Below are 128,510 nucleotides of genomic sequence, written 5' to 3'. Positions count from 1 at the left end.
TTAATTGGGAGCAATATTAATGAAATTGAAACATCATATAAAATGTATCAACATCACTTGATGAATTCAGAGCAATATTTTCATCAAGAAAATAATTCCTTGTAAAATTTCCTTTTCATTGTTTTACTCTGAAAACAACACATTTTGTAGACAGTCTCGGAACAGGTCTAGTTAAGTGGTGACAATCCAGAGCCAAGGCCAAGGAGCAGACAAGCAGGCTGTACCTATAGTATCAGCTCACTGCCTTGAGTCACCACTCAGGTTCCGCCATACTGAGATGGTGTCAAAAATATAACAATATTCAGAAAGATTTTTTTAGTAACCTAATTAATGTAAAAAAAAAAGCTCCTTTGATCAGATGCTAGGACTACTATCACTTATTGCAAATGAAAGTATTACTGATCATGGATTTAATATATTTTGTTTAACAGAAACATGGATTAGACCAAATCAGTACAGTATGTTACATAAAAAGTAATAGCTTCGGACAACGATATATACAACCTCAATTCCATAAATTTGGGACACTGTGTAAAACATAAATAAAAAAACAGAATATGACAATTTGCAAATCTTGGAAACCCTATATTTCATTGAAAATAGTACAAAGACTACATATCATATGTTAAAACCAGGACAGGAATTTCACGAGGGCCATGGCCCTCGTGCCCTCTCAATTTGGCCTTGTGCCCTTGGAAAAAAATATCTGCTGTAAGGCCACAGTGGCCTTGATGCCCTGCGGTTTTGCAGTTTTGTAGTCTGCCTCGTGACTGTCAATAGGCTTTAACATCACCTGCGTCTACTGAGAAAAAAATACGTCTTTTGATGACATTCTGGATTCTTATTGGGCAACTCATCAGTGGTGGATCAGACTTGAGCCTGGCATGAACTGCTCCGACGCGCTATAATAACACCAATCTATCACCAGCCAATCAGGAGACTTAATCAAACGCATCCCCCGCCCACTTGTGTCCGCGTCTGAGACGTTGAATTTTCACAGAAGGAGGGAAGAAGTTGACTGAGGTAAGACTGTGTGATAAATTAACGAACGATAGGAATTTCAACATATAGGGCTTAAGTTTGTTACTGTTAAATAAGCATTGCTTGTACAGTAACGTTATGTCGTTACAACGTTGATCTACTTTTAACGTGCCGAGTACCGACTGTAGCCAGTAACAAATGCTAATTAGCTTGCTGTCAAGTTTTTCCTTTGTTGAACTTTAAGCGTAAGGTCATGGATGTTACTACTGCTTGTTCCTGCCGTAATATGATATGTGATATGTGCTGTTGTCTGTTCATAGCCACTTTTTTTAATCTATGCAGTTAGCATTGTTTTGTTACTAGTATTGTATGTTTCTTTTTGCTGTTTAACCGAAGTGTAACTGCTGCCATCTTGATGAGATCACCATCGCAAGAGATTTTATCTCATTGTTTTTGGTGTCATTACAACATTAACATTTACTTTTATTCATTTACCCCCCAGACAGGGATGAGAATTTTCCGCCAATTGGCGGATTTCTGACTTTTTCAGACCAAAATGATCGTTTTTGAGATCGATGTAAATCCGTTGAGAAATTTACGGGGGTATGGTTAACGATCTGTGGTCCCCTTAAAACGTCTTGATTCTTGGTGGCTCCGGGTTAACGCACTCGAGTCTTTCGACATGTCGTAATTAACATTCACTTTTGCGACAATCTTCAACTTATTTGTGGTAGAATTTTCGGGAAATCCCATCGTGTGCAGTGTATAAACACAAGTACGCATGCTCTCCACGCGTGGGTAGGTCAAAAATTATTTTGCCTGTTCAATGATTCATTATATTTAGAATGTATATCGCACGAATCAGTGCCATGGTGTGTGTGTGTGTGTGTGTGTGTGTATAAAATACATGTCATATATAAGTGTGGATCTTTTATAAATGGGGTTAGCTTATCTAATGTAGCATGTTGGGGAGAATCATAGTATCATATCTATATTTCTGATAAAATTTTAGTATGATAGCATGTATATTTACTTATTGCTCATTTCATAGGGGGATGGGGGGGTTGCTGGCATGTGCTGCGCGGGAGCATCTGGCCAAATTTTTTAGGCCGAGATGAACTTATAGTTTTTGATTTTAAAAAAATTTCCAATATGTAATGCCAATTGTACATGCCTGTTCTTTAATTCAAAATCACCATCTTGATCTTCAAATTGACCATATGGTATATGTATTACATTACACAACATCCTGTCCAGATAAAACCTAGTTAATACACACAACAGTTGAAAGGGAAGTGATAAGTGATGTTGAATGTTGCCTGCTTAATATGCAAGACCTCCTGCTACCATGATAACATCAGAAGAAAGCTTAAGAGAATTATATGATAGAACTTTTTTCTGGTTTGCACTTCATTTTAAAGGATTAGAGTATTCAAAGACATGAATAGCAAAAATGCAGAAATATAATACTGTGGAGCTCGTTTATATTAAAAGGTGCATTGATTTTTTGAAATCATCAAATGTGAATTGATTAAAAACAAGTCTCTTGTACCATATTAATCATTTTCACCTGGTAGTCCACCAAGAAGGGGAATTTATTTCCAAATAAATTGCAACTTTTTGCTGATAAAATTAATGGTTTTGGGGTAAAAAAAATAGCCAAAAATCATTAGCTCCCGCCCCCTGGGCCCCTCCAGGGCTCTGCCTCGGGCCCCGCTGGGTGCCTGCAGCCCCCAAACCCCCAGCTTTTTTCAGACTTTTTAAATATTTTTCATTCTCATCCCTGCCCAGATGAGTCATACTGTTTAAGTAATGCAATAAAACTAATCTTTAAAAGTGGTGTTTACTCAAACTGTTTGCATAGAATGAACTTTCGGGTTAACAGTGTAATAGTGTTGCAGTGTTCTGCAAATGTGCAATTTAATATTTCAGATCTTGAGACATGAAAGTGCTATTTTAAAAACTAAAAGGTCAGAAATGTTTTCTTTGTCGTCTATTTAGTTCATTTTATTTCCTCAATAATTTTCCTTGATTGAGAAATCGGTCTGGGTTCTTATGGGTTAATCAGTAGCCTGCATGCTAGTATATGTTCCATTTACAGTCAAACATTTTGATGTACTCCAGGCTCAATTTTGATTAATCAAAAATCTGCGTAGTAGTACAGTCTGAAGATGCTCTTGCACATTCAGTGTCAATTGAACAAAAATTATGGGAGGATATAGGTTTAATAAGTTTTACAATTTTTGAAGTGAGTGATGGATTGATAAGTTTAGATATGTTCAATATTTTTTTTATCTTCAGACATAATAGTGTAGGAGATGTTTCTTTACCTGCTTGATACTTTCGACTGAGACTCCAATCTTCCTCAGAAGAGTCATTAGTCCTTAAATTAAATTCATTATAGACGTGAACTTAAAATCATTGTTTTATTTTATGGCCTTGGTGCCCTGGCTTTTGGCCTTCGTGCCCTCAAAAAATTGACAGCACAAAAGGCCAAGTGGCCTTGCCCCTAAAATGACGAAATTCCAGGCCTGGTTAAAACTGAGAAATCTATTTGTTTTTTGAAAAATATATGCTCATTAACAATTTGATATCAGCAACACGTTTCAAAAAAGTTGGGACAGGGGCATGTTTTCCACTGTGTTGCATCACCTCTACTTTTAACAACAGTCTGTAAATATATGGGAACTGAGGAGACCAATTGCTGTAGTTTTGAAAGAGAAATGTTGTCCCATTCTTGTCTGGTATACAATCTCGGTTGCTCAACAGTTCGGGGTCTCCTGTGTCGTATTTTACACCTTGTAATGTGCCAAATGTTTTAAATGGGAGACAGGTCTGGACTGCAGGCAGGCCAGTTTAGCACCTGAACTCTTTTACTACGGAGCCATGCAGTTTTAATATGTGCAGAAGGTGGTTTGGCATTATCTTGCTGAATGAAGGAAAGTCTTCCCTGAAAAAGGATTTTGTCTGGATGGCAGCATATTGCCCTACGATAACCTGGCGACTTGTCCAGGGTGTACCCCGCCTCTCGCCCATAGTAAGCTGGGATAGGCTCCAGCTTGCCTGCGACCCTGTAGAACAGGATAAGCGGCTACAGATAATGGATGGATGGATGGAGGGCAACATATTGCTCTGAAACGTGTCTATATTCAGCATTAATGATGCCTTCCCAGATGTACAAACTACCCATGTCATGTGCACTAATGCACCCTCAGACCATCACTGATGTTGGCTTTTGAACTGTGCACTGATAACAAGCCGGATGGTTCCTCTCCTCTTTAGCCTGGAGGACGATGCATCCATGATTTCTACAAAGAATTTCTACTTTTGATTAATCAAGCCTTGGGACAGTTTTCCACTTCGCCTCAGTCCATCATAAAAGAGTTCGGGCCCAGAGAAGGTGGCGGTGTTTCTGGATATTGTTTATATCCGGTTTTAACTTGTATTTGTGGATGCAGTAAAGTTTTCACAGACAATGGTTTTCTGAAGTGTTCCTGAGTCCATACAGTGATTTCCATGACAGACATGTGTCTGCTTTTAATGCAGTTTTGCCTGAGGGTCTGAAGATCACAGGCATCCAATTCCAGTTTTCAGCCTTGTCTCTTTCATACAGAGATTTCTCCAGATTCTCTGAATCTTTTAATCATATTATGTCCCATAGATGATGTGATCCCCAAATTCTTTGCAATTTTACATTGAGGAATGTTATTTTTAAATTGTTGCACTGTTTGCCCACTCAGTCTTTCACAGAGCGGTGAACCCCTCCCCATCTTTACTTCTGAGAGACTCCGCCTCTCTGAGATGCTCTTTTTTATACCTAATCATGTTACTGATCTGTTGCCAATTAACCAATTTTTTTTTTAGCATTACACAACTTTTTCAGTCTTTTGTTGCCCTTGTCCCAACTTTTTTGAAACATGTTGCTGATATCAAATTCAAAATGAGCATATTTTTTCAAAAAACAATAAAATTTCTCAGTTTCAACATTCGATATGTTGTCTTTGTACTATTTTCAATAAAATATAGGGTTTTCAAGATTTGCAAATTGTCATATTCTGTTTTTTATTTATGTTTTACACAGTGTCTCAAATTTATGGAATTGGGGTTGGCAGAGGAGGAGGCATCCCGCAAAAATCTGGATCTAAATTCAACTCATTTGAAGTTCACTATACTAACATAACATACATGGCCACAAAAATAAGTCTACTCAGTCATTACCACTAATTAGTACTGTATTTGCAGATATCCAGGGGCTGTATTCTAAATTTCTACATGAATTTATACATTTCCTCTCAAATGTAGATGTTTACAGAGAATAAGCAATAATTGAAGGAAACTTCAATATTCATTTTGATAATCTGCAACACTCTCTGAGAACAGCATTTGTTACTATTTACATAATAGGACCCACTCATTATGGTGGACACGTTATGGTGGACTTAATACTGACATTTGGATTAAATATAGAAAACATAGTTTATGACATCTCATTTAAAATGTGTCTTCGTCATAATATAAGAACTTCACTATGCTACTGGATTAAGCATGCAATCCAGTCAGCTATTGTACTTGAGAAATCTACCAGAAGTGTCAACCTTGATTAGTTCACTGTCTGACCCCACAAAATGTCTGAATCAGGCGTCTGAATGCTTAGAGCCAATGTTCTCTGATGCCCTACATAACGTAGCACCACTTAAAAGGAAAAAATAATTAGGGAGCAAAAATTAGCACCCTTGTATGATGTTCATATGTGCTCCCTAAAACAGACCACACAAAAGTTAGAATGTACAGTGGCGCTTGAAAGTTTGTGAACCCTTTAAAATTTTCTATATTTCTGCATAAACATGACCTAAAACATCATCAGAATTTTATACAAGTCCTAAAAGTAGATAAAGAGAATCCAGTTAAACAAATGAGACAAAAATATTATACTTGGTCATTTATTTATTGAGGAAAATGGTCCGATATTACATATCTGTGAGTGGCAAAAGTATGTGAACCTCTAGGATTCGCAGTTAATTTGAAGGTGAAATTAGAGTCAGGTGTTTTCAATCAATGGGATGACAATCAGGTGTGAGTGGGCACCCTGTTTTATTTAAAGAACAGGGATCTATCAAAGTCTGATCTTCACAACACATGTTTGTGGAAGTGTACAAAGGAGATTTCTGAGGACCTCAAAAAAAGCATTGTTGATGCTCATCAGGGTGGAAAAGGTTACAAAACCATCTCTAAAGAGTTTGGACTCCACCAATCCACAGTCAGACAGATTGTGTACAAATGGAGGAAATTCAAGACCATTGTTACCCTCCCCAGGAGTGGTCAACCAACAAAGAGCAAGGTGTGTAATAGTCGGCAAGGTCACAAAGGACCCTGGGGTAATTCTAAGCAACTGAAGGCCTCTCTCACATTGGCTAATGTTAATGTTCATGAGTCCACCATCAGGAGAACACTGAACAACAATGGTGTGCATGGCATGGTTGCAAGGAGAAAGCGACTGCTCTCCAAAAAGAACATTGCTGCTCATCTGCAGTTTGCTAAAGAACACGTGGACAAGCCAGAAAGCTATTGGAAAAATGTTTTGAGGATGGATGAGACCAAAATAGAACTTTTTGGTTTCAATGAGAAGTGTTATGTTTGAAGAAAGGAAAACACTGCATTCCAGCATAAGAACCTTATCCCATTTGTGAAACATGGTGGTGGTAGTATCATGGTTCGGGCCTGTTTTGCTGTATCTGGGCCAGGACGGCTTGCCATCATTGATGGAACAATGAATTCTGAATTATACCAGCGGATTCTAAAGGAAAATCTCAGGACATCTGTCCATGAACTGAATCTCAAGAGAAGGTGGGTCAGACAATGAACCTAAGCACACAAGTTATTCTATCAAAGAATGGTTAAAGAAGAATAAAGTTAATGTTTTGGAATGGCCAAGTCAAAGTCCTGACCTTAATCCAATCAAAATGTTGTGGAAGGACCTGAAGCGAGCAGTTCATGTGAGGAAACCCACCAACATCCCAGAGTTGAAGCTGTTCTGTACGGAGGAATGAGCTAAAATTCCTCCAAGCTGGTGTGCAGGACTGATCAACAGTTACCGGAAACGTTTAGTTGCAGTTATTGCTGCACAAGGGGGTCACACCAGATACTGAAAGTAAAGGTTCACATACTTTTGCCACTCACAGATATGTAATATTGGATCATTTTCCTCAATAAATAAATGACCAAGTATAATATTTTTGTCTCATTTGTTTAACTGCGTTCTCTTTATCTACTTTTAGGACTTTTGTGAAAATCTGATGATGTTTTAGGTCATATTTATGCAGAAATATAGAAAATTCTAAAGGGTTCACAAACTTTCAAACACCACTGTAAATGGCTCCAAACTAAATTGGTAGTGTTCCAATTTGCATGGAAGGACAGCCTCCTAATATATAGAAAAGCTCTCAGTGCTGTTAGATTAACATATTTCAGATCCACCTTAATAGAATAGATGATAAAGAATAACCCTACATTACAGGTGCTCTTATCCACAGCAACACACAACGTACCCAGAGCAGCCTGGGGAGCAGTTGGGGGTTAGGTGCCTTGCTTAAGGGCACTTCAGCCATTACTGCTGGTCCAGAAAAGTGAACCAGCAACCTTTTAGCTCCAAAGCTGCATCTCTAACCTTTAGACCACAGCTTCCCTAGAGACTAAATTAAAACAGTAGCAATGTTGACTAGGAACAAGACCAATGTAGCAGCACAAACAGCAACAGTATGTCATAGTGATGTTATGAATTTTTCCAGTGACAAAATTGAAAGTATTAGACAAATGATTGAAAATAATTAACTTAAAGTCAGACAATTTGATGACTATGTATGACTATGTATAATACAATACAACCACGTCAGTATAGCGATTAGAATTGTTTACTCCCATCCAACAGGCTGAACTAATTTCACATATTCCCTCTTCAAAATCATTAACTTGTGTACTAGATCCCTGACCTCCACATTTCCTCAAACAGACACTATCAGAAGCAATAGATCCTTGATTAAAAATACAGTATGTGGTTTCCATATCATCAGACTCCTCTATGCTTGTTGAAAATCCTATTTGAAAACTATGTGGAGTTTGAGCCTTCCTTTGTTGCTGTAACAGCCTCAAATTTTCTGGAAAGGCTTTCTACTAGATTTTGAAATGTGGCTGTGAGGACAATTCAGTCACAAGAGCATTAGTGAGGTCAAACCACTGCTTGTTGGGTGAGGAACCTGGCAAACAGTCAGCATTCCAGGTCATCCTACAGGTGTTCAGTGGGGTTGAGGTCAGGGCTCTATGAAGGACACTTGCGTTCTTCCACTCCTTATCTTGGTAAACCACATCTTCATGGAGCTTGGTCTGTGCACAGTTGCACTGTCATGCTGAAACATCTTAGTTCCAGTGAAGGGAAATCTTAATGCTCCAGCATACAAAACATACTGTGAGCTAGCCTAGTGGTTTGCGTGTCTACCTCTTGAGTGGGAGATTGCGAGCTCTACTCACGGTTGGATCATACAAAGGACCATCGTAAAAATGGTACCTACTGCTGTTTGGCAAGGCATACTGCAATACAGATGCGAGTGGGGAGTCAAACTCTTGTGGTTACCAGAGGACTAGCCCCCCCCAAATTGTAACCCTACCTGTATAGGCAAGAGGCTGAGGGCTATTGAAATCCATTTGGGTTGGTGCTGTCCAATGTGCCTTAAGCGCCTGGTTAGTACTGGGATGGGAGACTGCCTGGGAAGACTTCAGATACAAAAACATTCTATACAGTTGCACTATCCAGTGTCAGCCAGAAGAGGATGGGTTTTCTTCCGAGTCTGGTTCCTCTCAAGGATTTTTCTTCATGTTGTCTCAAGAAGCTTTTCTGTGAAACTGTCACCACTGATTTGATCATTAGGGATAATTCTAAATCCATATATAATTTCTGTAAAGCTGCTTTGTCACAATGCCCATTGTTAAAAATGCGATATAAATAAATAAAATAAATATTTTTTGAAAATCATGTGGGATATATGCAAGAACGTGAAATGTACCAGAAGATATCCTAAATCAACTAACAGACAACATGCACACCAGATACTCCTGTGCACCAGATTTTTGGTCTAAGCATTCTTTAAAAAAATGGATTTAGACAGTGCCAGTGTTAGCTAATGCAAGTGATAATGTGGAAGTAATATCATTTTGTTACTTTCACACTACTGATGTTTCAGTAAACTGACTTTCTGTGGGTTCAAGTCCACACAAACAAAATTCCTCCTTGCATGAAATCAGAACACAGTGTTGATGATCCTCAAAGTGCCCTCTCAGTTTCGTTCCCACAGATGAGCATGCTCTTATCAATATTCATACATTTCTCAGCTCTAGGGCAGACGTTGGTGCGTGGTGAAACAAATATCGGTTTCTTCCAGCCATGTGCTCTGTGGAATCCCATACGCCCCTCATCGAACCCTGCTGGACAGTGGCCTTCTTCACCAGGGATTGGCGCTGGACATTGCCGCCTTTGTTTTAATGCTACAGAGCCTTTCTGACAATCATATTTCGTTCAACAGAGGATATTGTCACAGTCTGAACAGTTTTTCCATGAAACAGTAGTGGGATGGATTGGAAAGTACCAGTGTAGGACACAATACTGTAAAGTCTGAGGTCATGACCAAGAGTTTTTTAAATTATATTCTACAGTAGATGCAATGAAGAGGATACTCAAATAGTTCATTTTCATATAAGGATTTCTTGATCACATTAATGGCATTTAGCAGACACTGTTATCCAGAGCGACATACAACATACTCAGAGCAGCCTGGGGAGCAGTTTGGGGTTAGGTGCCTTGCTCAACAGCACTTCAGCCATTCCTGCTGGTCCAGGGAATCAAACTGGCAACCTTTTGGTCCCAAAGCTGCTTTTCTAACCATTAGACCATGGCTTCCCCGTACAAACTGGTTTGCCCAAGTTACAAATAATGTAGTGAGAACAATAAGCATGAAGTTAAAAGTTAAAGTAAGCTATATACTGTCCATCCATATACATCCATGCAGTATGCATAAACACAAAGATAAACACATTGGTGGCACATGCATGTGCGCGCACACACACACACACACACACACAGTGATTTAATCTAGCCTCGTATATGTGTACATGAATTGTTAAGCATTAACCAGCCACTCCCTGTAGAGGAATGAGTACAAGGTGACCCATAATTCCTCAAAATTACCACACTGTACCTGCACACAGGTGATCCAGAGAGGAAGTAGAACTGAAGAGGAATGAAGAAATAATGTGGAAAGATGACCTGAAACTGCACTTCCTGTCCAGTTTTTTTCCCAGTGCACACTAAATATAAGCAATGGGGTTGATAAAATAGGTCTTTCAATATTTATTCCTTCAGCAGCCCAAACCATGCAAACAAATAAGCAGTTTAGGATTATGGGTTTTGCTCAAGGGTTTAATAATGGCTTTCTGTCAGGCCTGGGATCTGAAATCATTAAGTTCCAGCCACTAGACAAAATCTGAACAAGGTGAAAGGACTGAAAATATTTGAAGATATGAAATTGAGAGGCATGATGTGCAATAATTTACCTGCCAAGGATTTTGCTGCATTGTTTTAGTATGAATGATTATATTCTCTTGACTATCTATTGTGACTATCTATTGTGATGGTATAGTGGTTAGCACTGTTGCCTCACAGCAAGAAGGTTCTGGGGTGAAACCTCATGGCTGACAGGGGCCTTTATGTGTGGAGTTTGCATATTGTGTCTGTGTGGGTTTCCTCTGGGTGCTCTGGTTTCCCCCACAATCCAAAGACATGGTAGATTAACTACCAGTGACTATTCTAAATTGCCCATAGTTGTAAATGGTTGTTTGTCTGGGGAAGCTGTGACCGGCCTAGCAAGCCAGTGGTAGATGAAGTGTGCTCAATATAGATGCAGACAGCCTCGTAAGAGACTGGCAACTGACAGGCTAATTGGCCTACAGGGCATCTGAGTGAGTGATCTATTTTAATTCTAACTATTTTTAAGAGCACTTATTTTTAATTCTTGTGCATATAAAACTTCTGTCAAAATTCATAGCCCGTGCTCTCCACCATTATTGGTACCCCTTGTAAAAAGGGTTAGAAAACCTTGTTGAAAACCTGTGAGGTGAGCTGAAGAGGAGAGTGTACAAGAGAGGGCCGAGGACCCTGGATGATCTGGAGAGATTGTGTAAAGAAGAAGGGTCTGAGATGCCCTGCTTTGTATCTCCAACCTGATAAAATGTTATAGGAGAAGACTCAGTGCTGTTTTACTGGCAAAGGGAGGTTGTACAAAGTATTAAATGCAGGGTTGCCAATATTAGTGGCACATGTGTTTTTGTGAAAATAATTATTTCTTGATGAGGGATTTGTTTTCCTTTGAATAAGTTTATTTCAATTAAAGGTTGGATTTTTCTCATTTTTTCAGTGTGAGATGAAGCGACTTCACCAAAAGATGGATTTTTTCTAACCCTTTTTACTCATCTTTACTAGGAGGGCACTGTACATGGAATTGTGTTCAACAAAATGTCATATTTTAGATTCTTCAAAGTAGCCACCGTTTACCTTGATAATGCTTTGCACACTATTTTACAGCTTCATGACGTCATCACATGGAATGCTCTTCAGTTAACAGCTGTCTCGTCAAAAAGTTAATTAGTGGAATTTCTTGCTTTCTTAATGTGTTTGAGATCAAACAGTAAATAATAAATAATAATAATACAGTAAATAGCCCTATTCCACAACTCCACAATTCCATATCATGTCAAGAACCGCTCAACTAAGTAAAGAGAAACGACATCCATCATTACTTTAAGACATGAAGTGTATTTTCATGAATAAAAATAAAGAAAAAAAAATTGAATTAGAAGGTGTGTCCAAACTTTTGACTGGTACTGTATATGTGCCTTTGACAGTAAGATATATATACCCCATACCATCAGAGATGCAGGCTTCTGAACTGAGCGCTGATAACAACTTGGGTCGTCCTTCTCCTCTTTAGTCTGAATGACACGGCGTCCCTGATTTCCATAAAGAACTTCAAATTTTGATTCGTCTGACCACAGAACAGTTTTCCACTTTGCCACAGTCCATTTTAAATGAGCTTTGGCCCAGAGAAGACGTCTGCGCTTCTGGATCGTTTAGATACGGCTTCTTCTTTGAACTATAGAGTTTTAGCTGGCAACGGCAGATGGCACGGTGAATTGTGTTCACAAATAATGTTCTCTGGAAATATTCCTGAGCCCATTTTGTGATTTCCAATACAGAAGCATGCCTGTATGTGATGCAGTGCCGTCTAAGGGCCCGAAGATCACGGGCACCCAGTATGGTTTTCCGGCCTTGACCCTTACGCACAGAGATTCTTCCAGATTCTCTGAATCTTTTGATGATATTATGCACTGTAGATGATGATATGTTCAAACTCTTTGCAATTTTACACTGTCAAACTCCTTTCTGATATTGCTCCACTATTTGTCGGCGCAGAATTAGGGGGATTGTTGATCCTCTTCCCCTCTTTACTTCTGAGAGCCGCTGCCACTCCAAGATGCTCTTTTTATACCCAGTCATGTTAATGACCTATTGCCAATTGACCTAATGAGTTGCAATTTGGTCCTCCAGCTGTTCCTTTTTTGTACCTTTAACTTTTCCAGCCTCTTATTGCCCCTGTCCCACCTTTTTTGAGATGTGTTGCTGTCATGAAATTTCAAATGAGCCAATATTTGGCATGAAATTTCAAAATGTCTCACTTTTGACATTTGATATGTTGTCTATGTTCTATTGTGAATACAATATCAGTTTTTGAGATTTGTAAATTATTGCATTCCGTTTTTATTTACAATTTGTACTTTGTCCCAACTTTTTTGGAATCGGGGTTGTATAAGTATGAAGTGTACTACATACACATACTACTACTACTACTACTAATAATAATAATAATAATTATTATTATACATGCATCTGGGGCGGCACGGTGGTATAGTGGTTAGCGCTGTCGCCTCACAGCAAGAAGGTCCTGGGTTCGAGCCCTGGGGCCGGCGAGGGCCTTTCTGTGTGGAGTTTGCATGTTCTCCCCGTGTCCGCGTGGGTTTCCTCCGGGTGCTCCGGTTTCCCCCACAGTCCAAAGACATGCAGGTTAGGCTAATTGGTGACTCTAAATTGACCGTAGGTGTGAATGTGAGTGTGAATGGTTGTCTTTGTCTATGTGTCAGCCCTGTGATGACCTGGCGACTTGTCCAGGGTGTACCCCGCCTTCCGCCCGTAGTCAGCTGGGATAGGCTCCAGCTTGCCTGCGACCCTGTAGAAGGATAAAGCGGCTAGAGATAATGAGATGAGATGAGATGAGATAATGAGATGAGATGAGATACATGCATCTGTGCATGTCCAGGAACAAGACAGTAAGAATGCACTTAAGTGTCCAAAGAGATTGTTCAACAAAAATTAAATTACAAAATTTCTTTCTTTCTTTCTTAAACAAATGTAGTCTAAAAAGCCAAGCTTGCCTTTGGTTTAATACATGGTGCTAACTTAAATACAGTCTTATAAGTCTCAGCAGAAATCTTCTGTAATATATCCCTAAATCATTATAGGATGTCTTAAAACAAAGCTGTTAAGCTACATAATCACAGTTTTGAATAAATAATTTTGTAAAACAGCAGGGACAGTCCGAACAGCTTTTCGAAATGGAGCTACATTATTGGAACCATTATTAGAAGTGGAACTGTATTGTAATTATGTAAATTACACACTTCGGGAGGCTGTGGCCTGGGGAGCAGAATAACAACAAACTGCAATAAGAGACAAAAAAACATGAAAGATGGCTGGTAGCATTCATCTACACTGTGAAATATTGTTCATCTTAATAGATGACAATGTACTAGAGATTGTACGTAAATCTGGAGAAGGCTCAAGGCAAATAATTACAGAAAAGATTTTGTATAAGACTTTTTAAATTGTATGGCAAGATAATATAAATGTTATAAATATTATAAACTGCAACAGAAGCCTTAAAGGGAAACTCGGGTATTTTTTAACCTGCGCTCTATTTTCCCATCTTTTTGTGTCCAGATTTTTACTAGGAACAAAAACAATCGAAATCACTCCAGTATTGAGTTAGAACACTATTACCAGCAACCGCAAAATGGCTATACAATGTAATCCTATGGGGCAATCATCCACATCAAAGTAAACTGCTTGTTTTCACCACTGACAGGCTCATAATGTTATCATAAGTTTATGACAACACGGAAAGAATCTTTACAGATTGTCTCTGTTTACCTCAATAATTGGAATGAAACTGGAAAAAAAGAATTTCTAGTCATTGTTTGACCATTTTCTTCTTCTGGTCTCTGACATAGTGCCTGTAATTGATTATCGTATGGGGGCTGTTTTCTGATGTTTACTAAAGGAGAATTTGTGAAGTCTAAAGCATTTCCAAAGTAATGCCTGAATATTTAGCTGATTACGACAATATGGATGAAGCATTTGAATTTGATGCCTGTTCCTATTTATTTGAGCCAGAGTATACAGCCCCTGTGTGATAATTGAGTACAGGCAATGAATAAAGCTGTGTCAGAGACTAGGAGAAAGGTAAAATAATTAGTGTAGAAACAATCATTTTCTACAGTTTCTTTACAGTTAGTAAGGTAAACAGACACAGGCGTATCTCTGTAGGATCCTTTCCATGTTGTCAGATACTTACAGTATAATAACATTATGAGTCTGTCAGTGGCAAAAGCAAGCATTTTACTTTGACATGGATAATTGCTCCATAGGATTACATTGTATAGCCATTTTGCAGGTGCTGATTATAGTGTTCGAACTCAATACTGGACTGATTTTGATTGTTTTTGTCCTTAGTAAAAATTTGGACCCCCCCCCCAAAAAAAGGGACACTAGGGCCCCGGTTACAAAATACCAGTGTATATTCCATACACATTCACTGGATATGAGCAATCATGCATGCTCCGATTGGCTACTCTACTACTAGGATATCAGCTCATATATACCGTGAGTAGAGAAAAACAAAATGGTGGAGCACGTTGCTGAACCAACCAAGGACGAAATAAAAACTTTACTCGAAAACAAAACCCTAAAAATTATCAAGTATTTAAAAGAAACAGAAATAGCTAAAAGCATATTGTCCCCCCCATAGCTCTTGTTCCACACTCCAGCCCAGTCAGTGGCAGTAATGCCACACTAAGTTGGTTTGCCAGCTGCCAAAAAACCCCTAAAGAAGGATAAGAACCCCCCCCCCAAAAAAAGAGCAACAAAATATGGAATGAAAGTATTTGAGGGTAAGAACGTATCTTTTTTTATTTTTCAAGAATTATTATTATAGCATTTTGCACAAATTGCTACAGTGATTTCACCGGTTTGTTTACATTCTAAGCGGAAATCATTTTGCCAAATGTTTTGTATAAGGTTTTTATTTATCAAATTTGCAAAAAATAAAAAACAAAGCTCCATTCCTCAAAATCCAGTGAATGTGGATAGAATAAAACAGTTATTCTGCTCAATCTCGTTGTACATGGCTTAAAGACACTATCAGCTTATGTATGACTCTATTTCTTGGAATAATTGCTAATTATTTAAAGATGTAGTTAAAGGAAAAGTTCGGACTCCGTGGATTCAATGGTAGGAAATTTATTTTTCGCATATCAAAAAACAAAACAAAACTCGCATGTTGTATCACAGCTACACTTGAAAAGCAAAAGCATTGTAATCTGTGCAAAACTGGCAAATTTGTAATATTCTACAGTAAAGAAGTGATCTTAAGTCGCACCTTCACGGATAGAAATTTGCCATATAAACACACCCGGCATCTCTTTCATAAAACAGAGTGTACCACAAAGATGATCAGGAAACAACATTTCCTTTGTGGAAAAATACATTTCTGTTTATGATAAAGGGTTTTGAGAGACTATAAAATATAGCTTCTTGCAAGAAAATAGTTCCAATGTTGTTTATTACAACATTATCACAAAAGATGCATTTGAATTGCACCAACTCCGTCTTTATAACCTCTGTTATATAAAAGGAGTTTAAAAGCACAGAGTCAAATCCATCCAAAGAGCTCTCTTTACAAAATGTACACTGTCATATAGAAAGTTTTTACATATATATCTATATATTTATATATTTATACAATCATTAGCACCCCTCTTTCTCCAAATACAAATGTTCTTTTTAAAATTAGTGTTCCAAAAACTCAAGGTAGATCACCCTGTACCACACATTCGTTAACCATCAGAGAATGAAAATTAGCCAGCTGTTGTGTCATCTGTGTCCAGTTTTGCCAAATAGATCATAATAAAAAACGTAAAACATGATTTTTAAAAAGAACATGATTAAAATCCATTGTCTCTGTGGTTCCAAGAACAGACACCGAGGTTCTGCTGCTGGTCTTTGTATACATTTTTTTTTTTTCAATAAAAATCATTCCCAATTTTTCTTGTGGGTCTAAATCTTCTTGGCTTCAGTTCTCCATTATCTTACAGCCTTTTCATGGTTCAATGTTTTTTTTTTCACATTTATTTCTTTTCATATTCTAATAGTGTAAAATGTTTTGTTTAATGCTTCCTTTTGTTTGTTTCTGGTTCTCCATCATCTTGTGATTCTCCACCACCTTCTCCATCATCTAATAGCTATCCTCACGGTTCTTCACCCTCTCAGGGTTTTCCCATCTTTTCATGGTTCAGCATTTCTTGAGAATCTCCATTTCCTGCATCTTCATGTCTGTCAAGTCTGTACATAGTTTCGAGCTTTCCGTCTTCAGATGGTTCTCCGGCTCTGTTTTAGTGGCTCTCCTCATGATTAATCGTATTTGCAGTGTTTTCACATGATTCTCAGGTTTCTGGTGCGTCTCCATATCCATCTTGTCAGTTAGTGCTCATGAACTGCATTCACTTGTTGTCCTACTGTTCTGTCTGGTTAAGGCAGGCCTGCTGCACCTGTGTGAGCAGTTCTCCGAATCGGTCAAACAGGCCCTCCACCCATGCTCGGTTCCCCATGCACGTCTGCACAGTCTCCTCCTGTCCGAGATCCATGCCACGTGAGCGCAACAGTGTAATCTGATACGCAAAAACATACATACAAAGAAAAAAAGTGGAAACTTTCATCGAAGGTGTAACAATACCAATATATGTCATCTCAGGAAAAAAGTCATATGCTGTGTTATATTTCTTACATATACATTATTTGGACACAAGTGCTTTACTGGGAAATACACCATTCATATTTTTCATACGAGCTACATGGAGAACCAAAACCGTGACATAAATCTCTATATATCACTCGTGAGGAAATCGATGAATTATTTTGATAAATTTGGGTACTTTTCGTTTGGGAATGTGTCTATATAATAAAAAGAAAATCACATATTGGCTTGAAAATATGAAGTTTATCTTCTCATGTTGAAAAACTTGCATTTTTCATATGAAATACATCACGAATCTGAGTGACATATTTAAATAATATTGGCTGGCATTCAGTGGTATATCAGACATATTCCATTCAGAATGGAATATAGCTGATATATATCATGAAAAAAAGCCAGCCAATATTATTATTATAATAATACACATTCCTTTCAGGTGTTCAATACGTCTTTCTCTTTCAAAATTCTTTCAAAATCTTCCGTATTTAATGACGCAAACCTGGTGGCCATGTTTGTTTACAAATCGTTACAGTCACTTGCTAGTGTGGAAGTTTCACATCTCCGACGTGTGACGTCATGTTGTCTTGACAACCATGCAATATCGTAAACCATATTCAGTGCTCATTCTGCATTGGGTAGTGACGTAATACATGTAGGATAAGCAATATGCTAACAATATTGCATGCTATCAAACCAAATGAATGAAACCCACTAGAAGGGAACAGAATACATGTTTTTATTCCATCGAAAAAGTGTCCTGTATGTATAATAATTCCCGATATTTCACTCCGATGACGTCACTCCCAGTGTTTTCCTGCTGACTAGACGTGCGTTGTCAAAATTGTGAACTGGTTCAAAATTAAAATTCTTTTGTTTAACTTGCATATTTTTTTCTGTGGATGGGTCCATATGATATAAAGAACATTACACAGTTGTGCAAAGATATGGAGAAGTTTATCTTCATGTTGAAAATATTTTCACTCGTTTGCTTCGCTCATTCGAGAATATGTTCACCACTCAAAGCTAAACTAAATATCTTCATATGATATCCTCTATATATTGACTTTCTCCCAGTCTATCACATGAACAGTTTTGATGGCATTTTCTCCAGCTATAAAGAATAGATGTGTCACTGTAGTATGCCAAAATTGGTTTTGAGTTTATAGAAATGTATGTGTTTGCTGTAAGGACTCACTGTCTTTGGCCACAAAATTTTTTTTGGGGTGAATAACCTTCAAACATGACCATATCACAAAAATATTATATTGTAAAAAAAAAAACAACAACCTATAATACAACATTATAGGCCAAATTAATTTCAATTTACGCACCACAAAGGTTACAGTTGAGTTTCTCTAAAACTGACTTTCTGTGAAGATGATGATGCCTTAGACATTTTTGCTAATTTCTCTGGACTGGCTGCACCAAATTTAACCGAACATGATTCTTTATTTTAAAGATAATTAACTGTAGATTTAGAATATCCAATTAAATGACTTTTCACTTTTTGACCAACCAGACCAATGATTCAGTTTCTGTCGGTGACGCTCTGTTCCGGCTAAGCAAGCACACTTTGCATTTTCTCTGTGGAAATGCAATCTAGTTCCAGCTTGTGCTTTCTTTTTAGCATCACTGTGGCATTTATATGCTTCACAATGAGGCATACTTATTTAAAAACTGATAAATTCAGTAAAATACTTGTAAAACTAGCAAAACTACTATGTAAACAGAGAATATAAACAGATGACTTGCTCCAAGCGACTGCTAGATGATGTCATCGCATACGTCACCACTGCAGGAAGCCCATCTGACATTTTAAAGAAAATTAATTTTTCTCAAACACTATTTGGTCTCCAAAAATAAAAGTTTGAGTTTTGAAACCTGTGACTACTTTTACTTAAAATAAGTCTGAGAATAAATCCGTTGGAGGATCCCTTTAATGTAGGAAACACACAGAAAAAACACGTTCTCACCTCTTCCATACACATCAGATAAGTGTGATACTTGTAGTGCTGCAGTGAATGATAGAGAGAAAACCAATGAGTTTTCTGCTGCTCCACTGTGTACTCCTGAGAGAGAGAGAAAATGAAGATTAATAATAATGATACCACCTAGTGGCTTAAAGCAAGTATTACATCCCAGTCATTGCTTAATTTCAATGAACATAGAGTCCCTAAATGTTTTAATATTATATCCAATGGGACTGATCTGTTGTGCAACACACCAAGGGAAGTTTAATGGAGGATTTTGCAGGTTTCATGGTCTTCCTGTTGTACGCCTTCCCACTCAGTCTGACTTTAAAAGTGGGGGTCTCTCCGTCTGTTTTCAGCTCCGTCACCACTGACAACTCGGGAAAGCTGTCTAACGCATTCTGAAGTGGACAGAAAAAGACAAATCAAGCATTGCAATGAATGCCAGTGCAAAAAATAAAACCATACAGAAAACAACTTAAATGCAGCTTCTGGCCTTAACACAAATTGTTTTTTACAACCCCAATTCCACAAAAGTTGGGACACTGTGTAAAACATAAATAATAAAAACAGAATTTGAAGATTTGCAAATCATGGAAGCCCTATATTTCATGTAAAATAGTACAAAGACAACATTTCAAATGTTGAAACTGAGAAATTTTATTGTCTTTTGAAAAATATATGCTCATTTTGAAGTTGATGTCAGCAACATGTTTCAGAAAAGTTGGGACAGGGGCAACAAAAGGCTGAAAAAGTTTTGTAATGCTAAAAAAACCCTAATTTGGTTAATTGGCGACAGGTCAGTAACACGATTGGATATAAAAAGAGGATCCCAGAGAGGCAGAGTCTCTCAGAAGTAAAGATGGGGAGGGGTTCACCGCTCTATGAAAGACTGTGTGGGCAAACAGTACAACAATTTAAGAATAACATTCCTCAGTGTAAAATTGCAAAGAATTTGGGGATCACATCATCTATGGGACATAATATGATTAAAAGATTCAGAGAATCTGGAGAAATTTCTGTATGTAAGAGACAAGGCTGAAAACTGACATTGGATGCCTGTGATCTTCAGGCCCTCAGGTGACACTGCAGTAAAAGCAGACATGTGTCTGTAGTGGAAATAAACCATACATAAACAATATCCAGAAACACCACCAACTTCTCTGGGCCCGAGCTCTTTTACGATGGACTGAGGCAAAGTGGAAAACTGTCCCAAGGTCTGGCGAATCCAAATTAGAAATCATGGACACCACGTCCTCCAGGCTAAAGAGGAGAGGGACCATCCAGCTTGCTATCAGTGCACAGTTCAAAAGCCAGCATCTGTGATGGTATGAGGGGGCATTAGTGTACATGACATGGGTAACTTCATTAATGCTGAATGATACATACACGTTTCAGAGCAATATGCTGCCATCCAGACAAAATCTTTTTCAGGGAAGGCCTTCCTTCTTTCAGTGAGACAATGCCAAACCGCTTTCTGCACATATTAAAACTGTATGGCTCTGTAGTAAGAGTCCGGGTGCTAAACTGGCCTGCCTGCAGTCCAGACCTGTCTCCCATTTAAAACATCTGGTGCATTATGAAGTGCAAAATACGACAAAGGAACAAAGGAGACTCCAAACTGTTGAGCAACTGAAATTGTATATAAGGCAAGAATGGGACAGCATTTCTCTTTCAAAACTACAGCAATTGGTCTCCTCAGTTCCCAAATATTTATAGAGTGTCGTTAAAAATAGAGGTGATGCAACACACTGGTAAACATGCTCCTGTCCCAACTTTTTTGAAACGTGTTGCTGACATCAAATTCAAAATGAGCATATATTTTTCAAAAAACAATAAAATTTCTCAGTTTCAGCATTTGATATGTTGTCTTTGTACTATTTTCAATGAAATACAGGGTTTCCATGATTTGCAAATTATCGCATTCTGCTTTTATTTACAGTTTACACAGCGCCCCAACTTTTTTGGAATTGGGGTTGTATTAGTATTTCAAGAAAACAGGCACATGCTAATATTAAATTGTCTGATCGCAAGAATAATTAGCCAGCCACAGCAGTGTGCTAGGTTTGTTTTTCCGGCTTTAATATTCACTTTTATCCTGTAAACTGTATTATGTGATTGCTTCTTCTTTCAAATGAGTCTAACGTAAGATGGCATCTGTCCTTATGCTGCCTTTGAAATGGGGCTTACGTACTCTTTTAGGCCAAGTTTACATTAGACCGTATCTGTCTCGTTTTCTTCGCGGATGCACTGTCCGTTTACATTAAACTGCCTGGAAACGCCGGGAAACGGGAATCCGCCAGGGTCCATGTATTCAATCCAGATCGTGTCAGCTCTGGTGCTGTGTAAACATTGAGAATACGCGGATACGCTGTGCTGAGCTCTAGCTGGCGTCGTCATTGGACAACGTCACTGTGACATCCACCTTCCTGATTTGCTGGCGTTGGTCATGTGACTCGACTGCTGAAAAACGTCACGGACTTCCGCCTTGTATCACCTTTCATTAAAGAGTATAAAATATGAAAATACTGCAAATACTGATGCAAATACTGCCCATTGTGTAGTTATGATTGTCTTTAGGCTTGCCATCCTTCCACTTGCAAGTGGTAAGTGATATGCGCTGGGATCACACACACAGCGGCTCAGTCCCGAATCACAGCTTGTGCACTTCACTCACGTGCTCTGTGAGCTGCGCAAGGCCGGAGTGCGCACCCTCCAGAGGGCACTCGCTGTTCAGGGCGGAGTGATTTGGAGCGCAGGATGCCTGCGGAGCCGAGCGTATCTGTGTATTGGTGTTGCTGTGTGCACGCAAATCGTGTATTGGTGTTGCTGTGTGCACACTAATCGTTTTAAAAACGTTAATCTGATGATCCGCTGATATGGTCTAATGTAAACATGGGCTTAGTGTAGTGAATAAAGGCATAACGATACACAAAACTTAAACATGATTTGATGCAATACAATGCAGTGGCGTCTCAATATGATACATTTTCCATAAAGCAGAAATAAGCATTGGCTGAATATGAGCCTTCAGTTTCTATTTTTATTTCAGACATTCAACATAACAGAAAAACAATCTGGCCACTGGTGTGACTCTCCGAAGGCATGTCTGAAACATAGGGCTTTTTATTTCTCAATATACTATTTGCTCTGTATAGATATGTTTTTGAGTCCTGGATTCTCCACTATACTGAACAGCTACGAATTTTCCAATTGCTTCAGTGATTTCTTTAACCTGGACTGAATCAGCAAGGAACTGACTGAATGCAGGCTTTGCTCTGTGTGTGTGTGTGTGTGTGTGTTTACTTACTACACACTGAGGACCGGAATACATTTTTTTGTTTTTCCAAAAGAGTTAGGACATTTTTGGCTGGTCCTCACTTCTTCAAAGGGCTGTTTTGAGAGCTAAGAATTAGTTTTAGGGTTCAGGTTAGAATTAGGTTTAGGTTAGGGTTGGAGTTAGACATTTAGTTGTGATGATTAAGGTTAGAATAAGGGGCTAGGAGGACTCAGGATGTCAATGAGTGTCCCCACAAAGATAGAAGTACAAGAATGTGTGTGTACTTCTATGCCCGTGTGTGTGTGTTGCTTCATGTTTTCCTGGCCATAGTTGTGGTATGAAAGCCAGTGTTTTTAACTCTTATTTGGTTGATTTTGCACTGTGTAATGGCTCAATCCACCACTCAGTGGGCGTCGTAACTTACCGGGAAGCCAAAGTGCTCCCTTACATCAGACCTTAAATATTTGGGGAAATTTTCCAGTTTCTGCTTGCTCCTGGCCATGGCTATTACTGTTTCCGCCAGCTAATACCCTAATGCACTAGCTGCTTGCATAACAGCTTGCATAGTCACCTAATTTGAGATGTAGTGTATTTTTAATGTACTTTTTCAGAGGAGGTAAAGTGAGCTTGATTGAGTTGAATCAATCAACTTACTTCACGTAACATAATTGGTATTTTATAATGAACAGCCTACCTTATTATACAGTCTGTGGAATATATTGTCTGATACACAGACATAGTAAATTGAGAGCCTTATATTTAATGATGGGGCGGCACGGTGGTGTAGTGGTTAGCGCTGTCGCCTCACAGCAAGAAGGTCCTGGGTTCGAGCCCCGGGGCCGGCGAGGGCCTTTCTGTGTGGAGTTTGCATGTTCTCTCCGTGTCCGCGTGGGTTTCCTCCGGGTGCTCCGGTTTCCCCCACAGTCCAAAGACATGCAGGTTAGGTTAACTGGTGACTCTAAATTGACCGTAGGTGTGAATGTGGGTGTGAATGGTTGTCTGTGTCTATGTGTCAGCCCTGTGATGACCTGGCGACTTGTCCAGGGTGTACCCCGCCTTTCGCCCGTAGTCAGCTGGGATAGGCTCCAGCTTGCCTGCGACCCTGTAGAAGGATAAAGCGGCTAGAGATAATGAGATGAGATGAGATATTTAATGATATGTTACACCTCTACTGCTGAAGTGTGTGTTAAATATTACAATACAGTATATTGTAGAACTGATTATTGGCACAGGACCACAATACAACTGACAGACACTTGCATGAACTCAGTGTCTTAATTAATAAAAACAGAAAGTAGACTGACAGGAACTTATGCTGTATGTATAAGTTTTGGTGAACCTGTGCCCACTGTAGCTGTTATAGTGCTTCCTCTTCACGTTTTCATGCTTCCTAAGATGCTTTTCCGCTCACCACGGTTGTAAAGAGTGGCTATTATACAGCTTTCATGTCAGTATTAACAAGTGATTAAAGTAAGTTAGATGTCTGTGTACGTAGGTTGAGGGCATGGATGTTTGACGACTTGCTCACTTTGAACACCTGACCCACTCGCAGTTTGGGCAGCAGCCTCCTCCTGTTGTCTGTGATCATGCCATCCACTCTCTTCATATGAGGCAGCAGAAGTTCATCTGAAAAGAACAAATCACAGAAGTCAAACAACAATTCCTGATGTACAATATGGACACATGAAACCTTTCATTATGTGTAAACACCTCCATACACTCAACGTCAAACTGTTATGTAAAGCATGCAAGACTCAAACTAAACAATATTTTTGTTTTTCATGATGGACACCAGGTCCGTTTAAGCAATCATAGTGCCATAAATTTTTGCTGTGTCTTGCTTGGAAGACTGGCAACACTACAAGTTTCACCCCAACCAATCATTGTTCATGTCCTTGTCATGTGTTGTCAGGGATGAGGGTCAAGAAATTGTCAATCATGACTATCAAGGAACATGTCGTAGGAACTGTCAAATTTTGATGTGCTAGTCTTCTAGTCGAGGTGTCATGGGCTAGTCTAGGTGCCACATCACTATTCTTTGATTATGTCACACTACAAGTCCTGTTTGTCGTTTCTGATGGTCATATTCGGGTCCGGTGCTGGGAATTTGTCGGTCATGACAAAATCTGGTCAAAATTGGATGACAAAATAAATTTGAATGCAATATTTACAAATTAAACAAATGTTATGATTAAGCATGTGCTGGTAACAAGACAGATTTCAGGATTTCCTAATATTCAGCTTGCACAATGTTATCATGGATGGTTTGAACTACAGCATAAACTGAAATCATTAAAAAATGCAAACAAACAAATAAGGACCCTGCTGAAGTCTACATCAACATCCATCCATCCATCCATCCATCCATCCATTATCCGTAACCGCTTATCCTGTGCAGGGTCGCGGGCAAGCTGGAGCCTATCCCAGCTGACTATGGGCGAGAGGTGGGGTACACCCTGGACAAGTCGCCAGGTCATCGCAGGGCTGACACATAGAGACACACAACCATTCACACCTATGGTCAACTTAGAGCCAGCAATTAACCTGCATGTCTTTAGACTGTGGGGGAAACCGGCGCACCCAGAGGAAACCCACGCAAACACGGGGAGAACATGCAAACTCCACACAGAAAGGCCCCCGTTGGCCACTGGCTTTGAACCCAGAACCTTCTTGCTGTGAGGCGACAGTGTTAACCACGACACCACCATGCCACCCTTACGTCAACACCCCCATGTTGAAATGTTTACTGCAGTTGTTACACAAGATTAAAGAATTATGATGACATGAAAATGCAGTACGAGCACTAAAGAAATACTCAATGGCACTGCGATGAAAATTCAGGGTGAGAATCAGTGGATGAAACAGGAGAAAAAGGAAACCACTAAAATTACACAATTTTCGATTTTTAAATATTAATCCCACTTTGTACTGATGTGTCTTGCAGAATGGATGTCTTCACAAAATGATCTTCTGAACTGGATTGATATCAGGGTCAAGTACTCTAAGATTTTAAAACTAAATAGAATTGTCTGGGATATTGATGAATTTATTAAAAAAAAAAATTAGCCTCAATGAGGCTAATTACCGGCCACTGTTGTTGTGTGCGAGTTTGAAATCCAATCAATCCTGTGGGAGGAGTAGCGATTTTTGTTAAATTGCATATGACCCTTGTGTAGCTGCATCCATGGCAGGTGGCGTCACCTGGTGAACAATTCTTGCTGGAATGTGTCTTTAGTATTCTGGGTGAGTTTCAGTGAAAAAATCCTAGCAGTTTACGAACAGCAGTGTTTGGTGTGATGAGTCATGCAAAATTTTCAAATGTCCCTACAATGTTAAATATGACAGGTAGTGCCACTGTCTTGACAACTTTTATACATACCAACCTGAGGAACATTACATATGAGTTTGATCAAAATCTGAGCATTCCTGTAGGAAGAGTAGCGATTTTTGTGAAATTGCATGTGACCCCTCTGTAGCCTCATCCATGGCAGGTGCGGCCACCTGCTGAACAACTTGTTGGTATATGTCTTTTATGGCCCTTTTCCACTACCCTTTTTCAGCTCACTTCAGCTCGCTTCAGCTCACTTCAGCCCGACACGGCTCGCGTTTCGACTACCAAAAACCAGCACGACTCAGCTCGTTTCAGCCTTGCTTAGCCCCTAAAACTCGCACCGTTTTGGAGTGGGGCTGAAGCGAGCCAAGCCGTGCCGAGTGAGGCTGGGGGCGTGAGCAGACACTCCCCTGTGCACTGATTGGTGAGGAGGAGTGTCCTCACATGCCCACACACGCCCCGCGAGCGCGCTGGGATCTGTAAACACCGCAAACCCGGAAGGAGAATAATTACGAATTACGAGAATTTCTGAAGCCTTATGCGCCTCGCCTCATCTATACGCTCTTGCCAGTATCTGTTGGCGTTGTCGGTGACAACAAGCCACAGCACCAAGACCAGCAACACTAACGACTCCATGTCCTCCATGTTTATTGTTTACTATCCGGGTCGTGAGACTACCGCTTAAAAGATCACTGAATCAGTGACATACAGAGCATCGTGGACGAGTTCACGGAGCGCAAGGCTCGTCGTATGCCCTTCAAATAATGCGCGCAGTAGGCTATTGATGTTTTATTATGAGCCATGTACAGTATGTCGCCTAATGTTTTTTTGTTTCTGAGTTACATGTTCGTTTGAAGGACTTAATGTACAAACTATAGTTGCACCCCGTAGTGTTGAAACTGGTAAACACAGTGCATTCAGTGAGGTTTGCACCGCCCTCCTTTTATTTCTGACTCTTCCTGTCACCGTTGCAACCTCTGAGCGCTCATTCATATGCCCTTCAAATAATGTGCGCAGTATAGGCTATTGATGTTTTATTATGAGCCATGTACAGTATCCTAATGTTTTTTGTTTCTGAGTTACATGTTCGTTTGAAGGACTTGATGTACTAAATAACATAGTTGCACCCGGTAGTGTTGAAATTGGTAAACACCGCAGTTGCGGACATTTTGTAGCCTAAAATGATGTTATGATAAGCTTTAATAAAGGGCCCGGTCATTTGCCCCGCCCCCGGCCCGGCTCTGACTTGTTCCGCCACTGTCACTGATGTCACTGTTTGCGCTGCTTAACGACATCACGTGACGTCCACCCACTTTCGCTAACTCCACCCAATGTGTCCACCCACTTCCAGCCAGCACGGTTCAGCGCGGTTGTAGTCGAAATGCAACTCCAACAGCCCCGCTCAGCTCGACTCAGCACGGCACGGCTCAGCCGCGTTTGTAGTGGAAAAGCGGCATTAGAGTCTTCTGGGTGAGTTTCAGTGAAAATGTCCTAGCAGTTTACAAAGAGTAGCGTTTAATGTGATGAGTCACCCAAAAATTTCAGATGCCCATAAAATCGTAAATATGACAGGTGGCGCCACCATCTTGACAACTTTTACGCACACCTACCTGGGGAATATTGTATGTGAGTTTGATTGAAATCTGATCAATCCTGTAGGAGGAGATTTTTTAAAATTGTGGACAGAGGACGACGACAGACGACAACAGACAGGTGACAGATGGATGAGGCGTGATTGCATAAGCTCGCTAAAAAAAAAAAAAAAATCACAAGCGCCTCGTAAATATCAGTCAATAAATCTAAATGCATGCTCCTTGTTTCCTTACCATTCTCTCTCTCCAGTGTGATCATGACATCAGCATCCAGAGCAACGCTGATCAGGAGCTCCACAAAACTCTTGAAGGTTTCCTTCATTGTCCTGGTGTTGAGGAAGCGGGAGGCAAACGGGACCGGAGGTGTAAACTCTGAGACAAGACAAGTCAAGACGAGTTTCAGAACTAGGCTACAGCTTGCTAATGGTTCTGTGAACTTTTTCAAGATTTTGCAAGAGTTACATCTGTGGTGTGCCAAACAAATAAGGCATTATTTCCATTCAAAATACTTTCAAATTCTCAGCAGTTTCCCAAAAGATTGGAAAAAGAATGAATTTGTGAGTTGTGTGTTTCCAGCAGTTTGTGAAAATTCCAAATGGAAAGCAACATATTGTCATCAAGAAGCTGGAACACAATCACTACACCAACAATCCCTTTACCTACTGATAACACTACCAGGGCTTCATCTAAAGGGCGACACAATTAGAATAAGTTAGCGATTAAAGCATCCATCTTAAGTCTTATATGACAAGTAGGCATGTAACAATTCACCAAATTCATGATTTGATTCAAGATATTGGGTTCACGCTTCAATTTCCCCATGATATTTTTGAAAAACATTACATGAAGAAAATTTCATTTCATTTCATTATCTCTAGCCGCTTTATCCTTCTACAGGGTCGCAGGCAAGCTGGAGCCTATCCCAGCTGACTACGGGTGAGAGGCGGGGTACACCCTGGACAAGTCACCAGGTCATCACAGGGCTGACACACAGACACAGACAACCATTCACACTCACACCTACGGTCAATTTAGAGTTGCCAGTTAACCTAACCTGCATGTCTTTGGACTGTGGGGGAAACCGGAGCACCCGGAGGAAACCCACGTGGACACGGGGAGAACATGCAAACTCCACACAGAAAGGCCCTCGCCGGCCACGGGGCTCGAACCCGGACCTTCTTGCTGTGAGGCGACAGCGCTAACCACTACACCACCGTGCCACCCATGAAGAAAATTATTTTTTTTAAAAAAGCAACGTTTATTTTCCTATTCTTTATCAAATTAAATATTCCTTTTGTTAAATTAGAAATAAAAACCCTTTTGTTTCATTTTCTTCATAACCAACAATAATTTACCCACATTTTTAAAGGTTGGAGTAAAACTATTACTAAAACTATAAAACTATTAACTAAAATATTCCTTTTATTATAAATGAAAATGTTAAGAGTTTTTTTCTTAATAAACTTTTATGAAAATTTCTACTAACTCAATTTTTCTTTTTTTTTTTAGCTTTCAGCAGTCTGTAAAAAGAGAGCTCTGATTTCTTGTTAAAGCTATACATACAGTCACACAACAGCTCTTTTCCATTTTAAATCTGCTTTTCGTGCATTTTTTAAGACAGAGCTGTGCTACTTCTACCTACAGTGAAGTCATGTGTATTCCCACAATTGTATAATATTGCACTCTGTTGTCCAAACAACGCAATTACAGATAGGAAAACTAGGAGATTATGCAGCCTGATAATAATCGCCATTCATTTTTTATATTATCGATTTGAATCGTCTTAAATTTGTATCGCGATTTATCGTTACATGATACATCATTGCATGCCTAATGATAAGGCTTTTTCTAAGGTTTGACATGAGTTCTGTTAACTAACATTATTTACTGCATTGGCTAACTTTAACAAATGGCAAACTTCAGCATTAACAAACCATATGTAATGGTAATAAAGTAACAAAGTGCATTAACGTGCATTAATTGATGTTTGTTCAAACGTTAATGAAACATACCTAAGTCAACTAATATTGATTTAATCCAAATAAAAATAAATCCACATAAATCAGTAAAAACGAAGATACCGTTACCACCACAATGTTGATTATTTTCCAATGAAAGCACATCCTATGAAAGAACAGTATTTTATTCCCCTTACACCACAGCAATATGCAATTACATCTCATCTCATCTCATTATCTCTAGCCGCTTTATCCTTCTACAGGGTCGCAGACAAGCTGGAGCCTATCCCAGCTGACTACGGGCGAAAGGCGGGGTACACCCTGGACAAGTCACCAGGTCATCACAGGGCTGACACATAGACACAGACAACCATTCACACCTACGGTCAATTTAGAGTCACCAGTTAACCTAACCTGCATGTCTTTGGACTGTGGGGGAAACCGGAGCACCCGGAGGAAACCCACGCAGACACGGGGAGAACATGCAAACTCCACACAGAAAGGCCCTCGCCGGCCCTGGGGCTCGAACCCAGGACCTTCTTGCTGTGAGGCGACAGCGCTAACCACTACACCACCGTGCCGCCCATGCAATTACATTTTTAAAATTTATTAAAGAACGTCATATCCTACTTTTTAACTATTTATAGTTACATTTAATGTTGTGAAACATTCGCGAGACAAGTTAGTTCCTGTTATCACTTATGTTATAGCAATTATAAGGCCCTGGTCACACTACAGCTCGTGATGGGTTTGTAAATACTTGGCGATGAAAAATTGGTAGCATCACCACCAATCATGTGAAGCACGGTGAATGTTCTCCGAGCTTCGCGAGTTGTTTTTTGAGGCGTCTCCGCCTTGTGAGTGGCCAAAAACGTTGCGAAAAATTTCAATGCATGCATTGAAATTTGGTGGCGATGTTTTCTTCGGCAAATTAAGTGGCGAATACTTGCAGATGGGCTTGGGAATATTTCCTGCATATAATAGCTCAGGGAACCTCTGTCGAGACTCTTGCTGTATTTGTTTTGAATCCATGTCCCCAATGCTCGCAGAAGCCTCATCAACATAGTGGCTAGGCATTGCCTGACCTTCACCGAGATTTAAAAAGTGCATTTACATTCAGGTATCCTTTGGAGTGTGTTGTGTGCGCTCTTGGAATCCAGTCGTTATTGGAAACATCTGATGCTGATTTGAGTGCAATCAGCATGCACATATAAGGACGCTGTTTTCATAGAGAGTTTGTGAAGCATTCTGTCAGGCATGCGGCAGTAGATGGATCTAAGTGCAGGAAGAGTGTTTATTAGCAAGCGTGATATTTACAAAAACAAAACGTGAGGCAAGGTCTGAGTAACAAAACACAAATGAAACCAAAAGCAAAACAGAAAACGGAGTCATAAAGCAGTCATAAACATGGTTAGAAACAAACGTGACACTGATAATACTTCGTAAAGCCTCTGTGAAAACAATGTCTATATCTGCGCGTGCTGATTGCGTTCAGATCAGCGTCAGGTATTTCCCATAATGACTGGGTCCCAAGAGCGCGCACAACACACTCTATGAGCATGTGCAGCTGCTGGAGCTGTGCCAGACTTGAACGTGTGAAGACGTGACAGTCAAGTGTTCGCCTGCTGTGTGACCACAACTTTTAGCTCACCTGTACAATGACATGCATTGCCACCAAAACACCTCATTTTCATCGATAACCCATCGCAAAGCATTGCAAGCTGTAGTGTGACTGGAGCTTAAACAGTCATTCACTCACCAGACACTTTTTTTTTTTACTCTTTCTTAAAGCTAATAAAACAAAAGGGGCTTTTTGTTACCAAGTAACTGGACCGCACAAACTTCTCTATCCTGAAAACTTTCCTGTGGTGGAAAACTGGACTGTTACACAGCACGGACACAGAAGACTCCTTCTGGAAACGTTAATTAAAATGTCTCCTTACAGAAATCTTCACCATACTGATGATGATGTCTTTATTTGTTAAGTATAACTTTTTTGGATTATGTAGTCCACCATATAAGTCCTTCTGAATGAGTTATTACTATAGAAGCAATAACTTATAAGAGCAAGTCTCATCTCATCTCATTATCTCTAGCCGCTTTATCCTTCTACAGGGTCGCAGGCAAGCTGGAGCCTATCCCAGCTGACTACGGGCAAAAGGCGGGGTACACCCTGGACAAGTCGCCAGGTCATCACAGGGCTGACACACAGACACAGACATCCATTCACACTCACATTCACACCTACGGTCAATTTAGAGTCACCAGTTAACCTGACCTGCATGTCTTTGGACTGTGGGGGAAACCGGAGCAAACCCACGCGGACACGGGGAGAACATGCAAACTCCGCACAGAAAGGCCTTCGTCGGCCACGGGGCTCGAACCCGGACCTTCTTGCTGTGAGGCGACAGCGCTAACCACTACACCACCGTGCCGCCCTAAGAGCAAGTCTATTAACAGAAACTGACCATCAGAGCTGCTGATATAGAAAATTAATCAGTATCTTCTGATCAGCCAGATTTGAAAATTAAACAGTGATGTGGTATAAAGTATGTGAATGTTCATGATTTGTTGGTGTTAACTAGTGTGTTAAATGATTAGTCCGTTAAAGTGCATATCCTGGACCAATTTTGTGTTTTGTTTTTTTTTTATATGAAAGTATGTCCCTTTACACACTCATCCAGAAGGGTAATTTTGCACAAGGCCATCTGTCTACAGCAGAAAAAAATAAAATAACAAAACACATCTGGAAAAATCCCAAGGGAGTCTGGAGTCAGATTCGTGACGTCATGTGCGGATCCGCCAGCAGGCTGAGACAGCTGGCATGGATTCAGTGCACAGTCTTTGTAGACCAAGTTTAGCAGCTAGCGATTTTGCACTGAAATATGGAATTGTCGCCTGAGCTTCTAAACCCATGGATTCATGTATCAATGCTAATCTATCATATTTTTTCTAATTACTATTATGTATTTATATATTTCTTCATTTAGAAGAGTACTGGCTACTGTAGGAGAAAGATTTCATAAGCTACACACATGGAATCGGCTAAGCAGGGTTGTATATACATTTAATGTGTTTGACAGGTCCCATGATCTCAAGCCCTGACACGCATATCCCTTGATCAGGCATGCAAACTGGTCAGGGGTGAAAAAGGTGAGAAGGATGCACGGGGACACGGCACGCGCGCAAAAGTACATTTCATAGTCTACGTTACAAAAAAAATTGCAACCAGTGACATCTTGAATTTAATACAGTACAAAATAACTTTCCATAAACATGTCTTAATAAGTTACTGTTGAGTGGCCGGTAAATTGTACCATTTATTTGTCAGTGGCCGGTAAAGTTTGATATTTTGTGAAGTTAATTTTCACCCCTGTGTACAACACAGTGGGCTATTTACAAAAAGGTATATATTACTGCCTGTGCTATCTAACAGACCTACCCCAGAGGACACACCTGGCCAATCCCTGTCTGTCAATTTTCTTAAAGACATCACCTATGTGAAATCAGGGGCGGATCTAGAAAAATATTTATGGGGTGGCAAGAGGGGGGCAGGAATTTTTGAGGGGTGGCAACGTATTACAGACATGTATATATACTGAATTTAATCACAGTTTGACGACAAATAGTATGTACACACTACAAAAGGGCACAGACTGCCATTTGCAAACTCATACAGATACACTGAGTGCAGAATTATTAGGCAAGTGAGTATTTTGACCACAACATCCTTTTAATGCATGTTGTCCCACTCCAAGCTGTTTAGGCTTGAAAGCCTACTACCAATTAAGTATATCAGGTGCTGTGCATCTGTGTAATGAGAGGGGGTGTGGTCTAATGACATCAACACCCTATATCAGGTGTGCATAATTATTAGGCAACCTCTTTTCCTCTGGCAAAATGGGTCAGAAGAGAGATCTGACAGACTTTGAAAAGTATAAAATTGTGAGATGTCTTGCAGACGGATGCAGCAGTCTTGAAATTGCGAAGATGTTGAAACGTGATCACCGAACAATCAAGCGTTTCATTGCAAATAGTCAACAGGGTCGAAAGAAGCGTGTGGGGAAAAAAAAGGCGCAAAATAACTGCACATGATCTGCGGAAAATCAAGCGTGAAGCTAACAAGCAGCCATTAGCATCCAGTTCTGCCATATTCTAGAGTTGCAACATTCCTGGACTGTCAAAGAGTACAAGGTGTGCAATACTGAGGGACATGGCCAAGGTAAGGAAGGCTGAAAAACGACCACCACTGAGTAAGGCACACAAGATAAAACGTCAAGACTGGGCCAAGAAATATCTTAAGACTGATTTTTCTAAGGTGCTGTGGTCTGATGAGATGAGAGTGACTCTTGATGGGCCAGATGGATGGGCCTGTGGCTGGATCAGTAATGGGCACAGAGCTCCACTCTGACTCGGATGCCAGCAAGGTGGAGGTGGAGTACTGCTACGGGCTGGTATCATCAAAGACGAGCTTGTTGGACCTTTTCGAGTTGAGGATGGACTCAAACTCAACTCCCAGACCTACTGCCAGTTCCTGGAAGAAACCTTCAAGCAGTGGTATAGGAAAAAGTCAGCATCTTTCAAGAAGAACATGATTTTCATGCAGGATAACGCTCCATCTCATGCGTCCAAATACTCCACTGCGTGGCTAGCCAGTAAAGGTCTGAAAGGTGAAAAAAATAATGACATGGCCCCCTTGTTCACCTGACCTAAACCCCATAGAGAACCTGTGGTCCATTATAAAACGTGAGGTCTACAAAGAGGGAAAACAGTACACCTCTCTGAACAGCGTCTGGGAGGCCGTGGTTGCTGCTGCACACAATGTTGGTCGTGAACAGATAAAGAAATTGACAGAATCTATGGATGGAAGGCTTTTGAGTGTCCTCATGAAGAAGGGTGGCTATATTGGTCACTGATTTGTTTTTGTTTTGTGTTTGAATGTCAGATATGTTTATTTGCAAATCTGGAGTTGTCATATCAGTGTACCTGGTGAAAATAAATAAGTGAAATGGCTACACATTTGGTTTTTATTAAGTTGCCTAATAATTCTGCACAGTGAAAGTTACCTGAACACATACATATTCTCCTAAAATGGCCAAAACTAAAAACACCCCACTCTAACTTCCATACATATTCAGCTTTGATATTTATGAGTCTTTTTGTTTGATTGAGAACATAGTTGTTGTTCAATAATAAAACTAATCCTCAAAAATACAACTTGCCTAATAATTCTGCACTCCGTGTAAACTTAAACTCATGCCTTTATTGTTCACGAAGAACACACATTCTCAGATGAGGTCTATACCGTTTCTGGACAGTTTTATACTGTATTTGCAAAAGAACAGACACTAAAAAACAACAATAACAACACTGCTTCAAGTTCAGCATGATTTAAACCATTTACACCAGTGTCACATTTTATAGTTTTTTTCCTCACGCTTTGTAAAGGCTCACCAGTGAGCATAACATGAACTTGTCATGCCTACAACAGCTGAATGCGGCGATTTCCATGTTGCTCAGCAAAACACTTCACAAATTTATCAAGATCTAATGCTTTTGTGCGCTTTGATTCAATGCTGAGTACAGCCAAACTTGATAGTCTCTTTTCTGTCATAGTCGACCGCAAATAAGTCTTTATGAGCCTGAGAGATGAAAAACTTCGTTCACAGGATGCTCACAGGCAAGACAACCGCTATTTTACACAACCTGAACAACTAAAAAAAAACCCAACATCATCATCATATTGGTATGGGTCCAAAAACAGTGAACTCCATGAGAGTGGTAGGACTCTCCTGTTCCCCCTTTTTTCTGTCTAGTACTCTCCTCGTCTGATGTAACTCATGTTTAAGATCCTCAATATGTGAATCATAAGCTTCAGCCAATAGCAATGTTTTCCTTGACAGACGGTGAATCAATATTAACTTTTGTGGCCGACTTTACACAAAACTAATGTCAGACCTAGCTAACATTAGGCCAAAAAAAAAAAGTGTGTTTCAGGTAACATGAAATACTAAAATAAGGTCAGTAGGTAGGAAAATTTTTTTTCTTAATTTGTTTTATTTTGTTCGAAAAAATTAACACAAGTAAACATCTTACAAAATAGTATTTTGCCACATAATCCTTTATACCACACATCATAATAAAATAAGTGTTTTAAATCTTTAAACGAATAAAAAAAATATCGCAAGAGTTCGAGTTATGATCTGCGGAAGCGTATTGCTGCCACACTCAAAAAAAAATTGGCTTAGACTCAAGTAATTACGTGAAAAGATATTGTTAACAGAGTTATCACGTTTTTACAATATATTTATCATGTAATAACATAACACGTAATTTCATGATATTTTCATGTGATAATGTGAAAACACCTTATCAAGAAATAACGTGAAAATATGGTTTAACGTCCTAGGCTAGGCTACTTCCATTAAAAGCAGACGGCCTCGCCTAGCCTATAGTGGTGTGTCGTTCACGAACGAACCGTTCTTTTTGAACGAGTCTTCGAAGTGAACGACTAGAACTAGTTCGCGCTGCCTCTCGTTCTCGGTCGTTCGCGAATCAGCAGTCTCTGCTCGCTGGCAGCAGGGCGGTCGCTGAATCTCGGTCGTTGGCGAATCAGCAGGATCTGTTCAGTAGCAGAAGGGCGTCCAACTTGCATTTTGATCTGTGCAGAGCAGTGCCACTTTACTTCTTTAAGGGCTATCTGAGCCCTATTATCAGAGCGTTGACACATGCCAGGTCTTTAGTTTACAATTTAGAGCTCTCACTCAGCAATACATTTCAGTTCACAGCGAACGAGCTCAGCAGTTCGCGAACGAACGAATAGCCAGCAGCCAGCCTGCCTGCTGTTCGCTGAATACGATGACTTGTAAAGTTGTTTATTCTCTGAAATGAGTGTTGCTGTTAAATAAGCAAATTTTTTTTTTGCTTAATGGGTTTGAGAGAACAACTGCATAGCCGGCAGACCATGGCTCTACTAAAATAAATATAATAAATATAAAAACAGCTTTATTCTCATCTACATTTAATTAACTTTCAGAGCTTTGTTTATGTAGTCTTTTTCAGATAATGCTAGGATAATGTTTTTCTTCCATCTTTTTCTCAAGCACATTGTAATGTATGAAAATCTATTGTGGATGGCACCTCTGCCGCCTCTCGTTCACTCAAGATGAACTAAACTTCGGACGACAGCCATTGTTGTGCCGCTTTGGTGTGACGTCATCAAAATGAACGAGTGAACGAACTGAACGAACGAATTTCTTTGCTGAACTGACCGACATGAACGAACTGGCGGAAATGAATCGCCATGTCCCACCAATACTAGCCTACTGTAGAACTTGGGTCGAGCAAAAACATGGCTGAATCCTGAATGACTCCTATTTGTATAAATAGGGGACTACATAGGCGGCAAAATGTAGTGTTTTTCCCTGCCATGGAAGTGCACTTGTATACTGAAGAGGAAGCAATTTGCATTACAGCCAGGAGGGCTGATAGAAGTGGCAAAACATTTTACTTTTTATCGTTTCTTTCACAACTTGAATGCGTTGAAACAAAAAATTATGACAAACTAACGCCACTTACACTAAAATATCGAGGGAAATTTGTAATAAAAACTTTACGGTCAGCAATTTCGATGCGGAAATTCTCGATCGGTCGGGTTACCGGAAACACACTTTTTTTTTTTGCCTTACATGTATAGTTAGCTAAATAACCTTCTCCAACCTGATTTTTATCCTCTCAAAATCAGCATCGCAACTATACTAGCACTGTTCATTCATTATAATTTCATTTTTTGATAGATAGTTAATCAGCTTTTACCCCTTTCCTCCCGTGTCTCCTTTCCTCGTGACTCCTGGCTCCCTCGCTTCGCGCCTCTCAATTTTCCAAAACAACCAATCTCTGGCGTTATCTCGTGCTGCATTCGCCACAGTCGGACATTGGAAATTCGCGCACGTAAATGTCAAATTGGCCGTAATTTTTCTTTGAATTCGTCGCTGCCAACTGGGGTAGCAGCAGGGGTGGCAAGGCTTTCTTTTAGAGTGGCATATGCCACCCCGGTAGATCCGCCCATGGTTATTCACCCCCGAGCGCGCTGGAAACTGTTCCATTGGTATTCAGATTCAGTCGCGAGATGAGGTTGCCAGATCTCTCTATAAAAAGGTGACTTTGCGGTCGGAATCTGTGGAATATTCGTAAGCGAGGACTGGCAACCAGCAGTGGGTTGTGCACCAGCTGATCAGAACTCCAATGGAAAAGAAGCGTGTTAGTAACTGTTTATCTTGATTGGCTGTAACCTTGTAAGTGAAATGTTTGGCAACAATAGCGTTGTAGCCTGCCTACCCCCCCCCAAAAGAAAAAAAAAAAAAACTCTTCGGATCTACACGATTCACACAAGTGACCTATTTTGGGACCAAAACGGCGAATTTCGCCGAAAGGTGAGGAGTTTGCATGTGTGCTTGATACATGTGAAGTAAGTGTATTGTCACCCAGCACTTTCGTGTTGTTTACTTTTGTGTGCGTGTCAATAAATAACATTATCTGTGTATCACACAAACACAGAAACACCTAATTTAGAGTATAGTCTCTCTTATTTCTTACCCTGGCAACCGTCAACTTGTGAATCGCCGATTTTCTTGGTCTTTTTCTTGGCTCTGCTTTGGTCCTCGGCTTCTGGGTGCCTCGCACGAAACACTCCCATTTCTCTCTCGTTGTCCGGTCTTTTGGAAAACGATGAGTACTAATCCCATCATGATTGGTGTTGCTACACCCTCCTACGATACATCTGTTAACCATTTTAATAATTATGTGATAACGTTGAAGAAATTTGGAGAAAACCACCAGGTCATTTTCTCATAAACAAACCAGCGCTGACGTAGGATTCAGAGGGAGGCGTCCCGCACGTGACGTCACAAAAATCAATGTTTCCCGGGAAATCCAAATGCCAAGTTTTTTCAGAGGCAGACGAATTCACCTCAAATGGCTTGATTTCAACTGAATTTTTCTGGTATTGCGCAAGGTAAAAAAAATTGCACAAAATGCAAAATGTGACAGATATTTGACCAAAGTTTAATATAAAATAGGAGAATTACATTGATCTTGCTCCTGAATTTACCCATGATATGCACTTTAAGGGATCCTTCATGTCAATTATTACCATAAAATATGCTCTCAAAGCCAGAAGTAAAACTGAAACACCCACAGCTGGATACATCATGGCCTGGTGCATTCTCAAAGCACCAGTTCTGGCACTTGATCTGTCTGAGGGAAATGGAGTAAGACAGGTTTCAGGTTCTTTCTCCAGCAAAATGACTTACCATCATCTTCACCTGTAGCTTCTGGAGAAGCCAAGTGTGTTGAGTCTGTGAACTCTTCCTTCCATTTCTTCCTCTTTTTTGGTGGAGGTTCAGCCTTGGCTTTTGGCTGCTTTGGCTTAGGTTTGGACAGGCTTTGCTTTGTGCTGGATTTCAGAGTGGAGGAGTCAGACACGGCTGGTGTGGCAGCTCTCTGGGCCAGCAAAGCCTTCTGAGAGCCTCTACGCAAAACACACACAAACAAAAAACCCACCCAAAAAGAGAGCAAATGAAATGGGAATCCTTATGTGAAGTTTATACCATATACTTAACAGTTATTCCACAAAATTGAGTCATACATGAGCTCAGAGCTGACGAGGCGCATAGCACCGAGTTGGCTATAAGCCATGTACGATGAAATTGAGTGGGATAACTGTTTTATTATATCCACATTCACTGGATTTTTTTTTGCAAATACGATAAATAAAAACTTTTATGCAAAACGTCTGACAAAATCATTTCCGATTAGAATGTAAACAAACCGACGAAATGACAGTAGCAATTTGTGAAAAATGCTATAATAATAATAATTCTTGAAAAATAAAAAAAGATATATTCTTACCATCAAATACTTTCATTCTATATTTTGTTGCTTTTTTTTTTGTATTTTTGGGGGTTTTGTTTTCGAGTAGAGTTTTTATTTCATCTTTGGTTGGTTCAGCAACACACTCTGCCATTTTGTTTTTCTCTACTCATGGAATATGAGCTGACAGCCTATTAGTAGAGTAGCCAGTCAGAGCGCGTGATTGCTCATATCCAATGAATGTGGATATAATAGTATAAGATATGCCCAAGCAGACTAATGAATTTGAGAAACAATTTCAAAAACATTTTGAAAAACTTCAAGTCCAGTCCAGCCTTGACTCAATACTTCTTAATATTCGAAATGACTTGCATGGCAGAAAACCTTCACAATTTTCTGTTGTGAAGCCTGATGAGTGGGCTTGACTTGCTCATGGAGAGTTCAAATCTGACAACTGACTGAGAAGGGAATGCGCTGACATGAGGACACTGTTGTTGCTGCTGTGTGAGAGAGTGTGTAAGAGTGTGTGTGGGGGATTCCAATGTATGCAATGTGACTGGGGGAGGGACCTGTTTTGATTCTGCTCTGTCTCATGACATATTGGGTGTGTGCAGGCAAGAGCAAGCAAGGATACAAGAAAAAAAAAAGAATGGCAGTTGTACCTCATGGAATGCATGGGCTTGCACCTTGGTTTTCTGTTGCAGACTCGCACATACTCCCGCTTGTTCACAGTGTCGAGAAACTTGACGTAGACTCTCCGGTACATGGTCTTAGCATCTCCAAAGTAACCCAGATACTGCACAAAAGGGCACATTGATTTAACACTGATATCACCATATCGATATATAATCACCTGTACCTGTCGGACTGATGATTTAGGCCAAACTGATTAGCAGAACTAACTACTTTTGTGCTGTATGACCAAATACTTGTAATCACAGTATTTTTAAGATTCTGGTGGTTTCACTTTTTTCCCCTCATGACTGGACCTTCATATAGGTTCATAAAAACATTTTAATTTCATCATCTACAGTACTGTGCAAAAGTCTTAGGCACCCTATTTTTTTCATACAAACTTTATTATAGATTTTTATTTTATGACTTCTACATTATCGAGTCAGTACAGAGTTCCAAACGTTCATTTTCCAGCACAAAATTAAATGTTACAGAAAAAAATGTTTTTATTACATAAGAGAGAACTTTTCAGATTAAAAAAGAAAACTTAATGAAGGCTACTGGGTTTTAGTGCAAAATGAAGACGGAAGTGAGACAGTCAAAGTGTCCAGAAGAACTGTGGCTGGTTCTACAAGATGCTCAGTAAAACCTACAGATCATTTCCTTATAAAACTGCACTCATTGTACCTGAGATAACTATTTTTTTTTAAAGCAAAGGGTTGTTTCATACCAAATACTGACTTTGTTTCATTTATTATGGCTTACTGCTGTTTTTAGTGTTTAATTGTTACTCTCACTCAGGATCTTTCTACTTTCTTCTTCTTCTCCTCTTAACGTTTTTAAGACGTTATTTCTCCCTCAGTTTTCAACCAAATTTCACATGAAGAATACCTCTGGGCTGAATTATGTTGCTATGACTTGGTGGTGATCCGGATCACTGATCCTGAATGATCCATGAAAAATGGGATTTTTTTCAATCACTTAACTCTGTCAATTTTCATGATTTTTTCAATCAGTTTTTTTTATTTTGTTCAGGGCGGCAGGGCGCAACTTTTCCTCACTAAGTGGCATTCTCCATCTTTCTATCTCTTACCATTCCGGATCTATAGGGTACGGTGACCAGACGTTCCAGTGTGTAACAGCTAGTGCAAATTACTGTGACTTGAGTCACAATCTCTAGGTTTTTTATGTTGAAACACTTCATTTCATTATTTTTTAAGCCATTTTTGGTCTATGGCATTTTTTTTATATGTGCCTAAGACTTTACACAGTACTGAATATAATGAAGGCTTTGATAGGGTTTACTTGGCCCCACAAAATGACAAAATATATGGCGGAATCAGTAAACACGAAACAGTTTCAGAATGTAAACAATTGTTATTTTTTAAAAATAGAACTTATAAAAAATTGGATATGCCTACAACCTTAACATTGCTTCCTTTTGTAAACAAAATATTTTAAAATGTAAGATTTCTATAAACATTATAACATGACCCAAAATACTCAGTGTTTAAGTGTTCAAAAATACAGTATTTCTCAAACATTCTATTGCACAACTCACGCCTTCGCTCCGAGCAGTACATGCTGCGATTCTCAGCACACCTCAAGGACTTTGCACTAGAGCGTGTATTTCCGGGTTGCTCTTTGTTTGTTTTCATGTACATGTGTGCTTGTATTTGTTTACATCTAGTCTCTTCCCATGCCTCGTCACTGGTTTGTTCCCTATTGTGTTGTTATTATGTTTAACCATTTCTGTTTAACCCTGATTAGTTTCTCTATTTATATACCATGTTCTTTAGTCTGTTTTTGCGAAGTATACCCATTGTGTCTGCCAATCTGTCTGCTAATCGCCTGAATTCTGCCTGTTTGAACATGACCTTGTTTCACTTGTTAGATTTGTTTGCCTGATTTTTCTAATAAACTCTTTAACCCTTTGATGCAAAACATATGCACACCCCTTCTAATGCACAACATGGGTCAAAAATGACCTGCATTCATTTTCCAGGTTATTTCATGCTGACTGAGTTTTTCTTTGCTCTATCTTTTGAAATCAATTTATTTTATGATTGAATATTCCAAGTATTCTTTAAATATCTAGTTTTTAATTACCACAAATCATTAATTTCATTTTTTCTTTCCTACTTTATGAACAAAAATACTTTTTATATTACTACACATGGGTCATCCAAGTGTGATTTAAAATTAAATGTCTTAATACTATAATAATAATTTGTTTCAAGTAATTACTTTAGCAGTGAATGGGGCCAGTTATTTATTTATTAACTATGTAGTTAGCTAAGCCAACTACAATAAAATTAGCTAACTAAAGTAGAATATGTCAACAGCTAGGTAGCTAATAGTAATTACTTGTAACTTTCTGTAACCTAAACATAATTACTTGTAACCTAAACATAATCATTTTTTTTCTAAGGTAATGTTCGAACAACTGAAAAACATTACTTACATGTATTAGATGGGCAAAGGGCGCTGTGCTGAGCTGTGAAATGTCTGACACAAGCACAATTCACAGTTCCCACCAAACGCTGGAGTAAATGCATGCGGGTCGTTTCTGACCCATGTGTGTAAACTTGATGTAGAATTACAAAAGCTGTGCTTGTTCATAACTTAAGAAAGGAAAAATAAAAATGAATATTTGTGCTAAACAAAAACAATATATTTACTGCATATTTGGAAAAGTAAATGACAAAATGAATTTATTTCAAAAGTATATCATAGAAACACTCAGCCATACATGAAATAACCTGGAAAATGAATGCAGGTCGTTTTTGACCCATGTTGTGCATTAGAAGGGTAGTGATACAAAAAGGGGTTTTATTCAAAAAGTAAGAAAGGAAAAAATAAAATAAGGATGTATGATGATCAAAAACAAGTTAATTGAGGAATACCTTGAATACTGAATGATGGAATTAATTTATTGCAAAGATATAGAAGATAAAAACTCACCCGGGTCACTTTTGACCCATGTTTTGCATCAAAGGGTTAATTATTGCCCTTGCATCCATAGTAGTGGCGAAGTATTCGGTCATGGACAAGGATTGTGGGGTAAATAAGACAAATGTAAGTGCAGTAATCAAAACACACAGAATTCAGGTGATTGGCAGATACAAATCTGAGGATGAAAACTAGTTTTTTGACCTTGTTCTCATGAACAAGGTCAAAAACAGGAATCATAAAAGACGTGTATAAACAGAGAAATTAATCGTGGTTAAACAGAAACAGGTGAACATGAGAACACAATAGGGAACAAAGCAATAGTGAGACACGGGAGGAGACTAGAAATAAACAAACACTAGAACGTCAAGGATGTAGTAGCTCATCTGGCCTGCCATCAAAACAACCATGATTACCAAAACATCAAACAGAACTGAAATCTGACAATGTGAGAGAGGACTAACCTCCACGACAAATTGTTTACAACAGAAAAATCAACAAAGGACTAAATTTTGTTCCACAAAGGAAGATCTATACAAAACGTCGATCAGAGCTTAATTTGCATGATAAATGAGACAGGAGATACAACTCTAGTCAGAAGAAAATTTGTGAAGTTGACCTAATTACTAATTTGTTCACAAAAAATTTACAATACAATGACCAAGTTTTGTGCAGAACATCTAGTTCTTTCAGATAAATCAATCAGAACTGAAATCCACTAAGAACTGAGGGAGGAGATACAATTTAACTGAAAATAAACAAACTGTTTTACAACAGGAAAATCAACAAACAATTGGCCAAGTTTTGTTCCCCGAGGGAAGATCTACCCAAAACATTGATTAGAACTGGAATTGGATGAGAAATAAGAGAGGAGACAATTCTAGTGACAGGCCTGGAAAATTCGTTAATTTGGCCTAATTACTAACTCAGCAAAAAATTTGACAACAACCAAGTTTTGTGTGGAGTGATGAGTTCTTTCAAACAAAACAATTGGAACGGAAATCCATGGAGGAGGAGATACGATTTAACCGAATTGTGGACGATGGACGGATGGATGTTCCAATAAGTGTATAAACAAGCTCCAGTTAGTTCAAAATGCCGCAGCAAGAGTCCTTACTAGAACTAGAAAATATGACCACATCACGCCTGTCTTATCCACACTGCATTGGCTCCCAATCAAATTTCGTATTGATTATAAAATACTACTATTGACCTTTAAAGCACTAAATGGTCTCGCACCACAGTACCTGAGTGAACTTCTGCTCCTCTATGACCCGCCACGCCTACTTAGATCAAAAGGTGCAGGCTATCTGCTGGTACCTCGTATAGTGAAGGCTACATCAGGGGGCAGAGCCTTTTCTTACAAAGCCCCACTGTTATGGAACAGCCTTCCAAGTAATGTTCGGGAATCAGACACAGTCTCAGCATTTAAGTCTAGGCTGAAAACATATCTGTTTAGTCAAGCCTTTTGTTAATGGTGTTTATGAGGTAAAGGAGTAGATCTGGAGGGTCCTTAGACATAGAGTGTTTTGGTAAACTGGGATGTATGGATGCTGTCAGTCCCCACTCGCTTGCTCACTTGAGTTTGTTGATGGTGTAGTGGCTGGCTGCTTTATGTCCCGGGGCTCCCTCATGCCTGTGTTACCTTCTGGCTCTCTCCTTTTAGTTATGCTGTCATAGTTAGTTGCCGGAGTCCCTGCTTGTACTCGGTGCAATATGTATACTGTTCCTACTTATTCAGGTGACATTGGGCATACCTAACCACCTGTGTTTTCTTTCTCTCCCCCCCACCCCAAATCTGTCCCTCTGAGTTACATGGAGTCAACAGGAAATCTTTTGGTGGAGAGGGTGGAGACCTCGACTGGCTATCGTAGCCTGCAGGGAATCGGCCGTCAGACATTCTGTCGCATGTCCCAGACCCGGTGAAATGTAACTGAATTGTCTTGGCCAGGCCTAAGGGTCCCATCTGCATCTCATCATTGCTGAGGAGTGTGCTCCCATCACCCAATCAAGCATCCAGCCAGAGCAGGGCATGATATATTTTTTACCATATTAACATGCCATTGTGTGTTATGCCTGATGTAAAGACTCTCGTCTCTGCGAGCCTACCACACAGATTTAATACTTGTCATTTTTAGGGCATACCTAACAACGTGTTTTCTTTCTCTCTCTCTCTTCCCCCCCCCCCCCATCTGTCCCTCTGGGTTGCATGTTGATCCTGGGATTGGGATGCTGGCCTCTTCTGCCCCTCGGACCTGCTTGGTCCATCCTGGTGCCCTGTGTCTGGTCGGAGTTTTATCGCCCCGCTCCTGTGAAGGACGGCCCCATGGGGACAGTTGAGGGTTATACCTGTTAAAACTGTTAATATTATAGTCAGGCTGTCTGTTGTTGCCCAAATGAGGATGGGTTCCCTTTTGAGTCTGGTTCCTCTCGAGGTTTCTTCCTCATGTCGTCTGAGGGAGTTTTTCCTTGCCACCGTCGCCACAGGCTTGCTCATTGGGGATAGATTAGGGATAAAATTAGCTCATGTTTTAAGTCGTTCAAATTCTGTAAAGCTGCTTTGCGACAATGTTTATTGTTAAAAGAGCTGTACAAATAAACTTGATTTGATTTGATTTGATGACAGACGCCACGCCATGGTAACAGCTCATTAGCCTTATGGCCAGATGAGCAAACAAGCACACGTACATGAAAACAAACAAAGACCATCCCAGTAGTATGCACTGTAATACAAAGTCCACGCAGAGTATTGCAGCATGTGGCGCTCGGTGGGAAGGGTGGATACATGACAAGCGTAAAGCCCTATTTGAACGAGATTAGTTTTACATGGGGAAGTGGAGTAATGCAATTTAACCACAGGACTTCTGTAATATTTATGGGTGATGATTTGCATGACATAAGAAATCTTGGTATAAATGACAGAAATGGGAGTGGCTTCTTGATTTACGCACTGCCTTCACACCCAAAGAGCATGTGTAATACGTAGCTTCCGCTGCTCATATCCAAAAAACATGACCAACCAGAGGGGAAAAAAAAACACGCAACTGGACAAGGACTGAAGTTTTGTGCCTAATTTCAGTTTGGGGTCAAACGTCGCTTTCAAAAACACTTCGAACGAATGGTACATAATCATTCTGTCTGGGAAGCCATATTTCAGGAGATTTGCGTGCAAACTGCATGAGTGCAGTTTTTTAAGGAAATGAACTGTAGGTTTTACTGAGCATCTTACAGAATCAGCCACAGTTCTTCTGGACACTTAGTCACACTTGCTTCTTAATTTTGCAGCAAAACCCAGCAGCCTTCATTATGTTTTATTTTTTAATCTGAAAAGTGGTCTCTTATGTAATATGTTGCTCAGATACAAACTTTTTTTCCTGTAACGTTTAATTTTGTGCTGTTAAACGAATGTTTGGAACTTTAAAATGTTTTTGTACTGATTTGGTAATGTAGAAGTCATAAAATAGAAACCTATAACAAAGTTTGTGTGGAAAAACAAAACAAAACAGGGTGCCTAAGACCTTTGGACAGTACTGCATGTCTATTTGCACAGAATTAGTATAACCTGAGGTTATTTCTACAGCTAATTTTACAGAAGGTAAATGGCGCTGGAATCTTTACTGAAACGGGAGTGTGCAGTTCGTAAAAATGACTGTTTTGGCACATTCGGACGGAACTAATAATTACATTACTCCATGTCCCCATGCAGAACTAGTCCAATCCAAATAAGGTTGAAGTTGTAGGTAGTTAATTGTTGTGTTCTAAAGTTATAACCATAAATAAGAAGGGTATGCACAGTTAATAGGGGTCCCCTCTCAATACACAGCACTCCATAGCGCTTCCAGCGACAAACAATATTATATAATTTGCTGCCTATTGAAGTGTCAGAGCTGTTGTTTCAGCTATCCTATGGTATAGTGGTCTATGAAAAATTCCACACAGTAGAGGAAATTAAAACCGGTATACTGGGTGAACCAGTATACCACCCAGCACTAAACTACTTATAATTAACTTAATGAAGTAACCCTACTGTCACACTCAATTTAACTCATGGGAATGCTTTCTGGCATGAGTGACCCCGATTGATCGATGGATCAATCTATCTACAGTGCCTTGCAAAAGTATTCATCCCCCTTGGTGTTTGTCCTGTTTTGTTGCATTAAAAGCTGGAATTAAAATGGATTTTTGGGGGGTTAGCACCATGTGATTTACACAACATGCCTACCACTTTAAAGGTGCACATTGTTTTTTTTATTGTGAGACAAACAATAATTAAGATGAAGTCAATACTTTATAGAGCCACCTTTTACTACAATTACAGCTGCAAGTCTCTTGGGGTTTGTCTCTATTAGCTTAGCACATCTAGCCACTGGGATTTTTGCCCATTCCTCAAGGCAAAACTGCTCCAACTCCTTCAAGTTAGATGGGTTGTGTTGGTGTACAGCAATCTTCAAGTTATGCCACAGATTCTCAATTGGATTGAGGTCTGGGCTTTGACTAAGCCATTCCAAGACATTTAAATGACCCTTTAAACCACTCCAGTGTAGCTTTAGCAGTATGTTTAGGGTCATTGTCCTGCTAGACCGTGAACCTTCATCCCAGACTCAAACCTCTGGCTGACTCAAACAGGTTTTCCTCCAGAATTGCCCTGTATTTAGTGCCATCCATCTTTCCTTCAGTCCTGACCAGCTTTCCTGTCCCTGCAGATGAAAAACATCCCCACAGCATGATGCTGCCACCACCATGCTTCATTGTAGGGATGGTGTTCTCAGGGTGTTGGGTTTGCGCCACACATGGCATTTCCCATGACGGCCAAAAAGTTCAATTTTAGTCTCAATGGACCAGAGAATCTTCTTCCATGTGTTTGGGGAGTCTGCCACATGCTGTTGAACAAACTCCAAACGTGATTTTTTTAAAGCAATGACTTTTTTTCTGGCCACTCTTCCATAAAGCCCCACTCTGTGGAGTGTATGGCTTAAAGTGGGCCTATGGACAGATACTCCCATCTCCACTGTGGATCTTTGCAGCTCCCTCAGTGTTATCTTTGGTGTCTTTGTTGCATCTCTGATTAATGCCCTCCTTGCCCGGTCTGTGAGTTTTGGTGGGCGACCTTCTCTTGTCAGGTTTGTAGTGGTGCCATTTTCTTTCCATTTTGCTATAATGGATTTAATGGTGCTCCCTGGGATATTCAAAGTTTGGGATAATTTTTATGACCCAACCCTGATCTATACCGTACTTCTCCACAACTCTGTCTCTGACATGTCTGGAGTGCTCCTTGGTTTTCAATGTTGCTTGCTTAGTAGTGTCGCGGAGTCAGGGTCCTTCCTTTCTTGATTTATACAGACATAATGTGACAGATCATGTGACACTTTGATTGCACACAGGTGGATCTTAAATCAACTAATTATGTGACTTATGAAGTGAATTGGTTGGACCAGCTCTTATTTAGGGGTTTCATACAAAAGGGGGTGAATACTTGTGCACACTCCAGATTTCTGTTTTTTCATCTTAATTATTGTTTGTTTCACAATTAAAAAAAAATATATGCACCTTTAAAGTGGTAGGCATGTTGTGTAAATCAAATGGTGCTAACCCCCCAAAAATCCATTTTAATTCCAGTTTGTAATGCAACAAAACAGGACAAACACCAAGGAGGATGAATACTTTTGCAGGGCACTGTATCCATCTATGATCACAATAAACCATGACCAAAAATATCACTGTGTTTATAGTGATTAAAAGATATAAAATAAAGTGATTGGCTACTTGCCTTTAATGCATATCATTTAAAACCAGGAATCGTGCTGCTACGTCCTGTAGAATTTCCCTTGTTGGAAAACTTACTAACTGTTACAAAGCACTGACACCAGGAACTTCTTCCATTAGTGTAAAATAAATATTTCATCATAGAAAACTTCACCATATCAATATTTACTTGCATTTTAAAATTTCTTATATATGATTGCCTGCATTATAAGTCCCTGTGAATGAGATGTTACTATAAACCTGTGATATGCCTCGATCTGGCACTTGTCTAAGTGCCAGATCGAGGCATATCACAGGTTAATAGTCATCTCACATATGTCATAATAATCATCTTGCATATCACTGGTTAATAGTCATTGGTCACATTTTCTGACCAATCGGATTTGAGAATTTAACAGCATTGTGGTGTAAATAAATACCATAATATTACTTTTTATTCTATCCACATTCACTGGATATGAGTAATTGTGTGCTCTGATTGGCTACTCTACCACTAGGATATCAGTTCATATACTGTGAGTAGAGAAAAACAAAATGGAGGTGCGTGTTGCTGAACCAACCGAGGATGAAATAAAAACTCTACTTGAAAACAAACCTCCAAAAAATACAAAAAAAGCAACAAAATATGGAATGAAAGCATTTGATGGTAAAAATGTATCTTTTTTATTTTTCAAGAATTATTATTGTAGCATTTTTCACAAATTGCTACTGTCATTTCACCGGTTTGTTTACATTTTTCATCTTTAAGCATAAAACTTGTTGAATTTTTTTTAGACTGGTTCAAAAGCTCAAAGACGTCTGAAAATTACATAACTGAAATGTCCAAGGAAGAACTAAATAAATGTCTAAAGCTATTTTATACCTTGGCACAACAGCAAGACGGCACTTTCTCCAAAAAACCAACAACACTAAAGTCAATTCGTGCAGCCATCGATAGGTTTTTAAGAAGTACGCCTAAGTGCAAATGATTTTGTTGGATGTTTTATATAAAGTTTTTGTTTATTGAATTTTCAAAAAAAAAAAAAAAGCCCTGTTTCTCAAAATCCAGTGAATGTGGATAGAATAAAACAATTATTCCACTCAATTTCGTCGTACATGTCTTATAGCCAACTTGGTGCTATGCGCTTCGTCAGCTATCAGCTTATGTACAACTTGATTTCATGGAATAATTGTTAAATATTTGTCTAACATGCCTGATATTGGATGTGATAAAATTAATCTGTGCTGCAATCACTGCGGGAGTTGTTTAGACTGGAAAGGGTACTAAACTGCAAGAAAATGAAGAACTCCTCATAGGCCTGGTATAACTGACCACTGGGTATGTCTAGAGCTATGTGAGATCAGTAATGATTCACTCACACTGTTGGTAGCTGAAAACACTCTTTTTCCATCTCTCAGCTCAGGTATGAATTTCTGCAGCAAGGCCTTTTGCACCTTCCAAATGGCTGGAGGTTCTATTCCTGCCTTCAGCATGACCTACATGCAATAAAATGCAAACAAGGCACATAACACATCAAACTTGCTGAAAATCAAACGCTCTTCATGTTATGTGGTAGCACACTAATTTCCACAGTATCTCTGAAATCTGACCAAAAAATAAATAAACAGATTGAGCCCCAAGTCTCCAGTGAAGCATTAATGATGTTAGGCCACACCAATTTAATTAGTTGGTTCTCGGATTTTTTCAGGAAAAATATGAAGCGAGCGGGCAAAAAAAAAAAAAAAAAAAAATGCTCCAATGGTAAAATTAGTGGTGGAAATAGACCAAACAATACGGGCAAACCAGTAAACAGATAGGCTAAATAAATGATTGAATTACAGTCAATTGAACATCTACAATGCACAGAAAAAAAGATTTGACCAGGAGTAGGCTACTTCACAAGTCTTTAACAAAAGTGAAAGGGGCGATTTGATTGGTTTTCGACGTCACGTGATCTCATGTCACATGACCTTTTCTGTTGGCAGGAGTTTGATTTCGATTTTTTTTTGCATTTTGCATTTTCTTCAAGCGGCGATCCCGAGAACCAACTAATCGAATTGGTGTGGCCTTGTGTGTGATAAAGGGTCTCTGTACGTAGACTGAGTTTAACATTCTCTCTATTTGTTTTTCCTTAAATACACACCATGGGTACACTATATAGCAAAAATTTCATGGATTTTTGCCACAAAGTTGGAAGCACACAATTGTATGCCTGTACATGCTGTAGCATTACAGTTTCCCTTCACTGGAACTAAGGGGCTCAAAGCTCTTCCAGCATGACAACGCCCTTATGCGCAAAGCAAGTTTCATGAAGACATGGTCCGTCAAGGTTGGAGTGGAAGAACTCGGGTGGCCTGCACAGTCCTGACCTCAACCCTGATGAGCACCTTTGGGATGGCCTGGAACGCAGAGTGCACCCTAGATCTCCTTGCCTGACATACGCAGCCACATTCCAAAATCTAGTGGAAAGCCTTCCCAGTGGAGGTTATGGAGAGTGGAGGTTATTATAACAGCGGGGGCAGGGGGGACGGGATGGGACTAAATCTTTTCAAAAAGTTAGATGTTTGAAAAATTGTCTTTTTATGAAGTATTTTGCGTTTCATAATGCACCAAATGTTTTAAATAGGAGACAGGTCTGGACTGCAGGCAGGCCAGTTTAGCACCTGGACTCTCTTACTATGGAGCCATGCAGTTTTAATATGTGCAGAAAGTGGTTTGGCATTGTCTTGCTGAAAGAAGGAAGGCCTTCCCTGAAACAGATTTTGTGTGGATGGCAGCATATTGCTTTAAAACGTGTATGTATCATTCAGCATTAATGATGCCTTCCCAGATGTACAAGCTACCCATGTCATGTGCACTAATGCACCCTCATACCATCACAGATGCTAGCTTTTGAACTGTGCACTGATAACAAGCTGGATGGTCCCTCTCCTCTTTAGCCTGGAGGACGTTGCATCCATGATTTCTAAAAATAATTACTACTTTTGATTTGTCAGACCTCGGGACAATTTTCCACTTTGCTTCAGTCCATTGTAAAAGAGCTCGGGCGCAGAGAAGGTGGTGGTGTTTCTGGATGTTGTTTATATCTGGTTTTAACTTGCATTTGTGGATGCAGTAATTAACTTTTCACAGACTATTGTTTTTTGAAGTGTTCCTGAGCCCATACAGTGATTTCCACTACAGACACGTGTCTGCTTTTAATGCAGTGTTGCCTGAGGGCCTGAAGATCACAGGCATCCAATGTCAGTTTTCAGCCTTCTCTCTTTCATACAGAGATTTCTCCAGATTCTCTGAATCCTTTAATGATATTATGTACCATAGATGATATGATCCCCAAATTCTTTACAACTTTACAGTGAGGAACGTTATTCTTAAATTGTTGCACTGTTTGCCCATGCAGTCTTTCACAGAGCGGTGAACCCCTCTCCATCTTTACTTCTGAGAGACTCAGCCTCTCTGGGATGCTCTTTTTATACCCAATCATGTTACTGACCTTTTGCCAATGAACCAAATTAGGTTTTTTAGCATTACACAATTTTTTTCAGTCTTTTCTTCAGTTCCCTATCCCAGCTTTTCTGAAATGTGTTGCTGACATCAAATTCAAAATGAGCATATATTTTTCCAAAAAACAATAACGTTTCTTAGTTTCAACATTTGATTTGTTGCCTTTATACTATTTTTAATGAAATATAGGGTTTCCATGATTTGCAAATCTTCACATTCTGTTTTTATTCATGTTTTACAATGTCCCAACTTTTTTGGAATTGAGGTTGTATTATCCTGTACAAGCAATACACTTATCTGACAAACAAAGAGATTAAATTCAAGTCAGTTGCATACCTGCAGGCTTTCTATGTCCTCATTTTTCACCACAAACTCATCACGTTCTCGGTACATGCCCTCCTCCCCACTGTCCGACAGTTCCTCATCCGTGAGGCCTTCAATAGCTACAGTGGTCAGGCATACCGCAAGTTTGTTTGGAGGTATGTTCTTCACCAGTTCCTCCACTGACACTTCATTTAGCCCAGGCTTCTGCTGCTCATTTACCTTTGTATCTGAAGACTGGACACTAGGTGACTGCTCTTGACTTGTGCTGCCACCTGAACTTTTGCTGTCTAGAGACAGGACACCATATTATATATGTAATCATGGCATACTTGGTGTATAAACAAGATGTCTTACTATTCCAAAATAGAATGAGAAATTTGAAAGCATTAAGAGTGAATACACACCTGATTGTTGCTTGTCTGTGGGCTCGTCTAGAGAGGAGAGTGCAGAACTAATGCTTTTTTGAAGGTCTTGGTTTTTACCAACCAATTCATCCTCGTCTGAGGAGAAAGATGGAAGTGTCTCCAAGTTCTTCTGAAGCTCCTCATCCAGTCTCTTAGTAGAGCTAACAGTATTGATGTCTGGTGAAACCATTGGAGTTGATGGGGGTATGGGTTTAGGGGGCACTGGCAATTGATTAAAAGGTCTTTTGGGAAGTGAAGACTTTCTTGTTCGGTTGGGAGACCGTATGGGTGGACAGGAGAATTGCTGCTTGGGTCCAGATTTAAGAAAGTCCAGGAATGATCCAATGAACCCAGTTTTAACTTCTGGCTGTTTTTCTTCTACCTCTCTTATTTTTTGCCGTATTCTTTCCTGTTGCTGGTAGCTATCAAGACAGCCCTCAGAGGTAGAGGAAGAACTTGTCTCACTTCCTTTGGAGTTCTGTCGCTTTACTTGGCCGCTTCTTTTTTGAGATTTAGGTTGATCATTTTCAGCTTCGTTAGCTTCCTTGGAAGAGCCTTTTGACCTGACTCGCTTCTTAGGAAGACCATCAGAGGAACCTTCTGCAAACTTTTCCTCCATCTTAACACTCTTCATTACTTTGGGCTGATTCTTATTTTTTAATATGATGTCTGTTTTCTCAAACCTAGTGGGGTTATATTCCTGTGAGGTTAGATTAAAGTCTGCGTGGTTGTTGGTAAAGGTATTTACAGTACCTCCATTAGAATTCAGAGAAGAATCATTGCTAGCAAGTCCCTTGGGTAATACCTCATTTTTCTTGTGATGATTTGTTACTTTCTCAGATATTTCATGCTTAGAGTTATTTTGCTGTATGTGAGAGTTTGGTGGTGTAAATGCTTGGTGTCCATCAATTTCTTTATGGATGTCTGCTGTCAGCTGACCACCATTTACAGATAAAGTAATGGCCTGTGTGTTTGAGATCATGTGCTGTGAAGAGAAGCTATTAGCTTCATGCTTGTTATTAACTAACTCAAAGTGGCACTTGGAGTCTGAAGGGCTGGATATCGATGCCAAGTCCCCTTCAGAGGATGAGGTTTTAAAGTCCTGTGGTGTGACTCCACAGGCAGCTGCTGTGGCAGCCAGGATGTCATCCACATTGGACAGAATATTCCTCTCATCTGCCATCAGCATGGAATCGGGGAAGCAGATAGAACTTAAGGCAAAGTGCTGTTTGTTATCATGCTGATTTGTTGCACTGTTGAAACTGTCTTTTTGTACCAGGTGTTGCTTTGTGGACTCCACAGTTTGGTGAAGCTGAGGAATCTCAACTGCACTGACTGTGGAATTCAGGATTTCATTATTCATTTGCAGGAACTGAACTGAAACTGGCTGCATTTGGATTGGCTTGGACTGATTTGGCCCTGCGTGGAGCAAAGGTTGCTGAAGAAGGATCATCTGTGAAGGCTCCAGGAGAACTTGGGCACTGGGTAGCTGAACAAACTGCGCTTGTTCCTGTGACAATTGCCTCTGATCTCCTCGGTTACTCTGACTTTGCTGGTCTTCTTGCTGAGCACTGGGAACTTTGAGAAGCACAGGATGTTCTTTCAGCTGATGGCTCAAGGCCATATGTGATGACTGCATTAATGCAGAGTTATTTTTTGTGCCAGAGGTTACTTGAGAATGGGCAGTGCTTACCAACTGACTAGCCAAAGTACTCATTCTCTCATCCTTGATGGATGACATTGGTGTAAGACCTATTAGCTGATCTTCGGATCGAGAGTTGCTTCGGATCACGCTATGTGCATGTCTGTCTTCCATTTTTGAAACAACATATACAACATTGCTTTGTACCCCAACATCACCGTTTGTCACAGTCTGAGTAGAACTACTTATTGAAGGCTGTTGTAATGCCTGCACATCTTGAATAGGAAGCTCTCCACAATTTTCTTTGGGGGTAAGGAACAGACTCTGTTCTTCCTTCCTTTTGCCATAGGCTGGGTTTTGTTCCACTGAGGACTGGTTATTCTGGATGGCTTGTGTATAAGTGGCAGTGGAAGATGTTGACTGATCAGGCAGCAAGTATTTCTGGGTCTGCTGCAATAATATACCATCTGTCTTGCTTGGAGATGGCTGCATTAGGGGGTAATCCTGGGTAGAATTACTGGATGGTAAACTGTGCGCATAGGACGAAGAGAAGGGAGGACTTGGTGTGAGAGACTGACCTGATGCATAGCTCTGAGAGGGACTAACAGATTCTGGTCCCTGGGCATAATAAACAACAGTAGAAAGATTCTGAGAGTGACTGGAAGGATAATTGTGAGAGGCATTGCTCATACAAAGTCTTTGTGCCTGCTCATCGTACTCCTCTCTGTTTGCTGCTGAAGACATTATGTGCTTTTGGCCAGAAGCGTACATAAGAGAGTGGCTAACAGATGTCTCGTTTTCTGACTGAGTAGCCAATGATGGCAAGGTTTTATATATAGAAGGTAGTTTCTCAGGCTGATTGGGAGAGAAGGCCTGTGGTTCACTGAGGTTGCTCATGAGACTTTGAGATGTAATGTATGTCTGTGAAGGGCTTATGGACATCAAACTGGAAAGCTGTGCTGATGTGTATGAATGTGACTGGCTAGAAATCGCAGAGCTCTGTTTTTGTGCTGTGGAAGTATACCTAAGTTGCTGCATGGGTGATGAGGCTGCCTGATCATGCAACTCTGAGCCCTCTCCATGATGCTCTGCTGTTTTGTTAGACTCATCCTTGGTTTTCCCTCCACATGTGGAGGAAAACCCTGAAGAGGGCACAGATGAGGAATGTGTCTGTGTTTGCTGTAGCTCCACTGTGGCTGTCTTCTGTTGAGCGGCCTGACTGGGAATTCCATTGGGGCTATTTGGAACAGGCGTATGTCGAGAAGGATCCTGGTAGGAGACATCAGCATCATCAGGTAGGTAATCATGCAAAGAGTGTTGTGCACTGACAGACAGCTGCTGCTGGACTGGCTGGGTGCTGGAAGGCCGTTGGTGGTGCTTGATGACACTACATTCACGCTGAAGTGCTCGCTCGATGGAGCTGGAGAAAACTGGGGCTCCATAAGGTGGGATAGCCTGCTGAGTGTTACTTAAAGGAGAGGATAGAAGGCTGAACTGTGGTTGCAGGAGATGTGGCGCAGACTCCTGGGCTGAACGATATGTGGATGACTGGATTGGGAGGCTAGCACCCAGGGAAGCACCACTCAGGCGGTCAAAGGCAAAAGCTGTTGGCACAGTGGTTTGAGAAGATTTGATTTGAAGTATAGGGTCATTAGGTGAAAGCAGGCCATTTGATGGGCTAAACGTATTGTGCTGAACAGTTAGTGCTGATGTGCTGGCAAAACTCCGAGTGGGAAAGGTGCTGGGGTGCTGGTAGGAAGAAAGAGCTGACAGGGTAGGAAACGTTCCAGAAGACGGGAGAGCTCCAGTAAGAAAGCGCTCTGTTGAAGAATTTGTGCCTATGGAGGGAAATGGAACCATAAAAGAAAATGGAACATGCTGTTCAGCTACACGCGAAACTTATCATGTAAATCATGACATGGGTCCTGACTACCTCAAGAATCTAATTACTCCTTACAAACCATCACGTCCCCTCCATTCCTCCAGTAGGAATCTCTTAAAGAAACCTTCCTTCAATCTCAAGACCTATGGAAGTCGTGCTTTTTGTATTGCTGCTCCTGAACTGTGGAACAACTTACCAGAAGACATCAAGGACTGTACTAACATCAACTGCTTTAAACGAAAACTCAAGATGCCTTTGTTTAATCAGGCCTTTGAATTGCAACTTGTCTCCAGTGCTACTGAACTCATGGAAATGGCACTTTATAAGTCGATGTTCATTATCATCATCAACATCATCATCATAAATCTGTCTCAAAGTGATTATATAAATACAAGTGACAAGGATGCCTGGTAACCTGGGTTCCTTTTTTAAAAAAAAAAATAAAACAAAAACAAACATTTATTACTAGTTACCTGCAGGTTCTTTCAACGGATACATTTACTGTCAAATAGATATAAGAAGTTGTTCTTTTACCAGTCTGCCATGGTGAAGTCCTGAACTGGGGAAGTAGAGATGTGGCTGCAGGTCCAGCCTGAAGGCCTCGGGATTCAATGGAAGAGAGGAAATTCATGACTGATGATTCAGTAGTGCTGCCTCCGGTGGTGTGCAGACTGGTATCAAAGACACCAGACACACCTACCCGGCAGAAGGACACCACAAAATGAGGATAAAATAATTATTCACAGAGAAAGGTGAGCTCATGTTTAGTTTATTTAGTTGTTGTTTCATGTTTGAGGCAGCTCCCTTTACATTCTCACCTGTGGGGTGATGAGAGGTGGTGTAGGTAGAGAGTGCATGACTTGAGGCATAGGATTGCCGTTGGGGAAGCTCGGTGTTGATGTGAGTCGCACCATAACTGGAGCTAACAGCAACACAGTTGCATAACATATTAGTTACGGTATTACAAAAACTAGAAATTCAAACACCGGTGTATCAACAATGATTTGTGAATACAGAATAAATATTATGTTGGTGCTTCAATAGACTGTAGATGTAAGTAGAAATGCACTAAGCTCATATTTCCAATTTTTTTTTAGAATGACACAGAACTCCATCACCCAATACATGATACTGATCCAAAGTGAAAACCTCAGAGCAGTCAAGCCAACTTGTAATTCTGTAAGCTTCTGTTATGTGAAACGTCAGAGGAACGATGGCAATTTATATCCAGTTTTCAGATGCAAGTGCATTTCATGTCAGCCACAATGCACTTACAGCAGAAAATACAGAATTGATCCTCTGTATCAGAGTTGTATTTCCCTAAATATTAAGACGATGTCCTAATAATGCATATAAAGACTAATTAATAATAAACAAACATGGTAGAGACAAATTAGTATCACTCATTATAGAGGGCTTTCGCGTGACGTCACCGCACCGCGAGATTTTGTTAGGGCGCCATATTGGAAGACCAAATACACATCTATGCAAGTACATACATACATAAAACAAACTACACCTGAAATGTAGCAGCAAATTTTCTTTTATTAACATGTTAACAGTGTTTTCTTTATTACATTAACAGTTGTTGCATTCTATGAAAGACCTGTTCAGAATTTGTTCATTTATATTTCATATAATAATCAGTGCAGATTAAATGAAATTCTCCACTATCATGTTAAAAAAATTATAGCACTTGACCACTATTGCAATCTGTATTCATGCTGTTATGGATTTTTTTATTTCATAATTTATTTTTAATTTACTACTTATCTCTTTTTATTTATATATATTTGAATTATTTGGACATGGGGAAAAACTATATTTAAAATCCAAAGAGGGATGGAGGGAGGAAAATTAAAACAAAAGAAAGAAATGAAATACATAACATAAATGTGATAAAATTAAGGATGTTTTTATTCAGTAAACATTTAAAAAAATGTTCTACAACACTCTAGCCTAGTGACTTACCAGTAACAAAATGGTCTGAACATATTCTGTACTGTTGTAGACTTGAAGTATTCAGATCCGCTCTGCATAAAGCAGCTAAATACTCTCGCTGTCTCCTGGCAGAAAGCTCCTTGGTTTGCTTGTGTCTCAATCACAGCTGGTATTCTGTAGAAAGACTTCTTTTCACCTTTCCCATCAGCTTTATTAGAATACCCTAACACAGCACAAAAGTTTACCATTGTAGGTTTTTGATGATCCAAGTGCCTCGTGGGTTCAAATACCGCGCGCTGCTGTTATTTCCCCCTAATCACGAGTTTGTTGGTCTTCCAATATGGCGCAGGGTTTGTTTACTTCCGGTTTCGGGTGACGTCAGTGAAAGGGGTCTATACTTTCTGGTTTACTATCTGCTTCTGTCCATTGCCACATTCCCATGGCTTGCTAAAGTGTGAACACCAAATTATACAGAACTCAAAGAAAGACAGCTGAAAATGATATGCAAGATCTGAGACTTATGAAACACAAGCCGTGATCAACGTGACACCTTTCAACTCAACATAAAATACCAAAGATTATAATCAATCTAACACAGGTGTCTTGGCCAGGCCTAAGGGTCCCATCTGCATCTCATCATTGCTGAGGAGTGTGCTCCCATCACCCAATCAAGCATCCAGCCAGAGCAGGTCATGATATATTTTTTTTTACCATATTAACATGCCATTGTGTGTCATGCCTGATGTAAAGACTCTCGTCTCTGCGAACCTACCACACAGATTTAATACTTGTCATTTTTAGGGCATACCTAACAACATGTTTTCTTCCCCCCCCCCCAATCTGTCCCTCTGAGTTACATGTTGATCCTGGGATTGAGATGCTGGCCTCTTCTGCCCCTCGGACCTGCTTGATCCATCCTGGTGCCCTGTGTCTGGTCGGAGTTTTATCGCCCCACTCCTGTGAAGGACGGCCCCATGAGGACAGTTGAGGGTTATACCTGTTAAAACTGTTAATATTATAGTCAGGCTGTCTGTTGTTGCCCAAATGAGGATGGGTTCCCTTTTGAGTCTGGTTCCTCTCGAGGTTTCTTCCTCATGTCGTCTGAGGGAGTTTTTCCTTGCCACCGTCGCCACAGGCTTGCTCATTGGGGATAGATTAGGGATAAAATTAGCTCATTGTTTTAAGTCGTTCAAATTCTGTAAAGCTGCTTTGCGACAATGTTTATTGTTAAAAGCGCTGTACAAATAAACTTGATTTGATTTGATTTGACAGGTGGAAACTTCTCATTTGCACTGGTAGGCCACATCTGCGATTCCTCTACAAGTGCTCCATGTTCGACCAAATAAAAGCCTGTTTGTGAAGCATGCTTAAGGTAGATAAACAGCTGCCCAGGATAATGATAACAATTGGAGGCTGTTCATTATCATTTTATTTCCTACCAGTCGAAGATCATTCAAAGTGTGCATGATAGATGCTGAAAGATTGGCAAACTTGAAATGAATAAGATTATGAATGAAAGAGAACTTTATTTTAGGTGTTCATTTATTTCGCTTTTTACTTGACCTTTGAAAAAACAAAATGCTTTTTTTTTCAAGTGAAATCAAGACAGGAGGATAGAAAGTTATCATCACGTATTAAAAGCAAGCTTTTGCTCAAACGATTAAAAGGCTTAAAACTGGATGTTGTTGAATCGACAACAGCTGCCTTCTTTCCTAATAGACAAACACTACTTACGTTATTTTGATTGCATAATCCCCCCCAAAACAAAACAACAACAACAACAACATATTCTATATCCCCAAATCAGAAAAAGTTGGGATGGTATGGAAAATGCAAATAAAAAAACAAAGCAATAATTTCTACATTTAGTTTGACTTGTATTTCATTGCAGACAGTATGAACCCAATATGTTTCATGTTTTGTCTGGTCAACTTCATTTCACTTGTTAATATACATCCATTCCTGCGTTTCAGGCCTGCAACACATTCCAAAAATGTTGGGACAGGGCAATTTAGGGCTAGTCTCATCTCATCTCATTATCTCTAGCCGCTTTATCCTGTTCTACAGGGTCACAGGCAAGCTGGAGCCTATCCCAGCTGACTATGGGCGAAAGGCGGGGTACACCCTGGACAAGTCGCCAGGTCATCACAGGGCTGACACATAGACACAGACAACCATTCACACTCACACCTACGGTCAATTTAGAGTCACCAGTTAACCTAACCTGCATGTCTTTGGACTGTGGGGGAAACCGGAGCACCCGGAGGAAACCCACGTGGACACGGGGAGAACATGCAAACTCTGCGCAGAAAGGCCCTCACCGGCCACGGGGCTCGAACCCAGAACCTTCTTGCTGTGAGGCGACAGTGCTAACCACTACACCACCGTGCCGCCCAATTTAGGGCTAGTAATGAGATAAAAATGTGATTTGAAACAGGTGATTAATCATGATTTGGTGCAAAGTCAGCATCTAGGAAAGGCCTAGACTTTGAGGAGCAAAGGTGGGCTGAGAATCTCCAACTTGTCAACATATGCATGAGAAAATTATTGAAATGTTTAAAATAATGTCCCTCAAAGAAAGATACAAAGGGATTTGGATATTTCACTCTCTATGGTGCATAATATCATTAAACAATTAAAAGAATTTGGAGGAATTTCTGTGTGTAAAGAGAAAGGGCACAAGCCTAAGTTGAACACCCGTGATCTCTGATCCCTCAGATGGCACTGCATCAAGAACTGTCATTCATCTATAGCTGATATAACCACACAGGTTCGGGATTACTTTGGCAAACCTTTTGTCAAGCACTACAATACAGAGTTACATCCACAAATACCAGTTAAAACTTTACTGTGCAAAAAGGAAGCATTATGTTCACTGTGTCCAAAAGCGCCGTTGACTTCTCTGGGCTTGCAGATATCTGGGATGGACCATCACACAGTGGAAATGTGTATTGTGATCAGATAAATCAGTATTCTGTGTCTTCTTTGGAAGAAATGGACGCCATGTGCTCCAGACCAAAGATGAAAAGGACCATCCAGACTGTTACCAGCAACAAGTCCAAAAGCCAGGGTCTGTCATGGTATGGGGTTGTGTCAGTGCCCCTGGCAAAGGTAACTTACACTTCTGTGATGGCAGCATTAATGCAGAAAAGTACATCGAGATTTTAGAGCAACATATGCTACCTTCAAGATGACACCTTTTCCAGGGATATTTCAGCAAGACAATGCAAAACCACATTCTGCACACATTACAAAAGCAGGGCTGTGGAAGAAGAGGGTATCTGTCCCCTCTGTTCTCAATAGAGAATGTGTGGCGAATTTGGAAATGAAAAATATGACAATAACGACCCTGTACTATTGCAGACCTTAAGACCTGTTTGCAGGAAGAATGGGACAAAATAACACCTTAAAAGTTTCATCACTTGGTGTTTTCAGTCCCTCAATATCTTTTAAAGGTCATAGGCAATGGTCGGAGGTGAAACATAGAATATCAACTTTATTGTCTAGAAGAATGACCCAAAAAGCGAATTCAATCTTCCTAGTGTCTAATTTGCACCCTAAAATTGAATAAAACGGTTAAAATATACTGTTTTGCCCAATTTCCGAAGGTTTGTTTACATCTCACTTATGCGCACTTTCACCACCAGGGTACAGTCATCGTGACGTCATTCAAGGCAAACAGACCGGGAGCAGTTCTGTGTTTGTGTTTACTTGCGAACCGAGCACACATGTACGGACTTTGGTCGTGAGAGGTTGTGTAAAATGTCTGAAAGCGATAGCGATTTTGAAGTAGGAACTCTCCAAATTGAATATCGAGAGGTGAAACCATATATGTATGAACCTATGGCCACTGCAAAGCAATCGGTGAATGTGGCTCACTGGTTTGACCGTGCGGCCTCGGAATCGGACAGCGACTCAGCTGACTCTGATTGCGGTGACCCCAGACCTCAACAAGGCTCGTGCCCAAACGATTTATCTGGTAGTTATGATAAATTCCTACTTTTGTCGTAATACTAAATAAGAGCCCTTTTGAAGAATAATTAAACTGCCCTGCCTAGTGGATATAGGTAACGATTACTTGACAGTGCGCTGGTAGGCCACAATAGCCTGCCATCCGCGGCATTATACTATTTATAGCCTACTCTAAGCGAGGAAATATCCCTTTGTCTCATTTCCACAATGATTGTACAGGATCCCTCAGGATTCTTGACTTGTCAATTGCAAGCAAAAGTAAAAATGTTTACCTCCAATCTTCTCCTTTTTGCTTGAGCGTTGCTGGTCCGTTTCTTCTTTGACTGCTCGATTTACGCTACGTTCACACTGCAAGGCTTAATGCTCAATTCCGATTTTTTTGTGAAATCCGATTTTTTTGTGAGGTCGTTCACATTAACAAATATATGCGACTTGTATGTGATCCTCAGTATGAACGAAAAGCGACCTAAAAGTGTGCCGCATGCGCATTGCGGGATACGACGACGTCACACGCAGTGAGCATGGCCAGTGTTTACGGAAGTAAAACCGCCCAGTTGCGGTATGACCCATCCAATCTAGCTTGAATAGCTGCATCCCCCCAAATGGAAATCAGCTCCCTAACCTCTGCGTCCTTCCATTGAGAAGATTCAGAACCTTCACAGCCTGAAGCGTCCCTCGCATTGATGTCATGCGCAGGGGCGCAGATACGTTTTTTTAAATTGGGGGGGACAAAAAACTGGGGGGGACAAAAAACTGGGGGGGACAAAGCTGCCAGCAAACCAACCCCAACCCCGATATGCCTGTCAGACTTGTTGTGGGTTACCATAGCAACCAAGCTCGAGCTCGCAACCTGTGCAGTCTGCGCAGCTCAACCAACCGAATATCAGTCTTTGTTTTGTTTTATGTGAGTTGTTGCAACTATGTATACACTGCTGTGCACCTCAATAAACCGAATGGTAATTAGTCTTCTGATTTTTCCGTGAGGTTTGCCTTATGCAAAGAAAGACAGCATAGACGTTTTTTCCTCCCTATAAGTGGGGGGGACCGAGCGAGGTGAATTTAAATCTGGGTGGGACGAGTCCCCCCCCCATCTGCGCCTGTGATTATGCGCCATGTTGTTGTAACTTTTTTTTTGAGAGACCCGCCGCCTACTTCAGCGCAGAATAGTGACGTTTGTGGCTTGTTGATGACATGTAAGTCGGATGAATGCGACCTGGCGGTTCAGACTGAAGTCGCATATGAAAAGAGCAGATAGGAATCGGAATTAGGACCACATATCCAAACGGCCTGGGTCGGATTTGAAAAAATCGGATCTGTGTCGTTCATATTGTCAATAAAAGATCGGATACAGGTCACATATGGGCGAAAAGATCGGATTTGAGTCACTTCAGCCTGCAATGTGAACGTAGCCTTTGTTTCACACGCACAATCCACTCTCTCCGCCTCATCTCCACTTCCGGAAAAAGCCAACCCTCTGGCTTCACGCGCACAATCCACTCTCTCCGCCTCGTCTCCTCTTTCGGAAAAAGCCAACCCACTCGCTCCGCCTCTTCTTTTTCAGAAAAAGCCAATCCTCTCGCTCCGCCTCTTCTTCTCTCTCAGAAAAAGGTAAAAACTTCTTCCTGAACCGGTCCCGATGTTACAGTTCACTGCACAACAATAAGGCATGGTTTTTCTTTGGAAATTCCCGAACGCATGTCTGCACTCAAGCTGAACGGCAATGCAAGTAAACGGAAGTGGACTCAACTCAAGTGGTTTGTTTGTCTTGAATGACGTCACGTGCCGAGTGGTCACAAAAATCGCCGAACAGAAATATTTTTTACCTAATATAATCTTACTTTACTTATGTTTAACCTAAAATAATCTTCACATTGTTTTATTTATGTTTTACACAATGTCACAACCACAATTCCAAAAAAGTTTGATCAATCAAGTATTACAGGAGCTTCCACACAAAACAGCATGTTTCAACCAGCTATAATGCACTATATTTCAGGAGAGAGACCTATAAATATTTCTTACATTATCTCATTATTTACATTTGGATTAGTGTTGGGCTCAAGGATTTCACTCTTAATTTAGCATTTTTCTTCTAATAGTACTTGGAAATATTTGAAATTAACATTTGAATTTGTTGAAAATGACTCATCTCCCAAAAAACACTCATGTGCCATAAGAGGTCACATTCATTATGCTGCTAAATTACTATGTCTGTAATATGTAAATCAATATCTTACTTTTGCACATTTGTCAGCATTAACCTTGAAAGATGGAAATAAAATGTGTTCACTGAACCTAAGATTTTGCAGACAGAGACACTTTGCAAGTCAAGACAAGTTCAAAGTCATATCCAAAATGCTGAAACTGTCCATTTACATCAGTCTGGCTTGTTTAAAAGTGATATATTACTCTATACAATATATGGGGTGAGCTATTACAGTATCTGGCTTTATGCCATAGCACTGTTGAATTCTTGAACCAGATTGGTCAGAAAGTGCTGATTTAGCCTTCCCAGAATCTATTTTTTAAATTTTTTTAAGATATGGGCCACTGCATTTTGAAAACACGTGACTGCTACTCTGTTAGCTCTCTGTGCAGCAAATCCTCTGCAAATTCACTGTTAGTGATTCCCTTGAAACCCATTTTGAACTTTTCTTCATCCATGTATCATAGATGGAAGCTTTGAACAAAACATGCCTTCTCTTTCCTTTCCTTCATGGCTGCCCGCAAGATGGCCGAGGCTGGTTCGGGTCCATTACAAAAGAAAAACTGGAATACAAAAACAGAATGGATCGGTCGAAAGAATTTAAAATATAGATACTTGGACAAAATACACTGTAACCCCGCAATAACAAGCTCCTTGGGAGACATCCAAATAGTTTGTTATACCAAAAAGTTCGTAATACTGAAACAGACCCACTTGTCACACCAAAAACTCACTCTTATGTAAAACAAAACCGTGTTTAATTTACACTTATGTTTAATTCACTTATATATTTATGAAGTAAAGGAAATAAGTCACTCTTTTCAGTGTCATAAAAATAATTTGAATAATGAAAGATTACATTTAGTAAAAGTACATGTGACAGCGAGGGTACAGTCAAGTGTCGAATGTGAACAGCGAGGAGTCAGATTTAAACAGCGGGTAATGTGACGAGTTACACGTGTCTAATTACTGACTGTCTATTAATGTGTCTCTGCATGTCTTTCAGATAGCCAGTAATGAAAGAGAGAGCTGCAAATCCCAATGCATGCTCTGTGTGCATGTGTACGTGCATGCGTAACCTAAAGTCATTGAAAAGTGAAAGTAAAGATGAATTTAAAAAAAAAAAACATATCTTGAACTGTTGCACCTGTCTCCCAGTTCCTCATTGCCCCAGCATAGTCTGTTACAGTATGATAGTAGTGTCCCATCAGTTTTACTTCCTGAAGAAACGTGCAATGCTGGATTGCTTTTTCTTCGATGACTTAAATGTCCGAGTCACTATTGCAGCTCCCTGACCAAGTTAAAGGATCGCGAACAGAGGCAATGATTTCTACGTCTGTTATGGCAATAATGGAGGTTACCAGTGTATCGTTATCGATGTCTACCCACTGACTCGCGATGTTCTCTAAATCTTCACCATTTGATTCATTCATGTGTTGCAAATCACATACAGTGTCTTGCAAAAGTATTCATCCCCCTTGGTGTTTGTCCTGTTTTGTTGCATTACAAGCTGGAATTAAAATGGATTTTTGGGCTGTTAGCCCCATTTGATTTACACAAAATGCCTACCACTTTAAAGGTGCAAATTGTTGTTTTATTGTGACACAAACAATAATCTCATCTCATCTCATTATCTCTAGCCGCTTTATCCTGTTCTACAGGGTCGCAGGCAAGCTGGAGCCTATCCCAGCTGACTACGGGCGAAAGGCGGGGTACACCCTGGACAAGTCGCCAGGTCATCACAGGGCTGACACATAAACACAGACAACCATTCACACTCACATTCACACCTACGGTCAATTTAGAGTCACCAGTTAACCTAACCTGCATGTCTTTGGACTGTGGGGGAAACCGGAGCACCCAGAGGAAACCCACGCGGACACGGGGAGAACATGCAAACTCCGCACAGAAAGGCCCTCGCCAGCCACGGGGCTCGAACCCAGAACCTTCTTGCTGTGAGGCGACAGCGCTAACCACTACGCCACCGTGCCGCCACAAACAATAATTAAGATGAAAAAAAAAATCTGGAGTGTGCATAGGTATTCACCCTCTTTCGTATGAAACCCCTAAATAAGAGCTGGTCCAACCAATTCACTTCATAAGGTCACGTAATTAGTTGATTAAGATCCACCTGTGTGCAAAGTGTCACATGATCTGTCACATGATGTCTGTATAACTCATCCTGTTCTGGAAGGACCTTGACTCTGCAACACCAAGCAAGCAACATGAAAACCAAGGAGCCTTCAAAGAGGTCAGACACAAAGTTGTGGAGAAGTATAGATCAGGGTTGGGTTATAAAAAATATCCCAAACTTTGAATATCCCAGGGAGCACCATTAAATCCATTATAACAAAATGGAAAGAAAATGGCACCACTACAAACCTGACAAGAGAAGGCCGCCCACCAAAACTCACAGGCCGGGCAAGGAGGGCATTAATCAGAGATGCAACGAAGACACCAACGATAACACTGAAGGAGCTGCAAAGATCCACAGCCAAGATGGGCGTATCTGTCCATAGGACCACTTTAAGCTGTACACTCCACAGAGTGGGGCTTTATGGAAGAGTGGACAGAAAAAAACCCCACTACTTAAGAAAACACTTTTGGAGTTTGCTCAAGAGCATGTGGCAGACTCCCCAAACACATGGAAGGGTCTCTAGTCAAATGAGACTAAAATTGATCTTTTTGGCCATCACGGTTTGCCATGTGTGGTGCAAACCCAACACCCTGAGAACACCATTCCTACAGTGAAACATGGTGGTGGCAGCATCATGCTGTGGAGATATTTTTCATCTGCAGGGACAGGAAAGCTGGTCAGGATTGAAGGAAAGATGGACGGCACTAAATCCAGGGCAATTCTGGAGGAAAACTTGTTTGAGTCAGCCAGAGGTTTGAGTCTGAGATGAAGGTTCACGTTCCAGCAGGACAATGACCCTAAACAGACTGTGAAAGCTAGACTGGAGTGGTTTAAAGGGAAACATTTAAAGGTCTTGGAATGGCCTAATCAAAGCCCAGAGCTCAATCCAATTGAGAATCTGTGGCATAACTTGAAGACTGCTGTACACCAACACAACCCATCTAACTTGAAGGAGCTGGAGCAGTTTTGCCTTGAGGAATGGGCAAAAATCCCAGTGGCTAGATGTGTTAAGTTAATAGAGACATACCCTCAAGACACTTGCAGCTGTAACTGCAGCAAAAGGTGGCTCTACAAGTACTGACTTGGAGGGGGGATACCTATGCACACTCCCGATTTCTTTTTTTTTTTAAATCTTACTGTTTGTGTCACAATAAAACAACAATTTTCACCTTTAAAGTGGTTGGCATGTTGTGTAAATCAAATGGGGCTAACCCCCCAAAATCCATTTTAATTAGTCTGCCTTATTCCGGCACGTTTTTTGGATCCACTACTCCTCCTAGGGCGTTCGAGATAGAGACACCGTTCCAACTCTGAGACGTCTGGCCTGAAGTGGTGCAGCGTGCTTGTATACAGCTTTTGGATCAATGCGCCCGTTCTCTTGTTCTTGTCGTTTTTCTTTTGTTTTTTCCCATAGAGAATGAATAGGGCTCATGAATTGAATCGTCCTACTCGGACACGCTCCATCGCAGATGCACCAAACCTCATGTGATACTTCAGGCCAACTCCCCCGACACATACATGCAATCGGTTCTGACCTGCACTCATATTTTTCCTTTCTTTCTGCTCATCCCTTTTTCCTCCACAGGCTTGCATTGATTTTTGGCCCCATTGAAAATGAATGGTGTTTCAGGAGAAAAACTTTCACTCTCCATCAATTTTTTTAACCAAGTGACCAAACTTCAAGAAACTTCACTTGATGCCTCAGGCCAAGTCCCCGCACAGATCCATCCCCTCATCTGAGACCTGCACTCGTCTTTTCCTTGGTTTTCACGCATCTCTTTTTACCTCCATAGGCTTCCATTGATTTTTGGCCCCATTCAAATGAATGGAGTTTTGCTCAGTAACACTTCACCACACATCCACCAAACTTCATATGGCACCTCAGGCCAAATCACACACATGATATCGGTTCTGACCCGCACTCGTCTTTGTCTTGCCTTTCATCCGTCCATTTTTTCTCCATTTTGCCGCTAATCAATGGAAGCTTGACTGAGTCATTCCTCCCTTCCCCCATAGGTGATGATGCATTTGGCAAGGATCTGCTCATTTGAGACTTTGACAGCAAATCAACTTCAACTCAATGGCCACTTTATTAGGAATACTTACATGCACACATGATAGCAATTAGCATATAAGCATTCACGTGTTACCATGCTAGCTGTTAGCATGTTACCCATTACGATATCATGCCTGCTGTTAGCTCACGAGTTGTTAGCATGTTCACCATTAGCATGTTATCATGAGAGCTGTTAACATGTTAGGATTAGCATGGTAGCATGCAGAGTTCGCATGTTTGCTGTTAGCGAGTTCGCCTGAGCATGTTAGCATGCTAACTGTTAGCATGTTACCCTCAGCGTGTTAGCATGCTAAAAGTTAACATACTAGCCGTTAGCCTGTTAGCTGTTAGCATGATAGCTGTCAGCATATTAGCCTTAAAGTGTTATAATTTTAACAAATAGCATGTTAATCATTAGCATGTTAGAATGCTAGCTGTTAGCATGTTATCTATTAGCATGTTAGCATTAACATGTTAACATGCTAGCTTTTAGCATGTTAGTATGCTAACTGTTAGCATGCTAGTTGTTAGCATGTTGGCATTAGCATGTTGACATGCTAGCTTTTAGCATGCTAGCACGATAGCTGTTCTGCTACAGCTCAGCAAGCACACTTTGCATTTTCTCTGCGGAAATGCAGTCTAGTTCCAGTTTGTAATGCGACAAAACAGGACAAACACCAAGGGGGATGAATACTTTTGCAAGACACTGTATGATGTCAGCAGTCATTTTATCCTTTTATCGATCCTTTGATCACCGTTCTTGATAACTGGGAGTGACTGACACCTAAGCGAGGCTCGTTCAGCCTTTGTTTTATGGCATTAACATGTATGTTAACTTGACTGAGGACTTGATTACTTATTGTTTGTTTCTGGTGGGAAGAGGAATGCATGGCTCAGTGATTTTTTTTGAAGACTCTGACTCATTGTCACTAAAGGCAGGGGACACAAAAATTAGTTCATTATATGCGAAAGTTTGTAGTAAAAGAGTTCGTTATAGCGGGGTTTGTTGCGGATTGATTTGGAATATCACTAGCATTGAAAATAGCAACTCACTACATGCTGCAAAGGATTCTAGGAAGGGTGAGCTGGCACCTTTGAGTAAGAAATAACACATGCCTATGCTATTATATGAAAATACTCCATACCAGGGTGATGTGATACAGCTTGACATGAAGCCCTGAATAATCCACTCTGAAGTGCATTACTTTTGTATAACAGTACAGTCTGAAATGCGCTATTTCATTTATACCAGAGTGATTTCCCAATGCTTACAATTTTTAAAAAAATTATTAATGAAATACACTTTCCAAATGTTTCACCCCATCAACAATTACAGTATATTTTTTCTTTGTTAAACATGTGCTTTTAATTTGTTTATTACATCCACATTATCTAAGTCTAATAAACTTATTCAAGCTGATTATAAGTAAAACACATCATCATTGATATGAAGTTTTCTGGAAGAAGGCATTTACTTAACATTTATGCAAGGGGTCTCTAGTGCCAGTGCTTTGTAATAGTCTCAGTAATAAGAAGGATCTTTCTGTCTGATAACAGGAACATGTTTCATAGATGTTCCACAACATTAAATGGAATTAGAAATGGATAAAAGGTGCAATAAACGTGTCAATAAAAGAGACCGTCAATGACGGCGTAGCTCATTCCGGCCCCGTCTAGTCCAGAAGGAACGATCTAAAGTGGGCCACCTTGCACAATAAATGTTGCAAGCTATATACAGCCAAGGAATACCTACCTATTTGCCAGAAAGAATCCAAAACAGCGAAGAATTGACCGAGAAGCGATTTTTATTGAAGGCTTAATTAGTCCATAACTTCATTAATAATTTGTAATTAAGCAAATTTGGGTAGAAGCTATATGCACCCCAGGCAGACCTACCATTCTGCCATAAAGAATAAAAATCAGTGAAGAATTGAGAGAGAAGAAGCAATTTTCATGAAATGTGGACGATGCTGGACAGACAACACATAATGGCATAAGCTCATCGCCTGTCGGCCAGATAAGCTAATAATAAATACAGAATTGTAATCATTGTCAGGTATAAGGGGAATAAAACACTTTGGGATGTACTCTTGGAGGAAAATAATCAATTCTACTGTGTTAACACTAACTCTGCTTCATGTCAGGCCACATCACACCACAAACTTACCAAATAAGTTACAGTTTTTTGTTGAAGAATAATAACAGACAGCTGAAACTGCTTGTGCAAAAATGGTCAAGAAAGTAAAATGGACCAGCTAGCTGTATTACTGAGTACTAGATCCAGTAATGTGTAGGTCAAAAAAGGGTACATTTAATTGAGCATGAGAAAGAATGTTTAAAAGGTTCAGATTTAGCCCTGCAGAGTGTGTGTGTGTGTGTGTGTGTGTGTGGTCTGGATATGACCCAGAATAGGCATATTCAAACCCCAAAAGGGGACTTTGTGGATTAAATAAACACTCGTATCAAACAACAGAATGTGTTCAGGAGAGGAGTCGTTCTGTTTTAGTATACAGATGGGTTTGCACTCCATCTTCAGACAGTGTTGTAGTCGAGTCACTAAACCTCGAGTCCGAGCCCAGTCTCAAGACCCCAGTGTTCAAGTCTGAGTCAAGTCCAAGTCATTAAAGAAAATTTCAGGTTGAGTCTGAGTCAGGTCCACTATTGATCTGAGTCGAGTCCGAGAACAAAACTCCAACTGCACCATTTGACGGTGGCTGTTACTGCCTTTATGTGAAACCGTCTCTGCTACCATGTTGGACTAATGCTACTGATTGACTGCCCCGTTTTAGTTAATAGGCTACAGATAAAAAGCTTGTTCATCGCTCAGCAAGCCCCGCTATCAAAAGGGCAAATAACGAGAGAGGGTTAATACTAGCTAGTTCATCGCTCAGCAAGCAAGCGCCGCTATCAAAAGGGCAAATAACATGAGAGAGGGTTAACACTAGCTAGTTCATCGCTCAGCAAGCAAGCGCCGCTATCAACAGGGCAATAAACACAGCGGGTCACTTACTCCTCTTGGTGGAGTCTTGCCAAATAAGAACTTTAGTTCGAGGTTGTCCCTGTCATCTCCTTGATAGTTCTTCAACATATGGAACACATAGCAGTGCATTTTTTCCCACTGCACGAGAAGTCTGTATAAGCAAAGCAGACAATCCTAGGGGCGTTCTCTCCAGGCATTTTAGTGCCATTAACGTTAGTTTGTTCCTGAACACAACATATGAATAGGTGTATGCACGAGTCTGAGTCATCAGTGCTCAAGTTCAAGTCAAGTCATGAGTCCTTAAAATTGAGGCACAAGTCAGACTTGAGTACTACAAGCCTGTCCTCAGATTTCACTTTCCATTTTGCACAAAAACAATGGGCAGAGTGCACCTCAGTATTTTAAAATTATGTATGAACTTTAGATCCAGTGTCTAAAGGACTTCAGGCACTGCTCATCTGTCATTTATAACATAGTAATTACCAAACTAAACCAATGGGAGGCTGAATTGTTTAGTTTACCTGACCTTGGGCAATAGGACATCAGTGATGATTGCTCTTTGCTAGAAATGGCTCAGAAGCAGAACTTTAAACAAATTACATGTGGTGGATCTGTATAGTAGCTGTCAACTGGACAGAACCAAAGTTTTGCAATACTCCCCATCAGTTCCTGCTGATGAAACAACCATTAACTGGTCCACATTAAAATCTTGGCTGAATTCCATAACAGACTGTGCAATAATGTGTTCTCCATGCCAGTTTGTATGAAGAAGATCCTCCAACATTAGACCTGGGATTTAAATATAATATGAGTACCTCCTGCTTACATCTTCGATGAGTGTGATCCAGGCTTGTGCAGAAATTGGCGTCAGATAAAGAGAAACGTTCTGCAAACTGAGCTTGAAGTAATAAGGATATTTTTCTGTCTGTTCATGTTTTGTTTACATTTAACTTTTTCAACTAACATATTTGTAAGGGTCCTCTAAGTTTCACGTCATCCTATTCTATCCTTCTCCTGGTGGCTTATAGATGACCATCACAGCAGTGGTCACACTGAGACTTCAAATAAAAAATTCGGACAATGCAGAACTCCATCACTGGCCGTCTTTGGTCACAATGGCACTGCACTGGACACTTCTTAGAACGCTACATGTTCTAAGGCCACTGAAGAACGCTTTAACGATGTGTGATAGGAAAATCGTATGGTGTAAATCCACCTTTAGGGCTCATACATACAGTTTTACTAAGGGGGTTCGGTGATCCTGGTGAACACAAAGGGCATTTAACATTGGATGCCCAAACAGCGGACGTATACAGTAACAATCCACCAAACTGTTCTGTCCATTGGTTAACTGCGTGTTGTTTTTTTCCCCCCTTGCCTTTCTCCTCAGTTTAATCATGATTGATTCCCACCCACCAGACAGGTCTCCCCATCACACGACAGCAACAATCCAAGGAGGACGAAGGCTACGATGCTCTTCCTTTGAGGCACATGACGCCAGCCGAACACATCTTTTTGAACTGCTGCTCATGCAACATTGGGGCAGTGTAACATACTCAGAGAAAAGCGCTATCCATCCACCTCCACGAGCTCATAGACACCCAGAGAGAGAGACAATCCCAGCGGACACTGTGCAAGACGCAGAGTACACTCTGGACAGGTTGCCAGCCTATCTTGGGGAGAAGATTACAGTGCTAGAAGCACATGTCCAGGCTTTAGAGAAGGTTAGTGAGCATGAGAAGAGTGTAGTTTCTGTAGGGGAAAGTCTGGATGCCCTAGGTGGAGTTAGTAATCCCCCAACTCCGGCATTAGAGCCCTTACAGCGGGGCGAATGGGTGATGACTCGGCGGCATAAGTGTAGAGCCAAAGCTACCGCTGAGGCTTGTCCACGGGAGCACCACTCCTCTCCGCGTCATGTGTCAAACAGGTTTGCTCTCCTTAGTGATGCACCCACTGAGAAACCTGAAAGAGCTCTGGTTATAGGAGACTCTATCATACAGCACGTGAAATTAGCTCAGCCTTTAGGGGCACCAGCAGCTTTAGTCAGGTATATAGCGGGAGCCAGGGCACCGGACATAGCAGGTAATCTTAGGGTCCTAGGCAAGCACAGGTTCTCAAAGATAGTTATCCATGCAGGAGCTAATGATATATGCCTTTGTCAGTCTGAGGTTACTAAGAGTAACTTTGTAGAGGTGTTTAAATTAGCGAAGGTGATGTCCGATGCTGTAGTATGCTCTGGCCCCATCCCAATGCAGCGTGGCGATGTAGCTTACAGCAGGTTATGGTCGCTGAACTGCTGGCTGTCCAGGTGGTGCTCTGAAAACAGTGTGGGCTTTATAGATAATTGGGCTAATTTTGAGGGCACTGGTAGCCTGGTAGGGCGGGACGGTATCCATCCCACTCGGGAAGGTGCTGCTCTCATTTCCTGTAGCATAGGTCATAGTCTCAGGACAGGCCTAGTTAATTCCTGATAATCCAGAGCCAAGGCTAGGAAGCAGACGAACAGGCTAAACCGACTGTCTGCTAGCTGCACAGAGTCGTCACTCAGGGTCCACTACATCGAGACTGTGTCTGTTCCCCAGGCTAAACAAAAACGTAGAAATTTTCAGAGAGTTTGCTCCAGTAACCTAATCAATATAAAATTAGATCATACTGACTGTATAGCTGCTGCTAGCACCTTTGATCTAAAGGTGGGGCTATTAAATATTAGATCTCTTACATCTAAAGCGCTAATGGTTAATGAACTCATTACTGATCAGGAGTTTAATGTACTTTGTTTAACTGAAACATGGATTAAGCCAAATGAATATATCGCATTAAATGAAGCTAGTCCTCCTGGATACAGTTATATACACCAGCCTCGTCTAACTGGCAGAGGAGGAGGCATTGCAGTTATTTATAATGATTATCTAGGTGTAGGCGGCACAGTGGTGTAGTGGTTAGCGCTGTCGCCTCACAGCAAGAAGGTCCGGGTTCAAGCCCCGTGGCCGGCGAGGGCCTTTCTGTGCGGAGTTTGCATGTTCTCCCCGTGTCCACGTGGGTTTCCTCCGGGTGCTCCGGTTACCCCCACAGTCCAAAGACATGCAGGTTAGGTTAACTGGTGACTCTAAATTGACCGTAGGTGTGAATGTGAGTGTGAATGGTTGTCTGTGTCTATGTGTCAGCCCTGTGATGACCTGGCGACTTGTCCAGGGTGTACCCCGCCTTTCGCCCGTAGTCAGCTGGGATAGGCTCCAGCTTGCCTGCGACCCTGTAGAACAGGATAAAGCGGCTAGAGATAATGAGATGAGATGATATATCTAGGTGTAACACAAAAACCTGGTTATAAATTTAATACATTTGAAGTTCTTCATACTCATATAATGTATGTAGCCATGAAAAATAGGTCTGCCCAGTTAATTCCATTACTTATTATTTACAGGCCCCCGGGCCCATATTCTGAGTTTCTTTCTGAATTTGCAGATTTTATCTCAGATCTGGTTATTTCCTTAGACAAAGCTTTAGTTGTCGGAGATTTTAATATTCACTTCGATAACCCAGAAGACCCTTTGAAAACAGCGTTTGTGTCCATTTTAGATTCAGTAGGGATTAATCAGAATGTCATAGGACCGACCCATAATGGTGGTCACACCCTTGATCTAATACTAATGCCGCTTTTCCACTACAAACGCGGCTGAGCCGTGCCGTGCCGAGTCGAGCTGAGTCGAGCTGAGTGGGGCTGTTGGAGTTGCATTTCGACTACAACCGCGCTGAACCGTGCTGGCTGGAAGTGGGTGGACACATTGGGTGGAGTTAGCGAAAGTGGGTGGACGTCATGTGATGCCGTTAAGCAGCGCAAACAGTGACATCAGTGACAGTGGCGGAACAAGTCAGAGCCGGGCCGGGGGCGGGGCAAATGACCGGGCCCTTTATTAAAGCTTATCATAACATCATTTTAGGCTACAAAATGTTCGCAACTGCGGTGTTTACCAATTTCAACACTACCGGGTGCAACTATGTTATTTAGTACATCAAGTCCTTCAAACGAACATGTAACTCAGAAACAAAAAACATTAGGATACTGTACATGGCTCATAATAAAACATCAATAGCCTATACTGCGCACATTATTTGAAGGGCATACGAATGAGCGCTCAGAGGTTGCAACGCTGACAGGAAGAGTCAGAAATAAAAGGAGGGCGGTGCAAACCTCACTGAATGCACTGTGTTTACCAATTTCAACACTCCGGGGTGCAACTATGTTAGTTTGTACATTAAGTCCTTCAAACGAACATGTAACTCAGAAACAAAAAAAAACATTAGGCGACATACTGTACATGGCTCATAATAAAACATCAATAGCCTACTGCGCGCATTATTTGAAGGGCATACGGCGAGCCTTGCGCTCCGCGAACTCGTGCACGATGCTCTGTATGTCACTGATTCAGTGAGCTTTTCAGCGGTAGTCTCACGACCCGAATAGTAAACAATAAACATGGAGGACATGGAGTCGTTAGTGTTGCTGGTCTCGGTGCTGTGGCTTGTTGTCACCGACAACGCCAACAGATACTGGCAAGAGCGTATAGATGAGGCGAGGCGCATAAGGCTTCAGAAATTCTCGTAATTCATAATTATTCTTCTTCCGGGTTTGCGGTGTTTACAGATCCCAGCGCGCTCGCGGGGCGTGTGTGGGCATGTGAGGACACTCCTCCTCACCAATCAGTGCACAGGGGAGTGTCTGCTCACGCCCCCAACCTCAGTCGGCACGGTTTGGCTCGCTTCAGCCCTACTCCAAAACGGCGCGAGTTTTAGGGGCTAAGCAGGGCTGAAACGAGCTGAGTCGTGCTGGTTTTTGGTAGTCGAAACGCGAGCCGTGTCGGGCTGAAGTGAGCTGAAGCGAGCTGAAGTGAGCTGAAAAAGGGTAGTGGAAAAGGGCCATAACATTCAGGTTAAACGTAGACAATATAGTCATACTTCCACAGTAGGGCTGCACGATATCAGAAAAATATGCGATATTCGATAACATGACTGAATATCTCGATATCGATATGTATCACGATAATTAAATATATACTGTTTTTCTTACCTCTACTCGCCGTTCTGCCCTGTATCTAGCATTTAAAAAAACACACCCAATGCATCGCTTCCATTCCAACATTATTTTTTATTGGAAAAACATGGCTACACCTGCAATGGTGTCCAGCAATCATCTTTAAATCTCTTAATTTTTGTGAGCGCAGCAGAAAATGTCTTAAGTTGAAGTAAACAAAAAACTGAAAACTACATTACATTAACATAAAGCATTCAAAATGGCAATTTCAGCGGCTCCCGGGAGATGAAGGTGAGCGACACAGATTCACCATAAACTCAAACACAATCTGTTAATAACACATGCAGGTGAGGGAGCAGTAGTGTGTGTGTGTGTGTGAGTGAGCGAGCGGTAGTGTGTGTGAGAGAGAGCGCGGTTTTATGTTTTTATGCTGCTGTACATTAGTGTTTGTCCCAGTGAGCCGCCCCACCACTGTTTTACAGGTACATGTCTTGCAAAGTACCTGAGTTTGCAGTACGTCATCCCTCCTGAATCCAAAGTACTTCCAAATAGCAGACGTGCATTTTTTTTTTTTTTTGGAAACCAGTTCCTCCTCACACAAGTTTGTCTCACCACACTTGCTACCGCTCCCACCTTCCGCCATCACCACGAGGCTTTTACTTGTTTTGCAATAGGGGGCGGAGTTATCCCGCGGCGCTTGTTGACATTCAAATGTGATTGGACGGCACAGAAAAATGTGCCTTTTATCGAAATTTAAGTAATTTTTGCGGTATGTGTATCGCAAACTATGATATCACGATATCGATACTTTTTCGATATATTGTGCAGCCCTATTCCACAGTCTGAAGTTATCTCAGATCATTATCTCATCTCATTCAAACTATGTCTGAGTAATAATATATGCACCTCACCACGCTACTGTATTAAACATACATTCACGTCAACTACTGCACAGAGCTTTATAAATGATCTCCCAGAGTTATCAACTTTGATTGGGTCACTGTCAGCCCCTGCAGAACTTGATCAGGCAGCTGAATGCTTAGAGTCAACATTCCGCCATACCTTAGATAATGTAGCTGTGTGTGTGTGTGTGTGTGTGTGTGTGTGTGTGTGTGTGGGGGGGGGGGGGGGGGGGGGGGGGGGGTGTGTATATATATATATATATATATATATATATATATATATGTAACACGTCCTTGAAAGGTGGTATGTGTATGAATCTGTGCAGCTAAATTATGGATAAATTATGTGTTTTGTTTAAGTAACTATGCTGATGGACTATTTGGACATTTGTAAGTTCACCTATTCATATTGTATGGTGATATATGTGTGGACTGTTGATGCATGTACAGGTATCGCTTAGATACCACCAGAAATGGGACTGAAAGCTACAACACTTATTCAACCCTTGAAGCATATCTTGTTTTACAAACTTTTTCTTTTTTTTTTGATTGACCAAAGACTTAACTGAAGAAATCTGTATATATTGTGTGTTACCCCCGAGCAGAGAAAACTTAATTAAAAAAAAAAAAAATGATTATGTAGCTCCTCTAAAAAGGAAAATGGTCAGAGACAAAAAATTAGAACCCTGGTATAATGATGACACTCTCACATTAAAACAGACCACTTGAAAATTGGAACATAAATGGCATCAAACAAAATTGGTAGTGTTCAAATTAGCGTGGAAGGAGAGCTTCCTGAAGAATAGAAAAGCTCTTAGTGCTGCTCGATCAACATATCTCTCCTCCCTAATAGAAGATAAAAAAATAATCCTAGATTCCTATTTAATACTGTGGCAAAATTAACCAGGAATAAGTCTACTATAGACACATGCACACCTGCAGTATATAATAGTAACGATTTCATGAATTTTTTTTAATGACAAAATTGAGAATATCCGACAAAAAATTCAAACTACTAATTTAAGGTCAGACAATGTAAGTGACCCTGTAGTTAACCCTATACAGTGGGGCAAAAAAGTATTTAGTCAGCCACCAATTGTGCAAGTTCTCCCACTTAAAAAGATGAGAGAGGCCTGTAATTTTCATCATAGGTACACTTCAACTATGAGAGACAGAATGGGGGGAAAGAATCCAGGAAATCACATTGTAGGATTTTTAATGAATTAATTGGTAAATTCCTCGGTAAAATAAGTATTTGGTCACCTACAAACAAGCAAGATTTCTGGCTCTCACAGACCTGTAACTTCTTCTTTAAGAGGCTCCTCTGTCCTCCACTCGTTACCTGTATTAATGGCACCTGTTTGAACTTGTTATCAGTATAAAAGACACCTGTCCACAACCTCAAACAGTCACACTCCAAACTCCACTATGGCCAAGACCAAAGGGCTGTCAAAGGACACCAGAAACAAAATTGTAGACCTGCACCAGGCTGGGAAGACTGAATCTGCAATAGGTAAGCAGTTTGGTGTGAAGAAATCAACTGTGGGAGCAATTATTAGAAAATGGAAGACATACAAGACCACTGATAATCTCCCTTGAGCTGGGGCTCCATGCAAGATCTCACCCCATGGGGTCAAAATGATCACAAGAACGGTGAGCAAAAATCCCAGAACCAAACGGGGGGACCTAGTGAATGACCTGCAGAGAGCTGGGACCAAAGTAACAAAGGCTACCGTCAGTAACACACTACGCCGCCAGGGACTCAAATCCTGTAGTGCCAGACGTGTCCCCCTGCTTAAGCCAGTACATGTCCAGGCCCATCTGAAGTTTGCTAGAGAGCATTTGGATGATCCAGAAGAGGATTGGGAGAATGTCATATGCATGGATTAAAGTTTTCCGTCGTGTGACGGATTTCCGTCAACTGAACTCTCCCAAGGCCAAATGTGAGGTCGGTGATGATCCGAGGAGAATTAAAATGACGGGTGGTTGGGTAGAGATTGGGTTATAACACTGATGTGTTGCAACACCATCAACTATCAGCAGGGTTTATTTAACTTTTTTGTTTTTGAGCCATGCTTTGTGTCGTTCATTTCCTATGTTTGATCATGTTTAAACATTCGCTGTCTACGGTGCGGCATTAAAAAAACATGCGGTGTCAAAATTGGCAAAATACATTCCCATGTGCTTGGCGTGCTTGTGTCTGACCATTTCTGTTTTGTATTAAATTAAATCTTGCGAAAATGGCTTAGTTCAAACTTGGACATATAGAAATAGAGCATGTTAAAAAAAAACGAAAAAATAAACCCCGGAAAGCCCGCTCCTCTGCTTCAGCCAGACTTGAAGACCCGACGGTGCAATGCTTGCAGACTGTCAGAAGTAATTAGACCTAAATTTATAGCTAACAAATCAGCAGACGCCCCAACAATTATTATTTTCGTTAGGCCAATGTGTAAGGTATGTTAGAACCATGCCTTATAGCCTACGTTATATCACAATTTAAAGGACGTTTGAGGAGTTGGAGGCTGCGAGCGCAATGATGTTCCGACATGCGCTAAACTTTATTCCCTGAAAATCATACACCAGCGTTCAATGCCCCAAACAGTCAAAATGTCTAGAAGACTACGGTTAAATAATAATCATAGCCTACCAAGTTAAATTACGTCAAAACATCTGTTTCTGGCCTATGAAATGATGAAGGAAAATGAGAACAAACGCAAAGTAGATAGCAGCCAACTTCACGCGATCTTTTAGGTAACTTAACACTCGTGTTGGCCACAATATTTCTCTTAATAAAATCTTGAATTGTTTTTGAAGTCGTATTCAACACAAAGTAAGGTCAAATTATAATTTTAATTTAAGCGAAGATCCAAACTTTTTTCTATATTGACGTCGAGCATAGAGGAGCATGTCATTCTGCTTTCGGTTTCGGCAGCATGGATGCGCTTTCCATGAAAGAAGGCACTGATGTGTCTGCCATCGATAAAGGTGTAAAAAACAAGTGGAGGTGGGCTTGGCTGTACGAAATAGGTGAAAACGGAAAGCCATTTAGTTCATGGTGCAAAAAACTAAACATTCCAGGCGCTTGCATTTGTGTGGTTTGCCACAAAAAAAAATATACGGAAGCAATGGAAAGAAAGCGCTGTCGCGCCATCAACTGGAAGCCAGCCACAAGGCCAATACAAGGGGTCTTCAGCACACCTCTTCTTTACCAGGAGCAAGTCTCACCTCAACGGAGGTCAGTCCATCTATGGCTGATCGCGTCTGTGCACAGAAAATACGTGTCTGTGCTTTTATAGCGCAGCATGACCTGCCGTTGACCATATCGCAGCCACTGGTCGATTTGATGCGATCAATCTTGGAAGACAGGAGCGCCCTCTCTAGGTTGTCACTGTCAAATGCTCGTGCCTCATATTTGTACACGCATGGCATTGCTGCACAATTCAAAAAAGAATTGTCTATGAAGCTGCAAACAAAAATGAATATCTCAAAAACGAACAATGGTGAAGAATCACTCAACAATAAATTGAATATATTAATCCATTAATTAATTGATAATAAAGTTATCAGTTTTAAGTTAACCATTCTCAGAATTTCATCGAAATCCACCCATAACCCCCCCCTAGAATTTCATCGAAATCCACCCATAACCCCCCCCCGTAAATTTTCAGTCAAATATATATATATTTTTTTGCTTTAATCCACGCATATGGTCAGATGAAACCAAAATAGAACTTTTTGGTAAAAACTCAACTTGTCGTGTTTGGAGGAGAAAGAATGCTGAGTTGCATCCAAAGAACACCATACCTACTGTGAAGCAGGGGGGTGGAAACATGCTTTGGGGCTGTTTTTCTGCAAAGGGACCAGGATGACTGATCCGTGTAAAGGAAAGAATGAATGGGGCCATGTATCGTGAGATTTTGAGTGAAAACCTCCTTCCATCAGCAAGGGCATTGAAGATGAAACGTGGCTGGGTCTTTCAGCATGACATTGATCCCAAACACACCGCCCGGGCAACGAAGGAGTGGCTTCGTAAGAAGCATTTCAAGGTCCTGGAGTGGCCTAGCCAGTCTCCAGATCTCAACCCCATAGAAAATCTTTGGAGGGAGTTGAAAGTCCGTGTTGCCCAGCGACAGCCCCAAAACATCACTGCTCTAGAGGAGATCTGCATGGAGGAATGGCCCAAAATACCAGCAACAGTGTGTGAAAACCTTGTGAAGACTTACAGAAAACGTTTGACCTCTGTTATTGCCAACAAAGGGTATATAACAAAGTATTGAGATGAACTTTTGTTATTGACCAAATACTTATTTTCCACCATAATTTGCAAATAAATTCTTTAAAAATCAGACAATGTGATTTTCTGGATTTTTTTCTCATTTTGTCTCTCTCTCTCATAGTTGAGGTATACCTATGATGAAAATTACAGGCCTCTCTCATCTGTTTAAGTGGGAAAACTTGCACAATTGGTGACTGACTAAATACTTTTTTGCCCCACTGTAATGGTGATGATACACGGGGCAACTTTTTGGGCAATGTTGCCGAGCAATGTTGCTGGGCAATTGCGTTTTGACTCTTTTCTATTGAGATTGGGCAACATTGTTTCTTTCTGAATGGTTTTGATAATCTCTGGCAACTTTTTGAGATAAGCCAATCAGAACGCGAGTATCGAGTCATGTGACCTCCGGTGAGGTTCGGATCAGAAATTTCAAACAAATATGGCGGCCGCTCAGTGTCAGTGGAGTGAAGAGATGGAGAGGCTCCTCATCTGTTTTTACGCCGGTAAGTTATTTTAATATTCTATATGGAGGAATTTACCTCACCAAAGCTCTAAAAAACAACAGACAGCTTGATTAAATGGTCACAGCAAAAATTAAGACATCGATTTTTTTTTAGCTAACTGTAAACTGCCGTTGCTAACTGCTGTTGCCCATTGTTAGTTGCCCTGAAAAGTTGCCCTGTGTCTCACCTAGTTGCCCGTTGCCAGCAACATTGCTCGGCAACATTGCCCAAAAAGTTGCCCCGTGTATCATCACCATAACTCTATCAGATCATCAATTAGAATGTTTTACTCCCCTTAAAGAAACTGAATTACTTTCATTAACCTCGGCATCAAAAGCCTCAACTTGTGTACTAGATCCCTTACCTACATGTCTATTCAAACAGATAATACCTGAAGTAACTGAACCACTTCTAAAAATAATAAATTCTTCTCTCACGATTGGCTATGTACCCAAATCCTTTAAACTAGCAGTTATCAAACCCCTGATTAAAAAGCCTGACCTTGATCCCTGTCAGCTGTCCAATTATCGGCCAATATCAAACCTCCCCTTTATCTCCAAGATCCTTGAAAAAGCTGTGGCACAGCAGTTATGCTCATGTTTACATAGGAATAACATCCATGAAATGTATCAGTCAGGATTTAGACCTAATCACAGCACAGAAACAGTTTTGGTTAAAGTAGTAAACGACCTACTGTTGGCATCTGATCAGGGCTGTGTCTCGCTGCTTGTGTTGCTTGACCTTAGTGTAGCATTTGATACCATTGATCATTCCATTCTTCTGGATAAACTAGAAAATGTTGTGGGAGTTAAGGGAACGGCCCTCTCCTGGCTCAGCTCTTATTTAACAGATCGTTATCAGTATGTTGATATAAATGGTGATATTTCTAGACGTGGTGGCATGGTGGTGTAGTGGTTAGCGCTGTCGCCTCACAGCAAGAAGGTCCGGGTTCGAGCCCCGTGGCCAGCGAGGGCCTTTCTGTGCGGAGTTTGCATGTTCTCCCCATGTCCGCGTGGGTTTCCTCCTGGTGCTCCAGTTTCCCCCACAGTCCAAAGACATGCAGGTTAGGCTAATTGGTGGCTCTAAATTGACCGTAGGTGTGACTGTGAGTGTGAATGGTTGTCTGTGTCTATGTGTCAGCCCTGTGATGACCTGGCGACTTGTCCAGGGTGTACCCCACCTTTCGCACGTAGTCAGCTGGGATAGGCTCCAGCTTGCCTGCGACCCTGTAGGACAGGATAAAGCGGCTAGAGATAATGAGATGAGATGAGATGAGATGAGATGAGATGAGCGATTTCTAGATGTACTGAGGTAAAGTTTGGTGTTCCACAAGGTCCACTACTTTTTTTCTCTATATATGTTACCTCTGGGTGATATTATTTGTAAACATTGTATTAGTTTCCACTGTTATGCTGATGACACACAGTTGTATGTTTCTGCAAAACCTGATGAGAGACACCAGCTTAATAGAATTGAGGAATGTGTGAAGGACATTAGACACTGGATGCTTATTAACTTCCTTCTGCTTAACTCTGACAAGACAGAAGTACTTGTACTAGGACCACATGCAACTAGAAGTAAGTTTTCTGATTACACAGTAACTCTGGATGGACTTTCTGTTTCTTCACGTGCAGCAGTAAAAGACCTCGGAGTGATTATTGACCCCAGTCTTTCATTCGAAACTGACACTGATAACATGACCCGGATAGCTTTCTTTCATCTCAGAAATATTGCTAAGATAAGAAATTTAATGTCACTACATGACGCGGAAAAACTAGTTCATGCTTTCGTTACCTCCAGGTTGGATTATTGTAATGCCTTACTGTCTGGATGTTCCAATAAGTGCATAAACAAGCTCCAGTTAGTTCAAAATGCAAGAGTCCTTACTAGAACTAGAAAATATGACCACATCACGCCTGTCTTATCCACACTGCATTGGCTCCCAATCAAATTTCGTATTGATTATAAAATACTACTATTGACCTTTAAAGCAGTGAATGGTCTCGCACCACAGTACCTGAGCGAACTTCTGGTCCTCTATGACCCGCCACGCCTACTTAGATCAAAAGGTGCAGGCTATCTGCTGGTACCTCGTATAGTGATTGCTACATCAGGGGGCAGAGCCTTTTCTTACAAAGCCCCACAGTTATGGAACAGCCTTCCAAGTAATGTTCGGGAATCAGACACAGTCTCAGTATTTAAGTCTCGGCTGAAAACATATCTGTTTAGTCAAGCCTTGTGTTACTAGTGTTTATGAGGTAAAGGTGTAGATCTGGAGGGTCCTCAGACATAGTGTGTTTTGGTAAACTGGGATGTATGGATGCTGTCAGTCCCCACTCGCTTGCTCACTTGAGTTTGTTGATGGTGTCGTGGCTGGCTGCTTTATGTCCCGGGGCTCCCTCATGCCTGTGTTACCTTCTGGCTCTCCCCTTTTAGTTATTTTGTCATAGTTAGTTGCCGGAGTCCCTGCTTGTACTCAGTGCAATATGTATACTGTTCCTACTTATTCAGGTGACATTGGGCATACCTAACCACCTGTGTTTTCTTTCCCCCCCCCCCAATCTGCCCCTCTGAGTTACATGGAGTCAACAGGAAATCTTTTGCTGGAGAGGGTGGAGACCTCGACTGGCTCTCGTAGCCTGCAGGGAATCGGCCGTCAGACATTCTGTCGCATGTCCCAGACCCGGTGAAATGTAATTGAATTGTCTTGGCCAGCCCTAAGGGTCCCATCTGCATCCCATCATTGCTGAGGAGTGTGCTCCCATCACCCAATCAAGCATCCAGCCAGAGCAGGTCATGATATTTTTTAACCATATTAATATGCCATTGTTGTGTATTATGCCTGATGTCAAGACTCTCGTCTCTGCGAGCCTACCACACAGACTTAATACTTGTGTCATTTTTAGGGCATACCTAACAACCTGTGTTTTCTCCCCCCCCAAATCTGTCCCTCTGAGTTACATGTCGGTCCTGGGATCGAGATGCTGACCTCTTCTGCCCCTCGGACCTGCTTGATCCATCCTGGTGCCCTGTGTCTGGTTGGAGTCTTATCGCATCGCTCCTGTGGAGGACGGCCCCATGAGGACGGTTGAAAGTTACACTTGGAGGACGCTCTGGACTCTTACAGTAATGCTTTTATGGCTGAGGACTACAGTTGACTTGCTAACTTTCGGACTGCAGTTGTCATGAACAGTTTTGCACTCAAGTTTCCATCAATGAAGAGTTTATAACATCAACAAAACTGACTTCATGTTAAAACTGTTAATGTTGTCTGTTGTTGCCCAAATGAGGATGGGTTCCCTTTTGAGTCTGGTTCCTCTCAAGGTTTCTTCCTCATGTCGTCTGAAGGAGTTTTTCCTTGTCACCGTCGCCGCAGGCTTGCTCATTGGGGATAGATTAGGGATAAAATTATCTCATGTTTTAAGTCGTTCAAATTCTGTAAAGCTGCTCTGCGACAATGTTTATTGTTAAAAGCGCTATACAAATAAACTTGACTTGACTAAGGCCCTGTCCACATGGCAACAGATTCAGGTGAATCTGATAAAATTGTTTATCGTTTTGGCCTGGCAATGGCGCCGTTGCGAAGTCGTCTGGATGAGTAGAACGGATTTGTTTACGATGACATCACAACCACATGACTGTCAGTGCTTCATGCCGGGTAGAAGTGTAACGAACTCGATGCGAGTTGTCAACAAATCCTATAACTTGGTTCATGAAACGCACTTACAAAATATTTTCACTGTGAATATTTATTGTGTAATGGTGCAAAGAGAGAGAGAGAGAATAGCCCTTAGGGCAGAGTCTTTAGTCCAAACACTGCGGAAGCAGTACCAAACCGCACCGCCCGTGTGCTTTCCAAAAACAAAAACAATCCCACCAGCAAACATAGAAAAAAAAAAGGAGCGATCTCACCTCTTCAGATGTTGGTTTAAATCCGACAATACATTCCTCAAAAGGGGCATAGAAGAACAAAGTAATCCACAGATGTGTAGCATTCAATTTATTCCGGACCATTAAAGAATTCTGGAGGATATCAGAATGTTGGCATACCGGCTTCCATCTACCCCCATTCATTCCTCTTTCCGTGTCTTTCGTTTTACGCTACTGATTAATAATCAAAACTTTATGTGGCTAATGCTACAGGAGAAGGGGTTTATGCGCATGCGTCTACTTTTTCTATTGTTCTGGTGTCTCCGATGGGACCATCTTACAGCGCAGGTAGTGGTGTGGCATGTGTATTGCATCGTTTTCAGCAAGCGTTGCATTGCCATATGGTCCTGAAATTTTACTGATCCGTTGCCCATGTGGACGCGATATTTAAAAAAAAAAATCTCGTTGTCGTTGTCGTGTGGATGTAGCCTAATACAGAGACAGACAACCATTCATACTCACATTCACACCTATGGGTAATTTAGAGTACCCAATTGACCTAATCCGCATTCTTTGGACTGTAGGTATAAAGCAGAGCACCTGAAGGAAACCCAAACAAGCACGAGGAAAACTATCAAACCCGACACGGAAAGGGCCCAGTGGGCCAAGAGGTTCAAACCCAGAACCTTCTTGCTGTGAGGTGACTCTACCACTATACGAACCACTGCACCACCGGGTCACCTGAGGCATCCATGACATCACTCAAGTGCACTAAGACATTCAGCTCCCTGAAAGCTAAGTTACAACTCGATAAACATCATAACTTCTCAATGATTTACGAAAGTGTAAATGGGCGTTGGGGGGCGTGTCTAGAAAAATGGCCAAACTAAATGCAAACATTTCAGACCTGAAGGCAGGATTCTGAACTGCATTTTTAAAGCTAATAAATATACTTGTTCTGAGACAATAGCTTAAACTATATATATTTTTAAATCATTTGTACTAGTAAGAAAGGAAAATATCAACCTTTAGCGGATACCCAAACACACTGGTTAGTAATAAATGTGCCATAACAGATAAAGTCCATGCACATGGCTGAGTTCTGCTCTGTGGTTGAGTCGATATTGGACCAAACAATGCCAAAGTTGCAGACACGTGGCTCATCATTGATTATTTACATTGTAGCTAATAGCTAATAACTCCATGGAGCAAAATTTATGAAGAGATGCATTGAGGAGTATAGAGAGAGTTTACAACTCTGACACTGATGATCTCAAATCTTCCACACACAAAAAAAATCCAATTGCATTGTGGCATAAAAAAGGTAATAATCGTACAAACTGGAATTTCGCAATAAACGACTAACTAGGTTTGAAAGCGCTCAAAGTTAGTTACTTTTGCATCCACAAATCAATTTTTCAACTTTAACATGAGCAGTCATGTTTATATCGGAATCCCAGGCCTTTCCTACAGCGGCCTTTCCTCAGGGAGCTTTCCCCGTCCTCTTCTCTCCCCGTGTCTGTCCTACCTAGCCGGGTTGCTGTAGGCCCAATCCGCGGTCTCGCCTGATGTGGCCCGCCGCTCCGCGAAGCCCGAACCCAGGTAGCGTCCGTCCATCCTCCCGCGACGGGCTCGGGACTCACGCCGTTTCCCCACAGAGTAAACACAACGCGATCACATTTTAATAGAAAATGCGCCGGGCTCCGTGGCGATCCGCGGTGCTGGAGTTTCGTGGGAGATGGCAAAGCTGTGTGTGTGATGATCAGCGTATGTAATAAACTCTCCAAAATTAAAAAAAAAAAAAAAACCTACTCAGATGTGCGCGGCGGCGGCGGTGCTCCCCATTCCCATTCTGGCTCATTTCCCAACAACCACTTCCTACTGGAGCTGGAAGTTTTACACTTTTTTAAACTTAACATTACCAGTAAAATTACATTCATAATACTCTAAAATTATGAACTAATAATTGGCATGTAAATATCACTTATATAATATTATGAATAAATTATTTATTATACAAAAAATATTGTACATTGCATAATCATTTAAACAAAGTTTACACTATGCTAAACGCACTAAATTATAGGTTAAACAAAAATGCATTTATATTTCAAAACAAATATCAACTTATAAAACTAACATTTCTAATTACAGCAACAAGTATTATGAACAGCATAACATTTAATTCTAATTGCATTATAGCAATCATTATATCTATAAAAAGTGCGTGTGTGTGTGTGAGAGTGAGACTGTGGACCGTTTTATAATTTGCCCAATTTCTTGTCTTTTACGTAAGGCACCTTGGATTCAAAATAAAATGTGCTATATAAATAAGATTATTTATATAGATTAGGAAAAAATATTTTTCCAGTTTGAGATTCTTTTTCCCCCCATAATTGTATGCACGTGTATGCATTGGTGTACAAGAAAAAATTTATTTTCATGTTTTTTTTAAATTAATTAACTTTGTATTGAACATATATTAGCTCTATCTGCTTTGGCAAACATACATAAATCATCAAAACATTAAAAGGAAGGGGGGGGGGGGGAGACCTCGTGTTGACCATCTTATTTACCCTAAACCACGTAATTTTTATCAGGGGGGCTACATTAATCTCGGTTTACAGAACAGTGCTCCGATTTGTGTGGCTTCATTTCACATTTACAGACAGGACAAAAGATGAACAAAATACTGAGATGCAATTAAGAAATAAATAATTGGTCATTATTTATCAGTATATCAACAAGTATCATGAAGAGAAGTAAACGAGGTAAAGCTGGTTTTGGGTGGTAGGTCAGTGTTAATGGGAAACAACTGAGGTCTATATGAAGTCTTCATGTTTTTCTTCACAAAAATATTTCACCATTTTCCTTCATCAAAAACCCTCAAAAGATGCATAGAATCAACTGCATTATAGGCCATTTGCATTTAGCATAATCTTAGTGTGCTTCATTCACAAGCAAAAAGTGAAATGACCTGGTCAACTAGCTACTCATACAGTGCTGCAAAATGGAGAAGCAATGAAGCATTTAAAATATTAGATAAATCAAGCACATATATGGCATCTTCATAATGAGTGTAAGCCCAGTACATTATTATTAATAACCAAGCCAATTCTGTGTGTGATTCTAAAATAAAACAGTTTACAACACATTACAGTTTCTAGTTTAAATTAAGAAACTCCCAATCCAGTTTTTTTTTTTTTAAATGAGAGGTTTGGGTTATCGTCGAATGGTGCCTGGTCTTGACCTGCAGAAAAAGATATGACAGTTTTGTAATTAAATCACAGAGGCCCAAGTGTCACTGATTCATCACAACATTTAAACACAGTTGTGTATGGATGGATGCATGCTCAATATATGGACAGTGGGTGCAAAAGGATTCACAGCCTTTAAATGTTCTTTTTTGCCATTAATCTACAATACCCCATAACCCACAAAGCAAAAACAAAATTTGGAAACACTTCTAAAATTATGAAAAGTCAAAAACTGAAATCTCTCATTTTGATAAATATTCAGACTCTTTATTCAAAAGTACCTTTAGCAGCAATTTGTCTGTGAAGATTCTCAGTCATCCTTTCGGATGAGAGGTGAAATGTCTTCAAGAATCTTCAAGCAAGTCCAGCTGCTCTCTTTTACCACCCACATTTAGCAGCAATTATAGCTTCAAGACTTCTTGGAAATCTTCTAGAAGATTTGCACACCAGGATTTGGGCATTCTTCACCACAGGGATAGGATTACCAGCTGATGAACAGTACCTCGTTTTCACCAGATATAGTGCTTGGAGTTCAACTTAAAAAGTTAATTCCCCCCACACCAGATAATCTTTTCCCTTCAAGTGTCTGCTACGGTATACGCTGTTTAGCCACTCTGCCATAAAGGCCTGACTGATGGAGTATTTCTGAGGATGGTTTTCCCATCTCTGTGGAGGACGTCTGAAGCTCTGTTAGAGTGGCCCATTGGGTCCTTGGTCTCCTCCCTGCTCAGCTATTGAGTTTTGCTCAGATGCACAGCTCTAGGAAGAGTCATAGTTGCTCCAAACTTCTTCCATTTCATAATGATGGAGCCCACTGCACTCCTGGGAAATTTAAGGCTTTAGAAATGGTTCTATACACTTGTTCAGATCTAGGTCTTGACAATTTGATTGTGGAGGTCTACTGGCAGTTCCTTGGACTTCATAGCTTGTTTTTAGGTCCAACACACTGTGAACTGCGGGACCTTATAAAAACACACACTCATACAGATTTATGTCTTTCTAAATCACATCCAAACAATTGAAGTCAAAGTTTTAGAGACCTCTCAAGAGCAAAACAGGATGCACCCGAGCTCTACTTGGAGTGCTTTAGCCAGGGGTCTGAATATTTATCAAAAGGAGATATTTCAGGTTTTGATTTTTAATAAATTTGCATAAAATTCTAAAAACATGTTTGTGCTTTGCCATTATTAAATCTATAACAAGTGTGCAAAAACTCAAGAGGTCTAAATATTTTCCAAACCCACTATATGAATGGACAAAAGGATGTATAATCATCAACAATGAGATAATGATTTCTTAAAGTTGCTTTTTACCAATACTGTATAAATGTCAGTTAACACCAGAAAAACCTTTAGATTCTACAGGAAGCATCCAAACACTGATGCAGAAACAATAACAGTATTCACGTTTGAGGTGATTGATGACCTGCTCCTTATAGTGATGTGCATTACTCTATAACTGCTAATTTAGTTTGACTTAAGTGTTGTAATTACAGTCAAATTGCTATCATGATAATGTGACTGAGAAAGCAGTTTAAACACAAAGTTAAAACAACCACTTGAGCAAATTAAAGATGAGATACCATTCAGTGAAAATGAAAAAGTGTGTGCATGGAAAGCAGACTGCAAGATGCTGAAACTTGTGGTCAACAAAAGTGTAGAAAAGATCTCAGATGGTCCACAACCTGTGGATGGAGCATCTAAGGCTGAGACTATGGTCATACTAACTTCCAGCTTGGTGGTTTTTTTTTGTTTTTGTGACGAGCATCTTATAATGCATGCGACTCTACACTCCACAAAACGCTTTACTGATGGGGTGTACTGAAAGTCTCCAGCACAGCCTATGGGGAAAAAAGGCTGTTCAGTGTAACCTGACAAACGGCAATTTTAGTGCATATGCATCTGTGTGTGTATATACCCAGGATATGGTGGTGGTGGAGCATCGTGTGGTCCAGATACAGCTATGGCCTGCTCATATGAGGGGAGACCATGTGTTTCTACTTCATCTGATAAAGGAGGAGCAGGGATGGGATGCAGAGACACCTCCTCTAGCCTTCTAATGATCACAGAGGCATTACTGCGTCTTGAGCGAGTCCTGACGGGCCTGACCCCACACACACACACACACACACACACACACAGTTATACTGCAACACAGTTAAAAACCATGGATATTCCAAAGAGAAACTGTAGGTGTTACACCATGTTTCTCTGGAGTGCAAGATGCAGCCCTAAATTCTACTTCTTGAGAGAAAAACCAATAAGTTTCACACTGCAAGCCACATTAACATACCAGGCAATGTTTCAATGTTAGCAGAAAGCTAACCAGAGTGCTTTCCCACACTGGTCTGACATTTACTGTAGTACTTGTTTAAGATATTGAGACACAACACCAATGTCAGACATCTAAATTACCTTACTTGCATATACTTAACTCTTAAGCTACCCATCCTACCCTGAGGGAAGAATAATGATTCTCAAACAGGCTTAAAATGACATATACAAAAATACTAAAACACACAGAAGTCTTCATAACGGATTTCTCTCAGTTTGTACTTAGCACTTATACGTGCTAGCAAATAACATCTCATAGCTGCATCTCCCTCATGCGTAATTGAAATTGTTTTCAATCTTGTAACACTGACTTCTACTGGCTAGAGTAGCCGTGTTTGTTTACTCATTGTGTTTGCTTTATGGTACAACTAACAGCACCTGCTAGAAGGGGGGGGGGGCAGCAAAGGGTTTGATAGCATCTGATGACTTCAGCATACAAATGTTGATGGCTTTGAGAAAAATATATGTTGCCCTGCAAGCGTATTCTACTGGAACCAGCATGTGCAGCGAGTCCTTACTTGGTTTTGCAATTGTTCTGGCAGGAATACCAGATCACGAGACCCACTATGATGATGGCCACTCCACCAGCGATGAGGCCCACCAACAGAGCAGTCACATCAATTTTCTGCCCCTCATCCTGAGCTGCAAATATTGGGGGGGAGAATAGAACAGTTTAACCATGTATAATATTTAGCTATAAATTCTAGGGTCACATTAAGTAGCTACAAAGCTTTCAATCAATCAATCAATCAATCAATCAATCAATCAATCAATCAAACAAGACAGACAAGACAGACAAGACAGACAAACACCCACCACTCATTTTGTGCTTTGGGTAGTTTTAAATAACAGACTTGTCAAAATCATTACTCTTAACGTTCAGTATTTTAGCAAACCAATGACTAACTTGCTAAGAAGGTTTTTAAGAGGGAAAAAAAAAAACCCACCTAGTGTGAGAAACAGAGTTGGTAAGTGTTAAAGCATGGATGATACCTGTATAGACATGCTATGAAGGTATTCTGTGTTGAACAGAATTAAAATGGTTAGTTATTGGCTATAAAAGCTATTGATAATGAAGTCATGGAAACATTTCTAGGTGTGGCACATCCACTGAAAATGAAGACATCTTTACTGATAAGTTAGTTCAGTTTCCCTAACAGAACAACTGCACCCTGTGATTTCACTGCAGTGTTTCTGCCACTTTATACCATCCACTTTGAAAATATAAAGCTACAAGCAGATAACTGTAAAGAATAATACTGTGTTCCCCATATATTACTGTTTGAATCTAAGATAAGAGCTATCAGTAGACTAATGCCCTGTACACATGGTACCATATTAGGTCATAAAAAGTGGAGAAGCTGGTCTGGGACTACAGATAAGCTTGGAGCCAAGAATTGTACACAGACAAGATGATGCTTGAGGATTCTTACTGTTCTGATTTTTGGCTTCATGAATGCATTAATTGGCAACTGAAAGTTAAAAGAAAAAACAAAAAAACCTGTCCTTCAAATAAAATGCATCTCTCAGGATATCAGCCATAACATTATGACCACTGACAGGTGAAGTGAATAACATTTGATTATGTTGTTACAATGGCACCTGGCAGGGGGGTGGGATACTGTATATTAGGCAGCAAGAGAACAGTCAGTCCTCAAAGTTGATGTGTTGGAAACAGGAAAAATGGGTAAGTGTAAAGATCTGAGCGACTTTGACAAGGCCCAAATTGTGATGGCTCTACATGACTGGGCCTGAGCATCTCCAAAATGGCACATCTTATGGGGTGTTCCTGATATGCAGTGGCTAGTACCTACCAAAAGTGGTCCAAGGAAGGACAACCGGTGAACTAGCAACAGGGTCATGGATATCGAGGGCTCATTGATTTTCATGGGGCACTATGGCTAGCTTGTAATGTCCAATCCCACAGAAGAGCAACTGTAGCACAAACTGCTGAAACAGTTAATTCTGACTAAAACAGAAAGGTGTCAACATTAAGTTTTTCAGCAGTTAGTGTTACAGTCGCTCTTCTGTGGGATCGTACTATATGAGCTAGCCTTAGTCCCCCATGTGAATCAACAAGCTTTGGCCGCTCATGACCCCTTCACGGGTTGCCTTTCCTTTGACCACTTTTGGTAGGTACCAAAAGTGCACTGCATACCAGGAACACCCCACAAGATGTGCCATTTTGGAGATGCTCAGACCCAGTCAACCAGCCATCACAATTTGGCCCTTGTCAAAGTTGCTCAGATCATTACGCTTGCCCATTTTTTTCCTGTTTCCAACAGATCAACTTCAAGAACTAACTAATATATCTTGCTGCCTAATATCCCACCCCTTGACAGGTGCCACTGTAATGAGATAAATCAGTATTATTTACTTCACTTGTCAGTGGTCATATTATAGATGATCAGTGTAATATCAAACAAACCGGTCACATGGATTAAAGCAAAAAAAAAAAATAATTTGACTGAAAATTTACGGGGGGGGGGGGGGGGGGGGGGGGGGGGGGGGGGTGTTTATGGGTGGATTTTGATGAAATTCTGAGAATGGTTAACCTAGAACTGATAACTTTATCAATTAATTAATGGATTAATATATTCAATTTATTGCACTCTCTTTCCATTGCTTCCGTATATTATTTTTCTTGTGGCAAACCACACAAATGCAAGCGCCTGGAATGTTTAGTTTTTTGCACCATGAACTAAATGGCTTTCCGTTTTCACCTATTTCGTACAGCCAAGCCCACCTCCACTTTTTTTTTTATACCTTTATCAATGGCAGACACATCAGTGCCTTCTTCCATGGAAAGCGCATCCATGCTGCTGAAACCGAAAGCAGAATGACATGCTCCTCTATGCTCGACGTCAATATAGAAAAAAAGTTTGGATCTTCGCCTAAATTAAAATTGGGGTTTGACCTTAGTGTTGAATACGACTTCAAAAACAATTCAAGATTTTATTAAGAGAAATATTGTGGCCAACACGAGTGTTAAGTTACCTAAAAGATCGCGTGAAGTTGGCTGCTATCTACTTTGCGTTCGTTCTCATTTTCCTCCATCATTTCACAGGCCAGAAACAGATGTTTTGACGTAATTTAACTTAGTAGGCTATGATTATTATTTAACCGTAGTCTTCTAGACATTTTGACTGTTTGGGGCATTGAATGCTGGTGTATGATTTTCAGGGAATAAAGTTTAGCGCATGTCGGAACATCATTGCGCTCGCAGCCTCCAACTCCTCAAACGTCCTTTAAATTGTGATATAACGTAGGCTATAAGGCACGGTTCTAACATACCTTACACATTGGCCTAACGAAAATAATAATTGTTGGAGCGTCTGCTGATTTGTTAGCTATAAATTTAGGTCTAATTACTTCTGACAATCTGCAAGCATTGCACCGTCGGGTCTTCAAGTCTGGCTGAAGCAGAGGAGCGGGCTTTCCGGGGTTTATTTATTTAAAAAAAAAATTTTTTTAACATGCTCCATTTCTATATGTCCAAGTTTGAACTAAGTCATTTTGGCAAGATTTAATTTAATACAAAACAGAAATGGTCAGACACAAGCACGCCAAGCACATGGGAATGTATTTTGCCAATTTTGACAGCGCATGTTTTTTTAATGCTGCACCGTAGACGGCGAATGTTTAAACATGATCAAACATAGGAAATGAACGACACAAAGCATGGCTCAAAAACAAAAAAGTTAAATAAACCCTGCTGATAAACCCTGCTGTTGCAACACAGTGTTATAACCCAATCTCTACCCAACCACCCGTCATTTTAATTCTCCTCGGATCAGCACCGACCTCACATTTGGCCTTGGGAGAGTTCAGTTGACGGAAATCCGTCACACGACGGAAAATGTTAATTCATGCGGTCATCATGGTGAAAGTTCCATGGTTCCACATTCCAAGATCGTGAGCTCAGGTTATTGTCTGTATTGGGTTTCACATGTTCTCCCCAAGGCTGTATGGGTTTCCTGCCACATCCCAAAACAAGTACTCTGGTTCATAAGTATTTGGACAGTACGGTCTTTGCAATTTTGCCTCTATACACCACCACAATGGATCTGAAATAAAGTCAAGTGAAGTGTAGACTTCAAGCTTTAATTCAAAGAGTTTAGTTTAAAAAAAAAAAAAAGTCTGTGTGTCAGCCCTGTGATGATCTGGCGACTTGTCCAGGGTGTACCCCGCCTTTCGCCCGTAGTCAGCTGGGATAGGCTCCAGCTTGCCTGCGACCCTGTAGAACAGGATAAAGCTGCTAGAGATAATGAGAATGAATTATATATATATATATATATATATATATATATATATATATATATATATATATATATATATATATATAAAAATCTCCTCACCCCCGGCGGGGGGGTGGTATCCATATCATCCTCAAGCTCGGGTCCTCTACCAGAGGCCTGGGAGTTTGAGGGTTCTGCGCAGTATCTTCGTTGTTCCTAGGACTGCGCTCTTCTGGACTGAGGCTTCAGATGTTGTTCCTGGGATTTGCTGGAGCCACTCTCCCAGTTTGGGGGTTACTGCCCCAAGTGCCCCCACTACCACAGGGACCACGCAACCCTTGACCTTCCACATCTGTTCCAGCTGCTCTTTCAACCCTTGATACTTCTCAAGTTTTTCATGTTCCTTCTTCCTGATGTTGGCGTCAGCTGGGATCGCCACATCTATCACCACCACCCTCTTCTGCTCTTTGTCCACCACCACTATGTCCGGTTGGTTAGCCAGGATCTGTTTGTCAGTCTGGAAGCTGAAGTCCCACAGAACCTTGGCCCTGTTGTTCTCAGCCACCTTCTGTGGTATGGCCCATTGGGACTTGGGTACTTCTATTCCATACTGGTTGCAGATGTTCCTGTATACTATCCCAGCCACTTGGTTGTGCCTCTCCATGTACGCTGATCCAGCTAGCATCTTACACCCTGCTACTATGTGCTGGACTGTTTCAGGGGCTTCTTTGCACAGTCTGCATCTTGGGTCTGATCTACTCTGGTAGATCCTGGCCTCTATGGCTCTTGTGCTTATGGCCTGTTCTTGTGCTGCCATGATTAGTGCCTCTGTGCTGTCTGTCAGTCCTGCATTATCCAGCCACTGGTAGGATTTCTTGATATCAGCCACTTCCTCTATCTGACGGTGGTACATGCCATGTAGGGGTTTGTCTCTCCAGGTTGTCTGTTCCTCCTCTGCACTCTCATCAGGGTTCTGCTGCCTGAGACATTCACTTAGCAGTTCATCCTTTGGGGCCATCTTTCTGATGTATTCTCGGATTTTCGATGTTTCATCCTGGACCGTGGTCTTGATGCTCACTAGCCCTCGGCCTCCCTGTTTCCGCTTAGTGTATAGTCTCAGGGTGCTGGACTTGGGGTGGAACCCTCCATGCATGGTGAGGAGCTTTCTAGTCTTGATATCTGTGGCTTCTATCTCCTCCTTTGGCCAGTTTATGATACCAGCGGGGTATCTGATGACTGGTAGTGCGTACATGTTGATGGCTCGGACCTTGTTCTTACCATTCAGCTGACTTTTCAGGACCTGCCTTACTCTCTGGAGGTATTTGGCTGTGGTTGACTTCCTTGTGGCCTCTTCATGGTTTCCATTAGCCTGTGGGATGCCAAGGTACTTGTAGCTGTCTTGGATATCACCTATGTTGCCCTCTGGTAGGTCAATCCCCTCAGTCCGGATCATCTTGCCTCTCTTTGAGACCATCCGGCCACACTTGTCCAATCCGAATGACATCCCTATGTCATCGCTGTAGATCCGGGTGGTGTGGATCAGCGAGTCTATTTCTCGCTTGTTCCTGGCATACAGCTTGATGTCATCCATGTAGAGCAGGTGGCTGATCGTTGCCCCACTACGGAATCGGTATCCGTAGCCGCTCTTCATGATAATCTGACTGAGGGGGTTCAGGCCTATGCAGAACAGCAGTGGTGATAGCGCATCTCCTTGGTATATGCCGCACTTGATGTTGACTTAGGCAATGGGTTTTGAGTTGGCCTCTAGGGTTGTCTTCCACATTTCCATTGAGTTCTGGATGAAGGTCCTTAGGTTCCTGTTGATCTTATACAGTTCCAGACATTCCAGTATCCATGTGTGTGGCATTGAGTCATAGGCTTTCTTGCACAGGTTGGTCTGTCTCTTCTTACAGTCTCGGGCAACTGTTCTATCGACCAGTAGCTGGTGCTTGGCTCCTCTGGTGTTACTGCCAATTCCTTTCTGTGCCTTGCTCATGTATTGAGCCACATGCTTACTCATTTTTGCCGCAATGATGCCTGACAGGGCCTTCCATGTTGTGCAGAGACAGGTAATTGGCCGGTAGTTGGATGGGATGGGTCCCTTCTGGGGGTCCTTCATGATTAGGACTGTCCTGCCTTGGGTTAGCCATTCTGGGTGGGTTCCATCCCTCAGCAGCTGGCTCATCTGTGCTGCTAGGCATTCATGGAGTGCAGTTAGCTTCTTCAGCCAGTACGTATGGATCATATCGGGGCCTGGTGCTGTCCAGCTCTTCATCTTTGACACTCTTTCTTGGACGTCTGCCATTGAGATGCTTACTGGTTCTTGTTCTGGGAGGTTGCTGTGGTCAGCTCTTAGGTCCACTAACCATTGGGCATCGGTGTTGTGTGATGCCTTTCTTTCCCATATGTCTTTCCAGTATTTTTCCACCTCAGCTCTTGGTGGGTCTGACCGGTTGTTGTTCCCCTGCCACTGAGAGTACACCTTGGCTGGTTCAGTGGAGAACAGCTTGTTTATTCTCCTGGCCTCTCCTTCCTTGGTGTATCTCTTCAACCGGGTGGCCAGAGCTGTTAGTCGCTGTTTGGCAGTTTCGAGTGCCTCTGGTATGGAGAGTACTTCCTCTAATCGTCTCTTCCATGGTGGATACTGTTTATGTCCCGAGCCCACCTTGTGTCCAAGCATCTCCATGATTACTGTTGCTGTACTGTGTATCAGCTTGTTGGTCTCAGAGCTCCTCTGCAATCTCTGGTTGTGGGGATGATATCTCCCCACTGACCTGTCTTCCTGGCTCCCCCTTGCCGTAGCATCGTTGTTGTATTTCATTAATCTCTAGTTGTGATAGCAGATTTCGATTACGGATGTTGGAACACTGGGCTAATAGCTGTTTCTTTGTTAGTTTCGAAGTATCCAATGGTCCCACATTTGCTGCATGTATCCCCTCTCTCTGGGATTGCTTGTATAGTAGCATTTCAGCAAATCCGTATTTTCTGTCCTCATCCATTGATGTCTTGTTCCAGTAGCCCATTTCTCATCAGTTTGCCCTGGTTCCCTAGCAACTGACGCAGACCTTGTTGACCCGGGCGACGTCTGAGCCGGTATGACTCTATTAGTTATGTCTTCACTCATTCCTGAGGTAGGCTGATATATCATGAGGGGTTTTGCCTAAGGACCCTTACTGGATGATGTTTTGCCCCGACCGGGATTCGAACCCCGATCTCCTGCGTCGTAATCAGTGAGCGTTACCACTGTACTATCCAGCTGAGAATATATATATTACACACACACACACACACACATATATATATAAAAATCATCATTTTTAATACTTTGATGCAAATCCATTGCAGTCAATGAAGGCCTGAAGTCTGGAATCCATGGACATCACCAAATGCTCAGTTTCCTCTTTTACTAAAGCCGCCTTCAGTTGTTGCTTGTTTGTGGGTCTTTCTGCCTTCAGTTTGTTCTTTAGTAAGTGAAAAGCATGCTAAACTGTGTTGGCCGACTTGGCCATTTAAGAACATTCCATTTCTTTGCCTGAAACAGTTCTTGGGTTGCTTTTATGGTATGTTTTGGGTCTTTATCCATCTGTACTGTGAAGCACCATCTTATCAGTTTTGCTGAATTTGACCAACTCTGAGCAGAAACTACAGCTCCATTCACTTTGGAATTCATCCTACTACTTATATAAGCAATCACATCAATAAACATCAGTGAGCCAGTTCCAATGGCAGCCATACCTACCCATGTCCAACAGCTTTGAAATATGATGAAGTATGCTTTAGATCATGAGCCCTTCCTTTCCTTCTCCTTACTCTTCTCTTCCCATTACTTTGGAACAAGCTAATGTGTTTCATCGGTCAAAAAAAAAAAAAAAAAACCACCACCTTGCTCCAGAACTGTGCACACTTTCTTACCAGTGGTTTGCATCTTAAAGGAGACACGCAGAGCCTTTATTTTTAAAAATATATTTCTGAATGGATAGTATCTCCATCCTTGACTCTTGTATGCTGCATAAATGGGAATAAAAAAATATAATTGGAGTTAAAAATGCCGCAAAGTTGGCATTCAAGCTGCCCCACCGAGCCAGCCAGCCCTGAGTGCATGGCATCACAGCAGTAACCAGTCTTAAGGCCAAGGCCTTTTACAGCTATAGACCAAAGTCATAAATAATTTATGGTGAAAGTAAGAAATACCGTTACCGACAATCTCCGACTTTCTAAAACTGATTTGACTTCATTGATTGTGGGTTGACTCTCATTAAAAAACAGGATAGGTGTATGTTGCATAGGCTATAACATGTACATGCATGCATTTTTCACTGATAAAACATAAAAGGCTAATTAAATAAATCAGATGAACTGAGACAATCACATTCTGAAGCAAATTAAATAATCTTAAACCGGTAACACACAATACAAGTTACATGGATTAATTTAAATGCAGGTAAACAACGCGTTTTTTTTTTTAATCCAAATGAGAGTTGGAGCTTACCCGCCAGTGTTCTTGCTTCTTGAAGGCTGATTGTTAACAATCTGTGACTTTCAGTTGTTCGTTCAGTTCTCCGTTCGTTCACTTCTTCCACGTAAGGGCAAGATGGCAGCAATATCCAGTTTAGAAATCAGATGGCTGCTCCACTCATTCACTTTTCTTCATACTGTGTATTCCGTCATTACTACTGGGCTCAAGCAATTACTAAAACCCTGGACCGAGCAGGATGTCACCAGTTTTAGCACCAACTGCAGGGAGGTCACTGCCCAAGCAATATGTCCTGTCCCGGGTTTTAGCAACAACCCTCGGCTCACTCCAGGAGGACTGGTGCAACTGAACTTTCTTCTTCTTGCAGTTTTTTCTTTAATTGTTGGTACTACACCCTCTTTCAATACAGGCTTATAGCCAATACTCCTCAACAGATCAGAGGTTTCGTACAAATCTTCAATAAAATGCGCAGAGCAGAGGAGAGACCACTTCATAGGCACCCAATGTGCCCGTGAACTTCTCGCAAAATGCGTCCAAATCTTTGCAGTTTGAACATTCTTGGGCCATGAATGCAACATAAATCCACCTTCTGTTGTGTTGCTGCACTGGCCAAAAACACATCTACGTGGCATGGCGATAAATTAGCTCAAAATGGAGGATCGGATTTGCAGTCAGCTCTGTGTTTTAGTATAGCGGAAATGGCGATGAGAGCAATAGACTTCCTGCTGTGACGTTACGGACGTCAAGGTCATTCACTCAGACCGTTACCTACATGAATCACTTTAAATCATAAAAATTACTATACTAGATTTATTGTTAATGCTTAAAACTATTCCTGTGCCATTCTTGAGGTCTCAAGGCATTTATAAACAAAAGTGAGGCCATGGCTCTGCGTATATGCTTTAAGATAAACTCTCTGTATTTACATTCATGAAGGCATCTCTTCATTATAGACTTTGCCTACCTCCTCAAGAGTGTTCTTGACTGGCTAAATGTTGTGAAGGGGTTTTTCTTTCACCAAGAGAAGAACTCCGATTTCAGTTGTCTTCCGTGATCTTTCAGGGCTTTTGGTGTTGCCGAGTTTGCTAGTGCTTTCCTTCTTTTTAAGGCTACATCCACACGACAACGAGATTTTTTTTTTTTTTTTTTTTAAATATCGCGTCCACATGGGCAACGGATCAGTAAAATTTCAGGTCCATATGGCAACGCAACGCTTGCTGAAAACGATGCAAAACACATGCCACACCACTACGTGCGCTGTAAGACGGTCCCATCGGAGACACCAGAACAATAGAAGTAGACGCATGCGCATAAACCCCTTCTGTAGCATTAGCCACACAAAGTTTTGATTATTAATCAGTAGCGTAAAACGAAAGACGCGGAAAGAGGAATGAATGGGGGTAGATGGAAGCCGGTACGTCAACATTCTGATATCCTCCAGAATTCTTTAATGGTCCGGAATAAATTGAATGCTACACGTTGATGGATTACTTTGTTCTTCTACGCCCTTTTTGAGGAATGTATTGTCGGACTTAAACCAATATCTGAAGAGGTGAGATCGCTCCTTTTTTTTTCCTATGTTTGCTGGCGGGATTGTTTTTGTTTTTGGAAAGCGCATGGGCGGTGCGCGGTTTGGTACTGCTTCCGCAGTGTTTGGACTAAAGACTCTGCCCTAAGGGCTATTCTCTCACTCTCTCCCTCTCTCTCTCACTTTGCACCATTACACAATAAATGTTCACAGTGAAAATATTTTGTAAGCGCGTTTCATGAACCAAGTTATAGGATTTGTTGACAACTCGCATCGAGTTCGTTAGACTTCTACCCGGCGTGAAGCACTGACAGTCATGTGGTTGTGATGTCATCGTAAACAAATCAGTTCTACTCATCCAGACGACTTCGCAACGGCGCCGTTGCCAGATTTTTTCACTCTGGAACCCGTTCTCAAAAGATTTCGTTTTGGGGCACCCAAAACGCCGGTGCCGTGTGGACGCCAGGCCGAAACGATAAACAATTTTATCAGATTCATCTGAATCCATTGCCGTGTGGACAGGGCCTAAGAAGGTACCAAATTGGTGATTTGGCCACTCCTGAAGTTTCTGCTCCCTCTTCTGATAGGGCCGTTTTTGTTTTTTCAGCCTAATGATTGCCTGCTTCACTTGCATGAATACCTCTGTGGGCTGCATATTAAGAGTTCCCATAAACAGCTGCCAAATGCAAATTCAACTCTTGGAATCATCCAGATTTTATTATGTCCTTAATTTGTAATGAAATAAGGGAACAGGCCACAGCTGGCCATGAAACTGCCTAGTCAATTTTCCAATTATCTTTGAGCCTCTGAAAATGGTGCAACAATGTTTATTAAATAATAATTAAAAAAAAAAAAGTCTGTAATCCCTAAATGGATAATGTGATAATTTTGTTAAATGCCCTGAATTAAAGCTGAAATTCTACACTTCAATCACATCTTGATTGCTTCATTTCAAACCCATTGTGATAGTGTACAGAGGCAAAAGTACCGTACAAAAAAAATTGCATCATTATCTAAACACTTATGGACCTGACCGTAGGTGGATTGGCTTATCCAAGTTTCCCCTAGGTGTGAAGGAGTGTGTGAATGGCACTCCATGCAGGGTGTATTCCCACCCCATGCCCAGTGCTTCTGGAACAGCCACCCAATTCACCATAGCCCTGACCAGGATAAAGCAGTTATTGATGATGAATGGAAATATAAAAGACATGCAGATTCAGTCAACTAGCTACTCTAAATTGCCCACAGGTTGTTCGTCTCGGCGTTAGCTCTGTGATACATTGGCGACCTGCCCGGGGTGTACCCCATCTCCCATCCAAAGTCAGCTGGAAGTGGCTCCAACTCATCCACAACCCAGATGAACAAGTGGTATAGATAATGAATGGATAGTTCATTTAACTTTTTTCCCCTCCCATTTTTTTTTTAAATTTCTCTCTCTTTTTTTTTTTAAACCAACTTTATCATCACACCGCACATAATTTGTCCTCTGGTTTGGCATCACATCTTGATTCATTAATTTCTTCAGTATTTATTTCAAGTTACTGCATCTTCAGTCACTGCTTTATCCTGGTGAAAGATGTGGAGGATCTAGAACATATTGGTGTGGGCACAAAGAGCAAAATGTGGGAATATACCTGGAATGGGACACCATGCATACACTCATTTACACCAAGGGGCAATTTAGCATAGCTGATCTCAGTCCCCTTTTAGGAAGGTGGGAAGAAACCAGAGAATGTGGAGGAAACCCACATGGGCACAGGGAGAAGATGCGGTCAACATGCTAGCTTTTTACTTACAAACTGATGTTTTTAGATCTGTATTTCCTGTATGTTTTGTTTAAATTACAGTTTAATAAATCATAACATTTTGCAGCACTGAAAACCAAGTATAATAAACACATTAAATACACAGCAAGAGATAACAGGTCATAAAAACGGTAAGAAAAAAAAAACCAAACAAAAAACCTATTCCAACTTACCCCCTGTATACTTTTTCCAGAAAGCATCCTGTTGAGAACAAACATGAAACCAAATAAATGTTATTTTCAACAGCAGTACATTATATAACTAATGATGTGTAACTGAACATGACAAACAAGTTTAGCTACTCAGCAGGTCAACAGAATAACTTGTACATTTATTATGTAGGTGTGTTTTTGGAATGAGTCACAAAATAACACTTGTGGATTGATAGCAAAGGCCTGGTGAAATAATGTGTTGGTTGGAAAGAATCAAGATACTCAACTGTGTCTGGAATATTTTCAAAAACTTCACGTGCTTCCTCGTAGTTGCACACTTCCTCGATACACTCTCTCTCTAAATTCCCTGGGGTGAAGATTTCAAAGTCGAATCGGTTGTACAGTAGGTGGCGTCCTAAAATCGTATTGGCCTCCCACTCTTCCATAAACACTGTCCAGAGCACAAATGGTTGACATTATACATACACTATAAATTGCAATGTTTCCAGTCAAAGCTATCATGCAAAAGCAATTTTTTTTGCAGATACACAAAACCAATCACAGGGTAGTACTAACATTAATAATAACGATGTTAATAAGAACACACTTCCTACCTAAAAGGCCTTGTGAATGCCTTTTATTTGCAAATTACAGGCAGTTCCAGAGTTATGAAAGTGACCTATAAACTCATTAAGTTGTAACAACTCTGCCTGCATAAGCTCAACATCGAGGAGTTTGCATATTGGATCATATAACCCTTCAGGGAGAACAAAGACAAACATTTTAAAATATTTTAATTTACAGTGGTGCTTGAAAGTTTGTGAACCCTTTAGAATTTTCTACATTTATACAGAAATATGACCTAAAACAATCAGATTTTCACACAAGTACTAAAAGTAGATAAATAGAACCCAGTTAAACAAAGGAGACAAAAGTATTATACTTGGTCATTTATTTATTGAGGAAAATGATCCAATATTACGCATCTGTGAGTGGCAAAAGTATGTGAACCTTTGCTTTCAGTATCTGGTGTGACCCCCTTGTGCAGCAATAACTGCAATTAAACGTTTCCGGTAATTGTTGATCAGTCCTGCACACCGGCTTGGAAGAATTTTAGCCCATTCCGCCATACAGACCAGCTTCAACTCTGGGATGTTGGTGGGTTTCCTCACACGAACTGCTCGCTTCAGGCCCTTCCACAACATTTCGATTGGATTAAGGTCAGGACTTTGACTTGGCCATTCCAAAATATTGACTTCATTCTTCCTTCACCATTCTTTGGTAGAACAACTTGTGCGCTTAGGGTCGTCGTCTTGCTGCATGACCCACCTTCTCTTGAGATTCAGTTCATGGACAGATGTCCTGACATTTTCCTTTAGAATTCACTGGTATAATTCAGAACTCATTGTTCCATCAATGATGGCAAGCCGTCCTGGCCCAGATACAGCAAAACAGGCCCAAACCATGATACTACCACCACCAATGTTTCACAGATGGGATAAGGTTCTTATGCTGGAATGCAGCATTTTCCTTTCTCCAAACAATGCTTCTCATTTAAACCAAAAAGTTCTATTTTGGTCTCATCCATCCACAAAACATTTTTCTAATAGCCTTCTGGCTTGTCCATGTGATCTTTACCAAACTGCAGACAAGCAGCAATGTTCTTTTTGGAGAGCAGTGGCTTTCTCCTTGCAACCATGCTATGCACACCATTGTTCTTCAGTGTTCTCCTGATGGCGGACTCATGAACATTAGCCAATGTGAGAGAGGCCTTCAGTTGCTTAGAAGTTACCCTGGGGTCCTTTGTGACCTTGCTGACTATTACACACCTTGCTCTTGGAGTGATCTTTGTTGGTCGACCACTCCTGGGGAGGGTAACAGTGGTCTTGAATTTCCTCCATTTGTACGCAATCTGTCTGACTGTGGATTGCTGGAGTCCAAACTCTTTATAGCTGGTTTTGTAACCTTTTCCAGCCTGATGAGAGAGTCAACAACGCTTTCTCTGAGGTCCTCAAATCTCCCTTGTTCGTACCATGATACACTTCCACAAACACGTGTTGTGAAGATCAGACTTTGATAGATCCCTGTTCTTTAAATAAAACAGGGTGCCCACTCACACCTGATTGTCATCCCACTGATTGAAAACACCTGACTAAGTTCACCTTCAAATTAACTGCTAATCCTAGAGGTTCGCATACTTTTGCCACTCACAGATATGTAATATTGGATCATTTCCCTCAATAAATAAATGACCAAGTATAATATTTTTGTCTCATTTGTTTAACTGGGTTCTCTTTATCTACTTTTAGGACTTGTGTGAAAATCTGATGTTTTAAGTCATATTTATCCAGAAATATAGACAATTCTAAAGGGCTCACAAACTTTCAAGCACCACTGTACATATATTCAAGTGTCATGACTACATAAAATATCAAGGAAACAGGCAACACTTAGTCTATTGGCCTATTACGTTTGAACCTGTGAAAATGGAGAGCCTATGTAAAAATGACCAATTCTTAAACGGTTAATGCAATGTTTTTGCTAAACCCCTTGAATTAAAGCTGAAATTCTATACTTCAATCACATCTTGATGTCTCCATTTCAAATCCATTGTGGTGGTGTACAGAGGGAAAGCTACAAAAGTGCGTGTCACTGTCCAAATACTTATGGACATGACTGTACTATACAACAGTTGTGCTTGACACATTAGATGGATATTGTTTCTTAAATGGCATGAATCTTAAAGAAGTTAACATTATGTAATACACCAATGATGAAGCTTCCCATTCTAGAAAAAGGTCTCCAGTTCTACTGATCTCCTAAACTGCGATTTTCCTGAAATGCTTGTTATAACAGTCCAGTTACCTATTCCTTTGCATCTACATTAAAACTAAGCTATTCCAATGGATTAAAAAAAAAAGTTTGCAAATATATATTTATGGGCTTCTTTCGCTGCATTGGTGGCCATGTTCCACTGCCAAATTTTGCAAAGCATTCTGGGAATTATCTTCTACCACTTCGTTTGGAGTCTGCATCTGAAAATGCTCCATTTGGAGGGCTAGATAAGTACTACCCCTTGATCCCCAAAAGAAACTGGACACCTTACCCTATGAGGGAGCATGCAAAACTGAGGGGTAGGGCTAAGTAGTAGGGCTAAGGGGGAATTGGGATTGAACCAGGGTGCAACCTTAAAGTGTGGTCTGTGATTTTTTTTTTTTAAAGTTTGGTTACAATAGGGGTGGCACGGTGGTGCAGTGGTTAGCACTGTCACCTCATAGCAAGAACATTCTGAGTTCAAACCTGGCAGTCTTTCTGTGTTCTCCCCATGCATGCGTTGGTTTCCTCCCACAGTCCAAAGACATGTGGATTAGGTCAAATGGCTAGTCTAAATTGTCTGTGTGTGTGTGTGTGTGTGCGCGCGTGCGTGCGTGTGAGAGAAAGAGAGAACGGCTGTTCATCTTGGTGTTAACCTTGCGATTGATTGAGGACCTACCCAAGGTGTACCCTGTCTCTCTAATGAGGTCAGCTGGGATTGGCTCTGGCTTCCCTGATGGACAGATGGTTACAGTAGTAGAAATCGCAAAGCTGTAATTATTACTGATTTCTTAAAGTCACTGGCCATTGGCTGATTTGACTGGTCCCTTGAACTGAATCCAAACCTTAACAAGCAAGGCTTATAAATTATGTCAACTCTGATCAGTCAGTGGAAAGTTCAAGCGTAAAACACTCCAATAAATAGCCAGAATATTACACGACACATTTGTTTGTGATTCTCAGGGACAGTGTATATCACAAACCGTATCCAGATGCAGGTGTTAAGTTGTGTAAACATGTTTAATGTAATCGCATTTTTCCCCATTCGGTGTTTCATAGCCATTGATAAAGCAAGCTAGAAACACACTGTTCTCACTGATTCAGCTGTAGTACATTTTGGACTTGTATTATTGAATCAACTCACCTGCATTTCTGTCCTCTACCTTCTTGGTGCTCTCTATATCCGTCTCACACACACAGAGTCCACAAAAAGTGAAGCCACACAGCACAAAAACAAATATCAGCATTTCTGTCCAGCTGTAAAAGAGAAAATATCCAGGGGAGGAAAAGGGTCACATGATGTTAGCCCACACTCTCGCTGTACCCGCCTCAGTGTGGCCTTTCTGTCATCTCAGGCATTTTCATTAGCATTTCACCAAAATGAACTCGGTGTTTTATTGTTTTCTGGCCCTGGATAATACCGAGACACGACAAAATGATACAAAAGAGAAAGAAAAGTCGACAAAAGACTAAGTTTATTTGTAAAAAAAAAAAAGTAAAATATACTCCAAACATGTTATTAGTTGCTTTCGTGGGTTATTAGCAAATGTTTTGGTCACAAGACGAAAATAAAGTTAATTTAAAAATAACAAACCTACCTGTTAAATCATTCGGTCCTAATCCCGAGGTGTTTATTTTCAGTTTCGTTCAATTCCTCAAGCGTTTTGCTTTGTGACTCTTCTCGACACAGCCAAAGAGGAGTCATCGCATTTCAGGAAGTTTCTCTTTACATCATGAAATCCTGACCGCACCACAACCACCACCTGCTCCATGGCAACGCGCCAGAATTCCCCATACTGCCGCGTTCAAGACTGAAACCCGCACGCGCTCGAGTACGAGTAAAACAGGAATATCAGCGCGTGCAAAGTTCCTCGAGCAGCGTGGAAAAACACACCTGCGCAACAGTCGGCTCTGTCCTAAAGCACAGTGACTACTACAGGACTAAATAGAGCATTTATCGTGGTTCACGCGCTGCGTCCTCTTCCTACCCGTGTGCTATTTTGGCTACTTAATAGTCTACTGTGAGGTGTTTGAGATGCGGCCTTGTAAGGTGGCACCTATGCGGACATGATTAGCCGAGCTACTCACCTGGGCGAGGTCAGAACACAGAGAGCAGCAGAGCAGAGAGGAGGAACTGCGCAGCTTTTCTGTCGCCATGAACCAGAGCAAATCAGAGCGCAGCCGACACCAACGCACAATATGCAGAGACAGCTGTGTGAATTGTTTCATGAGTAACCCGTTGTGTGTATTAGTTTTATATTCAAGTGTTAGGTGGATGTAAATGTATACAGTACTGTGCAAACGCCTTGTAGTACACACTTTGTAGTAGATTTTTTTTCAATATACAAAGAACATTCTAGATTTCCAGGAACACTTGGGACAAGTTTTCGGCTTCTGTAGACTGTGTGAAATTCTTTGTAGGTAGCATCACATTCACATTGCATTAGTGTGTGTTTGTTTACTGTATCCTCTTACCACAACATGAGTTTCTCAGCTTGTCACACATCCTGGCCTTCAGACTTCGCTTTTACTGTCATTATTTTTTGAGGGGAGACATGAAACATTATGTTGGGAGAATTGGGACACAGTGGGGAGACATGGAACAAAAATAAAAATACCTAGGACTACATATTCAGTTTATCAAAACTTGTAACATATGAACTATATGAACACACAATGCTGGTCCAGTGATAGAAAAATGTCAGTTTACCCAAAACCTGATCAGACAAAACAGTTCCATTCTCAAGAAGGAATGAAATAAGTTTAATCCTCATGCAGGGACAAGGCCAGATTTTTAACAAAAAAATTGGAAACAATTTTAAATTTGTAAGCCACAAGGAAAAAAAAAACTTGTAACATGATGAACTGTCCCAACTCTCCCTATCTGGCCATTTAAAAAAAATCCTGAAATTATTTTCCCCCAGGGCGGCACGGTGGTGTAGTGGTTAGCGCTGTCGCCTCACAGCAAGAAGGTCTGGGTTCGAGCCCCGTGGCCGACGAGGGCCTTTCTGTGCGGAGTTTGCATGTTCTCCCCGTGTCTGTGTGGGTTTCCTCCGGGTGCTCCGGTTTCCCCCACAGTCCAAAGACATGCAGGTTAGGTTAACTGGTGGCTCATTGACCGTAGGTGTGAATGTGAGTGTGAATGGTTGTCTGTGTGTATGTGTCAGCCCTGTGATGACCTGGCGACTTGTCCAGGGTGTACCCCGCCTCTCGCCCGTAGTCAGCTGGGATAGGCTCCAGCTTGCCTGTGACCCTGTAGAACAGGATAAAGCGGCTAGAGATAATGAAATGAGATGAGATTTTCCCCCAGAATTTAAGCTTAATAAATATTTAAATAGTATTGAGTGGTATATCAGATATATTCCATTCAGCTAGCATGATACTGAACTCATCTTCGACTCATTCAGTATCATGTGAACTGAATGGAATATATCTGATATACCACTCAATGCTAGTTAACACTATTTAAATATCATTTAAAAAAAAGCTGGCCATTATTATTATTATTATTATTATTATTATTATACATTCCTTTTGAGTGTTCAACGCATCTTTCTCTTTCAAAATCTTCTGTATTTAACAAAGCAAACCTGGTGGCCATGTTTGTTTACAAATTGTCACAATCATTCACTAGCGTGGAAGTTTTACGTGTCCGACGTGTGATGTCATGTCTTGACAACCATGCAATATTGTAAACCATATTCAATGCTCATTCTCCACTGGGTAGAGTGACGTAATACTCGTAGGATAAGTGATATGCTAAAAACATTTCATGCTGTCAAACCAAATGAATGAAACCTGCTAGAAGGGAATAGAATACATGTTTTTATTCCATCAAAAAAAGTGTCCTGTGTGTATAATAATACTATATATGGTAACTTGAGGCTACATATTTTAATTCCTAACAAATCCCAAATTCAGCATCAGACAAAATACAAGTTTTGGTTGAGAAAAATATTGAACTGTGCAAACCTTACTGCAGTGTCCAGCTTTGTGGCTCCAAACGAAGTAGGTTACTCTAAGGGGCAACATCTAACTTCTGATGTAATCTAAAACCTGATTGGTTGAAATGAATTTATGAGAATACAAACTGTCCTGAGTCTCCCCCATCCCAAATCTCCCCCTACTCTCCCCTAATAAATGAAACAAAGTCAATATTTAGTATGACAGCCCTTTGCTGAAAAAAAATTGTAGTCTCAGGTTCAATTTGTATTATAAGGAAATTAGCTGGTAAGTTATCAGATAGGTTACAACAGCAGAAGATCACGTCATATTCTACTCCTATCAGCCAAGAACAGGAATTTGAGGCTGCAGTGGGCACAGGCTGCCAAAACTGGGCAAGTGAAGACTAGAAAAAGGCCAGTATATCTATAGGTAGACTAGATGGCCAAACATTTGTGGATACCTGATCACACCCACATGTCAGCCTTCCACAAAGTTGGAAGCACAAAACTGTACCGTATATAGAATGTCTTTGTATACCTAAGTATCTGGAATGGGACGTTCAAAAAGAACATATGAGTGTTATGGTTAGGTGTCCACAAACATTTGGTCATATGGGATTGTGTCGCTATACACATTTTGTCAGACTCAACCCTGTACGTATGTAGTGCATTGATCAGTGTGTCTAATAAAGTGGTTAGTAAACCTCAGCACTTGTACCAGAGTAGGAACTAAACCACTAGATGTCACTGAAAGTATTCATGTGTCCTCAATATATGGCTATCACTATATATTAGGTAAGTTAGATAGTTATGCCATATTCATATACAAGTAATGAAAATGGTTTTGGTGCCTTTGAATCATTTGAATTGACAAAATGTAAAATCTACTCAGTGATAACGAAATTTTAGTGTTTTTTTCTTGTTTAAACCTATTGACCTGACAACTATGAATCACTGATAATAATTATGAATCACTTCTTAAGTAAAACTAACTATAACCTAATAAAGTTTACTATAGAATCAAACACGATGAGGAAACATTTACAACCCCAATTCCAGAAAAAGTTGGGACACTGTGTAAAATGTAAATAAAAAACAGAACAGGATGATTTGCAAATCTTGAAAACCCCATAGTTCACTGAAAATAGTACAAAGACAACATATCAAATGTTGAAATTGAGAAATTTTATTTATTTATTTATTTTTGAAAAATACATGCTCATTTTGAATTTGATGTCAGCAACACATTTCAAAAAGTTGGGACAGGAGCAACAAAAGACTGAAAAAGTTTTGTAATGCTAAAAAACCCCACTAATTTGGTTAATTGGCAACAGGTCAGTACCATGATTAGATATAAAAAGAGCATCCCAGAGAGGCTGAGTCTCTCAGAAGTAAAGATGGGGAGGGGTTCACCATTCTGTGAAAGACTGTGTGGGCAAACAGTGCAACAATTTAAGAATAACGTTCCTCAATGTAAAATTGCAAAGAATTTGGGGATCACATCATCATAACATAATATATTACATAGTACATAATATAATTAAAACGTTCAGAGAATCTGGAGAAATCTCTGTATGCAAGAGACAAGGCTGAAAACTGACATTGGATACTTGTGATCTTCAGGCCCTCAGGTGACACTGTATTAAAAGCAGACACGTGTCTGTAGTGGAAATCACTGTGTGGCTCAGGAACACCTCAAAAAACAATTGTCTGTGAAAACCGTTCATTACTGCATCCACAAATGCAAGTTAAAGCCATATATAAACAATATCCAGAAACACCACCTGGGCCCGAGCTCTTTTACGATGGACTGAGGCAAAGTGGAAAATTGTCCTGAGGTCTGACAAATCAAAAGTAGAAATTCTTTGTAGAAATCATGGACGCAACGTCCTCCAGGCTAAAGAGGAGAGGGACCATCTGGCTTGTTATCAGTGCACAGTTCAAAAGCCAGCATCTGTGATGTCATCTGTGTAATGTTAATGTTCATGACGGTGCATTAGTGCACATGACATGGGTAGCTTGTTCATGTGGGAAGGCATCATTAATGCTGAATGATACATACACGTTTCAGAGCAATATGCTGCCATCCAGACAAAATCTTTTTCAGGGAAGACCTTCCTTCTTTCAGCAAGACAATGCCAAACAGCTTTCTGTACATATTAAAACTGCATGGCTCAGTAGTAAAAGAGTCCAGGTGGTAAACTGGCCTGCCTGCAGTCCAGACCTGTCTCCCATTTAAAACATTTGGTGCATTATGAAGCGCAAAATACAACAAAGGAGACTCTGTACTGTTGAGCAACTGAAATTGTATATCAGGCAAGAATGGGACAACATTTCTCCTTCAGAACCACAGCATCTGGTCTCCTCAGTTCCCAAACGTTTACAGAGTGTTGTTAAAAGTAGAGGTGATGCAACACCGTTGTAAACATGCCCCTGTCCCAACTTTTTTTGAAAATTGTTGCCGACATCAAATTCAAAATGAGCATATATTTAAAAAACCCAAAATTTTTCAGTTTCAACATTTGATATGTTGTCTTTGTACTATTTTCAATGAAATATAGAGTTTCCATGATTTGCAAATTATCGCATTCTGTTTTTTAAATTTACGTTTTACACAGTGTCCCAAATTTATGGAATTGGGGTTGTACAGTGGTGCTTGAACGTTTGTGAATCCTTTAGAATTTTCTATATTTCTGCATAAATATATTTATATAAATATATTTCTGCATAAATTTGGACTCCACCAATCCACAGTCAGACAGATTGTGTACAAATGGAGGAAATTCAAGACCATTGTTACCCTCCCTAGGAGTGGTTGACCAACAAAGATCACTCCAAGAGCAAGGTGTGTAATAGTTGGTGAGGTCACAAAGGACCCCAGGGTAACTTCTAAGCAACTGAAGGCCTCTCTCACTTTGGCTAATGTTAATGATCATGAGTCCACCATCAGGAGAACACTGAACAACAATGGTGTGCATGGCAGGGTTGCAAGGAGAAAGCCACTGCTCTCCAAAAAGAACATTGCTGCTTGTCTGCAGTTTGCTAAAGATCACGTGGACAAGCCAGAAGGCTATTGGAAAAATGTTTTGTGGATGGACGAGACCAAAATAGAACTTTTTGGTTTAAATGACAAGCGTTATGTTTGGAGAAAGGAAAACACTGCATTCCAGCATGAGAACCTTATCCCATCTGTGAAACATGGTGGTGGTACAGTAGTATCATGGTTTGGGCCTGTTTTGCTGCATCTGGGCCAGGATGGCTTGCCTTCATTGATGGAACAATGAGTTCTGAATTATACCAGCAAATTCTAAAGGAAAATGTCAGGACATCTGTCCATGAACTGAATCTCAAGAGAAGGTGGGTCATGCAGCAAGACAACGACCCTAAGCACACAAGTCGTTCTACCAAAGAATGGTTAGAGAAGAATAAAGTTAATGTTTTGGAATGGCCAAGTCAAAGTCCTGACCTTAATCCAATCGAAATGTTGAGGAAGGACCTGAAGCGAGCAGTTCATGTGAGGACATCTCAGAGTTGAAGCTGTTCTGTATGGCGGAATGGGCTAAAATTCCTCCAAGCCGGTGTGCAGGACTGATCAACAGTTACTGGAAACGTTTAGTTGCAGTTATTGCCACACAAGGGGTCACATCAGGTACTGAAAGCAAAGGTACTTTTGCCACTCACAGATATGTAATATTGGATCATTTTCCTCAATAAATAAATGACCAAGTATAATATTTTTGTCTCTTTTGTTTAACTGGGTTCTATTTATCTACTTTTAGGACTTGTATGAAAATCTGATGATAAAGTCAGGTCATATTTATGCAGAAATATAGAAAATTCTAAAGGGTTCACAAATTTTCAAGCACCACTATAGTTTCTATGCTGCCCATATTTAGGTCCAGAATTAAAAAAAACAAAAACAAAAAAACTCTCTTTTCCTGTGCCTTTGACACTGTCTTTTCTTCATTTTCAGGTATTATCCATAATGTCCACATGACTGAAGTGACCTTTCTGTTATTTCCTTCTTTTATGACTTGCACATGGGTTTAGTACCAAAAGTTGAACCTAAGGTAACAAATAATTAAACTCACAGTCCATTAATATAGATTTTTCTAGTCTCTAGTCTCAAGGCCATAAGTTTTATAAAGTGCTTTTTAAAAATATTCTCCTGTGATGTTTTGTTTGATTTAATTATGGAGTCTGTGTCCAGCAGGGTTTCTGGCTGGCTGTCATGTTTCTGAGGAATAACAGTATCAAAGGTGTTGTTGACTTGCTTCATGGAAACCCCACAAGCAATCTTGCAAATAACAAGAACGAACCATGCGGTATCATGGTACGGATAATCTTCATTATCATGTAGCAATGTGTAGCTCCACTGTTAGACCTTTAAGCATACGATCCTGCGCCAGCACACTCTTCAGTGATATGATAGATCTCTGGCTCTCTTGGAGCCTGTTGCTAATTGAACAGCAATAGGCTGCACTATTTCACCCTCACTGTCCCTCAGTGTGAGTCTGGATACTGTTAGAGCAAAGTTGAACCAGTCTGACAAATGCCGATGTGGTTAAGGATTGTGCTGTGATGTAAATGCAAAATTCCATCCTTTATCTCAAATGGAAGATGAGAGGACGTTGTCAGAAATGCATTTGTATAAAGAAGTCTTATTGACCCGTTTAGCAAGGCCTTTTATGAATCACTGTGTGTAAGAGCACGTAACAACACGTATGCTGCGCTAACTGTGTCTGATGACATGACTGGGCTATAAACTATTTGGACATTGATGAAGTTATTGTTATTTCAGCTGTCTGCTAAAGTATATTGGAGCTGAAATTAAATAATTAATATAAGCTCAAAGTGTAGACTTCCAGCTAAATTTGAAGGGTATTTACATCCAAATCAGATGAATTACAGCACTTTTTATATGTGATCCCCCCCTTTAAGGAACCAAAAGTAATGGGACAAGCTAACAATCCTAAATTAATTTGACATTTTTAATATTTGGTTGTGAATCCTTTACAGTCAATATCTGCCTGAAGTCTGGAATCCATAGACATTACCAGACACTGGGTTTCTCCTCTGATCAAGGTCAAGCTCAAGGCTTTTTATTGTCATTTCAACCATATGCAGTTGGTACAGTACACAGTTAAAACAAAACAATGTTTCTCCAGGACCATGGTGCTACATTAAACATCACAGGACTACAAATCTACATATAACTTAAAGTGCAAGAGTGCAGCGAGTGCAAACACTGCAGACAATAAACTACACACAACGTAAAGTGCAGACAACAAGGACAGTGCAAAAACGACTACTATCACAAACAGACAGTACACTGCCAACTTGTTACTGTTAATGTGTGGAAAGCTGAGTTTGTGTGTTTGAGGTAGTATATGTAAAAAACAAATAAATAGATGTAAACATTGTGTGTGGGATAGGCATTGTAAACATTGTAAAAAGTGATAGTGTATTATTGTTCACTGTGCAAAGACTGCAGTGGGAGTGGAGTGATCAACAGTCCATGTGTATCAGTCCAGTCCCTCAAAGTTGAGGAGTCTAATGGCATGTGGGAAGAAGCTGTTAGAGTCTGGCTGTAAAGGCCTGAATGCTTCGGTACCTTTTTCCAGATGGCAGGAGAGTGAAGAGATTGTGTGTGGGGTCGTCCACAATGCTGGTGGCTTTCTGGATGCAGCATGTGGTGTAAATGTCCTTGATGGAGGGAAGAGAGACTTCAATTACTTCTCAGCTGTCCTCATGATCCACTGTCAAGTCAAGTTTATTTGTATTTGCTTTTAACAATAAACATTGTCGCAAAGCAGCTTTACAGAATTTGAACGACTTAAAACATGAGTGTAGAACTTCGAGTGGGTGGAGCACAGAAGTACGGCAGGCCAAAACTGAGTTTCCAAAAACTCTTTATTTTTGCACTTTTCAGTTACTTTACAATCTCCCAGCCACACTTACATGCACACACACATAAGTCATCTGGTTGGGGAGAGAGCTCCCTTCCTCTGCTCTCTCTCTCTCCTTTTATAGGGCGCGGTCACTGGGGAAGACACACAAACACAGGTTAACTAACATCAGGTGCAGTGATTCTGACACTTACCTTCCCTGACTCCACCCTCCATTGACAGACCGACACTTGACCACGCCCTCGCTGCCACAATGAGCTAATTTTATCCCTAATCTATCCCCAATGAGCAAGCTTGTGGTGACAGTGGCAAGGAAAAACTCCCTCAGACGACATGAGGAAGAAACCTCGAGAGGAACCAGACTCAAAAGGGAACCCATCCTCATTTGGGCAACAACCAACAACATGACTATAACATTAACAGTTTTAACATGAAGTCAGTTTCGTTGATGTTATAACTCTTCATTGATGGAAACTTGAGTGCAAAACTGTTCATGACAACTGCAGTCCTAAAGTTAGCAAGTCAACTGTAGCCCTCAGCCATAAAAGCATTACTGTAAGTGTCCAGAGCGTCCTCCAGGTGTGACTTTCAACTGTCCACATGGGGCTGTCCTCCACAGGAGCAATGCGATGAGACTCCAACCAGACACAGGGCACCAGAATGAAACCTTTCAAGTGCACGTTTTTGTATTTTTTGTGTGTTATAACTGTTTGTTTCGCGTCACCTACGGACTTCAACACAAGATACACCCATATGGATCTGATAGACATCGGCATTCGGCAAGAAATGATCATTTCAAACGACTTTCATCGCGCTTACAACATTCCGGAGGAGATAGCGAGGGCACCGGGGTCTCCGTGGATTGTTATCGGGTCTGGCAGACGAAGGAGGCGGAGACGCAAGAAGAAGCAAAAACGGGGCTGCAGAGCGGGCCTGCTGAACAAGCTCAGAAAACAGCCACTCAAACCTCCACTACCAAGCCTCTATCTTTCCAATGCTAGATCCCTGGTACACAAAACGGACGACTTGGAATTACAGCTTGCTGGTAACCACTAAATTCGTGAATGCTGTGCAATCATTATAACGGAGACATGGCTACAACCACTAATCCCCGACGCTTCGGTGCAGCTAGCAGGCCGCACGCTACACAGATGGGACAGGAATAGCGACTCCGGGAAAAACAGAGGAGGGGGGCTCTGCGTTTACGTGAATGAAGGTTGGTGCAACAACAGTACAGTCTTAGACAAGCATTGTTCTCCTGACCTAGAGTTCATGTCCGTAAGATGCAGACCCTTCTTTCTGCCGAGGGAGCTAGCAGCTGTTATCATCACTGCAGTCTATATACCACCGGACGCTAACGTCAAAACCGCTCTCTCTCTGCTCACAAACAACATTAACAACCACCAGTGAGCCTACCCAAATGGCACGCACATCATTGCAGGAGACTTCAATAAGGCAAACCTCAAAACGGTGTTGCCTAAATTTTACCAACATGTGAAGTGTGCAACGAAGGGAGTAAATACTCTGGACCATGTTTATTCCAACCTTAAACATGCCTACAGAGCTATTCCCCTCCCCCACCTCGGACAGTCTGACCATCTCTCCCTGTTCCTACCCCCCACATACACCCCCCTCAGCCGGCAATCAAAGCCACAAAGATGGACAATTACCACCTGGCCTGACGACGCCCTCCCCCAACTCCAGGACTGCTTTGAACGAACACAGTGGGAAGTTTTCCATCATGAGGACCTGGCCACATACACGGATGCAGTGCTAGCTTACATCAAGCAGTGCATTGACACGGTCACCATGGTAAAGACCATTCGGGTGTTCCCGAATGAGAAACCATGGATGACCGGCCAGGTCCGTGCACTCCTATGTGCCCGGGATGCAGCCTTCAGATCTGGTGACCGAGCGCTATACAGTAGGACTCGGGCTGACCTGAAGAAAGGCATCAGCGCAGCCAAAGCGGACCACAGGAGAAGGATTGAGGAGCAGCTGACAAGCCCCAGGCAGCTGTGGCAGGGCATTCAGGCAATAACAAACTACAGGGGCTGTGCTGTGTCAGCCGGGGATTCAGATGCGGCACTTGCGGAGGAGCTGAACAGCTTCTTCGCCCGCTTTGAAGCTCAGGCGCAGCACACAGCCAAACCACCCCCCGGACCATCTCCCGAGCTCCCACTACAGCTCACACCTCCCCCCAGCACTCCACCCCAACCCCCACTTCAACTGACAGCAATCACTGGCACTCCCCCGCTCACTCTGAAGGTCGAGCCTGAGGATGTGAGATGGGTGCTCCGGGCCGTAAACCCCAGGAAGGCAACTGGCCCGGATGGCGTACCAGGGAAGGTGCTCAAGGCCTGTGCTGACCAACTTGCACAGGTCTTCACGGACATCTTCAACAGGTCACTGGAACAAGCCATCATCCCGACCTGTTTGAAGTCTGCCACCATCATCCCGGTCCCCAAAAAGTCACCCACAGCCAGCCTCAACGACTACCGCCCCGTAGCACTCACCCCTGTCATAACGAAGTGCTTTGAGAAACTGGTCTTGCACCACATAAAAACCTGTCTCCCCCCCACCCTGGACCCCCACCAGTTTGCATACAGGCCTAACAGATCGACTGAGGATACAATAGCCACTGCTCTCCACTCTGTGCTGAGGCATCTGGAGAGACAAGGGAGCTATGTCAGAATGCTCTTCATCGACTACAGCTCAGCTTTCAACACCATAATACTGGACATCCTGATCCCCAAGCTAACCAGCCTGGGGCTCCCATCATCCACCTGCTCCTGGATCAAAGACTTTCTAATCAACCGACCCCAACAGGTGAAGCTGGGCCGCCACCTTTCATCTGCCCGCAACCTCAGCACTGGCTCACCGCAGGGCTGCATGCTGAGCCCACTCCTGTACTCGCTCTACACATACGACTGCAGCGCAACCCACCCAGAGAACATCATCGTCAAATTCGCTGACGACACAACAGTGGTGGGGATGATAACAGGGGAGAACGAGGAGGCCTACAGAGATGAGGTCCTGAACCTGGAGAGGTGGTGTGCAACCAACAACTTAGCACTGAACATCTCTAAGACAAAGGAACTCATCCTGGACTTCCGGCGGAACAGCGCTACCCCTGCCCCCCTGTATATCAACGGCGAGTGTGTTGAGCGAGTGCAGACCTTCAAATTCCTGGGTGTCCACATCTCTGCTGACCTCTCCTGGTCAACCAACACGTCAGCCCTGGTCAAGAAGGCCCAGCAGCGGCTACACTACCTCAGAGTGCTCAAGAGGGAGCAACTGAGCACAAGCCTGCTGGTGACCTTCTACCGCTCGACCATAGAGAGTCTGCTGACCTACGCAGTGTCAGTGTGGTACTCTAGCTGCACAGTGGCTGACAGGAAGAGGCTGCAGAGGGTGACCAACACTACACAAAGGATCATCGGCAGCCCTCTGCCTTCCTTAACTGACATCTACAACTCTAGATGTCTGAACAGAGCAAAAAACATCATAAGGGACATCACCCACCCTGGCTTCCATCTGTTCAACCTGCTACCCTCTGGCAGGCAATATAGGTCCATACCGGCCAGAACAAACAGACTCAGGGATAGCTTCTTTCCTAAAGAAGTCACCATACTCAACTCCAGTCTGCACTGAGGAACTGGTGCTTTGAGAACTGGCCTACCTGTGAACTGTTCAAAAGGTAACTTTGTGTATGCTTGTGTGTGTGTGTGTGTGTGTGTGTGTGTGTGTGTGTGTGTGTGTGTGTGTGTATTGCATCATGTCTTTTTGCACTGTCAATACAAATGTCACCTTATCACTGAATGCTGCTATCACTAGCCACTTTACTTATACTACTGGAGTATTGATGCCAATATACTTGAACTGTATGTATGTGTATATATATATATATATATATATATATATATATATATATATATATACTGTAATTATAATGCCAATATACTTGAACTGTAATTATAATGTTACACATGGTTGCACACCACTGGATGCTGCTACTATCAGCCACTTTACTTGCCCTTAAGGTTTTATCTACTGTGCTCCATGCAGGACCTATACAAATGTGTCTGTATAGTAGCTAGTAGTTCAATAGTAGTTTTTGTATATTGTACATACCTTTTCTTTTTATTCTATGTGTGTGTGCACTTTATGGAGCAGCTCTGAATCTCGTTATACTCTGTGTGATGACAATAAAGGCTTTCTATTCTATTCTATTCAACCAGACACAGGGCACCAGAATGGATCAGGCAGGTCCGAGAAGCAGAAGAGGTCAGCATCTCGATCCCAGGATCGACATGTAATTCAGAGGGACAGATTTTTTTTGGGGGGGGGAGAGAGAGAGAGAGAGAGAGAGAAAACACAGGTTGTTAAGTATGCCCAATGTCACCTGAATAAGTAGGAACAGTATACATATTGCACTGAGTACAAGTAGGGACTCTGGCAACTAACTATGACAGCATAACTAAAAGGGGAGAGCCAGAAGGTAACACAGGCATGAGGGAGCCCCGGGACATAAAGCAGCCAGCCACTACACTGTCAACAAACTCAAGTGAGCAGGTGAGTGGGGGACTGACAGCATCCATACATCCCAGTTTACCAAAACACTCTATGTCTGAGGATGCTCCAGATCTACACCTTTACCTCATAAACACCATTAACACAAGGCTTGACTAAACAGATATGTTTTCAGCCGAGACTTAAACGCTGAGATTGTGTCTGATTCCTGAACATTACTTGGAAGGCTGTTCCATAACTGTGAGGCTTTGTAAGAAAAGGTTCTGCCCCCTGATGTAGCCTTCACTATACGAGGTACCAGCAGATAGCCTGCACCTTTTGATCTAAGTAGGCGTGGTGGGTCATAGAGGACCAGAAGTTCACTCAAGTACTGTGGTGCGAGACCATTCACTGCTTTAAAGGTCAATAGTAGTATTTTATAATCAATACAAAATTTGATTGGGAGCCAGCAGTGTGGATAAGACAGGGGTAATGTGGTCATATTTTCTAGTTCTAATAAGGACTCTTGCTGCTGCATTTTGAACTAACTGGAGCTTGTTTATGCACTTATTGGAACATCCAGACAGTAAGGCATTACAATAATCCAACCTGGAGGTAACGAAAGCATGAACTAGTTTTTCCGCGTCATGTAGTGACATTAAATTTCTTATCTTAGCAATATTTCTGAGATGAAAGAAAGCTATCCGGGTAATGTTATCAATGTGAGTTTTGAATGAAAGACTGGGGTCAATAGTCACTCCGAGGTCTTTTACTGCTGCACGTGAAGAAATAGAAAGTCCATCCAGAGTTACTGTGTAATCAGAAAACTTACTTCTAGTTGCATGTGGTCCTAGTACAAGTACTTCTGTCTTGTCAGTTAAGCAGAAGGAAGTTAATAAGCATCCAGTGTCTAATGTCCTTAACACATTCCTCAATTCTATTAAGCTGGTGTCTCTCATCAGGTTTTGCAGAAACATACAACTGTGTGTCATCAGCATAACAGTGGAAACTAATACAATATTTATGAATAATATCACTCAGAGGTAACAAATATAAAGAAAAAAGCAGTGGACCCAAGACAGAACCTTGTGGAACACCAAACTTTACCTCAGTATATCTAGAAAAATCACCATTTACACCAACATACTGATAGCGATCAGTTAAATAAGACCTGAGCCAGGAGAGGGCCATTCCCTTAACTCCCACAACATTTTCTAGTCTATCCAGAAGAATGGAATGATCAATGGTATCAAATGCTGCACTAAGGTCAAGCAACACAAGCAGCGAGACACAGCCCTGATCAGATGCCAACAGTAGGTCGTTTACTACTTTAACCAGAGCTGTCTCTGTGCTATGATGAGGTCTAAATCCTGACTGATACATTTCATGGATGTTATTCCTATGTAAATATAAGCATAACTGCTGTGCCACAGCTTTTTCAAGGATCTTGGAGATAAAGAGGAGATTTGATATTGGCCGATAATTGGACAGCTGACAGGGATCAAGGTCAGGTTTTTTAATCAGGGGTTTGATAACTGCTAGTTTAAAGGATTTGGGTACATAGCCGATCCTAAGAGAAGAATTTATTATTTTTAGAAGCGGTTCAATTACTTCAGGTATTATCTGTTTGAATAGACATGTAAGTAAGGGATCTAGTAAACAAGTTGAGGCTTTTGATGCCGAGAGTAATGAAAGTAATTCAGTTTCTCTAAGGGGAGTAAAACATTCTAATTGCTGATCTGATACAGTTATATTGTTAACTACAGGGTCACTTACATTGTTTGACCTTAAATTAGTAGTTTGAATTTTTTGTCGGATATTCTCAATTTTGTCATTCAAAAAATTCATGAAGTCGTTGCTACTACATAATGCAGGTGTGCATGTGTCTATAGTGGACTTATTCCTGGTTAATTTTGCTACGGTATTAAATAGGAATCTAGGATTATTTTTGTTATCTTCTATTAGGGAGGAGAGATGTTGATTGAGCAGCACTAAGAGCTTTTCTATATTTCAGGAAGCTCTCCTTCCACGCTAATTTGAACACTACCAATTTTGTTTGATGGCATTTATGTTCCAATTTTCGAATGGTCTGTTTTAAAGTGCAAGTGTCATCATTATACCAGGGTGCTAATTTTTTTGTTTCTGACCATTTTCCTTTTAGGAGGAGCTACATTATCTAAAGTATGGCGGAACGTTGATTCTAAGCATTCAGTTGCCTGATCAAGTTCTGCAGGGGCTGACAGTGACCCAGTCAAAGTTGATAACTGAGAGATCATTTATAAAGCTCTGTGCAGTAGTTGGCGTGAATGCACATTTAATACAGTAGCATGGTGAGATGCATATATTCTGGGTGCGATTTGCTGGGGGGGATCATCCTCCCCTCTGGTTTTTATCTCTGCTGAAAAAAAATCCTCGGGGACAACCCCGTCAATAAAACAAACAAACCAAAAAAAAAGTTGACATGACAGGCATGTTGTGACACAGTTTTCTATGGTCTACATTGCACTCACTTTCAAAATGACCCGAAGTGGCAGCTTTGATGTTCACGAACGTCTAGGGTTGCCAACCGTCCCGTATTGGGCGGGACATCCCGTTTTTTTGGGTAATTTTAATTTGTCCCGTCAGGGACAGATCCTGCCCCTCACTCCAATGCTGTGGTGTAAATCGCGTAATTGCCGTGAGAAGCGCTATTACCGCGAGTCGCGGTCATCTGCGATTTAAAACCATTCATTGTTGCCATATCCTGAATTTTTAAACTATACATGACAAAATAGGCATCAAATTAAACTAGAGCAGATGGTGCAGCCAGTGGATACAGCCTAACTGTTCGATAAGGATAGCAGATAGCTTAAAAAAACCTTCCAAAACAGGATAGACCTCAGCCTATAGTAGGGGAGCTTTTCTGCCTCACTCCTGCCTTTGTGATGTCTTCTCTTCTTCTTCTGCTATGAAGCATTGCAGAAGGTTCTTTGGGTTTTCAAATGGACAATTAAGCAAATATCAGGGTTTTACAGCTACAGCAAATCATTTTTCAGTTTATGACATTGCCTTCATAAATATGGCCTGATGAATTATTTGGCCAAAGTTTGAAAGAGAAAAATGAGACAATAATATTAGAATTGTTTGTTATTTTGCATTAAGTTACTTAAAAATATCCATTAATTGGTCTATTAATTTTTAAAAGCTCTATTTTAGAAATGAATTTGTAGTGGCCTACATTTGAAACACTCACCTAAAGGCGATTCGGTACTGTAACTATTTTGGGGCGCTGGGGTGCGTGTACAGGGCCTGTACCGGTACTTGTCCGCACCCGGAACAAAGTGTCCCTTATTTGGATATGAGAAAGTTGGCAACCCTACGAACATCCCCAGCAAATAGATACATTGTAGATAATCAGAGAGTGTGAACGTGGATTTAGCGCCATGAATCACGTCCTTACTGATGAGCGCAACAGAATGAATGTATCCACACTGACAGCCTTCTTTTCCTCGCTGTCAATGGGCCAGACATGCGTTCCTTCCCTGCTGAGAAATTCGCAGAAATGTGGATTAAAGAAGGGCGAAACGCGGCGGATAGCGCATCGACGGGAAAGCAGAAAAGGCCACATGAACTGCGCCATCAGAGCAAACTGTTCATTTAGTATTCATGTATTTCAGTGATTTTCGAGTCACTGTCCATTTAATCCGGAGGGAGAGAAACATCACAGCAACGCGACAAGCAATGCGAACTTTGCTGTATGTTAGTGTTCGTGTATTTAGTCAGAGAGATAGGAAGATGAATTTACTATCTCTGGTTTAGTGTTCGTTTTCATTTAGTGTTATTCATTTGATATCATCGGATGTTTTTGAGCTGTTAGCCTATTGTTACCTTAATTTTGTGACGTTTCATGATTAAAAAAAACCCCATCCCCCCTTCTGTTTTTTTGACAAATCGCACCCTGCATATATTATTACTCAGACATATTTTGAATGAGATGAGATAATGATCTGAGATAACTTCAGACTGTGGAAGTATGACTATATTTTCTACGTTTAACCTGAATGTTAGTATTAGATCGAGGGTGTGACCACCATTATGGGTCGGTCCTATGACATTCTGATTAATCCCTACTGAATCTAAAATGGACACAAACGCTGTTTTCAAAGGGTCTTCTGGGTTATCGAAGTGAATATTAAAATCTCCGACAACTAAAGCTTTGTCTAAGGAAATAACCAGGTCTGAGATGAAATCTGCAAATTCAGAAAGAAACTCAGAATATGGGCCCCGGGGCCTGTAAGTAACGGAATTAACTGGGTAGACCTATTTTTCGAGGCTACATACATTATATGAGTATGGAGAACTTCAAATGTATTACATTTGTAACTAGGTTTTTGTGTTACAGCTAGATAATCATTATAAATAACCGCGACACCTCCTCCTCTGCCAGTTAGACGAGACTGGTGTATATAACTGTATCCAGGAGGACTCGCTTCGTTTAATGCAATATATTCATTTGGCTTAATCCACATTTCAGTTAAACAAAGTACATTAAACTCCTGATCAGTAATGAGTTCATTAACTATTAGCGATGTAAGAGATCTAATATTTAATAGCCCCACCTTTAGATCAAAGGTGCTGGCAGCAGCTGTACAGTCAGTATGATCTAATTTTATATTGATTAGGTTACTGGAACAAACACTCTGAATATTTCTACCTTTTTGTTTAGTTCGGGGAACAGACACAGTCTTGATGTAGTGGACCCTGAGTGACTACTCTGTGCAGCTAGCAGACAGTCGGTTTACCCTGTTCGTCTGCTCCCTGGCCTTGACTCTGGATTGTCAGAAATTAACTAGGCCTGTTCTGAGACTATGACCTACGCTGCAGGAAATGAGAGCAGTACCTTCCCGAGTGGGATGGATACCATCCCGCCCTAACAGGCCAGCAGTGCCCTCAAAATTAGCCCAATTATCTATAAAGCCCACATTGTTTTCAGAGCACCACCTGGACAGCCAGCAGTTCAACGACCATAACCTGCTGTAAGCTACATCGCCACGCCGCACTGTAGGGTCTTGCGATCCAAGACAGTGCAGTTCCCAAACCAAACCATGATGCAGCTGCTTAGAATGCTTTCAGTAGTCCCTCTATAGAATATAGTGAGGATGGTAGATGGGTTTTCCTCAGCTTTTGTAGGAAGTAGAGATGCTGCTGGGCTTTCTTGGCTATGGAGCTGGTGTTGAGGGACCAGGTGAGGTTCTCTGCCAGATGAACACCAAGGAATTTGGTGCTCTTGACATTCTCCATGAGTGAGCCATCGATGTACAATGGAGAATGGTCACTCCATGTTTTTCTGAAGTTTTGATGGTGCTCTGATGATGCTCTGCCAGGCGTGTCTTCAGTTCATGCTTGTTCTTAGGGCATTTTGCCTTCAGCATGTAAAATGCATGCTCAATTAAATTCAGGTCAGGTGATTCACTTAGCCATTGCACAACATTCCACTTATTTGCCTTAATGAGTCTTGGGTTGCTTTTGAAGTATGCTTCACATCATTGTACATCTGTTCTTGAAGCACTATCCAATGAACTTGAAGCATTTGGCTGAATCTGAGCAGATAATATAGCCCTAAACACTTCAGAATTCATCCTGCTGCTTTTGTCAGCAATCACATCATCAATAAATACAAGGGAAGCAGTTCCATTTACAGCCATACACGTCCCCACCATCAGATGATGTGTTATGCTTCATATCATGAGCACTTCTCCATACTCATTATTCTTGTACAATTTGACCTTTTGTATTTACTGTGCTGAAGTCTTCTCTTGATTGTTGGTGTTGATACAGATATATGTACGTCTTGTTGGTATTCTTGATCTGGCCAACTGTTGTGAAGGGGTTTTTCTTCACCAGGGAAATACTTTTTCTGTCATCTACCACAGTTTTCTGTGGTCTTCCAGCCCTTTTGGTATTCCTGAGCTCACCAGTGTGTTCTTTCTTTTCAAGACTTTACTAAATAGTTGATTTGGCCATGCCTGATGTTTTTGCTATCTCTCTGATGGGTTTGTTTTGATTTTTCAGTCTAACGATGGCTTGCTTCACTAGCAGTGACAGCTGTTTGGACTTCATAGTGAGAACTAACAGCAACAGATTCCAAATGCAAATGCTGCACTTGAAACCAAGTTGAAACCTTTTATCTGCCTTTTTCTAAGTGAAATAATGAGGGAATAACACATGCCTGGTCATGACACAGCTAAGCAGGCAATTTTTGAATTATTTTTGGTCCCTTGAAAAGGGAGGGAGGGAGGGATGGACAGGGACACACACACACACACACACACAGGCCACTTTAATGGGAACTTGTTCTTGATTCTAAGATTCCTGTTCTTGGCTGGCAGGAGTGGAACTCAATGTGGTCTTCTGCTGTTGCATGCTGAGATGCTTTTATGCTCACCACGGTTGTAAAGAGTTGCTATGAGTTACTTTATCCTTCCTGGAAGCTTGAACCAACCTGGCCATTTTCCTCTGACCTCTCTTATCAACAAGACGTTTCCACCCACAGAACTGTCGCTCACTCAATGTTTTTTGTTTTTCACACCATTCTGTGTAAACTCTAGAGACTGTTGTGTGTGAAAACCCCAGGAGATCAGCAGTTTCTGAAATACTCAAACCAGTCCATCTAGCACCAACACCCATGCCACAGTGAAAGTCACAGAGATCACGGTTTTTCCCATTCTGATGTTTGTAGTGAACATTAACTGAAGCTCTTGATTTGTATCTGCATGATTTTATGCATTGTGCTCCTGTTGAGGGATTGACTGCATGATAACTGCATAAAACAGCTTGTGGATGGGTGTACCTAATAAAGTGGCCTGTGTGTGTATTTATTTTATCCACACTCACTGGATATGAGTAATCACATGCTCTGATTAGCTACTCTACTACTTGGATATCAGCTCATATACAGTGAGTAAAAGAAAAACAAAATGGTGGAGTGTGTTGCTGAACCAACCGAGGACGAAATAAAAACTATTCAAAAACAACACCCTAAAAGATACAAAAAAGCAACAAAATATGGAATAAAAGTATTTGATGGTAAGAACATACAGTGGTGCTTGAAAGTTTCTGAACCCTTTAGAATTTTCTATATTTCTGCATAAATATGACCTAAAACATCATCAGATTTTCACACAAGTCTAAAAGTAGCTAAAGAGAACCCAGTTAAACAAATGAGACAAAAATATTATAATTGGTCATTTATTTCTCATCTCATCTCATCTCTCATCTCATTATCTCTAGCCGCTTTATCCTTCTACAGGGTCGCAGGCAAGCTGGAGCCCATCCCAGCTGACTACGGGCGAAAGGCGGGGTACACCCTGGACAAGTCGCCAGGTCATCACAGGGCTGACA

At 41.0% G+C, this 128,510-nt stretch overlaps 2 protein-coding genes across 4 annotated transcripts; both read right to left on the bottom strand.

Annotated features, from left to right (window-relative positions):
• Window positions 1-15,636: 15,636 nt before the first annotated feature.
• Window positions 15,637-88,016, bottom strand: qser1 (glutamine and serine rich 1). 3 transcript variants are annotated; one of them, XM_060923430.1, is made up of 13 exons: window positions 87,693-88,016; window positions 57,111-57,214; window positions 56,827-56,988; window positions 52,769-56,248; window positions 52,377-52,651; window positions 49,916-50,032; window positions 39,829-39,962; window positions 38,608-38,825; window positions 27,573-27,710; window positions 23,944-24,041; window positions 19,390-19,536; window positions 19,139-19,234; window positions 15,637-17,079 (listed from the first exon to the last, which is right to left on the bottom strand). In XM_060923430.1, the coding sequence occupies exons 1-13, from the start codon at window positions 87,779-87,781 to the stop codon at window positions 16,924-16,926; spliced, it is 5,214 nt and encodes a 1,737-aa protein (XP_060779413.1). In that variant the 5' UTR covers window positions 87,782-88,016; the 3' UTR covers window positions 15,637-16,923. The 3 variants fall into 3 exon arrangements, with proteins under 3 accessions (XP_060779413.1, XP_060779414.1, XP_060779415.1); XM_060923431.1 differs by lacking the exon at window positions 87,693-88,016 and adding an exon at window positions 77,116-77,405; XM_060923432.1 differs by lacking the exon at window positions 49,916-50,032.
• Window positions 88,017-88,579: 563 nt separating this feature from the next.
• Window positions 88,580-108,843, bottom strand: prrg4 (proline rich Gla (G-carboxyglutamic acid) 4 (transmembrane)). Its single transcript, XM_060923429.1, has 7 exons — window positions 108,364-108,843; window positions 107,910-108,022; window positions 104,239-104,402; window positions 103,973-104,000; window positions 92,273-92,396; window positions 91,339-91,524; window positions 88,580-89,414 (listed from the first exon to the last, which is right to left on the bottom strand). Exons 2-7 carry the CDS (start codon window positions 108,010-108,012, stop codon window positions 89,387-89,389), a joined length of 633 nt encoding a protein of 210 aa, XP_060779412.1. The 5' UTR covers window positions 108,013-108,022; window positions 108,364-108,843; the 3' UTR covers window positions 88,580-89,386.
• Between the last annotated feature and the right edge of the window lie 19,667 nt (window positions 108,844-128,510).

Source organism: Neoarius graeffei, chromosome 6 (assembly GCF_027579695.1).
Source record: "Neoarius graeffei isolate fNeoGra1 chromosome 6, fNeoGra1.pri, whole genome shotgun sequence".
Taxonomy (NCBI): domain Eukaryota; kingdom Metazoa; phylum Chordata; class Actinopteri; order Siluriformes; family Ariidae; genus Neoarius; species Neoarius graeffei.
This window is presented reverse-complemented; position numbering and strand designations above follow the sequence as displayed.

Bases quoted from the DNA above. Each gene is read 5' to 3' on its own strand.
- qser1 (XM_060923430.1), bottom strand. From the start codon at position 87,781: ATGGACGGACGCTACCTGGGTTCGGGCTTCGCGGAGCGGCGGGCCACA. The intron at 38,826-39,828 runs GTACAACTGCCA...TGTTTTGCGTAG, and splicing joins AAGCCCATGCATTCCATGAG to AGGCTCTCAGAAGGCTTTGC. The intron at 24,042-27,572 runs GTAAGGAAACAA...TGTTCTTTTCAG, and splicing joins CACACTGGAGAGAGAGAATG to ATGAACTTCTGCTGCCTCAT.
- prrg4 (XM_060923429.1), bottom strand. From the start codon at position 108,012: ATGCTGATATTTGTTTTTGTGCTGTGTGGCTTCACTTTTTGTGGACTC. The intron at 104,403-107,909 runs GTGAGTTGATTC...TGCTCTGGACAG, and splicing joins GGTAGAGGACAGAAATGCAG to TGTTTATGGAAGAGTGGGAG. The intron at 89,415-91,338 runs GTATATACACAC...CTTTTTCTGCAG, and splicing joins CCACCACCACCATATCCTGG to GTCAAGACCAGGCACCATTC.